We start from the raw sequence: 144,179 nt of genomic DNA, 5'->3' as shown, positions 1-144,179 counted from the left end.
GAACTCGGTGCCAGGTCCTGCGGTTCCGATGTGGGTTGTGGTCTAAGTGCCGCCTCCAGAAAGAGCTGCTTCAATCGAAAGTCCTGCTCCTTCTTGGTTCGGTGGTGAAAGCCTTTACAAATCCAGCACTTTTCCGACTGATGTGGTTCCCCCCGACACTTTAAACAAGCATCATGAGGGTCACCCTTTGGCATGGGCTTGTTGCAGGACTTGAATCCTTGGACGTAGGCATATAAGTCCCCCAAAGAGAATGCAGTCAGGGTGGAGGGTAAACCCCCAGCCCAACAGCTGACTAGAACTACAATAACTAAGAACGAAAACAACCACCAAATACAAACAGTTCGAAAGATAAGCTAGGAAAACGTGGAGAGCTTGCAAAGCAAGATGCCACCGTTCCAACGACTTCCACTGGCGGTAAGAAGGAACTGAGGAGACACTGGGTTGGCAGGGTCATATATTGAGCACCATGAAGGCGCCACTTCCAGCGGGCTCCACAGCCAACCTGGTGGGTGCTGCTAAGGGAAAAACTTTCTGATAACTGTGCACACGGCGCGCACACCTAATTGGACTTGATATGAGCAATCACTCGAAGGAGAACCTGCATTCCCCCAGCACATAACAAGATTCCCAAGTTGCTTGACAATTAGTAATATTCTACATCTACAGAACACATATATAATCAGGAAGTGTGAAGAAAGGTTTTACTGGCATGAGTTTGGGATGGCTTCACCACTGATAAACTTCATCACAATCTGTTTATATTTGAGGACATATTGTATTCAGCTCCTGGATTCCCGAGTTCCAGTATTCCTTCAAAAACTGTAAAGTTGAATGATGTCTAAAAGCCATGATTATAAAAACCTTGAAAGCATGTTTCCTGTCAAGGTGATAGGTAAATAGTTCCAAATTAGTGCTAGTGAACCTTTATGCTGTGGAGGTGTCCCACATATTTTACAGAAAATTATTTAGGAATAAGTGAGAGATTTAAAAGATTTGATTAGTACTATTTTTCACATCTATCCTTCTGTAAAGTCATGTCCCTCTGCCCCATGAGTAGGGCCCTACCAATTTCACGACGATAAAAAATGTGTAATGGACCATGAAATCTGGTCGCCCACCATGAAATCTGGTCTTTTTTGTACTTTTATTATACAGATTTCATGGAGAAGACCAGCGTTTCTCAAATAGGGAGTTGCAGGGGGGTCACAAGGTTATTTTAGGGGGCAGGGCGCAATATTGCCACCCTTTTCTCTGTACTGCCTTCAGAGCAGGGTTGCCAGAGAGTGGCGGCTGGTGGCCAGGCACCCAGCTCTGAAGGTGGTCCCTTGCCAGCAGCAGTGCAGAAGTAAGGGTGGCAGTACCATCCCATGCCATCCTTACTTCTGGACTGCTGCTGGCGGAGGCGCTGCCTTCAGAGCTGGGCTCCGGACCAGCAGCCGCCGCTCTCCAGCTGCCCAGCTTTGAAGACAGCACCACCGCCAGCAGCAGCGCAGAAGTAAGGGAGTAAGGGTAGAAGTACCGCAAACCCCCCTCCCCTCCAAAACTTCTTTTTGGGTCAGGACCCCTACAATTACAACACAGTGAAATTTCAGATTTAAATAGCTGAAATAATGAAATTTACTATTTTTAAAATCTTATGACCATGAAACTGACCAAATGGACTGTGAATTTGGTAGGGCCTTAACCATGAGCAAGTAGCCTTGGTAAGGACAGAGCAGTGTCTCAAGGGGACAAAATACTAAAGGCCATATTTTCAGCTGTGATAAATCAACATAGCTTTATTTGCTTCAGTAGTGCTATTCCAGTTTATACCAGAGAAGCTAGCTTTAAGCCTTCCTTTCTTCAATTTGAGGTCAATATAGATCGCTCAGATGCTGGGAACAATCTGTGCCACAACATGAATTAGATCCACATCCCTCTTGACTGGGGAAGACCTGTCTGGAAGCAAGAAGCCCATTGCTGTTTGTGATCTTCAAAATTTCACTTCAGGGATGTGGGACGCAGGGTACCAAAAGGACAGTATAGCAAGGCTTTAGCTCAGAGAACTCTTGACGTTGCCAAATTTGCTAACAACCTATATCCAGTCTCTGTTTTTGAACAAAATGACTAAGAATGATAGAACAACTCTGGTGGCTGCCGGTGTCCTCATATCCTCAAGCCTGTTAGTAAAGTTGCAGGATTGGGGATAGAAACAAAACAGCACCAGCGGCATTGTTAAATGAACCCCTCCTTGTGATAGATGGATGCAAAATCCCCATTCGGGTTTTTTCTTTAAAAAGCCTTTTGAATAGTGCCTACCACAGATCTCTGAAGACATATTTATGGTCCTAGCCACAAAGACAAAATTCTTCTTGTATGGCTCCATTCCCTGTGAGAAGTCCTAGAGGGTAATTTTGGACAACTGCACTCATGTCCAAAAGGCTTTCTTATGAGTGGCATCATGTGGATATGTTTTGGCAGCCCTCCTATTCAATGTTTTTATGAAATATCAAGGAAGGTCATAGTGAGGACATATGGATGGCAATTTCTTCAGGTGTACACCAAGCAACTCACTGGCTGCCTTAGTCTTCCAGAGCACAGATTTATTAACCATCTGGGCATATTCCAAAGCCCTCATTTCTTCCTGAGAATTTGATAAGGGAGTGAGTTGATTGGTGATGGTGGCTGATTGGAGATATTATATTTATTATGAGCATTTTTTAGTTTGAATGGGCCTGTGGGAAGTTAATATTTTAACCACTCGTCCAATCATAATTAGCGCTTCACTCAAAACCACAAAGTTGACACTTAAACTCCTTCAAATTTCAAGAGGAGAGGTTTTGGCTTTGAGGCTGTAGTCCTAAACCTGCCCTCCAATTTAGTGTCTGTTGGATCTAGAACTGGAAAGCAAGCCATTCTGCAGTTTAGAAACAGATGAAATTTCACATGAACGGCTGTTTTCACGAGATTTTTGACCCAAAATGAGAGAACTCTCATGAGAACCATTGCTGGTGTGAGATTTCCATTAGACAGCATGGAGGAAATCTCAAAAGATCAACTTATCTTGCAAGAACCCTGTAATCCATAACTTCTGAAATGTTAGCACCATGATATCTGAACCCAAACCTTAACCCTGATTCAGCCTCAAGCCCAAACCTGATCCTTAACCTAAACTTAATCCCAGTCCAAACACTGCCCATCCATCTCTGCTTTCTTGTCTACAGTGGGATCATCAGAAATACATGGAGCATAAATAACAGCTGACGAATGCAAACTGATGAAAAAAAGACACACTGTGTGAGATGGACTATTTTTATATAATAATTTTCATTCTCACTGAAAGATAGTCATCATTAATAGTGCTGTGACAAGTACAATCAAAGTTCTCCCCCTTACTCAGCAGGGAAGATGCACGGGGAGGAGAACGGGGATGGCTTTGCTCTGGCAAAACATATTTTTCACCTGTCAGATACAACAGACATAATTTATACATAGGCTATAATTTATAGATAGAGCGAATGAAAATTTCACTCCAAAGCGTTCAGCTTTAAAAATATATGTACATGAAAAAAGTAAACATTTTATACATTTTCCAATACCACATCCAGTTTATGCACTTACATTTTAAACATTGAAGTGAAGATTGGACCTCTTTCTACAAAATATTCTTTACTGAAGTACAAGTTACAGGCTTGATTCAGGAATTACTAGGTGAAATTCCATGGCCTGTGTTGTGCAGGAGATCAGACTAGATGCTCAGAATGGTCTCTTCTGGTCTTAACATCTATGAATATGACAAATGAAAATTAGATATAGTCGTGAGAATTCTGGTTTATATTTGAAAGGCAAGTAACACAAATATATTATGTCCAGGGGAGCTCAACTTTCAGTAAGGGTTGGGTACCTGGCTCCTTTAGGCTCTGTGGGAAAATCCCATCCTGTATTTGTTCTGGTCATTTTGAAGAGTAATTAATTTGGACTAAGTCTTGGCATTTATATTTGATCTTCAGGGAGGCCTCCTGGCCTATTTTATTTCCACAGGATAAAAGTACATCTCAATTTCTACAGTTCGGATCATTGCAAAAGGATTGTTCAGAGTTTTCATCAATTGTAAGTGGGTTTAGAATTCTAGACACAGCTAGAGATTTCGGTCAGTCACCAATGTCAACTTGTGTCAAAGGCCATCGTCCTCAAATGACATCCATGTCTGCAGAGATGCCATTGCAAGACTAACACCCATGGAATGGTTCATTTAGAAAAAAACATTGTTCTGAAGGTGTCATAAATATAAAGGGAAGGGTAAACCCCTTTGAAATCCCTCCTGGCCAGGGGAAAGCTCCTCTCACCTGTAAAGGGTTAAGAAGCTAAAGGTAACCTCGCTGGCACCTGACCAAAATGACCAATGAGGAGACAAGATACTTTCAAAAGCTGGGAGGAGGGAGAGAAACAAAGGATCTGTGTCTGTCTGTATGCTGGTTTCTGCCAGGGATAGACCAGGAATGGAGCCTTAGAACTTTTAGTAAGTAATCTAGCTAGGTATGTGTTAGATTATGATTTCTTTAAATGGCTGAGAAAAGAATTGTGCTGAATAGAATAACTATTTCTGTCTGTGTATCTTTTTTGTAACTTAAGGTTTTGCCTAGAGGGGTTCTCTATGTTTTTGAATCTAATTACCCTGTAAGATATCTACCATCCTGATTTTACAGGGGGGATTTCTTTATTTCTATTTACTTCTATTTTTTATTAAAAGTCTTCTTGTAAAAAACTGAATGCTTTTTCATTGTTCTCAGATCCAAGGGTTTGGGTCTGTGGTCACCTATGCAAATTGGTGAGGCTTTTTATCCAACATTTCCCAGGAAAGGGGGGGTGCAAGTGTTGGGAGGATTGTTCTGTAGTCACCTAGGCAAATTGGTGAGGCTTTTTACCAAACCTTGTCCAGGAAGTGGGGTGCAAGGTTTTGGGAAGTATTTTGGGGGGAAGGACGCGTCCAAACAGCTCTTCCCCAGTAACCAGTATTAGTTTGGTGGTGGTAGCGGCCAGTCCAAGGACAACGGGTGGAATATTTTGTACCTTGGGGAAGTTTTGACCTAAGCTGGTAAAGATAAGCTTAGGAGGTTTTTCATGCAGGTCCCCACATCTGTACCCTAGAGTTCAGAGTGGGGGAGGATCCTTGACAGAAGGTGTTAGAAATAATGGCATGCTTTCAGGGTACTAGCCGCAGAAAGTTTGTTTTAATTATCTTGATATTTCAATGATTGATCATCCCTTCAAATTCTGCTGGAGACTTTAGTGGGTAGATTTCTAGGGAAGTCCATAATTTTAATCTGTTAAACTCAGTAACTAATGAATCTACGTGTTTCTTGCATCTGTGTAAGTTCTGTTTATAGTATAACTAAGGTTCCCCAAATAATGTTGTTGGATGATTATTATGCCTCTCTGTTGTTTAAGTCACACTGCTTTTGACTTCATGTCTTCTGGACAATTTATACTCACTATTGTGCACACACAACTCCCACTGGCATCAGCAGAATTTGTGTGTGTGACAGGACTGCAGAATTTGACTCAAAAAATACATTGCCAGTCACACTTTATTGTTGAAATAATGAAAACCCCAGTCTATGTCATGAGAACTCAGGCTCAAAGTTTGGGGAACTTCTGAACAGTTACTGGATATATTTTGAATAAATCTGGAAGCTGTCAAGCAACAAAGACTACAGACCATCAATATAATGAACTTGTTTCTCCACCACTGTGTACCTTGCATAGTCATTTACAACTTCGCAGCATAGATGTAAAATGCCACTATTGAAGTCATCAAGTGAAGAATTCTGACCAGGTAATATTCAACCAACTCTTTGAACTGATGCAAACAGCTACACAACATATTCTGCAATGGAGAATCAGGCCTGCTATGTCAAACACTGAGGCAGAAGAGGAACCTAGCAATATCAATAAAAGGTGAGGTCCATATGTGAGTTTATTGTTTTTTTTTAATAAAGCTCATTGGGCCAGATCCTGGAATGCCTTTACCTGCAGAACTCACACTGACATAATTGTGGCACCTTAGAGACTAGCAAATTTATTTGAGCATAAGCTTTTGTGGGCAAAAACAGACTCCAACGAGAGACTGCTGAATTGGAATTAATTTGCAAACTGGACACCATTAAATTAGGCTTGAATAAAGACTGGGAGTGGATATGTCATTACACAAGGTAAAACTATTTCCCCATGTTTATTTTTCCCCCCTACTGTTCCTCACACATTCTTGTCAACTGCTGGAAATGGCCAACCTTGATTATCACTACAAAAGGTTTTTATTTCTCTCCTGCTGGTAATAGCTCACTTTAACTGATCACTCGTTATAGTGTGTATGATAACACCTATTGTTTCATGTTCTCTGTGTCTGTATATATTGTGACAAAGTTCTTCCTCTGCCTCGGTGGGTCCTGCGCTTATTGGCGGATTTGCTTACCTCAGAGATTCATGGCAGTCCTCTGTTTGGCCACTCTTGCTAGTGGCTCAAACCTGCCGTCCACTCAGCTAACCTCATCACTGGCCAACATGGGGGAAACAGAGAACAATCCCCGCAGTCTCTGTGTCCCACCTAGTGGGTTGGGGACAGGGCAGATCCCTTTCCAATTTAGGCCTTCCCTTCTGGTGTTTCTCACAGACCAGGTTCAACTCCTCCTGTGTCCGATCAGGAGTTGAGGGGAATGGGGGGGGGAGGGGAACCTGGGCCCACCCTCTGTACCGGGTTCCAGCCCAGGGTCCTGTGGATAGCAGCTGTCCACAATGTTCCCTGTATCAGCTGCTTGACAGCTACAACTCCCTGGGCTACTTCCCCATTGCCTTTCCCCAGCACCTTCTTTATCCTCACTGCAGGATCTTCCTCCTGAAGCCTGATCATGCTTGAACTCTTCACTCCTCCAGCAGCATGCCTTCTCACTTCCTGCTCCTGGCACGCCCCTCCACTACATGATGGGAGGTCCTTTTTAAACCAGATGTCCTGACTAGCCTGCCTCTCACAATTGAATCAAGAAAGTTCTTAATTGGCTCCAGGTGTCTTGACTAGCTTGCCTGTCTTAATTGGTTCTGGCAGGTTCCTGATTGCTCTAGGGCAGCCCCTGCTCTGGTCACTCAGGGAACAGAAAACTATTCATCCAGTGGCCAATATATTTGCCTTCTACCAGACTCCTGTATCCCACTGGTCTGGGTCAGTCACTATATATATCTCTTCCTTCTATATTTTCCACTACATGCATCCGATGAAGTGGGTTTTAGCCCACGAATGCTTATGGTCAAATACATTTGTTAGTCTCTAAGGTGCCACAAGTACTCCTGTTCTTTTTGCAGATACAGACAAACGTGGCTGCTACTCTGAAAACTGACATAATTGTACATCCTTGTGGCCAAGTGCCATCTCAGAGCACCCCCTTGTGGCCTGGAATGGCCCTGAAGGCACCCTGCCCTCTGCTCCCTCTAGCTTCTCTGCAATAATAGATTCCACAATACTTGGGTCTGGGAGTCAGATTTATTACCTTTTTTTGTGGTTCAGGAGTCCCACAGCCTTCCTTCCTGGGGCCTGTGCTGACTGCCGAGGTTCAAGCGAACTTATCCCCTTGGGCTCAAGAGTCCCACAGGCCTCTGTCTTGGGGGCTGTGCTGATTCAGGCCAGCTAAATCCTTAAAGCAACTTCTCCTATCTGGTCCCTCTTCACTTACCCCTTTTCCTTGCTGGGCTGGGAGAGGTCAGCAGGCCACGCTCCTTCCCCTGCTGCTGTCTCCCCTATCATGAGAGAGGAGGCAGCATATATGTTGCCCTCCTTCCCAGGGCTTCTCGTGGTTGGCTGGGAGAAAGGACAGCCTTCCCCCACCCTGTACTACAAGGCTTCAGTTCTATTCCCCCAGGGACACAGCAGCCTGGGTTTTCCCCAGATATTAACCATTCCCCAGAATCATCTTCCTTTCTCCCAACATCAGCCTTTGCCGTTCCCTCAGTCTTTGTCTGATCCAAAAGTCCCAGGGACCTTAAAAGAGACACCATAGAACAGGGAGGGGTTGACTGACCCCTCGTCCTTGCTATTCTTAAAAGGAGTCATACACTCTGTTGCAGTCCTGTAGAAGCCCTGTAGGAGCAGGCTCTTAACAGGAAGAGTAATTGAGAACAACGGCGAACAATATTCGCAGTCTGTCGGCTACTGAGGGATAAAACTGATGCGAGGAAATGAACAGAGAGATGTCTGGGAGTTACAGTGTCCATTATTTTTTTCCTATGATGCTTCACATAATTTTAGACAAATTATGTGTGTTTAATTTTAGTAAAGTTATAATTTATAACATGACAAAAGGCCACATACACATTTAAGTGTTTTTATTTTGGAAAGTTACTGAACAACACAGCCCTCTCGAGTGTCAGACACACGGACAAAACAAAATATGAGTAGCTGAATAGCCCAACGGGATTTGTTTTAAACCAAGGAAATAAAGGCTGGATATTTATCCCCTCTGAAGTACTAACGGGGCAGAAAGCTGAGGCAAGGACTAGGGGTGGAATTTTCAATAGTGCTCAGCACCCATAGCCAGAGCCAGATTGCTCAACTGAGCTTTTCTAACGCTCTGGCCATTGGTGTTGCAGTGGGAGCTGTTGGGTGTTGCCGAGTACTTTTGTAAATTCGGCCTCCATTTGGGTGCTTCAATGGGAGCTTTTGGAGAATCTGGCGAGTCTGAAATAGAGACATACCCAACTATGGATGCTGAGCCTTGAACTCTTCGGAACATTTGGACTCAGAAACATAACTGCGCACACACATGCCTCTTCAAAGATTGTCTTCAGCACCTATTTCACAACTAGCATCACCTTTGTCACTACCAAGAAAGCTTGTTGTCAATTACTGCGGAGATGGCAAGAAATAAATGGTAATAGGGATGATCTGATCCAGTGGTCCCGCCGCTCTAGTTGAAGCACACTGGTAGGATAGGTGGGGAATTATACTACTGTGCTGTGCTGGTGGACAGAGACCCTCACTCTACAGACCGTCAGTCCAATACCTTTCGGCAACAGGAATTCCCTTCATGTTTTAGAAGCGAGAACGAAGCAAGAATACAAGGTAGTCTTGGGGGACCAATGCAATTGTGCATGAATTCAACATTAGTGACTGACTTAGATGGGAACACTCTGGGTGTATTTTCATTTACTATCTTTTATTAGATGGCAGGGATTCACCCCCTAAGGTGTTGAGGACTGTCATGTGATGAATAACTTTTATCCCAGGTGATTTCAGTAGGAGCAGAGGTCATTCGGTAGCTCACAGAGAAGGCTCTAGGGAACTTCTCTTATTAATTCTCTCTCTTGCCCTCCTTTCAGCCTGTCTGTTTTACTGTTCTAGACCACTACTGTCCAGGGACTGAAGATCCTGTTCTGACAGGAATTAATATGGGTGTAATAATAATTTATTATTAAATTAACATCCTTTGGCATAGTTTACACTGCAGGAATTTTTAAATTATTCTAATGCATGTAGATCTCAGTGATATTGCCTAAAAACTGATTAAAAACAAAAATAAAACTATTTGTCCAAAGTGAAAGAAATGAATAGAGTAAACAAAACAGCAGAAACAGTGAAAAATAAAGTAGATTCCAAATATTCTTTCAGGTTTAATAACTTACAAGAAATCCAGAACATAGACAAGCACATTTGTCTCATAGAATATGTTGTTTTCAACTTCAGCATAAATATTTCTCCCCAGTTTGACGCGATTGACGAGTGTTTCCAAAAGCTCCTGCACATCATAGGATGTTGCATCCTCCTAGTTTGTGGAGGCAACTGGCCTTATCATAAAGCAGAGCATGGACACCTTGAGAAGCAACTGGCAATAAGGATGAGAAAACAGGTTAGATTCCTCCAACACTGGCAGCTGCTATATTGGAGAAGGAGGAGGAAACAGGAACCATTTTTGGGGCCAGAGCCACCAGCAGAGTCGGAGCTACCCTCAGTAAAGGAGCCAGGAATGGGGCTGCAGACGTCAGTGGGGCAATGAAATCCGGGAGCATGTGCAAGGGAGTGGCAGACCAGGGGGCAGGAAGAGGGCCAGAAAGGAACTAGACCGCAAAGTTGTAGAAGCAGGTGTGACAAGCTGAAATGAGGCAAGTGGCAAAGAAGCAAGACAGAGGGATTCTGAAGATAAATCTTGCTTGTAAAGCAAGCACTGTGGCTGCTCAGGCTTATTGCATATTCACAAGAGAGAAGGGAAGGTTGGTCTACAAGTTGATCTCTGTTTATTAAGATGTTATCCCAAACGTTTTCATAGTGGAGAACTCCTGATTAGCAGCATCCTTATGCCACTTTACCACGCCAGAATGATCGTACCAGTGGTAGTTATAGAAATCCCGCTCATAGAGACTTTCATGTGTTGTGCATGCAAGACTGTTAGGGGGCTTATCCCTTCACCCACTTACTTCCCTGGTCCTTCTCGCATGAACAGAGAGCTACAAACCCGAAGTCCAAAAGTGCAAACAATTCAATGTTTATTGGGGTGAACTTCCAGCAAGCATGATTCCAGTTTCCTTCCTTAGTGTCCCCCTTCCCAGCTCTGACACCACAGAGCCTTACACCTGTGTCCCTGTTCCCATTCCTGCCCTTAGCCAAACATGATTCCAGTTCCCCACACACACACCCACCCACTTCCTGATTGACTGCAGACTATATAGTAAAACTTGAGTTCTGCTTAGCTATACCTTAACCAATCATTTTCCTGAAATTTAACTAACCAATCCTAACATATTGTAACATGATTATGTAACCAATTATATCCCACCACCTTAATTAGTTTACACCCAGCAAAATTAATTATACAGCAGACAGGAACAATCACAGAACCAGACAGAGGTTATACAGACAAACAATAGCAAAGTGGGAACTATAATGACAAAACAATACAGAAGTGAGGATTTCACATCCCAGCTATTGGTAAGTGAGTTCTTGCCGGACAGGATGCTATCAAACTAAGTTTCCTTTTACATCTTCTAGGCACTTCCCTTTCTCTGGAGGTGATAGACATTATCAGGACAGGACTGTATTCTGAACAGCCCACTAGCACCTGATTTCAATGTGACTAGTTTGGAATGTGAGGAGGTGACCGGTCCCTTCCCAGCTTATGGCTGCCTCTGCTGCTTAGCCAAAGGCCTTAGCCTAAGAACAGGGCCTCAGACTGTCACAGTAAGAGAAGGACCTTACACTGGCAGACAGTGATTTTGATTCTCTTTTATACCTCTAGAACTAGCCAAGTGATAAGAATACACCTACATTTTTAGCGTATAGGCCTTTACAGACAGACCTGAATATCTATATCCTAACAAAGACTTATGAGGATGATGTGCAAAGATTCATCACCAAACACTGACCACTGACAGTGTTCTTCCTCCAAAACTCTCAATGTGTTTTGTGTAACAAATTTTGGAAATAATCTCCATCATTCACTAGGTGTAACATAAGCCCCTGAAAATCTGCTTAAAGAGACAGGAAGGCCACCTCTGAGTTCACCTAACTCTACTTGATTTGGCAATTAAGATTAACCTTATCCTAACATACATGAACCAGCTTGCTCATTTCTTCAGCTGCCTGTTAATTCTTCACTCCTCTGAAGCCACGGGTTTGAAATGTTGCCTATGTACCCTATGGCTGCCCACAAAACTTTCTAGCTCTTTTTCCCCCCACTGCATTCTTTGAGGATTTTTGGCCTCCTGGTCACAGGTAATACTTTTCAAGAAGATATTGGAGCTCATTTCACCCCTGCACCATGCACTTTAATGCCACATATTTGTTTTCAGAAATAGGTTGAAAACAGATGAGAGGTCTCAGCAGTTTGTGGCAGCCCACCTCGCTGTAGTACCTATCTATAATTCAACATCCTGCAAGATCAGATGATTTGTGACAAATACAAATAAATAATGCATACCATCAGGAAAAATTGCTGATGGAACCAGACATGCTGCTTTTCCAAAAGGCCATGCACTTTGGTTACCTAATGAGGCTCTGTAGATACTGCTTATATTCCAGTGCTCTAGAGACAGAGAGGACAGTTCATAGTTCCAGTAACTATGAATGCCTTTGCCAAACAGTTGCAACTTTGGGGACTGCACTGGCAGCTATAAGAAATGTTTCATTAGTGGCAAATGCAACCATTTCTTTAACCAGCCTGAAATTGCTACGGAAGAGCCAAATCAATTCGTTACTCTCTCCAGATCATAGACTCATTAATTCACGGGCTTCTTACATCCTTGCTAAAAGTTTCTGACTATTGATCAAGTGCCAGTTCAGCCATCCTCTCACCCTCAGAGACACTTACATCAGATAATGCCAGAAGCTGACAAATTCTATTGTGTCAGAAACAAAAACTTATTTTGCACTCAGGGTTTTTAATTTCTTGACAGCATCTAAGCAGTAAGGTGGACATTTTCTACATGTAGATCTTTGAGCGGTGAGTAAATAAAACAATAAAAACAGATTGTTACTTCATTGTGACATTACCCAGGGTACAATCTGCACAGATGGATAGCTGTATCCCCTCAATTCTCCAGCCTGGGGTGCTTCTTACACTGTTTCGCTATGAGAACAACCCTCCTGGTCTGCTCACACACAGCCTCCAGCATGTAAATCACGCCAAGCTATATTGTATGAGTGCTACAGCCAGCCACTCATGAATTACATTGCAGGGCAACACCAGCAAACTCCCAATCCCAGACCTTCCCCAGAAACATGCATCCTGTACTGCTCAGCACCCTACTGGACAATACAAGCGCATATAAAGTCTGCCGTTTCATTAATAGGAAAGCACAAAGAGACACAAGAAAAGTTTTTAGGGAGTGTTTTGAATTAAGTGTAGATGGATATTTGGTGGAAAAGGAGTTTATTCCAAAGACGGGGTGCCGCATGAGAGAAGGCACAATGACTAGAGTGGAAGAAATATATTTAAAAGGCTGAGTAATAAGAGAGGTTTGGTCAGAGCTAAGGAGAGAAACTAGAGAAGAGTAGAGTCAGGAGTTAAACTGTGTAGAGCCTTGAACATGTGACTGCCTAATTTAAATGTAATGTAGGAAGCAAGGGGGAAGGGATTCATTTAAACATTGGCATGGTCTGAGTAACTGGAGACGTATATGATTATATTCACAGCATTTTGGATGGATTTGAAGGGAGTGTTAATAAGTAGCCCAGCTAGACCATGATCTAAAGTCCACTTGAATCAGGCCCCTAGAGAGTTAAGAGATTTCAACAGTTGAGACAGGACAGCACCAAGTCATGGACAAAGCAAAAATGAGAGAAAGGAAAGGACAGATTTTAGGGGATATAAAGAACTGGCAAGATTTGGCAACTGCCTGGATATACAGAGAGAGTTTTTAAACACTGAGCTCAAGGAGCTTCATGTAGATGACTAGATGAGAGTTGTTTGCAAATACCACTGGTTTAAGGGGCATGCAATGGAATGGTAATATACTGATCGAAATGAATGGCAATATACTGATCGAAATGAATGTTTTGCAGTGAGGCACCAATTCCATGCTGTTTCCATGAGGTAATAAGTAGAGAACAAGGTAGCCCTTGTATTGTATCAGAACATGTGGCTCTTCCCAGGGTGATTTTGACAGACCGAAATGCAGGTGTTACTGCTTTTAGGTTCCATTTTACCCAGATTTAGACTGAATTTATGAGCCATCAAACCAAAGCAGCCAATGTCCAACTCCTTCAATCTCATGTCCAGGCTCCTGATTAGTTGTGAGATCTGTGCAACCAAGTGCAACTGGCTGTTGGTTCCCTTCTGGCCATGGTGAATTATTAATTGTTATTTATCTCTGAGTATGTAACTCCTTGGAGAGTTGCACTAGAGAAAGTGACACAATGGGGACAGACACTTGAGACATCAAGTCTCCGTTTCCAGGGCTATCAGGCACATCTGTTCACACAGTAAGGTAATTTCAGAGACAATTAAGCCCTCTATCAAGTCAGATTTACAAACATGAATCTGTATGGCAATAGCAATTCACAGATTTGATGCAAAAGCCATAAAAACAAAAGAATGCAGATCCAAGGCCAGATTTTCAAGACCCCTCAGCTCCCAGTTAGGCAACAAAGTAAATGACTAGATTTTTCAAAAGAGCTTTTTTGTACCCATTGTGCAGATGGCTTCTAAAAGTCTGTCCATAGGAGTCACAATGGAAACTGAGTATTTTTGAAAATCCTACCTTTATTTAGGTCCCTGAACAACAGGAGCTGAGCTCCTTGTAAAACCTAGCCCCACTAGCGTTCAAATTAAAAAAAAAAAAAAAGTCTGGAGTTGTACTTTATGAGGATGATTCTACTAACCACACATGGTTTACCATAGCTGAATTCACACTTGTTTGTCCCTCCATGAGATGATTAACATGATGTAATGACATGAAGTACCAAAATAACAAAATGCTATCTCCCTGCCAGACACATTACTGATAAATATATTTTTATCTGAAAAGTCAATATAAATTTAATTTGAAGGCTTTCCCAGATGAAATAGAGACATACACCAGTATAAATAGAGTTGGAAGGATTAGATTTTTAATCAATAACTGTCAGTAAATGTTGATTTCACTACACACACACACACACACACACACAAATATTTCCAGTGATAATAGAAATATACAGATAGGCAAAATAAGAAAAATGCTTCTTGAGAACTTATTAGAGTTTGATTTAAGGATATTTACTTTATATATTTTAACATGTCATGTTGACAGTTTGTGTTTTAACAGTTATAAAGTTTTAGTTTTTGAATCTCAGTGTCTACAATCATTAAATTATTGTCTGATTCCCCCCATAATTTCCCAGAACTGTAAAAATGTAAATTGATAAAATGTTTTAACACATAATTTTGTGCAACTGCGAACATTTAAATCAATAGAAATAAAAAAATGCTTTAAAACATTGATATTAGCCACTGAAATGTAAAAAACCCAAACAAACAAAAACTTTTGTCAAGCCTAAATATGGATAAAGTAGAATGGTTCCAGCTGCAGATAGTATTCTCTTATCAGACAAATGAATATTGATTTACATCAACTAATGATTACAATGAAAATACAAGACACTTCTAAATTCATTGTCACGTATATCACATAATGTATCAATTGCTAAGTTAACTTTAAAAAGCTGTCTCAGGACTTTATATCAGAAATGCAGTCAGAACAATTCTACTTCACTTCCAAATGATTTTTAAAAACAATTACCGTATTTAAGAAGACAGCAGATCCCAATTTGCTTTAGCTTCCTGGAGGAGGGGTCACCACCAAGTATCGCGTCCAGCTCTTTGTAGAACCAGCAACTTGTGGGTGCAGCACTGGAGTGGCGGTTTGCCTCCCATGCCTTGTGGTAGGTGTTCTGCAGCTACTTCACTTTGACCCTGCGATGCAGCATGTCCTGGTCATGGCCCCTTTCTGTCATGCAACATGAAATCTGTCCGTAGGTATCGTAATTGCTATGGCTCAAGCGCAGCTGGGGCTGCACAGCCTCCTCTCCCCAAATGTTGATGAGGTCCAGCAGCTCGGCATTGCTCCAAGCGGGGGATCTCCTGGTGCATGGAGTAGGCCACCTGGAAAGATGTGCTGAGACCACTGCATGCATCACCGAGCAAACAGGAAGGAGACTTTCAAATTTCCCAAGGAATGTACAGGGTGGGGATGGCGGTTGGTCACCTGAGGGCAGGGCAGTAGGGTTCAAACGGATGACCAGAGAGGTGAGAACAGGCATTGTGGGACACCTCCCGGAGGCCAGTCGCAGCACTGTAGTCTACCAGGGTGTCTACACTGGCACCATAGCACAGTAGCCCTGGCGCAGAAAGCTCTACGCCTCTCTTCGGGGTGGTTTTTTTACAGCGCTGCAACTGCGTGGTTTCTGCACAGTAAGTGGCTAGGCAGGGTGTACACCTTGGGAATTACAATGCAGAAAGCTGCTTACTGTGCAGAAACTTGCCAGTGTAGACAGGGTCTTAGTCACGTCCAGGCTGGGACTAGACCTGTGAATCAGAAGTTTGTAACTGGCTGCCTGATGCCACCCAATCCTCCTGGGCTGGATCAGGAGAGAAACTGGCCTATTATCTCCATTAACTATGAATGAAAAAGGCTGGGGTTCTTTGTTTGCTTGTTTTTAGAGAGAGAGAGAAGCTGAACTGTTCTGTAAGTAACAAATCGAGTTAATCAGTCATTGTTGGGGAAAGGGTGTAACTGTAGAAATAATGGGAAAATCTTTCATTATTAATTTGATCTCTTGAGCGGCAGTGATAGGAGAGCTCTCCTGAAGACAGGAGTAATACTTTACACTTTCCAAAAGTATGTAGCTATTACAGCCCCATTCCCACTCCCATTGCAATCGATGGGAGTTCTGTCCCTGACTTCAAAGGCAGCAAAATCCATCCCGACTGTCTTCATTTCATTGAATGGGTAAACAAGACCTAGAAATTAAGGATTTGATTCTGCAAGACATTGAAATCAGTGGGAGTGGGAGCAGGCTCAGCACCTCGGAGGAGCACTCATCACCTCAGAGGAGAGTCCAGCACCTGGCAGGATCAGGGGGTGTATGCCTGGCCTTAGAAGAAACAGCAAGCTAGTGGCAGAGCTACGAACAATATTCAGCCCCTCTAGCTTCCAGGCTCATGCTTATACAACGGCACCCAATGATGAATTTAAGATAACCTAAATATGAATTCCTTCACCTTACTGAACAGTGCCATAGTTGGCATCCCTAACATACACCTGGAGACTACATTATGTTGAAGTGTATGGTGCAGGCAGGTAACAAGGTTAGCAATAGTGCATGTCTGGAGGACGGGCACAGGTGGAATCCTAACCCTTTCTACTACTACCGCACCAGGATGCGCACCACAACCAGAAGCAGGACTGTTTGTCAGGAACCTGCCTCTGTATATACTGCAATCAACGGCAAGCTAACTGACACCATCCAGAAGCACTTTACCCCAGAAAATACTGACAGTGAACAGCACCCTCTAGCTCAGTAAGGCAGCCCCACACGTAGCAACCTCTCCTCACAGAACGAGATGTCTCTTGTGCCGGATACATCCCACCATGTATCACCTGTAACTCTCTGCACTGGCTTTGGCAGTGATGGCATGATTTGGGCCTAAACCTTTGCAGGTTTGCCCATCTCTAGTCCTTATCATTTGAACATACTGATTTTCCACCTCCACGTGGTTATTTTCAAATATTGTACTGCATGTTGGTAGCTGTAAGTAGTTTATTTCAACTATAAAGGGCTTGAATAGGGACTGGGTGTGGCTGGCTCACAACAAAAGCAATTTTCCCTCTCTTGGTATTGACACCTCCTCCTCAATTATTAGGAGTGGACCACACCCACCCTGACGGAATTGGCCTTGTCAGCCTGGTTCTCCACTTGTAAGGTAACTTCCTTCTCTTCATGCGGCAGTATATCTGTGCCTGTATCTGTAATTTTCACTCCATGCATCTGAAGAAGTGGGGTTTTTTACCCATTAAAGCTTATGCCCAAATAAATCTGTTAGTCTTTAAGGTGCCACCGGACTCCTCATTGTTTTTGTGGATACAGACTAACACAACTTCCCCTGTGATACTATAAAGGGCTTGTTTGCTGACTGACATAAATAGAATATTTTAGTAATTTTTATCTCCAATTTACTATATAAAGTTTTCCCTGAAAAATTATGGCAATTTATATGCCAAAAATGTAGAGTCCCATTTACTAAGCCTTCATTCCAGCAATTGTAGCTCAGACTCCGATACCCTTGCTCATGTTGAATAGTCACTAAGAGTCCTTTTAGAAGTCAATGGGACCACTTGTTGAGTAAGGTACTCTCCAACACTAGTGAAGGCATCAGAGCTAGACCTTAAGACTGTTAACTAGTTTAACAAAACCGGTTATAATATATCAACTTTCCAGTCGGACACCAATTACCTGTTGGTGATGCAGAGCTAAATTCTGCCCTCAAGCCCTGCTGGGAAACTAATTAGCTCATAAATAGTAGCTCTGTTTCCAGATTTTATCCAATCAAAATTTAGTTTATTGCAACTAGGAAGCTGCCTAAGTATTTGAGATTCAGTTAAGTCCTACACAGAACACAGATAGATCAATAGCTTTGCTTCCTAGTGTAGACTCTTCAGCTTCTTTGGTTTTTTTAGGGGTTTTACTTTCTAAAAAAAAAATCTATCCTGGGATAAGTTGTCATGGGATGGTCCTCTCATGGATTGGTAACCGGTTAAAAGCTAGGAATCAAAGGGTAGGAATAAACTGTCAGTTTTCAGAATGGAGAGATGTATAGTGGTGTCCCCCAGGGATCTATATTGGGACCAGTCCTATTCAACATATTCATAAATTACCTGGAAAAAGGGGTAAACAGGGAGGTGGCAAAATTTGCAGATGATACAAAACTACTCAAGATAATTAAGTCCCAAACAGACTGAAAAGAGCTACAAAAGGATCTCTCAAAACTGGGTGACTGGGCAACAAAATGGCAAATGAAATTCAATGTTGATAAATGCAAAGTAATGCACATTGGAAAACATAATCCCAACTATACATATAAAATGAGGATGTCTAAATTAGCTGTTACCACTCAAGAAAGATCTTGGAGTCATTATGGATAGTTCTCTGAAAACATCCACTCAGCGTGCAGCGGCAGTCAAAAAAGTGAACAGAATGTTGGGAATCATTAGGAAAGGGATAGATAATCAAACGGAAAATATCATATTGCCTCTATAAATCCATGGTATGTCCACATCTTGAATACTGCATGCAGATGTGGTTGCCCCATTTCAAAAAAGATATACTGGAATTGGAAAAGGTTCAGAAAAGGGCAACAAAAATGATTAGGGATATGGAACGTCTTCCATATGAGGAGAGATTAATAAGACTGGGACTTTTCAAACTGGAAAAGAGACGACTAAGGGGGGATATGATAGAGGTCTATAAAATCATGACTGGTATGAAGAAAGTCAATAGGGAAATGTTATTTTTTCCTTCTCATAACACAAGAACTAGGGGTCACCAAAATAAATTAATAGACAGCAGGTTTAAAACGAACAAAAGGAAGTATTTTTTCACACAATGCACAGTCAACCTGTGGAACTCCTTGCCAGAGGATGTTGTAAAGGTCAACACTATAACAGGGTGCAAAAAAGAACTAGATAAATTCATAGAGGATAGGTCCATCAATGGCTATTGGGCAGGGATGGTGTCCCTAGCCTCTGTTTGCCAGAAGCTGGGAATTCATGAAGGGGATGGATCACTTGATGATTACCTGCTCTGTTCATTCCCTATAGTGCACCTGGCATTGGCCACTGTCAGAAGGCAGGATACTGGGCTAGATGGACCTTTGGTCTGACCCAGTATGGCCGTTCTCATGTTCTTATCATTCCACAATTTAGCACAGATATTTTTGGACAGTTACATTAACTTTGCCCTTGGTGAATTTTCTTAAAATCCTGTTTTTACTTGCTATTGCTTCATTGCTTCTGCTGAAATTATAGATTCTTAAATGCCTAAAGACCTTTCTACATTAACTAGTTAATAGGAGGTGTCACCTTGATTAATGAACGAGAATTTTTTTAAAGCAGTACTTTAAGTTACCATTTTCATGTCAGTAGGCTGATGATACAGTATGAAAGGTTGTGTAAGAACAGGAAGCAGACATAACATTTGAAGAATAATCTTATCCAGAAAACAAGATACAAAACAAAAAACACAAAAAACAGGTATGTTATGATGTAAATAATTTCATGTTTATTGATTGTAGGAAGGAAAATGCTCAAAAGCAGATTGTATTAAACAGGATTGTTCTGTTATCTCTGTCCACACACAAACAGGAAACATACTTTCAGCCAAAGCTACTACTATTTAAAAGATGAATATAATAAGGAAACAAGAACGAAAGTCAAGTCTCCAGGAAGGATGTTATGCAGAAAGGTGTTAATAGCTTCCATCAGGGGAGTCCTATAGCTAAAGACAAGCCAAACCTCATTAAAGTCAGTGGGTGTGCCAAGCACTCTTTCAGGCTCAACAGAAGGCGTAACAAAGCCCCTTTTTGTAGTAAAAAGAGTAGCATGAAGTGGGGACAACTGTCCAAGGCATAGCAGGTCAGATCTAACTCAGGCTAAAACCCAGGTTTCCCTGACTGCAAATGCCGGGGCTAGGATATTGGTGGCAGAAAGCCAGTGAAAGGAGTTGGGAGCATGGCCCTGATGGAAAGCAAAGAAATAACTTCTTTGCACACACAGCTCGCTGGAATGGCGCACTTGGGGATTTCTGAGAAGGGAGAAACAAGAGACAGCATGCAGTTGCTTGTGTTCAAGAGAACTTTTTGTAAATGTTTTGTAAATAAGAAAGATTACACCAAGAATATACCTGATCTAGATTCCTAATTTCTCAATCCTAACAGAAGCAACCCTGCAAGGCTCTGAATTCTGGCTAATGGCTCAGGCAAAAGGGGCAACATGGAAGAACACAATATATAACCGATCACTGAAATGACCACAGAATGACTGTTTGCCTCTGAAGGCTGCAGAATCTCTGGAGATTAAGTTATGTGCACTACGCTTTCCATTTGAAAGAAGAAAGCAGCAGGATCTTGAAGACGGAGATATGGAAATGAGTCTGAAACAGAGGAACCCTGAAGGACCCTTCTGCAGACAATGATATGGATGAAATATTTAAATATTAAGTGCAATATGCAAAAAGAGGCACAATAATATATTTAAGTGTATACTGCAGTACAGTAGGCAATGGGACAGAAATCAGGGAGCTAAAATGAAAAAAAAAAGAAATACAAAGAAAGGGGATAATTATTTTAACTCCTTATAACCCTTTCAAGATTCAGGTAACAATCAAATGTCTTTTAGAGAGGTAAGGTGTGTGAAGTAATATTTTATGGACCAACGTCTGTTGGAGAGAGAGGTAAGCTTTCATGGTACACAGAGCTCTTCCTTGGGTCTGGGAAAAGTACTTACTGTCTAAAGAAAAGGAGTACTTGTGGCACCTTAGAGACTAACCAATTTATTTGAGCATGAGCTTTCGTGAGCTACAGCTCACTTCATCAGATGCATACCGTGGAAACTGCAGCAGACTTTATATACACACAGAGATCATGAAACAATACCTCCTCCCACCCCACTGTCCTGCTGGTAATAGCTTATCTATCTATCATTATTATCTTACTGTCTGTCTCCTCTGCAACTAGGCACTCACAGCTGGCCCCTGCCAGCTGACTCAAGCTCAAGGGGCTCTGGTTAAGAGGCTGTTTAATTGTAGTGTCGGCACTTGGGCTCAGGCTGCAGCCCAAACTCTGGGATCCTCCCTCTTTGCAGGGTCCTAGAGCCCAGGCTCCAGCCTGAGCCCAAACATCTACTCCACAATAACAGCTTAAAAGCCCAAACCCTGCAAGCCTGAGTCAGAAGCATGGGCCAGCCCTGGGTTTTTAATTGCAGTGTAGACATACTCTTAAAGGGTCACAGCTAAATGCAAGATCAAACAGATAGTTTAGCATAAGTAATTAGAATATGTGCAAAGGGACCATTCAAGATGAAATGGCCCATTAACACCCCGATGCTCATAGGACAAAAAAATGGGAGGTGTCAGTGGGTTACAGATTATTATAATTAGTATTAACACCATAATTTTAAGTGTCTAGAAAATTACAAATTTAAACTCCCAGGCTCGTCTTCTGAAAGCGTTTTGCAGCTTTCCTTTGAGAATGAGGACTGATAGGTCAGATATGGAGTGATCGCTTTGTGAAAAGTGCTCACCCACGGGTGATAGGGGTTTTTTGTCTTTTATCATTTTCCTGTTCATTCGAGAGCGTAGTGATTGTCTCATTTCACCCACACAGTTGTTATTGGGGTACTTAGTGCCTTGGATGAGGGATACCGCACGCAGCGATAGGCATGTGTAGGACCCATGGAACTTGAAAAGTGTGTGGTGGGGGCAGTAATGATCATTGCAGCAGTGGAGATATGTCTGTGGGTTTTGCATCTGTCGTTCTGGCAGGATCTTTGTGTTGGTGTGTCCTGGTCTGTGGGGAGCTTGCTTCTGACGATGAGCTTGGAGAGGCTGAGGTGTTTGAAGGCCAGAAAAGGAGGGTTCAGGAAAGATTTCTGCCTCTGTATGCTCAACTGTCCATTTGATCTTGTATTTAGCTGTGATGCTCCAAGTAGCTTTTCCAGACCTGAAGAAGAGCTCTGTGTAGCTTGAAAGCTTGTCTCTCTCACCCAGCAGAAGTTGGTCCAATAAAAGATATTACCTCACCCACCTTGTCTTTCTAATATCCTGGGACCGACTTGGCTACAACACCACCACACACAATCAAATGTCTTGACAAATGCAGTCTAGCTTCATTCATATCCATTCAGAATGCTGCTGCTAAATTCATTTTCATAGCCTATTGCTTTGACCATGTCACTCCTCTCTGAATCCCTCGACTAGCTCCCCCTTCTCTATGGCTTCAAACAAACTGCTCGCATTCTTTCAAGGTCCTTCACAGTCCATCCCCCCCGACCTATCATCTCTCGTTCGCTATCAAGCTGTCAATGCTCATCGATGACCAGCCCATGATACCAGCTTCCACTTCACTGCTTTGTAAATTTTCAGTCAAGCGCACACCTTCGTGCTTTCTCCCTTGCTGCCCCTCATGCTTGGGAAGCGCTTACCACAAACATCTGCAGTGCTACCTCGTTGTCCACCTTCAAATCCCTGCTTTGCTGTGCCACTTACAAAAAAGTGACCGTGGTTAAGCTGCTGATGCACAGAGACCACTGTCTATCATGCTGACCAATACTGTCTCATTGTTTCCTTGTACTCCCCCATCTGCCTACAGCCATCATTTGATTCTTATACTGAGATTGTAAGCCCCTAGGGGCACGGACCAACTTTTTGTTCTGTGTTTGCACAGCTCCTAGCACAGGGATACCCTGGTCTATGACTAGGGCTCCGAGGTACTACAGTAATAGTAATATTTGTGTACTTATGTGTAATCACTTTACAAGCACAATCACTTAGGTGCAAATCCCATTCCTTCGTCCCCAGGCACGGGTAGCCCTCTCTCAGCAGAGCTGTGGTTTGCTGCACTGAGGCAGGGGGGAAATTGTGCGAGTCAGGCTACATACAGACCCGTGCAGGAAGGTGGTGGGCTTGAGGCAGAGCCAGAGTGTCTGCCACAGTCCTTTACCCCTCCATATCCCCACAGGGCTGTAGTTTTAGAACCCAGTAGCCTGGATGGAATGGATCTGCTGCTATTCCAGGACCTGGGTCAAAGGATTTTCTACCCTCTTCCCCCTGCAAATCTTTCCTGAACCCAGCCCAATTATTCTGGCAAAGAGCCCCCTAAAAACAATTGCAGAATAATAGAGACATGGTGCCCGGGTGCCAGGATGAACACTACATTGATAGATTCCATTATACTCTCACAAAAGGATGGAGAGTAAAGCAGGAGAAGGTCCATGATCTGTTCCCTGATTCCCTGAGGTCTCTGACCCTAAGCAGGAGACGGCTGATTATTACTGCAGAAGGGAGATTCCTTCCATTCTTCCATCAAGACCAGGACCCTTCCCCACTTGCCACAGTAGTTCCTTTCTCTGTATAAAAGCTGGACATCACAGGCCAAAATCTTCCCTGGTGTAACTACAATGATTTCACTGGGATTTTACCAGGGACAATTTTGGTCCATACCTAAGAAGATCAATCAAATGCAACCAAGAAGATAGTATTAAGACTAGATCACTAACCCACACCAGCAAAGGGTATTTGTAGGTGAAAGCCAGTGGGCTAAACACCTGAGGGTCTTACACAGTTTTTACTTGGGCCTTACTCCCACTTGTAATAAATGTTGATTACAGTATATTAATCAGTTCATAGGTGTCTGTTTTTGGCTGAAATCTTTGCAAAATGTAAGGGGACTCTTGCCCCCTTACTAATATTCAGTGCGGGTGTTTTAGTTGTTAGCTCCTAGTACTAAAAAGGGGGAAGGGTCCATGGGGAATCAGGACCCCGAGACTGACAGCCCCCAGGAACAATGGGGAGAGGCCAATGCTCCAGGTCAGCCTGAATGACAGGGCGGGCAGGCTAATCAGGGGGTCAGGAGGCCAGGGAGGCCCCGTCCTCTGTGTGAGCTGGAATTGCCTGGGTGACACAGAATGGGATTCAGCTAAGGAGAAAGCAGGGGCCCAAGCTGAGCTGGGAGCAGAGCTATGCCAGATCCAGAGGGACCAGAAAAACAACCCAGAGACAGCAGACCCTGTCCTGGGAGCAGAGCTGCAGCCCCAAAGCCAGAGGCACAGCCCGGAGAGAGCAGACTTGCCCTGGGAGCAGAGCTGCAGCAACCAGAGCCAGAGGGGCCAGAAGAGCAGCCCAGGAAGCAGGTCAGTGCTGGGAGCAGAGTCACAGAAGCAGCCTGCAGAGCAGACCTGTCCTGGGAGCAGAGCTGCAGCCCCAAAGCCAAAGGCACAGCCCAGAGAGAGCAGACTTGCCCTGGGAGCAGAGCTGCAGCAACCAGAACCAGAGGGGCCAGAAGAGCAGCCCAGGAAGCAGGTCAGTGCTGGGAGCAGAGTCACAGAAGCAGCCTGCAGAGCAGACCTGTCCTGGGAGCAGAGCTGGAGCAACCAGAGGCAGAGGGGCCAAAGAAGCAGCCCAGGGAGCTGGAGGCAGAGCAGCAGCAGCAGTGCAGAGACAGAGTGGTGGAGCTGGGGCTAGAGCAGTCCAGAGCTGCGTGCGGTGAGCAGCTAGGGAGAGCGAGGGGGACCCCGGGCAGCGGGCCCAGCACAGGGAGACGCCTCAGCCAAGAGGCTCTGCAGGCCAGGCTTGGATCGTAACCCTGACAGGGCGAGGGCGACACTGGGCAGAAGGGTCCTACCACTTAGAGCCTGAGAGCGTGTGGCCACCACCAGAGCAAGCGTCCAACCCACAGCATCCCTGCAGCACAGCCAGGGCCTGAGAAGAAGGCCTGGGACTTACAAGGAACAGACTGTGAACTGCCCGGACGTTCCAGAGACACTGTTTGTGAAGTTCCTTGCCACAGAGCGGATTGATGTATTTCTTTAACCTTTCCCATTTTTCCTTATTCTTTTTAAAATTAATTGTTGATTAAATAACTTGCATTTGCTTTAAATTGTATGTAATGGTCAGTGGATCAGAGAAGTGCCCAATGCAGAGAGAGTAACCCGGAGTGGGGACACCCTAGCCCCTGTTCTAGGTGACCACAGCAGGGTTGGGGGTCAAGCCCCCCCAGGAATCCTGGGCCCAGCCTTGTTGGGGTTACGAGGACTCTGCCAGACAGGAGAGTGGAAGGGGAGTCCTCAAGGGCAGGGACGCCACTGCGTAAAGGAAGTGGGAGCGAGGACTCAGATCCTTTCGCTAGCCCACTTCACCAGGGTAGTGCAGAAGCCAGGAAAGTTCCCCACAATAGCGGGACTATTCCCCCGCTCACAAAAATAATTTTTTTTAAAGTCAGCCTGAGGCATGGAAAATTTCATGCCCAAACAATTAAAGTTTGGCAAAGTTATAAGCAATTGAATACAGGATCTTATCATGGGAAGTGTCAAGCAACCTAAATAATAGGCAGTGCTAACAGTAGAGCTGATCAGAAGTTTTCTGACAAAACATTTTTCCCCATCAGAAATCTCTGTTTCAGCAAAATCAAAATGTTCACAGAAACATGCTGGACTTCTAAAGTTTTGTTCTGAAAAATTTGGGTGTGAAAAAGCATTTCAGTAATGTTTCGATTTTCTTTTTCAAAACAATTTTTCACTCCACTTTTATTTTATTATAATTTTTTTTAAAGTCAGAAGTCAGAACAAAACAATTTCAGGTTTCTTTAGAATTTCATTTCAAGGAAAATTTTGAAAGTTTTTGGTTTTGTTCCAATTCTGACTGATTTAAAACAAAAACATTGACATTTTTCTGAAAAATAGACATTCTGAATTTTGACCATCTCTTGCTACCAGCCCTATCTGTAATAGTTAAACAGATCTAGTATCTTTTACCATTAGATACTTCAGTAGTTGTGGTCACTTCCATTGCACATTACTGGCATGTCCATGAAAAAATAAGTAATGGATTTGCCATCTTTTTGGAATCCTAAATGGAGACAAGGAAACTTAAAAGAAAAAAAAAGAAAAGATCCTGATCAATGATCAAAGAAAAGCATCCTTTTTAAATGGTGCACAGCCATACAAATCAGACAGAGCTGGGCAAGTTAAAGGAGATATCTGACTGCAGTGATTACAGAGGCTAAAGATCTAACAGACTAAGGTGTATGGATTGATACCTTTCTGCAGAAATCAGAGTAACAGCCGTGTTAGTCTGTATTCGCAAAAAGAAAAGGAGTACTTGTGGCACCTTAGAGACTAACCAATTTATTAGAGCATAAGCTTTCGTGAGCTACAGCTCACGTGAGCTGTAGCTCACGAAAGCTTATGCTCTAATAAATTGGTTAGTCTCTAAGGTGCCACAAGTACTCCTTTTCTTTCTGCAGAAAAACTCCTTAGAGATAATAAGCAATCCCTGCTCTTTTAAGACTGCTTATTTGTCTACTAGAAAAAGTATTTATAGCAAATATGTTTTTGATACACTATTTCTACACACACTGGCAAGGAACAAAGTAGGGCATGATTTTTTTATGTTTGCTTTGCCAAAATGTGACGCGCGTTGTATGCGTCAAAGGTAAGGGCCTGAAGAGGAAAAAGTAATGATTTCTATATCACATTTTGTGTACAGATTTTTATATATGTGATTCTTTCTAATCCAGCCAGCTGTGTTCTTATATCATGCTGGTCATAATGGTATCTGAATTTGAGCAATGCTCTAACTCTCAGTGTAAAGTGCTCAGAGTGCTAATCCTGCACTTAAGCAGATCACTTGGGAATATAAGAGAGTGTTGTCAGCCATGCAGAGATTCACCTCTCCATGGTAAAGCAGGACGGCTTTCTGTCAATTGCCCCAATCTTCGGACAGGTGCTGTTCGTTGTTTGCATGCTGGTGCTGGCCAGAGTGTGCTGCCAATTGCAGTATGCGTAGTGGCCAGTTTGGAACTTAGCAATGACATTTTCTCAAAGACCGCGTCCTTGTTCCCACTGGTGCACACCATATTGCAGCATCATATGCGCTTGGCCATTTTGGGGAAGGAGATACCTCCTGCCTCCTCTACACACACACACACAGATGACACACTTTTGCCTCCTCACACCTTGGCCTAAGTAGGCACAGGGTTTAGCCCACAATTGGGATTGCTTGAAACTCGGGAAAGGGGCTGGAATCATCCTTGGACTTTTTAATTCTTCAAAGACTGTCTGTATGTTACAAAGATTTTAAATGGCTCATTTCTTTCTTTGTTTTGGTGGGGAAAGAACAGCGGGAGGTGCGATTTTATTTATATATTTTGTTACCTTTGGTGAATGACCAAAGAACTCCATCAAGAAGTAAAAAGATAAGAATATCACTATGACAGAGAACCAGGGGTGCAGTTATCACAAGAGTCAATTAGAGCCAAAACAACGAGGAGTCCGGTGGCACCTTAAAGACTAACAGATTTATTTAGGCATAAGCTTCAAATGCATCTGAAGAAGTGGAGTTCTTTTTACTGACGAAAGCTTATGCCCAAATAAATCTGTTAGTCTTTAAGGTGCCACCGGACTCCTCATTGTTTTTGTGGATACAGACTAACACAGCTACCCCTCTAACTACAGCCAAGTAACCTAGTAATTTAGGAACAGATTTTCTTCTCCGTAACAATGGTGTGATTCTGGAGTGGCACACGGAAGTCACATGTCATTACTCAGCATTTCCACCAATGTAAATGAGATCAGACTCTACCCCTTAAGCGTTTTCAGTAGCACCACAAGAAAAGGATCTATAAATGTGTGTATTTATTTAGTCTCCCTATGCTTTAACTAAGTGGACAGGCATGCTTAAGTTCTGACTGTGGTGGAGTAGCAATCATATCACCCATTATGCAGTGTCTGGGGTCAACAAGTCATAATGCCCAGATATGGCCCAGGGACTTACAAGAAAAAGAGGTACATAGGACTAAAACATAAGTCACTGATGCAGCCAACCTCATATGGGACAAAACAGTGCCAGCAGGTGAAATAACTGCTCATTTTCACCTTCCTTTATCTCCACTGGTGATTATACTTTTTGTGCCTGTTCTAGTTGTTCTTTCACTGATACAGAACTGCATATCAATGTGTTCGGAGTCCTGCCTTGGGCTTGTTCTCATGTATACTTGGGTATAAAATTATCTCCTATGGAGGTGGCCTGGGGCATTGGATATGGTGGAGATTTGTTTGTTTGTTTTTTCATGTGCTGATATTTTTATAAACTGAGAATAAGAAATAGGTTCAACCCTATAAGCAACTAAAGCAGCTCATGTTGCTCACTCACAAGTCCTCTAATACACTTCCACTTTCAGGCACTGTTTTTTTTTTCCCCTCCCACCCCATGTGATTATGCCCAGGGTGTAAAATGATGTTCGATTGCCTAGTGCTTGTCACTTTAATTTGCTCTAGCCCAGATGAAAAATAGCTAGTCAATTCCCTCTTCCTTCCTTAATACAAACGTGCAGCAATAACCAAAAATGACAACCCAATGTACATCAAATCATTTTTAGCAGTAAGCTTTCCACACTACAAATACATTCAACTCACTGAGATTTTACCCTGAAGTAGAAAGCTATCCAGGCCAATTCAGTAGTTTAAGAGTCTTCATTTATATTTGCCTCTCTGAGGAAATCATAAAACTATAGGGCTGGGAGGGACCTCAAGAGGTATCTACTCCAGCCTCCTGCACTGAAGGAGGACCGGATAAACCTAGACCATTTCTGAGGTGTTTGTCCAACCTGTTCTTAAAAACCTCCAGTGATGGGGATTCCACAACCTACCTTGGAAACCTATTCTAGAGCTTAACTACCCTTCTAGTTGGAAAGCTTTTCCGAATATCTAACGTAAACTTCCCTTGCTGAAGTTAAGCCCATTACTTCTTGTCCTACCTCTGCTAGACATGGAGAAAAACTGATCACCACTCTCTTTATAACAGCCCTTCATGCATTTGAAGACAGTTATCAGGTCCATCCCTGACTCTCTTCTCAAGACTAAACATGCCCAGTTCTTTTAAACTTTTCCTTATGGGTCAGGTTTGCTAAACCTTTTTTTTTTTTTTGCTCTGTCCTCTGGACTCTCCCCAATGTGTCCACATCCTTCTAAAAGGGTGGTGTCCAGAACTGGACACAATATACCAGCTCAGACCTAACCAGGGCCAAGCAGAGCGGGACACTTCTCCCATGTTTTACATATGACATTACTGTTAATACACTTCAGAATTATATGAGCCTTTTTCACAACTGCATCATACCACTGACTCATATTCAATTTGTGAACTATAAGCCCCAGATCCTTTTCAACTGTATTACTGCCTATTCTCTTATCCCCCATTTTGTAGTTGTGCATTTGATTTTCCTTCTGTAGTCTAGTGTTTTGCATCTGTCTTTATTGAATTTAACTTTGTTGATTTCAGACCAGTTCTCCAATATGGAAAGGTTTTGAATTATTTTATCCTGTCCTCCAACATGCTTGCAACCCATCCTAGCTTGGTGCCATCAGCAAATTTTATAAGCACACTCTGTGCGTCATTATCCAACTAATTAATCTGAATATTAAATACTACCCAGGACAGACCCCTCTGGGACCTCTTGAGATATCTCCCCGCAGTTTGTACTCAAAGAGTAGTTATCAATGGTTCACTGTGCATCCTCCCCATAGTAATTTCATCTAGGCCACATTTCCCTAGTTTGCTTATGAGAATGTCGTGTGGGACGGTGTCAAAAGCCTTAATAAACATCAAGATATATCACAACTCCAGCTTCTGCCCAGCAACTGGGCCAGTAACCCTGTCAAAGAAGGAAGTTAGGTTTGTTTGGCATGATTTGTCCTTGACAAATCCATACTGGCTATTCCTTATACCCCTATTATCCTCTAGGTACTTAGAAATGTTTTCATAATTTTCCAGTATCTTTAGTTATCAAAGTTAGGCCAATTGATCTATAATTCCCTGGATCCTTTGTTCCCCTTTTTAAAGATAGGTACTTCGTTTGCCCTTCTTTGGTTATCTGGGACCTTGCCCATCTTCCATGAGTTCTCAAAGATAATTATTAACAGTTCTGAGATTGCTTCAGCTAGTTCCTTAAGTACTCCAGGATGAATTTCAAGTAATCATAGTCAAATGATTACATGTAGTATTCAACATAAGTGGTACTAGACATGATATTTTATTCATTCATGTCTGCAAGAATCTTTTAATGTACAGTAATGAGTCTGACTTGGATAGGTTTCAGAGTAGCAGCCGTGTTAGTCTGTATTCGCAAAAAGAAAAGGCTACAGCTCACGAAAGCTTTTGTTCAAATAAATTGGTTAGTCTCTAAGGTGCCACTAGTACTCCTTTTCTTTTTGACTTGGATAGCATTTTAAGATGAATTCAACTTTATTTCCTAGTGATTTTGTGTAGCAAGAGTGAGAGAGAGCCGAAATGCATCAACCCATAGGTCTAGCTAAAAACTTGCTGACACAACTTTAGGAGCACACTATTGACTGAAACTGAATTTAACACATGGAGCAAATTCATAAAAACAGGTATCTTCTCTATGTTGCACATGTTAATGGCTTGAACGCTGGTATAAATCAGGAGGAAGTGCACTCAAGTAATAGTGTTACATATGTACAGGAGCAAAATTAGGCTTAAAACAGGTACAGAATCAGGCCCGTCATATGGCCATAAACAGGTACTACTTTATGAAACAGATGCAGCAGTACATGCGTAATGGTTTGAGCCCTAATTCGGCAAAGCACGTAAGCAGATTCTTAAGTTTTATTGAAGTGCATAGGACTTAGCATATGCTTAAAGTTTAAGCACCCCGCCCCCTTCTACTGTGTTGTGACACTATCATTACATTACATATGCCATGAGTTTGTAAGCTACATGGGGCCAGGGATTGTATCAGCCTCATTAAGTTGAACTTGTTTAACTGAGATCAGGATGTGCCCCTTGGTCTATCGTTTATGATTACATGAAGACCATGCTAATGCTGGAAACAAGAGAAGCTATGGATATAGAAACCTCTTATTAAATTTCAATTCTGGTATGAAAATAAGTTATATGACTCCTGAGTTTAATAATTTGCTGGCTGTATATCTCCCAGTTCAAAGCATTAGCACATAGGTCAACAGTAATAAGTTACCTTTATAACTACAGGCAACTCTATTGAATTTATATATTATTCCGTTAAAAAAGCGCCATTAAGGGAGCATGAAAGCTGAACAGTTATCACTCAAAAAGTCAGGGAATGGCATTGAGATGGTCCCCACAACCTTAACTCTGCCCACTTTTGAATGGCCATTATGACTCAGTCTTTAGTTGCATGATCATACTATTCTCAATACTGTAAAATTTTCTCTATAACCTTAACATCTTGTAACTAATTTTCACTCTTGCATGCAACATCATTCTCTTTACTGCAATCATCAGACATATCTTCATTGTGTTTGACTTTATATGACAAATTCTTCTCTCTCGAGGTATGTATTTTAATAAACGTATTTAGCAGCCAAGGGATAGTGGACTAGATAGAGAAATGATCTGCTCTAGTAGGTCAACTTCTAGATTCCTATATTTGCTTTTTCTTCCTAAAAGCTGATTTCCACTCATTTTACACACACACACACACACACACACACACACCCCTCACTTATTGTCAGTGGAGATGTAGGATTGTCTATCTAAAGAAATACCTCACTTTTGATGTGTGCAACAGTGGAGAAACAGATTCTTATTAGGGACTGATTCGGCAAACCCTTACTCTTAAGTGTAGTCCTAACTGTAGTGGGACTAATCACATGAGCAAGAACCATTTACATGACTAAGGGTTTGTAGTTTTGGACCCCAAATTGACATTTTTTCCAAGTCAGCAGAAGCCAAGCTAACAACACAATCCCCCTTACTCACACATTCAGATTCAAAATACTGTGAGCTTAAAGCTCACATTTGCACTCAGATGATCCTGAGGCAGTTCTCAGCAGAGCCAGTCCCACTGTGGCAGAGTCAATTTACACCAAGCCACAAACATCCATAACAAGCCACAAATGCAGCCAAGCATTAGCATGGATCGGGGTAGTCCAGCCACACTGCTTGTCCTCCAAGCTTTTACCAGCTTTTCCTGCATCATAGGAGCATGGGTAGGAGTAGTGTCATAAGCCCCCCCCACACACACACACACTGTGTCAGGAACACTGGAAAATCATTGTTAACCCATAAAGGTTCAACCCAGGGTAAGTAAAAAAATGTTAAGGTCAGATTATACAGGTAGTGTGGCAAAAAGCAGCTACACTCATGCCAGAATGTCTGTCCTCTCTTGGCATGACAATTATTATTCATTTGTATTGGGTTAGAACCTAATGACTCCAATTGAAGATCAGGTCGCCATTGTGATAGGCACTGTACAAACATATAAGATGGTCCGGTCCCAAAGATCTAAGCATAAGATGAAAGACAACATGTGACCAGCTAATCAGGTGTGACATGTAAGTTAAAATATTACTTGAATCATACATTGGTGCTTTGAAAATTTAAGTAAGTCTATTTTTCCCCAAAACAGATAAGTACAACAGCACTAAAATACCAAAACTAGGCTGAGTTGTCCCTCTGTTGATATGTCTAAGAAAAAAGGTAAAATACATATTTTGTAGTGAACATTTCTTGGATGGAAAAAAGGAGCCAGCAGCAGAACTGCAGGAGAAAGGTATCTTTTGGCTCCACCTCTTCATTCATCCTCTGCTGAGAAGATGAAAGAAGGCGATAAAGCAGCTCAGAGAGATCAAAGCCCTGTGGCTGAAGTACCTTGTGTATCATTTTGTTTCCTTTTCTCTAGGACACCATCACAGTAGTGCCAAAGCCCCTCACAATGAACATCAAGAAATTTATCCTCATGAGTGGGAAATATTGTTATTTGAAGGGAGTTCAGAGAAGAACATAAAAAGTGATTAAGAGGTTGGAAATGTTGATGAGAAATATTAAGAGTTAATTGTGCAAACCAGAAGGATGCTAGATAGCAGTTGTCAAGGTTCCTTCCTCACTCTGAACTCTAGGGTACAGATGTGGGGACCTGCATGAAAGACCCCCTAAGCTTATTCTTACCAGCTTAGGTTAAAAACTTCCCCAAGGTACAAACTTTGCCTTGTCCTTGAGCAGTATGCTGCCATCACCAAGCAATTTAAACAAAGAACAGAGAAAGAGACCACTTTCCCCGCAAGCCCTACACCCGCTTTCCTGGGGAAGGCTTGATAATAATGGCCTCACCAATTGGTACAGGTGAACACAGACCCAAACCCTTGGATCTTAAGAACAATGAAAAATCAACCAGATTCTTAAAAGAAGAATTTTATTTAAAGAAAAGGTAAAAGAATCACCTCTGTAAAATTAGGATGGTAAATACTTTACAGGGTAATCAGATTCAAAACCTAGAGAATCCCTCTAGGCAAAAACCTAAGTTACAAAAAGACACAAAAACAGGAATACACATTCCCTCCAGCACAGTGAATTTTACAAGCCATTAAACAAAAGAAAATCTAATGCATTTTCTAGCTAGATTACTTACTAACTTTACAGGAGTTGGAAGGCTTGCAGCCTTGATCTGTTCCAGGCAAAGGTCTCACACAGACAGACAAAACCCTTTGTCCCCCTCTCCAGATTTGAAAGAATCTTGTCCCTTCATTGGCCATTTTGGGTCAGGTGCCAGCAGGGTTAACTTAGCTTCTTAACCCTTTACAGGTGAAAGGATTTGACTCTGGTCAGGAGCGATTTTATAGCACTGCATACAGAGAGGTGGTTACCCTTCCCTTTATATTTATGACAGCAGTGTACATGTATTTTAAGGGGTTAGACAATAAGGATGGAGAGGAATTTAAGGTAGTAGAAAGAATTGTAAGCAAGAGAAATGAGATGAAAAATAAAACAGGAAGATTCTTCTTGTTTCTTACATCTGAACCATGTGCTTGATGCTTTAAAATCATATGACTGCCCCTAGGAACTCACTATTTAGTTCAGATACAGGCAAGCCAGCTCAGCGATGAGAAATGCACAGGTATGCTGGGATTAGGAGGTAATGTAAGAGTCTAAAGAAATGGTTATTTTAGAAATCCATCATAGAGATGGGTTTTTAGAAGGAATTTGCAGGAGAGGGAGGTTGTCTGGTAAATAGGAAGAGGCAGGCTGTTCTAAGCATAAAGGGTGACATGAAAGACAGCAGAATTTTGAGTGGGAGAATTCTACGAAGGAAGCAGATAGGAGGGAGGGTTGTGCCAATCAAAAGGGAATGAGCGTAGGAGTACAAGGAAGGAAATGAGTGCAGATATGTAGGTGTACTAGAGTGTGTAGGGCACTGGAAATGAGGAGAAGTAGCTTTAGGTAGAATATCTGGAAGACTTCCAGCAAATGCTTTTAGCTTGTGAGTAGTCAGTCTAGAAAGTGGTAGGAGTCACACAGTTGGAGGCATTTAAAACAGGAGAAACCACTACCCGTTTTATTTAAAGGAGCAGGGGGAGCCATTTAAGTGGTCTTTCCCTATTCTAATTTCTGTGACTCTGTGCAGATGGGGAGGTGGCCAACCCATTGCTCTCTGAAGGAACTGTGAAGTGAGGGGCTGTAAATCTACCACATATATCAGGCTACAGTGTCTCATGTTGGGCACCCAGAAACGAGGCATCCAAAATCAGTTAGCATAGAGGAGAGGCAACCTGGAGAACAGGATTCAGTGTCCCAGGGGAAAGCAGGTCAGTCAGCTTTTCAGATTTCATGATATCCATATATGCAGTACAGTAGTATCTAGAGGCTCCAATCAAGGATTATGGCCCCAGGTGCTAGGACCTGCTGTAGCCAGCTTTGCAAGATGTTTATGTGCCCGTGTGCTAAATGTTCATATGTCCCCTCATGCTTCAGTCACCATTCCAGAGGACATGCGTCCATGCTGATGATGGATTCTGCTCAATAACGATCCAAGCAGTGCGGACCGATGCATGTTCATTTTCATCATCTGAGTCAGATGCCACCAGCAGAAGGTTGATTTTCTTTTTTGGTGGTTCGGGTTCTGTAGTTTCCACATCAGAGTCTTTGCTCTTTTAAAACTGATGAAAACATGCTCCACACCTTGTCCCTCTCAGATTTTGGAAGGCACTTCAGATTCTTAAACCTTGGGTCAAGTGCTGTAGCTATCTTTAAAAATTGGATATTGGAACCTTCTTTGTGTTTTGTCAAATCTGCAGTAAAAGTGTTCTTAAATCAAACAACATATGCTGTGTCATTATCCGAGACTCCCATAACACAAAATATATGGCAGAATACGTGTAAAACCATGGAGCAGGAGACATACAATTCTCCTCCAAGGAGTTCAGTCACAAATTGAAGTAATGCTTTTTTTTTGCCTTTTTTTTTTAAACAAGCATCATCAGCATGGAAGCATGTCTTCTGGAATGGTGGCCAAAGCATGAAGGGGCATATGAATGTTTAGCATATCTGGGAAGTAAATACCTTGCAATGCCGGCTACAAAAGTGCCATGCAAACGCCTTTTCTCACTTTCAGGTGACATTGTAAATAAGAAGTGGGTGGCATTATCTCCTGCAAATGTAAACAAACTTGTTTGTCTGAGCGATTGGCTGAACAAGAAGTAGGACTGAGTGGACTTGTAGGCGCTAAAGTTTTACATTATTTTGTTATTGAGTGCAGTTACGTAACCCCAAAAAACCTACATTCATAAGATGCACTTGCACAATAAAGAGGCTGCACTACAGTACTTGTATGAGGTGAATTGAAAAATACTATTTCTTTTGTTTGTCATTTTTACAGTGCAAATATTTGTAATCGAGGCAATATAAAGTGAGCATTGTACACTTTGTGTTCTGTGTTGTAATTGAAGTCAATATATTTGAAAATGTAAAAAACATCCAAAAATATTTAATAAATTTTAGTTGGTATTCTATTGTTTAACAGCACAATTAAAACTGTGATTAATCACAATTAATTTTTTGAGTAATCGCATGAGTTAACTATGATTAATCGATAGCCCTAATCCAAAACCATAATATGTTTCAGTAATACCAGAGCAGTAGATAAGATCTGAAATATAGATTTTTGGGGCAGGACAATGGCTCTGATGCTTAGGTAATGAGACAAAGAACTCTTTTATAACAATCACCACTAGAGTCAGCAGATACTGAACATTCTACCATGTAACATGCTTGTAACAATTTGAAACCCTGACCCATGACTTGTGCCCAATCCAGGAAACAAAGAGCAATCTCCTTCAAGCACACCTGAATGTCACACCTTGATTACACCTTTCACTTGTAGGACTTAGGTCAAATCTCGCCCATCTATCTGTAGCCAAAAGTAGTTACCATCTAATAATTGTTTGGTGCTCTGTGTAAAATTAGTTTAGTGATGCTAGAAACCAGTCTACTGAAGAGCATCCATACAAAAGGATCATAACTATCACAACCCCCCACCACAAGTGGCAACCTTTTTGGCAGCTTCAGCAGAGAGGAATTGACATGGCTGGGGTCACAGTTACAGACTAGCTGCATTTCTGTCCCCTTTCTACTGAGTCCACCCCTCTCCTGGGGTGGAATTCTCCAATTCTCCCACCTTTAGACTAGGTCTTGAGTAGGGTTGCCAACTTTGGTTGGACGTATTCCTGGAGGTTTCATCACATGACATAATATTTAATTAAAGATTTATCTTTAATTCCTGGAGACTCAAGGACAATCCTGAAGGACTGGCAACGCTAGTCTTGGGCTACAGTACCCTGTGCATCAACTGTGCTTATCCAGCAGCTACAACTGAGCTCTGGCACCTGTGGTTCTTCCCTTCAGGAGTCTGACCAGTTGTCTGCAGTGACAAGACAACCTTCTTAAAAAAAACATTCTTTTGAATTAGGAGCAAAGCATTAAAGAACATGAGGATTTCTAAATGGTCTAAATCAGTGATACTCAGACCTCGGTGGTTCAGGAGACAAATTAGCAATCAACATTACTCAAAAGAGCCACAGTAGTGTGAATTCATTGTTTCATTTACTATTTTTTATATTTTATTCTCACAACACAATGACTGACCAAGTGTTCTACAATTGATGAATAACATCATAAAAGCATCCTGAGGGTTTGTTAATTAAATCACACAGTGTCTTAATATCATGTGCTGCAAAGAGTTGCAGGAGACACATTAAACAGCCTCTTGCAGCTCCAAGCATCAGTCTGAGTATCACTGGTCTACATGTACCAGGAGGATGGGGATGTTTAGACAATATTTTGTATAACTGTACACTCCCCTTCTTCCTTCACCTTAGCTTAATCTTGGCTAATGCACAGGCCAGAATTCGGTCTTTTCGGACAGCATTATACAGAATTAAACTTCTGGGCTATTGTATGTAAAACTGATGAATGCAAGGTGGGAGTCCCCAGTCAGAATCAAAGAAAGAACATCCTACACCTCTCAGTAAAACAAAAATTCAGTGCACACAACACACATTGTAAATAGCATAGGATACTTTAAGTAGTGTTTCAAATACTGTGAATAACTTTTAAACAAAGTTTAGAGCATAAATATACTGATGTTCCTTATCTAGACTTCCCCCTTTTGATTGTTGCAAACATTCACATATGGTTTCAATACAACATTTTCTATATTTAAGCAAACATATCAGAACACATTCCTCTCTGATCTTCTCTCCAGGATGATTTTTTAGTATTTATGGCCTGACCATAGGATGTAATGTCACCTGGACTCTTCAGAGCTTGAGAAATGGCAGGTCAAATACTGCAGAACACTGCCAGCAAACTAACAATCTGGTGATCTCCACAACTTAGCAGTGTTCCAACCCCCAGGTTAACAGCCGACTAATTCTTAGTTGCTGGTGAAAAAAGTCTGTAGCCTGATTCCAAAGTAGTACAACAGGGATCAGGATCAGCATATAAAATATCCATCGCCCGGATCTCTCTAAGGCCCTCACTCTGCAGGGCACCATCTCCGCCCAATAAACCCAAGTAAGTCAGACAAGAATTTGCAAGCCGTCACCTCCCTGAGTGCTGCCCATTCTCTGAGGCAGAATCCCAGTCCAGAGCAGTTTGCTGATAACTAAACATAATTGCCAAAGGCTCTGTAGTCTCCAGAGGTGACAAATGCTCCCCCCAGCTTTCCCTCTAGCTCCATAAAATATTTCATGGTAGACCAGACATGATCCTAATGGAGAGCTTCCCTAGTAAATAAAGCTAGAATAGCACTTACCTGTGTCCAAAGGGGACCAGAAATTGGGACCCAGCCCTCACAACAGACTTCTCTTGGTCCTGAATCTGCCAGTCACTGAGTCCAGGGGGCTGTCTGTGACTAACTATTGTATTTATAACCTTTCTCCCCTTGCTCTCTGATTGGTTCAGCTTGCAGAGATGGCCAGGTGTGACCTGCCAACAATGAAAATTTTCTACCCAGCCTCAAAAACTTCTAGTTACTGAGCATGTCAGGTGACTGCCACACCCTGGTGCTGCAAGTTTCTGGATTCTTCTAGCTGAGTTGCCCTGCCCTGCCCTCTGCACCTCTGCAAAGACAAAGAATATCCAAGACTCCTCTCCACTTCTTCTCTTTCCTCCCCCAGGAGAAACAAGGTCAAATGCATAAAGCATTTGGGTGGAAAACACACACACAGTCTTACCTAAGCTTACCTCCCCTGATGGTAAGCTAGCCAGACCTATCTTCTTCAGACACGCCCACAGGTGCCCCCCCGCTCCCTTGAGAAAGATTCTTCTCTCTTCTGGTTCCCAGGCCTTTTCCTGTCCTTAACTCTCTTAATCTCTTAACTCTCCATTGTTTGACTCAAAATAAGTCACTTTTTGGCAGTCTTCTTCCCTTCCCACTTGTTTTTCCTTACAGCTCCTTATTAAAGTAAACCAATATATTCATATAGTAAACATTCCAATAAGCAGGGCAACATAGTATTCATAAGCTACAGGGCAGCTCCAATTCCACCGCAGTTGGAACTAGCCTTTCAGCCCCAGAAGGGAACTCTCCAGGTTAGAATGGAGGTACACTGGGAAGGCATATACTCTCTGTACCTGCTGTGTGGCTGAACAGAGAACTTCCATCACTAGGGCAGTGAATCTGGCACCTTTCACAAGAATTAACTAAATTCATCTTGTGGAGTAATCACCTGTTCCCACCTCCCCTGTGAAGGACAGGTAGAATTCCTGTGACCCGTTAATGTTTCCTTGCCCTCTGCCACCAATGGAGATTTTCTTAGGTCTCCCAAAAGAGTTTCCTCAAAGCCACTGCTTTTGTAGGTGGAAAATTCATACCTAATTTAAAATAATTAACCATTCCCAGGAACCACTGAACGTCTTTCTTTGACTGGGGACATGCCATCATTTCAATTGCTCAGATCTTCCTCTTTCTACATTTTACACCTTATTTCCAACAAAAGTCACTTCTGTAACACCTACAACTCATTTCTTCATCGGATGCATTCAGTGGAAAATACAGTGGGGAGATTTATATACACAGAGAACATGAAACAATGGATGTTACCATACACACTGTAACGAGAGTGATCACTTAAGGTGAGCTATTACCAGCAGGAGAGCGGGGTGGGGGGGGGGCCTTTTGTAGTGATAATCAAGGTGGGCCATTTCCAGCAGTTGACAAGAACATCTGAGGAACAGTGAAGAGGTGGAGGGGGGGAATAAACATGGGGAAATAGTTTTACTTTAGTAGATAGGAATAGGAATAGTAAAACTATTTCCCCATGTTTATTCCCACACCCCTTCACTGTTCCTCAGATGTTCTTGTCAACTGCTGGAAATGGCCCACCTTGATTATCACTACAAAAGGTCCCCACCCCCACCCCGCTCTCCTGCTGGTAATAGCTCACCTTAAGTGATCACTCTCCTTACAGTGTGTATGGTAACATCCATTGTTTCATGTTCTCTGTGTATATAAATCTCCCCACTGTATTTTCCACTGAATGCATCCGATGAAGTGAGCTGTAGCTCACGAAAGCTTATGCTCAAATAAATTTGTAAGTCTCTAAGGTGCCACAAGTACTCCTTTTCTTTTTGCGAATACAGACTAACACGTCTGCTACTCTGAAACCTATCATATAGAGATAGGAAGACTAATGAAGAAGTCAAAAAAATTACTGTATAAGATGCCCTCTCACAAATAATCTACAAAAGAAGACACCAGTGGCTGGGACACATGCTAAGAATGGAAAAAGAATGCTTACCAAATACTGCCCTTGAATGGAAGCCAGAAAACGCAAGAAGGAAGAGAGGAAGACCACAAATCACATGAAAACGAACAATTCTGAATGACATCAAGCACCTCAACATGAAATGGGAAGATTTGGAGAGAAAGGCAGTTGACAGGCAAGGATGGCTAATATGGATAGCCCAATGTGCAGCAAAGCATGGGATGGACTAAGGTCGTTAAACAAACCACTGAATGAGAAAACAATAAAAAGCATTTAAAAACACCTAGAAAGCATCAGTGGTGAACTGCTGTACATAGCCACACTGTGTTCTCAACCTTGGCTTCCAAGGCACCTCTCAAAATTCCTATATTCATAATACTGTTCCTTATGGGGGAGCCACTCTCAATTGTAATCTTGCACAAATCTCTCGACAGCACTCATAAGCTTTAAATTCCCTGTTGCTGCGAGGGGATTGAGTGCACCTCTGTCTCCTTTCTGCTCTTGAGTGCACCCCCCTCAGGGATTAGACCTGAAGCCCTTACCTATGTTGGTGCTATTCTCCCACTCTTAGTGCAGGATCTGGGTACAATGCCCCATCTGTGCCAGCTGCTTATTAGAGCTAGTCTACACTAGAAGTGCTACATCAGACGCCCTCTGCCGATGGGAAAGAGCTCTCCCACTGGCATAATAAATCCATCTCTGTGAGAGGTGGTAGCTATGTTGTTGGGAGAAGCTCTCCTGCTGACATAGCGCTGTGCACACCCACACATAGGTCAGTGTCATTTGCGTCACTCAGGGAGGCAGCTTATGCACACCCCCGGGCAACATAAGTTATTATGACCAGCGAGTGTGACTAAGAGCGTTATTAAAACAAAGTAGTTTTATCAGCAAGTGAAACAAGGCATTAAAAAAGTTTTCAAGACAAAGCCTACGTGCATAGTTAGTCTCATCTAATCTTATGCTTCACTATAAGCTAAAGTTAGATGGCGTTCCCTCTTGAGTTACAGGAAGGGAACCATTTTCCACACTTTTAGGAGTCAAGGAGGCCTTGTCACCTAGCCTGGTGTCAGTTTGTCTTCACAGCTTGTCTCAGATGGTCCTGTGCATGCCTGAGCCTAATTACCAGAACCTTTAGCTAGATCAGACCTGGAAGTCAGCTATAACATTTCTCAATGGCCTTGTTATATAGAGTCTTGGTGTGAAGTCATCCTTTTGCCTGACTATTTTTCCCACCCCAGCCAGCCAGCTCGACCATCTAGGAGAATGCTCTTCAATGAAGGTTGCTCCATTGTTTGTCAGATAGACCCAGTCAGCATTCATGTTTGCCATCACAGTCTTGTGACTGGTTTCAGAGTAACAGCCGTGTTAGTCTGTATTCGCAAAAAGAAAAGGAGGACTTGTGGCATCTTAGAGACTAACCAATTTATTTGAGCATAAGCTTTCGTGATCTACAGCTCACAAGACTGTAGGGGAATGTGCTGAAACTGTCTACTCCCCCTGCCATTCCAACATGCCACCTCTGAAATTCAATACATAATATTTGCGGGGGAGGAGGGGTTAACAGATCAATATAGATGACCCTGCACTCCACATCTGTTGCACTCCCATGAATTTCAGTTAGAGCCTTGTTTGAGTAATGATGGAATAAAAAGTGAGCGAGGATTTTAGGACTTGGATCAATTACTCTAAGAGCCTACATCCTGCTTTAATACAGTGTCTCAGATTAAATCAGTTTTCTCAAGATTGCCACCACAGTGTCAGAAGTGACTAACCAGATTACTTTCCTCTTCACTGGTTCTAGACCAGTATAAATCCATTGATTTCAGTAGAATTACTCCCATTTACATCAATGCAAGAGAGAAGAGAATCAGGCCCATCGGCTGCAATTAAAAATCTTATTAAAATCAGTTAACATTGTCTTTATGCTGGTAAATGTCTTTTACTGAAGAATATTCAGATTGGCAGTCTCAGTAAAATAGGGGAAGTGTATTAAGCCTCCTTTTATTGTCATAGATTGCACAATAGTAGAAGTAATAATAATAAATTGCCACAATAAGTAGCAATTACCAAAAACCCACCAAACAGAAAATTGTTTTAATGTTAATGAAAAAAATCAGACAATTTGGAGTCAACAGCTGCCTTCCAAATAAGGCCTGCAAAACAATTTAATACAATGTTAGATAATCAGCACATTTCTGAAGCACTGAATGAGAAAGTTAATATCCGCTCAGTTATTAAACTGACAGACAGAAACAGCAACATGCTACTGCAAAAGGCCCTGACCAATATGAAAAGAACTGTAATATCCATATCTGGTGAGGTGCAAGGTTGTTTCAGTAAGAAAGAAATCCAACATGTACTGGGCTTTCAGTGTTTCTCTCAAGAGTTCTAGCAATGTGCCTCTTCTTGAGACGTGATGGTAGTTTCAGAGAGAAAACAACCAGTGAAGCATATTGCAGTCCCTCTCTGAGACCAGGCCAGTTTTTAGGTGCCTAGAAAAATCACAGGAACAGCTTTGTGGTCCACAAAGCCGAAGACAGGCACCTAGGCTCCTTATACAATGAATGGGGAAAGGGGCGCCTTAGAATGCCATCCACAAAACCAGCACACTAGGCAGGGAGCCGCCTAAGCTAGCCAGGAGTATATAGTACAAGTCATGGACAGGTCACAGGCTGTGAATTTTTGTTTACTGCCTGTGACTTGTCCATGACTTATTAAAAATACCCATGACTAAAACGTAGCCTTAATGATAAGTAAATGCTACGACTTTTGTAAGAACTGCTACATTGTGTCTGTGCTGCAAGCTTAGCAAATATTTTTGGCTGATTTCTGAACTATTATGCCTGGAATGTTTAGAAGAATGTGCAATCTGTATAACTGCTATAATGTAAAATATCTGCCATGTTGAAACTTACAACCTATATCCCACACACCCAGTGTAGTAATTATTGATGCCTTCCTGTCTGGAAGAAACGTGTCAAAGAATATAGATAAGAAAAATGCATTAGGTAAGTTAATATAGGGGAAATTGTGAAAATCCTCCCAGTTAGGTGTAAATACAGAAGGGGTAAGCACAAAATTTTGAGACAGTTTGACTGCTGCAACTGCTGTCTTCCAGAGGGATTGGTAACATTAATACAGAAAGGAAAAGTACTTATCGTTGACTAATAATCTTTGATTAAGTGTAGTTATTGGACAGCTCATTATTAATTTACATTTCACTTGCAACAAAAAGTCAATGCTATTCTTTGATGCTATTAAGGTTCTTACACAGCAGTCATAACTGAATATCCGATAGATCACTGAGCAACCTGATATCTATCACATTTGTTCTTATTCTCTCCCCAAGAGGACAAGTGTGTGCAGTGGAGTGTCTTGCTTTGGAAGGTTTTTTAAATACACACGTTTCTGCGTTTATGTTAGAGAAGCTGTCACCATGCCTCAGTGGGTCACAGCTGCGAATATCAGATTCAAAACAAACTGCTTTGAAATAAGGCCAACTCACCCCAAACTGGTGGTTATTCTCATTAGATATACCAAGTCAGTAACAAAAGTAAATGTCTGTCTCACTGCTGGTTAACAAGCAGTAAAAAATGCAATCTCCTTAGGCATTACAGCTCTTATTTCACCACCCAGATGCTAGACTTTATGATGAGTGGTTATTGAAAACCAATTTCATCAAACAAAGGGTTCTTCTGATCTCAAGAGATCAGCCACTAATGGTATGTCTATACTACCTGCCAGGTCGGCAGGCAGCGATCAATCCAGCAGGGGTCGATTTATCACATCTAGTCTAGTCTAGTCTAGTCTAGATGTGATAAATCAAGTGCCGAGCACTCTCCCGTCAACTCCTGTACTCCACCGGCATGAGAGGCACAGGCGGAGTCGATGGGGAAGTGGCAGCAGCCGACTCACCGCAGTGAAAACATCACAGTGAGTAGATCTAAGTACATCAACTTCAGCTATGTTATTCACGTAGCTGAAGTTGCGTAACTTAGATCGATCCCCCCCCCCCCCCCCCGTGTACACCAGGCCTATAGTCAGTCTTACCCAATAATCATGCTGTTGCCAATACTTTAGTAACTAAAATCTAAAGTTCTATTTATAAGAGAAAAGAAGAAGAGACTTAAAACGGTTAATGGATTAAATACCTACAATCATTGCAAAGTTCTTATATCAGGTTTGTAGCAATGATGGAATAAATTGCTGGCTTGTAAAGTCTATGGTAATATCCAAAAGATTGGAAGTCCATTGTCTGGAATGCTCCTTTTAGTTGTAAGTCCATGGTCCAAAGAATCAGAGCAGGAAAGAGGCAACATGGCGATGATTCAAGGGTCTTTTATACCCTCTACCATGTGCTTGGAATTTTACTGTCCCAGAACAGAGTTTGTGGAAAATTACTGGCACAAGATGGAGCCCAGGGTTACATCTCCTTACATGGCTTGCTGACTCCCAGGGGCAGCATTACCCATATTTGGGCTGGGTCACCCACAGGAAGGCTCACTGAGTGGGATGAGCTTATTCTATGGCCCATTGTTACTGTGAAGTGTTATTTTATGGGCCATCAATTTGACCAATCCATTCACAATGTTCTGGCCAGACTGGATGTAAATTACCTTGTGGGTGTTACCCCAAGAACAACATATTTAAGATATAGATACAGAGACAATATTCATAACTTCAAATACAGGGATGATTCATGGATTTAAACAGGATCATCATCTTTAGGAAATCATAACTTTTCCATTGATGCCTAACATGATGTACTTTGTACAAGTTTTGTTGAAATTGTCTAATAGTGGCAATATTAATTATACAAATGGTCATATTTCAATCATACAACATCACAGTAGCCAACATCAAAGAAATGCACCTTGTACTTGGAGTAGAGTGTGGTTAGGTTTGTGATGGTCTTTAGTTCCGGAGGGAATTCATTCTACTGTTTGGAACCAGCCCACTAAGAGCTCGGTTTGCTGCACAGGTGATCATTAACCTAATTGTGGAGAGTTCCATTGTGCCAGAGGAGCCAAGTTGTCAGCTGCCGTCTTCATGCCAGAGCTTTAGGTATTATTTTAGGGCATGTCAACACTAGACACTTAAGTTGATCTATGTTAAGTCAACTTACAACCACCGCAGTGGTTCATATTCACACTACCCTCCTTTTGTCGGTGGTGCGTGTCCTCACCAGGAGTGCTTCCACTGACTTAAGAGGGGTAGTACGGGGGGGCTGAGCCTCAGCTCCACATGCAGCTCCCCACTGGGAGCCTGGCTGTCTCTGGGGCTCTCAGCTCCCTGCTCCCTAGCTGTGCCCACCGGGCTCACTGCTCACAGCTCTGAGCATGAAGCCATGAAATTGACAAGAATAACAGCCAATGTAAATAACACAGTGTCTACATGGACACTGAAATAAGCCCTACGCCTCTCATGGAGGTGGAGTTATTATGACTTTGTCTACACTGACAAATGAAAGACAAAACTTTTGTCATTCAGAGGTGTTAAAAACAAAAGTTTTGTCTTTCACTTGCCAGTGTAGACAAAGTCATAATAACTCCACCTCCATGAGAGGCGTAGGGCTTATTTCAGTGTCCATGTCGAGAGACAAAAGTTTTGTCAAGGACGAGCTGGTGTGAACAGTGCTTTGTCAGCAGGTGCACTTGCCTGCCGACAATGCTAACCCCACTCGTTGGGGGAGGATGTTTTTTGTCAGCAGTCTCCTGCCGACAGACAGCAGCTACACTGTGTACCTTTTAGCAGCACGGCTATAGCAGCCCAGCCGTGTTGCTAAAAGCTGTGTAGTGTAGACATAGCCTTAGTCTGTGTAGTAGGGCGCTTACATTGGTGGGAGCAAGGCTGTAGAGTTCCCTCATGCTTCCATGCAGCACAATGGGTGCAGCTGGAGCAAGGGTCATCCATTTTCTTAACAGCTAAACTGTCTGGGTAAAGAGCAATGACATGATGGGATATAGCCTTATGCCAAGCGCTTTCCTAGCCCTTCTAAAATTGTTGGCTCTAAGAATAGGCTCAATGATAGCAATTAGGGATGATTGCAGATGGGACATCCAAAAGAAAAATTTCATTAAAAACCACTGCAACAAAATACAGCCCGATAGATCTGAAATCAATGAGAGTTTGGCTGAGCAAGGACTGGCCTAAAGAGCTGCAATATTTTAACGAAGAGGCCGATGCTTAAATCCATCCATCTTCAGGACCTTTAAGCACATGCTTAAGTGTTTTCCTGAAGATGAATGTTTTCCTGAGTTGGGGCCATGCAGCATAACAGGTGTCACAAGTAGACATATGCATAAAATTCCCATTTCCCTGCCGTTTTCCATATAGAGAAAACAGAATGTGCTATGCCAAAAAGATGCCACTTCAACCATAAAAAACCGAAGGGTTGTTTCCTAGGAAAAGAAGGGGTGGGGGGACTCAGTTCAAATATGGTACATTTTACATTTGTTGCAAGGTGAAATTTAAATATTTTTGCAGCAAAAGAATCATGTCATTGGCTAAAATGCTGAAAATAAGCCCTAGATCAAATATTCAAATAACTAGAAAACAATGCAGTTGTGTACAGCTGTACTCACAAAGTTATATGCACTTTTGAGCAAATTTTCACTACATGTTGAATGAATCATGAGACATCACCTCACAGGACATGGTGGCTTGTAGTTCCAAGGAACTTCCATTTAAATGTATTGATTCTACCTTCTACCAACCTTTCCATTTTAATGTTTGCACCATTGTACCTCCCACCTATAATGTGCTGATTTAGCCTCCATGGCACTATTTACCAAAATAAGTTTTATTCTAGATATCTTGTTCAAATTCTGGCTCCCGCAGGACATGGGTTTCCCACATGCCATCAAAGTCAATGGGAGTTCGTTATATCTTACAGTGGAAGAACTGGGCTTCTGAATTTAAAAAAGTCTCATGTAGCTAGTACAATTGGTCCACCACAGGGCCTGCGGGTAGTCCAGAACAATAGGGCCAAGTCATCCTTGGTAAAAGAAGGTGCAAAGTCACTGCAATCAGTGGTATAATCGGGTTGCACGCATAGCTATGGGTTGTGTTTGCAAGGCCTTGGACAAACCAAGAAACACATTTGCATATATATTGACTGCGCATGCACATTGGACCATAGCATATGCATTTGTCTAATTTGCTCATGCAGATTGGGCCATAGAATTTGAGGGGTAAGCAGGCCTCTCCACATTTTGAAAGGTTGTCCCTTTTTGCATCAGTAAATACCTGTCTCCTTTGCTATGCAGCTTTTTATCTGCAGCTTGTAACAACATTCAAAGTTCAAGTACTTGACATCTTGTAGCTCACAAAATTGATACTCTTAACCTATTAAAGAAGTTTCCTCTGAAGTAGTGAGTGATGATAGAAAAATAAAAGTATTCACTGTAGAACAAATACTTGAACTTCTATAGCAGATTCACTGAAAGCCAAGTAGTGGTTCGCACATGTATTTAGCAGGTAACGTGTCTTCATTGGACCTCCAGGGTGCTTTTGAACAGCCCACCCCACTCACTTCTCTTCCTCTGAGCCATATTTCTGCATTATAAGCTTTCCTTACTGGTCTGACATACGTGAGGCATTTGAAATGGACATTGTTTTTTGTTTTTGTTGGTTTTTGTGTTTGTTTTTTTAAACTTTTTATTCCATGCCCTACTGGCAGTCCACAGGCAGTCCCATAACTTTGTTTTGCTTCAACCAAACAGCTTTATGAATAGTTTAATATCTGACTATGTCTGCATTTCTCTCTGTTTATTACATAAAGAGCATTGTCTTCACAACTAGTTAGCAATTCAAGGCTCTGAGATGGATACTGATGTCTCAATATTTCCCCTTTGAAAACTGAAGTGAACAAGTTCAACAGAATGATATAATATCCCAACATCTATTTTAAATCTTTCATATTTCACTTAGGTGAAAAGGGGAGAATGATTCTGCAGAACTGAAGCCAAATAGAAGGGGAATAGATTTATTGTATCAATTTTATAGAGGTACAGGTAGGTTATTCCCTGGGATTTGACAGTAAATGGAGTATCATTTGTATGTTAATCAGATCAGTTTTTAAAGTTGATAGACAATGACCAATGCATCCCTGTGCACACGCTTACAAACTAAATGAAAGGCTCTAGTGTAACCTGATCTAGCTTAATTTGCTATATTCCTCCTTTTAAAACTGTAAAAGACATTTTATGTACACATTATACATATACTTTTAAACTTTCTGAGGTTCTTTCAGTTCAGGTCCCTGATGAATAGTTTCTCTCAGTAACCTAGATATTTTCATAAGAAAACTCTAGCTCACAAAAGAAACCTTAATCTGCAACAATAAAAAAGCTACCATACGTGCACATTGAAACTTCAAGGGCCAAATCCCGACAGCCCAGATTTTTTAAAGGTTTAGGCTAAGTGTTGCAAAGCCTAAGTCTCATTTTCAAAAGTGCCTTTTGCTCTGCAAAGTAGAGCAATGCCTAAATACCTTTAAAAATCTAAGCTGAAATCCTGCAAAGTCTTAAGTACGTATCATTGCTCAAGGACTACATAGGTGAATATAGTAACTTACATACTTAAAAAGAAAAGGAGTACTTGTGGCACCTTAGAGACTAACCAATTTATTTGAGCATGAGCTTTCGTGAGCTACAGCTCACTTCATCGGATGCATACCGTGGAAACTGCAGCAGACTTTATATACACACAGAGAATATGAAACAATACCTCCTCCCACCCCACTGTCCTGCTGGTAATAGCTTATCTAAAGTGATCATGAGGTTGGGCCATTTCCAGCACAAATCCAGGTTTTCTCACCCTCCACCCCCCCACACAAATTCACTCTCCTGCTGGTGATAGCCCATCCAAAGTGACAACTCTTTACACAATGTGCATGATAATCAAGTTGGGCCATTTCCTGCACAAATCCAGGTTCTCTCACCCCCTCACCCCCCTCCCAAAAACCACACACACAAACTCACTATCCTGCTGGTAATAGCTCATCCAAAGTGACCATTCTCCCTACAATGTGCATGATAATCAAGGTGGGCCATTTCCAGCACAAATCCAGGTTTTCTCACACACCCCCCACCCCCATACACACACAAACTCACTCTCCTGCTGGTAATAGCTCATCCAAACTGACCACTCTCCAAGTTTAAATCCAAGTTAAACCTGAACATCTGGGGCGGGGGGGTAGGAAAAAACAAGAGGAAATAGGCTACCTTGCATAATGACTTAGCCACTCCCAGTCTCTATTTAAGCCTAAATTAATAGTATCCAATTTGCAAATGAATTCCAATTCAGCAGTTTCTCGCTGGAGTCTGGATTTGAAGTTTTTTTGTTTTAAGGTCAGTTTGGATGAGCTATTACCAGCAGGAGAGTGAGTTTGTGTGTGTATGGGGGTGGGGTGTGTGTGAGAAAACCTGGATTTGTGCTGGAAATGGCCCACCTTGATTATCATGCACATTGTAGGGAGAATGGTCACTTTGGATGAGCTATTACCAGCAGGACAGTGAGTTTGTGTGTGTGGTTTTTGGGAGGGGGGTGAGGGGGTGAGAGAACCTGGATTTGTGCAGGAAATGGCCCAACTTGATTATCATGCACATTGTGTAAAGAGTTGTCACTTTGGATGGGCTATCACCAGCAGGAGAGTGAATTTGTGTGGGGGGGTGGAGGGTGAGAAAACCTGGATTTGTGCTGGAAATGGCCCAACCTCATGATCACTTTAGATAAGCTATTACCAGCAGGACAGTGGGGTGGGAGGAGGTATCGTTTCATATTCTCTGTGTGTATATAAAGTCTGCTACAGTTTCCATGGTATGCATCCGATGAAGTGAGCTGTAGCTCACGAAAGCTCATGCTCAAATAAATTGGTTAGTCTCTAAGGTGCCACAAGTACTCCTTTTCTTTTTGCGAATACAGACTAACACGGCTGTTACTCTGAAACCTTACATACTTAAGTCTTGGCAGGAGTGAGCCTCTGGCTCATGGCTGATTAAAAACTGGATTATGAACTGGGTAATGATCCCTTAAGGATTTGTATTTCCTCTTCCCGCTCTCTTTCAGTGAGAAAGGTATGGTGATAACTGGGCCTACAAATTTACCCTAATTGTGAGCTCAACTGTGGAAAGCAGTGACAGATCATAAAATGTCACAATCTATAAGAAATGTTGATGGGAAAAGGTGCAAACGGGAGATAAAAAGACTGAATTAGCACAAACAAAAAGGCCTACTGGTATAACTCATGGGCAGTGTTAAGATTGTGCCTGATAAAAAAGAAGAGTGTGGGACCAGAAATCAACTGGTTTATCAGGTACTGGTTTATCAAAAATTTAGCCTCATTGATGGACAAATGAGTGGGGTGGGCTATTCCACCCATCACTCCTTTTTGGTGTCCTTAAAAAGAGAAAAGATTTTGTGTGGGGAATTAGCCAAGACACTGTCTGCCAACCACCACTGCAGCAAGCTTTACCACCATGACTGCCATCCCCACGGTCTCCTTGGACCCCAGGATCAACTGTAATAACATTGGATTGTCACCTTTGTTATTTGAATCCCAAGAAGTGTCCAGACCAGACGAGGCCAGAGAGAGAGACCCAGATTACGTTGCAACCTCCACTGGCTCTCACTAAATCCCAAATATGTGAGACTTTCCCCCTCACACGCACTTATGCATCCTTTTTCTTCCTCACCTTATTTCTTCTTTTTCCTATTCTTCCTCCTTCTCTTATTCCTGTGCCTTCTGTTAATACAAACCTGACTTAGTTGGCCATGACTTCATATTTTTTGCACTACTGCTATAAGTCTGTGATCAAAAGGAGGCAGCTAAAAGCAATGATTGAAATAGCTGAATGCTGGTACAAGTTGCCAGGTCATAGAGTGGCTAATAAGACAGTGTGTATCCCTGTGCTTCTCCAGCAGTGAGACTGCAGGTGAAAGTCAACACCAGAGACAGAAGCTGCATTTTCTGTCTATCCTGTTCTTTTCTGTCTCCTGGTATTTGTTAGTCGTGGAGGAAATGTAATCATACTTTGACAACAACTCCAGCCTCTGTCTCAAAAAAAGGACAGTTATTACCATCTTTAATACCGTCTAATAGATGGTCAAACCAAGGGTGTTTACCTTCTAAAAATTCTCTCAAGCTAGCAAAGGAAACAAGGGACATTAACATGAGAGGCGTACTCATTATTGCACATTTCAAATGCTTTAACTGTTTTTCCTTCTCTCTGTAACTGCATTAAAATATATATTTAACCTTTTTTTTTAAAGGAATGTTTGCCATAGTGCTAAGTAGGCTGAAATCTCTGCCTGCCAAATCCCAAACCTTGTATAATACTGGACAGTTTCAGAGTCATGTTAACACCTTTGACTCTGAGCCCATCAAAATTAACACAAACTCTTAAGGGTTAAAGGCAAGATTTTGGGGGTCTTTAGGTATCTACAGAGATTTTCAAAAGTGCATAGACACCTCTGAGTCTTTAGGCACCTAAATACCTTTAAAATATGGTCCTAGGTCACTTTTGAAAACATTACCCATCATACTTCTCTTTAGCTTCAATGCACAGCAGGAGTTAACGAGTGTGACGGGTTAGGTCACAGAGACCCCCTTGAGGCTGTCACCTGATGTGCTGGAATTACCTCTGAGCCCATTTTTCCTGCCAGCTTGGGACTCCAGAATCCTGCCTTGTTGAGCCAGACATACTACTCCACTGCAACACAGACCCAGGTCTGGTCCACGCCTCCAAAGCTGCAGACTTAAACCAAAAACTGCTCAGCAAGTCACCTTTCTCCAGCACCCAGACACACAGCTCCCAATAGGATTCAAACCCCAAATAAATCTGTTTTACTCTGTATAAAGCTTATACAGGGTAAACTCATAAATTGTCTGCCCTCTATAACACTCAGAGAGATATGCACAGCTGTTTGCTCCCCCAGGTATTAATCACTTACTCAGGGTTAATTAATAAACAAAAGTGATTTTATTAAGTATAAAAATAGGATTTAAGTGGTTTCAAGTAATAACAGACAGAACAAAGTAGGTTACTGTCATAAATATAAAGGGAAGGGTAAACCCCTTTGAAATCCCTCCTGGCCAGGGGAAAGCTCCTCTCACCTGTAAAGGGTTAAGAAGCTAAAGGTAACCTCGCTGGCACCTGACCAAAATGACCAATGAGGAGACAAGATACTTTCAAAAGCTGGGAGGAGGGAGAGAAACAAAGGGTCTGTGTGTCTGTCTATATGCTGGTTTCTGCCGGGGATAGACCAGGAATGGAGTCTTAGAACTTTTAGTAAGTAATCTAGCTAGGTATGTGTTAGATTATGATTTCTTTAAATGGCTGAGAAAAGAATTGTGCTGAATAGAATAACTATTTCTGTCTGTGTATCTTTTTTGTAACTTAAGGTTTTGCCTAGAGGGGTTCTCTATGTTTTGAATCTAATTACCCTGTAAGGTATCTACCATCCTGATTTTACAGGGGGGATTTCTTTATTTCTATTTACTTCTATTTTTATTAAAAGTCTTCTTGTAAAAAAACTGAATGCTTTTTCATTGTTCTCAGATCCAAGGGTTTGGGTCTGTGGTCACCTATGCAAATTGGTGAGGCTTTTTATCCAACATTTCCCAGGAAAGGGGGTGTGCAAGTGTTGGGAGGATTGTTCATTGTTCTTAAGATCCAAGGGTCTGGGTCTGTAGTCACCTAGGCAAATTGGTGAGGCTTTTTACCAAACCTTGTCCAGGAAGTGAGGTGCAAGGTTTTGGGAAGTATTTTGGGGGGAAAGACGCATCGAAACAGCTCTTCCCCAGTAACCAGTATTAGTTTGGTGGTGGTAGCGGCCAGTCCAAGGACAAAGGGTGGAATATTTTGTACCTTGGGGAAGTTTTGACCTAAGCTGGTAAAGATAAGCTTAGGAAGTTTTTCATGCAGGTCCCCACATCTGTACCCTAGAGTTCAGAGTGGAGGAGGAACCTTGACAGTTACCAAGCAAAATAAAACAAAACAAAACATGCAAGTCTAAGCCTAATACATTTAAGAAACTGAATACAAGTAAATCTCACCCTCAGAGATGTTCCAATAAACTTCTTTCACAGACTAGACTCCTTCCTAGTCTGGACCCAATCCTTTCCCCGGTATAGTTCTTGTTAGTTCCAGCTCAGGTGGTAACTACAGGATTTCTCATGACTGGCAGCCCCCCCTTGTTCTGCTCCACTCCCTTTTATAGCTTTGGCCCAAGGCAGGAATCCTTTGTCTCTTTGGGTTCCCACCCCCCATAGAATCATAGAATTATAGAAATCAGGGTTGGAAGGGGCCTCAGGAGGTCCTCTAGTCCAACCCCCTGCTCAAAGCAGGACCAATCCTCAACTAAATCATCCCAGCCAGGGCTTTGTCAAACCTGGCCTTAAAAATATCTAAGGAAGGAGATTCCACCACCTCCCTAGGTAACGCATTCCAGTGTTTCACCACCCTCCTAGTGAAAAAGTTTTTCCTAATATCCAACCTAAACCTCCCCCACTGCAACTTGAGACCATTACTCCTTGTTCTGTCATCAGCTACCACTGAGAACAGTCTAGATCCATCCTCTTTGGAACCCCCTTTCAGCTAGTTGAAAGCAACTATCAAATCCACCCTCATTCTTCTCTTCCGCAGACTAAACAATCCCAGTTCCCTCAGCCTCTCCTCATAAGTCATGTGTTCCAGTCCCCAAATCATTTTTGTTGTCCTCCGCTGGACTCTTTCCAATTTCTCCACATCCTTCTTGTAGTGTGGGGCCCAAAACTGGACACAGTACTCCAGATGAGGCCTCACCAATGTCGAATAGAGGGGGACGATCACATCCCTCGATTTGCTGGCAATGCCCCTACTTATACAGCCCAAAATCCCATTGGCCTTCTTGGCAACAAGGGCACACTGTTGACCCATATCCAGCTTCTCGTCCACTGTAACCCCTATGATTCTATGATCAGTTTCCTTCTGAAATATATCAGGAAAGATAGATTCCTAACAGAGTAATAGATTCTACAGCTTCCTAACATTCATTGTAGTATCATGATTTTGTATTACATGATTTGTTGTGATGTTGTGCATGTACAGAGGTGACAGGCACAAATATAACTTGTTCACTGAGGCACATTATTATTATTATTAGGTTCTGAGTAATGCTGGGAAAATCCTCACCACAGAAACTGTAGCTTTTGGCAGGGCAAGATCCAGTGGTGCAATGAAAACAATTTAGATTCATATTGGAATCTATTTCTGGTTTTAAAACTTCCCTAATATGAGAGGACTTGAATTTACTGTTGAAACCACATCTGGGATGGATATTCTTTGCTTGGTTTCAAGGATTCCACAATATGGATGCATACCAGTAAATTCTGTAGTAATTTACTTATGTGTACAATGGGACTGTGATTGAAGTATGTATGGACACGGCCTTGTGATTAATTGGAGTCAAACCTTCTGTCCATCATGAGCAAATATTACTCCTGGGGGAATTCTGCACAGTGCGCAATGCAGAATTTGCACAGAATTAATGTTCTGGACAGAAATTCATTTTTTCCTGCAGAATTGGTGCTGCAGAGCTGCTGGCTGTCATGAGGGGCTGATGGACCCTGAAGAGCTTGGCTCCTCAACTTGCAAATAGAGGACACTGCCAGGGAGAGGAGGAGCTGGACGGTTTCCAGCAGCTGCAGTTACCAGCATGCCCTGAAGGAAAGAGGCAGCGTGCAGAAAACTCCATACAAGCCCCGGACCCAGCATCAGGCTGTTTCTCCTTCTGGATCCCTGGGCTCTAGGGGGAGGGATTATGGGTGTCTGGGCCAGGGGAGGGCACATGCAACCCCCTCCAGCACCTCCCAAATACCCCACCACCACTCCCCAACTGTAACCCCTCTAGCTCCCTCTCCCTTTCCCCAGCAGTGTCCTCTATTTGGGAACCGACTAAAAGACCAGAGGGGCAGAGTTTTTCCTCAAGATATGCCAAGCTGGCACATGTGACATACCCAGACTGAGGTGTCCAACAAAAGCATAACAGAAACAGGAACTGGGTTGTTGTAGGGGTTTCATTCACTCTCTACTCCTGGGAAAATCTTCTTTGTTGTCTGTATTGCTACAGACATACTTGCTGACAGGTATTTTGAAAGAAATTACCAAAATAACTGAAACTGGTGTGATTATATTGTGACAAATAAAATATGCAGAATTTTAAAATATTGTGCACAGAATTTTTAAATTTTTTGTCACAAAATTTCCCAGGAGTAGAATATGGAATGAAGTAGTCATCGGGGTAGAGCTGCAAACTAGATACTTAGACAGAATGCTTGGATATAGGTGCAACCACAGTTTAAAAAAAAAAATTACTATAGCATGGAATATGTTGGTTCCATGACACTATTCCACTGGCAAGCAAAGTTTTGGAGTTGAAAGGGTATTTTAAAAAAAATTCTAGAAGTTCTGGACTTTTGAAAAGTCACCTTGGATTTCCAGAAGACAAATTTCTGCCACAATTAGTGAAGGAAAAAGTCTGCCTGAAGGGTCAATTAACCATCTGTGAACTGAACACAAGTCATGGGATAAGAAATAGGTGTCTTCAATTCTTTCACTCTCCGAATATCATTATAGATCTGTGTTCCCTCTGACTCTCAAAGATCTCTGCTTCTTAATGGAGGATGTCCAGTGGGGATTAAGTTCCATATCCTTCCCCATGACCTTCCACTAAACTTCTGATTCTCTGTCTTGTAATTTCAGGCCTGTAATAAACTCCAGAGCTCCTTACTTCAGATTTTTTGGAACATAACACATATTACATATTTACAGAAAGCATGGATCAGGAAATTGCATTTGATACAAGAAACTACAATAGGAGAAAAATCTGTATATGGAAGGACTTGAAAATTTATTGTGACCCAAAGTGTTTATAATTATTGAGGGAAATAATGATAACAGAGAAAAAAGTGTGATCATCATATTAAAGTGTAGCTTAAAGATATTCAGTTAAAACCATAATTAAACTGTATCAAATGAAAAGTGAGAGATGTATAAGATGACACTAAACAGAAAGGAGAACAAGGCAGAGTGAGAGGATACAGAGTCAGGACTCACTAACCTGTGAAATAGGAGCCTACAATAAGATGGGATCTTAAGAAGGGTTTGACATACCAATGGGAATAAAATTGTTGAGGTAGTTTAGTGGAACCTGGGAGGTGAGCTGCTGGAGGGAACGAGGCAACTCTGGAAGCAGCACTGCCAAGGGGTTGCTGCTCTTTTAAGAGAGAAGGAAGAAGCAGGAACAGAGAACCACAGATACCCAGCTTGAGAACTGAGGGATCTCCACGACAGCAAGAGGGCAGAGTGAATTTCCTGCAGAACATAGCACAGTAGTTCTGTTTCAGAGCTGGAGAAGCTTCCTATATCAGCCTGCCAAGGCCCAAACATGGAGCACGATGTTTGACGGAGACCCAACGTGAAGGACAAAGTAATTCTTGTAGGACACTTAAAATGCTGCAGGATTCATTCCACTAGTGCAAACAACTCTTTCTGTAAGCCTCAGCATCATGAGTCTCTCCTATGTAAATCATTTCTAACTCTAAGTGAGAAGACAAATAGGAATGGAACAAAGGTAACTTTAGGACTAAATTAAAGTATGTCCCTGATATCAAGGGGCATATAAGATGTATAGTGGAGAGTAGATTCATAGAATAATAGTTCCACTAGCATGCCTCTCCCCCCACCGCCCCACCCTCAAAACCACCTCTGCAGTAGCACACAGAACTGGATTCCCACATACATGGAGTACAGACATCTTTTGCAGGCTCCCAGAATCCTCCATCTCCAGCCTAACTGTATTCTGTCTCATCAATACTTTGTGTTCCCCCCATCTCTCTCCAACTGTTGTCTCTTGTCTTATACTTAGATTGTAAATTTTGGGAGACAGCGACTGTCTGTGTTAACACTATGCAGTCTTGGTCTGGGACTGGGATTCCTAGATGCTACCACAATACAGTTAATAACATAGTTCCACTGTGTCTTTCCTTATCTACAAATGAATATACTTTTCTAAAGTGAAAAGTAGTGATCAAGTTCCCTTTGTCACTGGGGATGGAGATTATAATGAAGGAGATTGTGCCTGACAACCATTCTGTGGCCCCTCCATGTCTATGACAAGAAGCAAGACAGCCAGTTTCAATTCTGAGTTCATTGCGTTCTGCTATGTTGTGTCACACCTTAACTTTCAGTTAAGCGCATTGTTGTATAAGTGAGCATGGTTCAGTTGTACTTCCACTTACTCAAGTAAGTGAGGTAACATCTTGATTCTTCAACCTCCTATGAAGAAATCATGTGACAAATTTTCAGAGGCAGGGGATAATATTCTCTGGCAAAACACAGAAGAATCTTACCATTGATTATGTTAGAGTTAGGTTAGATGTTGTTTATGCCAGCATGAAAGAACAGTAAGTGTGTGCCAAAAAAAAAAAGGTACTTGTCATTATGTGTGCATTTTTCTGCAAACACCCCCACATAACTCTGAGCTAGGGCATGGCGTTTAATTCCCACTGCAGTCTTTATTGACATAGCTTGGATATTTTGCTACCTCTGATGTTTTTTAAACTTAGCAAAAGGTTATCAGCCACTAAGACATTTTTTCTTAACAAAAAGATCAAACTGTTAGTTAGCCTCGTCTTACATCTTAGTATTGCTGTTGCAAGAATTCATGCTAATAAAGCCAGATCGCTACAAAGTTTGTACAAAATGAACAAATTAAATGAAAAGGTTACAAATATGGTCAGAATATTTTCAAATTCAGACAACTTCTTGCTATTTGTTCAGAATCAGTTATGATGAAGGCTGATAATATTGCATGTGATATACAAATCTACCTACCCATGGAAAGATATGGACTACAGATCATTTCTTCTCATTTGTTATTATTTTATGAGGATGCCTCCTGCAAGTTGCAAATCTGAGAGGCAGCCAGTAGGGAACATCTGAAGAGCAAGAGGGAGTCTGTCTGCCAGTGTTGTGACCTAGTATAGGGCAGGGCCTAAAATGCAAGGGTGAGATGATGCAAGTCTTGCTGAATGATCAAAAGGATACAACTTTAAGAATCTCTCATACTCACAGCATTTCTCAATAAGGCCCAGAGGGAAACTTGGTAAATCCCTTTTCTTCACATATTTGGAAGCCACTGACTATTTCTTAGAGCTGGTTGGAAGTTTTCCAGCAGAACATTCCCATCAGAAGATGCCAATTTCTCGAAATGAAAATATTCCATGGGACTGTATTGATTTCAACATAAGCCTGCCTGATGTCATGCCAGCTCACCCACCTCTTTTTGTTTCTGAAACCCCACAGTGTTCCTGCCACAGGATTGCTTAGGTGTTTTCACCAAAACATTATGGAATTTCACTTCTTAAAAAAAAAAAAAAAAAATCAAGGTTTTGACTTTTCATCCCAATTGGGATAAAAAAAATTTTCTCCAAAACCTCCAGAGTTTTTGTGGAAGTGAAATTCAGTTTCCCACTCAATTGTTTCTCTAGATTTGTAGAAATTTTACTTCTTAATGGTACTACAAATCAACAGTTCATAGAAAGAGGCCCTCTCTTCTGTCACTTCAGAATTTTGGCCACAATTCGCAGGCTCTGAATCTTAAACTTTTGTAATCCAGTAAGAATTTAAGCACATTATTTCCAGCCCAAACAGTCAGCTGAATGAATAATACAGGTTGCCAGCTGGCTTTTCCTTCCTGAAACAGGAGAAAGCTAAACAGTAAATCAGAGAGAAAAATCACAAAGCTTTAGGGATTATATTGGTTTCCCTATTAGAAAAAAGTTCCTTGGTCAGTGTTAGAGAAAAGTAACTCTTTGATTCTTTAGAATTGTCACATGGGAACCCCATTCCTCCTCCCTCTCCATCCAGTTTCTGCTCTCATGCTACTTTACTGATTTGCTATATATTAGGTAAATCTACACTGCATTCAAAGAATTGTGGCATTTCTGCAGGTGGCCCAGATCAGCTGACTTGGGGTTGCGGGGTTTGGGCTGCAGGGCTATAGCACTGCAGTGTAGACAATTGGGCTGGAGCCTGGGGTCTGAGACACCAAGTCAGGGAGGTCTCAGAGCCTGGGCTCCTGTTCAAGCCCAAATATTTACACCATAATTTTATAGCCCCCCCAGCCTGAGCCCTGCAACCCCAAGTCAGCCAACCCAGCCTCTGATACTCGATGTCATGGGGTTTTTTTATTACAGCGTAGACATACACACTACTGTGAAAACAATGTGTAACTGCATTGACTAACAGAATTACCCTTGATTCAGAGTGGTATGAGATGAAAGTCAGGTCCTTAAAGTAGGATTTATATTTGACATGGGTATTTCATGCTTTTGTGATCTGAGAATTACTGCAAAGTGCTTTCTAGTGGGCTGACAAAAGGCTAATCCATTCCCTGAAGCTAATACACAATGCAGGAACTTGATTGTTTTCAGAGGTGGGCAGAGGGGAATCTACCTACTCACTGCTTGTCTGTCATCATTGGCCGCATCATGGAGAGTGGATTAAGTCTAAAATGTTGCTTTTAAAAGCTATTAGGCTGAAAATTAATGTTACCAGAGGTATTTCTAAGTGTTCCTTAGGGAACTATAACTGCTTTCTAACACTGAAGTATTGCAGCATTTGCTAGCCATAGGAAATCCTGTCCGACCTGGAGGCTGGTAGGGAGATTTGGTGGTGTTCACTGGAAGGTGAATGCAAAATAATTATGGCCCCTGTTATGCTTGTTCTAGAAGAGCCATGTTCTCAGTGGTGTGCTATAAATGGCAACATTAAGCTGTGCAACTAGAAGAACATGTAGAGAAAGTACCACATTTGCACTCCATGTGGAGAGTAAAGTTAATCTTTATTTGGATCCTTAGATTTGGATTTCATGACTGATTCTAGTTATGTAATATTAAGGCTGAAAAAGTGTAGCTTTGAAAATTCCTCTTATCAGGAAAACATAGAAACAGCCTAGCTTACCGTTACATTTATATGTTCCAATTAGCCTTTGAAATTCTGAGATAAATGAATGTGGTGAAGAGGTGAATTCCTACCGTTACTGCTTCCATTTTTGTGGCTGGCAATATTTTTCTGCAAGGCTGGGTGACCAGGTCAAAAGTACCTTCACCTGACCCCACTGTACTCCACAAACTTTACCTAGGTCTGGTAAAAAATAAAAATAAAAAACCCCAGAAATTGAAAGTTGTTTGTGTTTCAGTTTTTGAAAACCTGAACACATTTAGTTTTTTCACACTAATCCTCAAGATAGTCAATGAAAAAATTCAATGTAAATGAAAAGTGTTTTTCTATGGGAAATTAAATATGTTTTCTACTTAGCCCTCATTGTGATTGCAATATCACCATTCCAGAAAAAGACACATTTTAAAATGACGGCATAGAATTCTCATACGGTTATGTAACGGAGCATACATTTCAGTAAGTCCCTAAAGTCAAAGTATCAACTTACGATACTTTTCTGTTTGTGACTTTTCCTTCCATAATGTTGGAGACTTTTTCTGGGTGAATTGAAGCAAGATAGGACAATTCATGTAAAGATTGTACCTAGTTGCAGAGTGAGCCCTGGAGAAGGCTGAAGTTACTTACTTGTCAGGTTTCCAGGTACTTATTGAAAGGCTGAAGTTTTAAAAAATATAATGAATCAAATGATACTGTCATCTCATTTGTACACACTGCATACATGCTTATAAAGTTCAATCTAGTTTTATGGATGTTACCAGTTCTAATGACAGGTTTCAGAGTAGCAGCCATGTTAGTCTGTATCCGTAAAAAGAAAAGAAGTACCTGTGGCACCTTGGAGACTAACCAATTTATTAGAGCATAAGCTTTCCTGAGCTACAGCTCACTTCATCGGTATGCATCCAATTGGTTAGTCTCTAAGGTGCCACAAGTCCTCCTTTTCTTTTTACCAGTTCTAATGATATTCTCTGTACTTATAACTCCTAGAACCAGTAACAAGTAGCACTGCAGTAAACTTTTTAAAATACACACTTGCAACGTTTGGTTTTCTTTATGTATTCATAGGCACAATACGGCCAAACTATGACTTGTGAGATCCAGAGCTTTCAGTTTTCTGACTTCTGCATATTTAAGATATCAAATTTGATGTTGCATTATTGGTGTAGTTCTTGTTTCATCTTCTGTTAAAAGTCAACAATCAGTAAGCCATCAAGATGTTTGATTTTATTAATATTGATGGTGTGCTTATCTCAGAACAGGACATAGACAGTTCCTTCTCAGGGAACTTAAATGCCCCAATGGTCCAATGCTATCATTGGCCACAGCTATGCCAATTTACACCAGCTGAGGATCTGGCCCCACAACTTTGGGAAAAGCTGAATGGTGACATATTTCACGGAGACATTCAGTAATATTGTTGCATATTTTCATTGTGGCTATCCAGTATCTGAGATGGGATTCAGTTCTCGTGATTTTAGTTGAACTGATGCATCTACGAACTCTAGTTATTTCCAGTTTACCGGGTCTTTATAGACAGGTGTCAGTTTCAGCTTTGAAATAATTTCTCTCATTTTGATTACAGCTTGTGGGGTTCATATAGCATTAGAGAGTTTGTTGCACTTGCTCCCACCCAAAGTTCTTCAGCAACATACTGTAGTTACAACAGCTAGGACATCATAACACAGAATGACAGAATTACTTCTTTGATTTACCTAGCATGTCTGTGTAAGAAGTAGGAAAAAGATTATATAGGTAAGTTTGCTACAGCGCAGAATGTTCACACAAGGCTCTAGGTACATACCACCTATTTAAGTCATGTAGACATTGTGGGGGGGCCTTTTGCACTGTGGTAAATTTCACTTATGGCGCACAGGATAGTTTGCTATCATACGAACACTTCATTGTGTGCTATTACTCATGTACTTTCAACATGGGCAAGTTAATAAATCATAAATAAGACAAGCCTATTAGCCAATATTTTCAAGTTTATGTAATGACACTTCGGCATCTGAATAACCTACTGGTTTCCATAGGAGCTGGAGATGCTCATGCCGCTAAATTCAGGCTGCTAACTTAGGTGCCTAATTGCGGATTTACATGCCTGACTTCAGGCACCCAAGTTTGAAACGCCTGGCTATTACTTGCAGGATAGGTGACATTTGGTAACCACCACCGAGAAATCTAGAATAAACCTCAAATGCCATAGAAACTCAGATATATCTTCAGTTGGTGTAAGCTGATGTAGCCCCACTTAAATCAAATGAACTATACTCTGACAACAGCTATGCAGATAATTTTGTGTTTGCAATGCTGTGACATTCCCTGGGGTACAATCTGGACTGTGGAACTACTGTGCCCCTGTCAAGGTTCCTCCCCAACTCTGAACTCTAGGGTACAGATGTGGGGACCTGCATGAAAAACCTCCTAAGCTTATCTTTACCAGCTTAGGTCAAAACTTCCCCAGGGTACAAAATATTCCACCCGTCGTCCTTGGATTGGCCGCTACCACCACCAAACTAATACTGGTTACTGGGGAAGAGCTGTTTGGAAACGTCTTTCCCTCCAAAATACTTCCCAAAACTTTGCACCCCACTTCCTGGACAAGGTTTGGTAAAAAGCCTCACCAATTTGCCTAGGTGACTACAGACCCAGACCCTTGGATCTTAAGAACAATGAACAATCCTCCCAACACTTGCACACCCCCTTTCCTGGGAAATGTTGGATAAAAAGCCTCACCAATTTGCATAGGTGACCACAGACCCAAACCCTTGGATCTGAAAATAATGAAAAAGCATTCAGTTTTCTTACAAGAAGACTTTTAATAAAAATAGAAGTAAATAGAAATAAAGAAATCCCCCCTGTAAAATCAGGATGGTAGATACCTTACAGGGTAATTAGATTCAAAACATAGAGAACCCCTCTAGGCAAAACCTTAAGTTACAAAAAAGATACACAGACAGAAATAGTTATTCTATTCAGCACAGTTCTTTTCTCAGCCATTTAAAGAAATCATAATCTAACACGTACCTAGCTAGATTACTTACTAAAAGTTCTAAGACTCCATTCCTGGTCTATCCCCGGCCAAGACAGAATATAGACAGACACACAGACCCTTTGTTTCTCTCCCTCCTCCCAGCTTTTGAAAGTATCTTGTCTCCTCATTGGTCATTTTGGTCAGGTGCCAGCGAGGTTACCTTTAGCTTCTTAACCCTTTACAGGTGAGAGGAGCTTTCCCCTGGCCAGGAGGGATTTCAAAGGGGTTTACCTTTCCCTTTATATTTATGACAGGTGTAAGCTGATGTAGCCCCACTTAAATCAAATGAACTATACTCTGACAACAGCTATGGAGATAATTTTGTGTTTGCAATGCTGTGACATTCCCTGGGGTACAATCTGGACTGTGGAACTACTGTGCCCCCTTTAATCCTGCAGTCAAAGCTATTTCATACACTGCTATGCTAATGACAAACAGCCCCTCCAGGCTTTGCTCTCAGTCAGCCATCAGCATGCAGAGGAACACTCAACAAAGTTACATGAAGGCTCTCACAGCCCCTCATGAACTGTATAAAGGGAGACACCTGCAAAGTCCCCAAGCCCCGCCTTGAACCCCCAAAATACACAGTATTGAACTGTTAAGATACTCACTGAACCATACAAGCTCATTAACTAATTTGCCATTCCATCAAAGGGAAATGGATATGCACCAGCCTTTGTAAACTGAGCCGATTCCCCAAACGCTCTAGCCAAAAAAATGCACTGGTTTAGGTTAAATATAAAAACAGATTTATTAACTACAGAAAGATCCATTTTAAGAGATTAAGTGGTTTTGGCATAGAAGATTAGAAATGGTTACAAAAGGAAATAAAATAGCAAAACTGCACTCTAAATCCTAAACTTTACCAAGCTAATAATTCTACAGGCAAGAGGATTTCTCTCACCCATAACTTCATAGCAGTTCATGCTAACTGGAACACCTTCCAGTTGGTCCAGCCGCTCCCAAAGGTTCAATGGAGATCCCTTTGTTTTCCAGACAATCTTGCTTCCGTGTGTAGAGATGGGGGGAAAGAGGCAGGCAAGGTGATGATGTCACTGTCCCTCACTTATACTCTTCTCCGGGTGCTGGAAAAGTCCATGCTGTGTCACGGGGTTAGGCAGTCCCCAGAGTGTAAATGAGCCGCTGACCATCCTTCATTATGAATTATAAATTTCCTGTTTACAGCTGCCCTGCTGGTGAATGATCGGTGATGATCGCTTGACACCTGGCTCAGTATTGGTCACCCCTATGTTGCCACTGAAGAGCTAGTCCAAGTGTTTCCCAGACTCAAAACATGTTCCAGTAACAAACATAGAAAAGTCTCATAACTTCATTTACAATAATACATACATTGCAACAGGCTAATCAGTTTCAGCAAATCAAGCCTTTTCAAATGATACCTCACAAGGCATACTTTGTACAAAACAAATCATAATCACATAACTATGGTGACAGGGGGTAACATGGGTTACAGTAGATCACAAATGCATACACACCTTTTAGTAACTATATTTTAGCCCAAGGAAAAAAGGGCCAGGAGTGAACATGTTAAGCATAAATACAAATATGACCCTGATTCACCAAAACCAATGTTGAAACATCAGTGACAAACAAATAACCCTCTCAGTCCACCATTGTTTTTCACTGAAAAAAATTCAGTTTAAGCCTCTCTTTCAAAATAATACAATCCTAAATTACTTTGATTGTAATCTGAAGTATTTGCTTATCTTTAGTCATGGATTACATTGTTTCCATTGTAAAAATAAGGCGAGCAGTGCAGCGGGAAAGCCATGTTGTTTATTTTCTTAAGTGTTTTCAAAATTAATGCTTGAGTACCTTTGCTTCAAATATCAGTTGAGAACTGCTGTGATTTTCCTGGAATCAGTTTTCGGACCAAACTGCACCCTCAAGACTATTTCACCAAGAATTTGACCCTTATTTTGTAAGATGTTCTGTGAGATCAGTGACTTTTTTTGGCTAAAACAGGAGTCAAGTAGAATTGTAAGTTTTTTCATTCTTGAATGTACGTACCCGGAACATTGTCTATAAATTCAGATCACACACACCATCCATAGTGCATGGAGTGAGTACACACAAATCAGGAGGAAAACATAAGGAAATATCTCAGGATCTCAAATCGGATCTTTTGTCCTAAATTTTAAGCCACATGACAGAATTTGGCAATAGCTATTCTAGGTCATACTCCCTCAAACACTGCAGGACATGGAACACCAAGCACTCCTAAATCTGTGCTTCCCCCTCCCAAGAACCACCTACCAATCACCATGGTCATTATATTCCAGAGCTGGAAGGGAGGGAAAGTATTTAAGGAGCATGATGGATTAAAATTTTAGTGATTTGGAAATATGGAATCACTTGTAAAATACGTTAAATGAAGTTGACCGGTCAAGGAACAGAATAGTACACTACCTAAATCGCAATATTACAACAAAAAAACTTCAAAACCAATGAGACACTGCCGAATTGGAATTTGCAAACTGGACACCATTAAATTAGGCTTGAATAAAGACTGAGTTGATGTGTCATTACGCAAAGTAAAACTGTTTCCCCATGTTTATTTTTTCCCCCTACTGTTCCTCACACATTCTTGTCAACTGCTGGAAATGGCCCATCTTGATTATTACTACAAAAGTTTTTTTTTTCTCTCCTGCTGGTAACAGCTCAAGTTAACTGATCACTCTCGTTATAGTGTGCATGGTAACACCCACTGTTACATGTTCTCTGTGTATATAAAATCTCCCCACTGTATTTTCCACTGCATGCATCCGATGAAGTGGGCTGTAGCACACGAAAGCTTATGCTCAAATAAATTTGTTAGTCTCTAAAGTGCCACAAGTCCTCCCGTTCTTTTTACCATGTTAATTTCACCCTTCCTTCATTCCTCACATTGTTAATTACATTTGGTTGTTGAGTCTTGTCTTTAGAAGTCCTTCAGGGCTGTAACTATGTCTGTCTGTGTTTCTAAAGCAACGTAACTGTCTGTATTTATAATAAAAGCCAGAATCCCCAAAGAGTAAACTAACTTATGATGGTGCTTTGGTGCAGCTGAAATAACACCACTGCTGATTCATCTGTATTTATTATTATGGCAGTAGCACCTTGAAGCCCCTGTCATGGATCAGGACCCCCATTGTGCTAGGCACCATAAAAACAGAAGAGATTGTTTGTAGACTACACTAGCAGCATTTTCTTAACTTAGAGGAGTCACTGTGACTCCTTGCCCATTTTCTCTAAGATCTGAATGAACACCCTCCCCTCCCCAACCCAGAACCTTGCTCTAGGCTTCTCCCCAGGTGACACTGTGCTTATAGGCTTCTGTTCGAATTTCTTCAGTGTCTCTCTGGTTCCATGTTCTGCCCGCCCCCCACCCACACACACATATTCCCACTTTCCCAAAACCAGTACCTCAGCAAAAATCCTTCACCCATACAGTCCAAAACTCCTGGACAGGTTCACAATTTTTGTCTTAGTTGGGGGCTTGACTTATCCTTACAGTTATGTTAATTGAAGGGTACATTCACACCCATCAACTCAATGAGGTTTAACTCAGTCCATAATGAGGTTTCATGCAGCTCATAACTGGTAAGTTGTCATATCTAGCTAAAGGCAAGCTTCCTTTCCTGGTAATTTTTCAGTTTTCCCTCATTGTGTTTGTCACGTATTCCTATAAGATATATCACAAAGTACTGGACCATATTGTGCCCTTAGAAGAATATGCACAAGTCATAAGCTCTTTAGATGGAGAAGCACGTGTACAAAGAAAATGAGTGTTGCTCTAATTTGCTATACATGTGAAAAAATTAGTTATAAGATAGTGTGAGGCTGTAGTGGAAGCTTTTGAGTGGTTCTGTAGCCCAGGGGAGAAGAATTCCTTTTCCTCTATACCTCACCCCTGTAAAGATTTCCCCAAAACAGTAAGACTACTCAGGTTGGGTGAGATTCATCCCTGTGCAGTGAGCCAGCTCAGATTTATTTGTGACTTCATCCTATATTGAGGTCCCCAGTGCGATTTCAGTGTTGTACAGGTTCTCTTCAGAGTTCAAGCATAACAAGCCAAATGAGCATAACCTTCCGACTTTTATTCCATTATATATATATATATATATATATATATATATATATATATATATATAAACCGATACCTCTGGAAGAAATCAGTTGCATCAGTCAAATTGTCTCAACAATTCTGTGCCTACTTTTTGTATTAATGCCTAACTCGGAGGAGTTTTACAATTTTACCTAATACATCTTCCTTATCTGTCTTTTGACATATTTTTCCACAGACAACAAGGCACCAATAACCACCTTCACTGGGTATGTAGAGCATATGTCGTAAGTTTCAGCATAGCATATATTTTTACATTTTGACAGCTATACAGACCCTACACATTACAGTAAAACAGATGCATATACCCAAGACAAGAGTGGGGTTTTTTGAACATTCCAGACATAGTATTTCAGAAATTAGTAAAATGTAAAAGCATCTGTTTTCCTGGTATGTTTGTGCCTAGTCCTGGAATTTTAACATTTCACCTCTCCCTTTGATTAATATAAGTAAAAGCACTTGGGGAAGTTTTTAAAATATTTCTTAAATTGTTCTCATCTGAGGTATTATATATTATGTTAATCTTGTTGATACTATTACTATTGTCTAACACTATAAATGTTGTATGCTTTCACCTAGCTCCATGTTTATTGTATTCAGATACAGCACATCACCTAGAGCAAGGGTTCCCAAACTAGAGTTCGTGAACCCTTGGGGGGTTGCAAAAATGTATCAGGGGGTTCTCAGAAAAAATTCTGTGATGGTAGACACAGACATCCCTAGGGACCCCAGGCGCGGGGCGGACAGCCGGAGCCATGCGGGGCGGGCAGCTAGGACCTTGTCACTGGCAGACAGGGGAAATTGGGCAGCATGAGAGGCAGAGTGGGAGCGGGGGCCGCGCTGTACATGGGAGGCCATCCAAGCTAATTTGTCCCTGGCCCTGCACCCCCCTGATGGTGGAAGAAAAAGTGTTTGCTCACCAAATCAGCCAGAACCAAGGTCATTGTAGCCAATGTGGCAGTAACGACCCTCAGTTAGTCCATACTCAGTCATTCCCTACAGCATGCCGTTTTGCTCCAATGAGACATGAGTGAATCTTCTCATTTACTAGTTTGTTCATTTGTTAGCATTCTCAGTGTGTTATTTTTATTTCAGCTGTTGTAAACCCAATATGGACAAGTGGCCAAAAACGGAAAATGTAAAGACACAAGAAAACCAACATTCAACATCAGCTAGTGTTGTCGCAAAGAATTAATGGGATGTCAAGTAATGTAGAGACCACAATTGTACATAGAGTGCAAAATAGTCCATATTATGCTATACAGTTGGATGAATCAACTGATGTTGCTAATCTATCTATTTTGCTAGTGTTTGTACGTTACATATTTGAAGAAGACTTCTTGTTTTGCCAACCATGGAAAAAACGTACAACTGGAAAAGACATCTTCAATCTGACTCATGCATATTTTCAAGAAAAGGAAATTGATTGGTCTCATTGCCTAGGAATTTGTACTGATGGGGCCACATCAATGATGGGGAAGTATACCAGATTTGTAGCTCGAAGAAAAAAGGTTGCATCAAACACCTCTTGGACTCATTGCAGCATCCATAGACAAGCCCATGCAGCAAAATGCATGCCTGAGGGACTGAAGGAAGTGCTGGACAATGCAGTGAAAATGGTGAATTTCATAAAATCCAAGAAATTCCAGAATATTTCACGTACTTTGTGAAGAAATGGGTAGTATACACAATTGTCTGTTGTCCCATACCAAAGTTAGATGGCTCTCACAGGGCAAAATCTTTATGCGCTTGTTTGAGCTTAGAACGGAAATCCTTGTTTTTTTCAACAGCCTCCCTTTCCATCTCACCAGCTGTATGGAAAGTCATGTCTGGCTCCAGAGCCGAGCTTATTTAGTAGACATTTTCTCGAGGATTAATGACCTAAATTTAGCTCTTTAAGGCCTCAATATAAGTTTTCAATGTGCAAGACTGAGTTGAATCCATGATAAAGAAGTTGCAATTCTGGGCAAGGTGTTTGGAAAACTATCAAACTGAGTATTTCAGTACTCTTCATACTTCCTGGCAGGACATAAACTTTGGTTGGATCAGTGCACTAAAGCCAATATAACTGCACACGTAAAAGGACTTTGCACAATGTTCAGGCAATACTTTCCAGCTATGTCAGGCGATAATGACTGGATTCGCAACCCCTTTGATGATACCACTTTCTCAATGTAGATATTGAGCTCTGAGGAAAAAGAGAAATTGATTGAGATCTCCTGTGATTACGAACTGAAAAGGAGTTTCAGAAGTCTGTCACTGATCAACTTTTGGCTAAGTTTAAGAAACTAATACCCCCTGCTGGCAGAAAAAGCTCCTATAGTTTTGTTACTGTTTTCAACAACATACTTATGCGAGAAAGCATTTTCCTCGTTTGCACATCTAAAACCAAATACAAAAGCAGACTCGATGCCGAACCAGACCTGAGACTTTATCTTTCTCTCATGGTTCTGGACTTCCAAGAGCTATGCAGATCAAAGCAAGCACATCCATCACACTGAGGAGATTTAAACTTCAAGACTCCTTATGAGAAATGGAAAGGGAGGTGGATATTTTTTGCTGTTTCTAAACTTAAATAGGCTGCTAGTGTCGTTTTTTAAATTATTATGAAGAACAAGTTTAAGCTTTGTTATAGTCGTGCATTATTTTCCTGAACTGCTCAAGATCCGAATGCTTGTGGGAGGAACTCTTTATTTAAGTTGGCTTCTTAAATACCTTCATGCTGTTTCACATCTGGTACTCCATGATGAAATATTTAGGAGCCTTGTCCCATAACAGGCTTACTCAAAGTGATATGAGCTACAAAAGTGAAATCTTTGAAGAGTGTTGCCGTTTTCATAATGGAATAAAATTAATATATGTAATAAAAGGGGGAGGGAGAGCTCAGTGGCTTGAGCACTGGCCTGCTAAACCCAAGGTTGTGAGTTCAATCCTTGAGGGGGCCATTTAGGGATCTGGGGCAAAAATTGGGGATTGGTCCTACTTTGAGCAGGGGGTTGGAGAAGATACCCCCTGAGGTCCCTTCCAACTCTGATATTCTGTGATTCTAAGGCTCCACAGGAACAATTTGGAGCATGAAGTGAAAGTAGGACTATTTTTGGCCTTCCTTCTTTTATTCTTCAATACAGTAATAAAATGAACTATAAGCTTTATGAAAGGGGCAATACAAGGCCCACGTGCAATTAAATCCTAATTAAACCCTCAAAATCGGGATTAAGTGGGACTCCAGTGGCACGTTGTGCTTGGGCCTTGTGCTGGTTCTCTGCACTGGGTTAATTTTACAATTATTAGTTTCCAGATGACTATTCACTCCTACTCTATTTGTAGAACTCTGGGGATTCAGGAACATTTACCTTGGGTGATTTACATAAACAAATACTCAGTAACTCTCCAAATACTTGCAAATACTAAAGTGACTCAAAGAATGCAAAGCTGACTGTTTGCCTTCTGATCATACATTCAAGAAGCATATCGTTGATCTAGCATTTTACCTTCTCAAAGCACTTTATGAACATAAGTGATCAATCCTGACGACACTCCTTTGACTTGCATAAGAAAATTAAGTACTATTCCTGATTTTGCCAAGTGCAGGGAAAAATTATATCCTTGGGAAAGGTAAATTGCAGTGCTGCAGCCTCTGCTTGTTTAGTTTGAAATTCAGCAAGCTGGCATAAGATAGCTTTGCAACATTTTTGTGAGTTCAAGAGGCAGTGATTCTCTACTGTACGATTGAAAAGAGTGTGAAATACCACTGCATGGAGACAATACAGGAGATAATAGAAAATTGAATTGTGATAGTTAAATTATACAAGTTCTACATTTTAAGCCCAGTTCTCTACTCCCGTACAATTTGTACAGTTCCTTACATTTGAACTTGCATGCAAAATGCTACCATTTTGATGGGTGTTTTACATACATTTTGAAACTGGCACAGGTATGACTCCACAAGGTGGAAGGTAATGGAGAATCAAACCCATTGTATTATATGACCAAATAAACGTGATGAAACCCTGTTCCCATAGAATGGTTGAATACTCAGTGGAAAGGGATGCCTCCTACACACAAGGCCCACAGTCCACGAACAGTATCATTATCTGGTTTTAACAGAACTGCTGACACAAAGCAGGAATGGGCTAGAGGGGTGAAGGTCCAACTGCAGTTGATAGTCAGCTAGGGAAGAAAATGTAAAGAAGCCATTTGTACCAGTGTCGTGTACCTGACCAACAGCTCCAAAATTAAATTCATTCAGCGAGAAGAGGATCCAGCGGGGGGGAAGATTTTCCCTACAATAATAATTGGAGGAGTGAGCAAGGAGACATTAACAGAAGCAGTGATAAAGTGGGAGTACACCACCAGTAAGATATAGGAGCGCTCTCCCTCAACCACACCTCACCAGCAATCAGGGTGGAAGATTAGCCCACGTTCAATGGCTGGGTTTGGTTTTGTGAACTGCAAACAAAATATTCTGGGTTTCTCCCCATTCTAGACCCAATAACAGATTACATCTGCAACCCCCACGGGTGGGGATGGTGATGGAATAGAAGGAAAATAGGAAGTAGCACCATTTAGAGGGCGAGGGAGAACGAATTTACCCAAGAGCCTCATCCACCTCTGTGCATCTCCACCACCTCCAGATGCAGTATGAATGTTGTTTTTTCCTTGTTTCTTGAACATTTTCCACCCACGTACAGGTGGGTTCTTCACCCTCTTAGGACTGCACACACTGGAAGACCACACATATCAGGGCTGATCCTGAACCACTGATCTCAGTGAAAGTTTTACCATTTACAGTGAGAGCAGGATTCAGGGTCAGGCCTCAGCTCAACAAAGCATCCACTTAGCTTTAAGTACAAGAATAGTCCCATGCCTTGCTGAACCAGGGCATAATTCTTTAAAGTCCAAATTATAGCCCCAAGGTAAGATTCCTATTGATGTCTGCCATATCTATCAGACTGGGTATGTGGCCCTTCGAGAAAGTTGCACAGGCCCCAAGAGAATAAAACTCAAATAGACGCTGCCATCTGCCTATCACTTTCATTGATGCTAATGAAGTCAGCTCATTCATTTTTCTTTTTTAGATAAGGGTTTGTAAATTACTTTAAATATGACAGACCATTAGCAATATATTGTTAGGCATGTTTATCTTATGGCCTTATTCAAAAAGGTAAAACATGTAAAATTATTATTCTTTAAATTATTTAAATTAACTTTTTTGTAATAGGTTTTCACAAGAATATATGCAAATAGAGGAAGCTGAAAGGGCTAACAGCATATTATGCTAATTCAGATGCATGACCTTTTGCAAAGTTAAAAAAAAAAGATTCACATTTCTTTTCAATATTTTCTACCCTTCTGAGACATGCACTTGCATGCATAAAAGACTATTTTTTAAGCTTCTGTTTTAAACCAGAAAACACTTTTAGCCCTGGCAATATAATGAAAACTGGCTTTTAGAACTTGGGTTGGGCCCCAAGAGACAGTTCCTCAATCCACTCCCTCTGCAGAACAGAGGCACTGATCCAGCTGTCATCAGGTTCTTCCCTGGTGGGCCAGGATGCCTTGACCAAAACAGAAATACAAATAAGGGGGGGGGGGGCAGGGTGTCAGACAGGAACCAGAGAATGTAGCTCTTAAAACAAAGTTGTGTTGGGTTTATTTTACACCCAAATCCTATAACTCCATGCACCTTGTTCCTCACATGATATTAAGATCTCTTTTACTTTGATGAACCCTAAGTTCAAGTCTTTAAACAGAGACAGACCCCATCCTCTCCCTGATTCAGTACCTTTCTTTCTAAGGTCCATCCTGTTCCGCAGTATTCTGTACCTTCCTGTTCATGGGCTCCATTCTAGCCTTCCTGGGCTCTTGTCAGGTTCTATGCACCCAGATTTTGCCAGGCCCTTCTTCATCAACACTTTTCCTGAAGTTGACTCACCCCAAGGAATGAGTTGGCCCTGATTTTATAGGCTTCCACTCCCAGCAGCCTCTGCTAGGACTAGGGATTAATTAAAGACAGCTGGACCACACCCTTTTTCTAATTTCTTGGGGTAGTCCACTACCTGCTTCTCAGGGGACTTGCGGGGCGGGGAGGAGTTGTTTTCTTCCCACGCAGTGACAGTTCACTCTGTCAGACCTGCAAACACTATTAATGTTGTGCACATAAGAAGTCCTATTGTGGAGCATAGTTGACACATGCAGCTACAGCTCACTCTGTGTCACAGAGCAGGATAGGGCTCTGTGTCAACCGTCAAATCTCCTACAGTCTGCTCTAGTTGCCATTAAAGCCAATGGAAAGATTCCCACTGATTTTAGCAATAAGAGTGTTTACATATAACAGGATCTTTATTTTTCAAGGGCTTTGTGGACATTTCTGATTTTCTATATGAAATCATATCCTTCTGTTTGTGACACTGCAATAATTCTCTCTGCTGCCCATTGGGAATGTCACAAACAGAAACAAGACTATTATTCCAAATTAAGAACAAGCTGTCAATGGAGTTGAACTCTTAAAAAATCCAAAGATCCTGTTTATTTCAATTGTCCCAGATAAGAAAAATGGAACAATAGCACAATTTCAACACTACTGAAACAAAACATTTCAGTGTTCCTGAATCAAAACTTTTCATTTCACTGGAAGTTTCAAAATGTTAGTTTCTTATTCTGATTCAGGACCAAAAAAATCAAATGCTGGAATTTCCCATGGAATGGAAATTCCAGTTCCCAACAAGCTTTATTGGCTAATTTTAAAATTACATGAATCAAACTAAAAAGTTACTACAAAGGTGACCATGGGGGTCTTATAGAGGAGACTATTTTTCAGAAAAGCCTTAATTACTGAGTGGACGAACTTTTTTATGCTAGTACCAGAAGTCTACTTGTATATTCCCTTCCTTCTGCACTTCACTTCAATGGGAACTGCATCGGGCCACAAGAAAAAAAATATTAATATGTGAAGGGAGAAAAAAATGGCAAGCCAGATCCATAGCTATTGCAAAGTGAAGTGAATGGAACTATGAGTTTCCAGAGTGCAGCTTTGGTCCAATGTTTACAAACATACTTAGCAGCCAAAGAGTGCTTTTCAGCTATTTCCCCGCCCCAGAACTTGCAGCGTTCTTTTATTTTTCCCCAGTGATTTTGCTAACAAGCATATTTGGGATTTTCTTCTCTAATTCACAGTAAAAAGCAAGTGGTGGCCTTTAACTGAAACGGGGCCATTCACTTCAGGGTAATGGTCCCAGGTGGGGCTGAACTCTAGGATCCCCTGCAGGGTCAAATATAATGCTGCAGGCACTGCCTGCTGTAGTCAACAAGTTGTGGTCACTTGTTCAGAACAGGGCAGTCCCTAGGGAGGCCACTCGTCCAGTTTCATACCAGACAGTCCTCTTTTTGGTTGGTTTGTCCCCTGTCTAGTGCCAGGACGAAAACAGATGTGGTTTTGCCCGATATCAGACAGAGTGTGCTGCTCAGCCCCCACCACTGTGAACTCATGCATAGCGTGCGTGCGACGTCAGACCAGCAGTGGCAGGGAGGTGCACTCTTCAAAATGACATCCCCTGTGTGGAATGACCATGCACACACTGTGCGTGCAAGGTCACACTGGCAGGGGCAAACCCACATCGATCCTGGAAATGCCAGAACATCTGGTATTCTGGGCACATGGGAATGACCACCTTAGCGGCCCAGGCTGTAAGCTCAGTGGCAGTCTCTAGACCAGTGGTTCTCACCTGGCCATCATCCGTTAACCTCAATGAAATTATTATTTATTGATGTACACCCTGCTTTTGACCAGCTTCAAGGCACTTTAAAGAATTATAGACTATATACACACAGGTGTCATTTCAGCTCATCCATGCCACCACCTTGTAGCCTAATTCATTACTGCAATTATAAAATTATTCATTGGGGTGCAACATACACTTGTCACAAATAACAGGTTCTTTATTCAGGCAGCTACTGTTTTTTGTTTTAATAATTAAATTAGGTGCTCCCTTGATAACAGCCGTTCCAAAATGGCATGTCGATCCTTGCTCTGACGAGGACTGCGGTGAATATGAAAGATGCGGGACAGATAATATAGCATTTGTGTAAAAGAAGTGGGATTAATGTCACTGAAAACATATGCTGGAAAACCAGCCTGAATTTTATTTTTATACTGTTTTGTGTGACAAACATACCTAAAGCACCGATTTAGTGCTCTTCTATTTTTCCACACAGTCAAAACACTCTACTGAAGAAGAGCCTCCCCTTATCAGATCTTCCCTTTACTACAGCAGCTACCCTAGGGTCCTATCCTACTCCGCTTTAAGTCTTTGGGAGTTTTGCCATTAACATTAGTAAGAGCAGGCTCAGCTATCAGAACTGATTGTTGATATTTCTAGATCATCCCTGCGGTGTGGGGGCCAGCATGTGGTTTATAACTGCCATTTCTACTGCAAGGCATATTCAGATTATTTGTTATAACAATCAGCGCTAAGATGTAATGACAACCCACAGTGATACAGTCAAATTGTTCTACAATTTGGCCAATTTATAGCGTGGTCCAGCGGGTAATTATGCTGGCACATGTCAAACTGCTACTCTGTCACAGGGAGCATAGGGAGTTTATATTATACATTTATACCTATTGATATTTATAGAGACACATTAAAATCAAGTATATGGTGAAGGTACCAACAACTATCCATTGTTACTCAATATTTTCCCCAAATAAAAGGGAAAATAGTGTATAGCTAAATACATAATAAGCACTACACCCCATTAGCTAGTGTGTGAATTTAGTATCTTAACTTTAACCATCCCTTTTTGAACATCTTGGCCACTCCCCCAACCCAGCATCTCTTGATCAGAGAAGTCAACCTATTTTCCCACACCCCAATATTCATCACTGATATCATGAGACCGCAGTTGCTTACATTTAAGTTATGATTAGCGCACTTGATGTATCTATAGAGATATTCTTGAATGATTTCTTCTCCTATGATTAGCAGTGAAATACTTCACCGTGTTAAAATTCACATTGCCTTCATTCGGCTTCAGTGTCGATACCCAAGTAAGTTGAATGGGGCAGTTCTCCACTGTCAGAATGATTGCTTTAGTTTTTCCGCACACTTCAGTCAGATCTGTATGGGCCCGTACAGAGGCCCTTGACATCAGTGGGCCTCTGTCTGGGTACACCCGCATAGAGCCGATGGCAGACGGTGAGCTTTTCATGAGCGGTTTCTGTAGCAATTTTTTCCCAGATGTTTTACTTCGGCGTGGCAGTAGCACCCACCACGGCAATGTTTCAGCTAAATTCTGCAGAAATTGCAGAAAATACAAATACAGGACCCTCCCATTTGTGACTGGTTTTGTTTTTCGTTTTGGAAATCACTAAGCTTTTCACCATCTTGCCTACCCACGCTTGATTACCAACGGATGATTTAAAAATGCATAAATAACCCTCAACAACGACAAAAAAGGTAAACCCTCAACAACGACAAAAAAGGTATCCCCTGTTAAAATGTACAGTTCCTCTTCTCTGAGTTCAACAATCATAATTTCTTAAGCTGACTATTGTCTTTTCTCCTTGTTATAATTTAAATGTTCTATTTATGTTATAAGAAATAATTTCCAGTTGCCTTTTGAGGTGTGCATTTAACCTACTGTATATTTTATATTTATTGAAATTTGAAGCTTTTCTCCAATGTCTTATCCTACAGAGACCTGTTCTAGCAGGGTAATTGCTTTTTCATTAAAAACCTCACTTGGTTATTTAGGCCACCTGAAGTTCTTATTCTTCTTTTATGTACACTAAAAATGTATATTACTTACAGTTATATACTTGCACTTACTTACTCACGGGGGAAGCATAATTCACTTACATATTTTTGGCATGTATCCAGTATAAAAATGTTTGTATAGACACCATTTTCTCGAAGTACTTTGTTTCATATGTTGTATTAGAGCCCATGAAAGCACATTTTGCACACTGCTGTGGATATCAACCCACTATGTCAGAACTAGGAATGGCAAAACCAGTTTGGAAAAAGGAGATCCCTTCACAGCCACTGCCCACCTCGAGAGTTAAATTTGAACCAAACAATTTTAAAGATTCTATCATTTCAGATACAAGATGTGAAAAAAAAATACACGTCCCCAGGAATAGAACCAGACGGGCCAAAATGTAGTATAGGAAAAGGGTTGAAAGATCAATGTCTGATATTCTGATGAAAGGCAGACATGGTAGTGTTACTCCTAGTCACAGATTAGGGGCACTGTTGGGTCCCCAGCTGCTGTTAGACTACAATGCAATCATAGCATCCAGGAATGTTTGTTAATCATCTTCACCTTGCTAGAAGATTGCAACTATTTCTCTCAGATGTGGATGTTGCTAGCATGATCCATGCCTTTGCCACTTTCAGTTTAGATAGCTGTGGTGTGTTGTACCTTCCATCAATCCAGAAACATCCACTGGTGCCTATGCAGCAGCCCCACTGATAAGCAGCACTTCCGGGTGGAAGCATGTGACAGGAGTGCTCCATGACCTGTACTCAGGGCCGTCCTTAGGATTTAGGGGGCCCTATGGAGTATTATTAACTGGTGCCCCTATGCCCGATGGCAGCCCAGGCTCCCCACTGTCTCCCTCCTCCCTTCCCTCCCCCTCCCTGATCACCCCCTTTCAGCCAAATCCCTGAACCCAAATGAAGCAAATGACGTTAGAAAAAACCACTCTTCTGTAATTTCTTTTTAAAGAAAATGGAGCATGTTTTCCACTGCATGCCAGAAGGTGAAGACTGGACATGCAGAAGGTACCTAATTAAAAGCACTAAACTTGGGAATAAAAAATATCAGTCACAGGTTTTTTTATATACCCTGAAGTTTGTCAGAGATATATTTGCAAAAACTTTGTAGTAAGGCCAAGTCAGTTGTCCTGCTGAATACAATATTGAATATTATGGAATACATGATGCACTTCTTCTCTGTTTTACATTTTCTTAATCAGTATTTCTAAGTTGATTTTATATTTTAAATGTACTCTTAAGCCTTCATAAAGTAATCATTCCAGATTACTACATATTTAACTCACTGAAACAAAGACATCATTTTAAACTAATCAGTCACAGAGGTTTAGTGTGTTCATAACAATGTTTATTGCTTTGAGAAAAAGGGAACACTAATTTACTTTTTGTGATCTCCATAACCATAGACATGTTTATGAAATTTTACGAACTTTAAAAAATATGTTTCCAAAGAGTTTAGGCATAACAAAGGATTTTATACCTTACTAAGGTACTGATTTTGCTAGAGGGTTCTCTTAAAACTAGTTCGTCAAATAGTCAGAAGTAAAGAAAGGGAAACTCATTTGTCCAGCAATCTGGCAGGAAAGGGGTGTTGTCCCTTAAAGGCTCTATTCAAGGATTTTTTAGAGATGTGATTTTATCATCTTCAGCAACACACTAATGAAATACTTTTAAAGCAAAGTTTAAACTAGGTCCTGTAGACTAACATGTTCTGAGTAAATATTACAATAATGCACAACTGTTTTTGTCAATAAATTCAGAAACTGACAGTATATACCTGGGGGGTGGCAAATGTCTGTTAAATGGCTTCATTACCACTTGAATGGCTCTTTAACAGTTTCAGTGTTCGCAAAAAGAAAAGGAGTACTTGTGGCACCTTAGAGACTAACCAATTTATTTGAGCATAAGCTTTCGTGAGCTACAGTATGCATCCGATGAAGTGAGCTGTAGCTCACGAAAGCTCATGCTCAAATAAATTGGTTAGTCTCTAAGGTGCCACAAGTACTCCTTTTCTTTTTGCGAATACAGACTAACACGGCTGTTACTCTGAAAAAAGTTTCAGTGTTGTGCTCATAGGTCTGGCAGGCTGGAAGGCTTTTTCTTTTTAAGTTACTAGATCCCCTCCAGGGTAAGAGTCACCAGGCTGCAGCCGCTAGCTGGGGAGCCTGCAGGAAGGGATAGGAAGAGGCGGAAGGGTGGACCCGGGGTTCCCCAAATTTTTTGGTGCCCTACGCAGCCGCACATGCTGCATATGCCTAAGTGCGGCCCTGCCTATACTGTCTATACTATACTATATATATATACTGTCTATACTATACCCCCCCGCCCCACCCCGCTCTTCTGCGGGTAATAGCTCATCTTAAGTGATCACTCTGGTTACAGTGTGTATGATAACACCCATTGTTTCATGTTCTGTGTGTATATAAATCTTCTCACTGTATTTTCCACTGAATGCATCCGATGAAGTGAGCTGTAGCTCACGAAAGCTTATGCTCAAATAAATGGGTTAGTCTCTAAGGTGCCAGAAGTACTCCTTTTCTTTTCACTCCCTGAGGGATTACTACCAGTGAATGCCCTTCAGAAGATGTAGGGGCATTTATAAAGGGACAATTCCTGCGTATTGACCTTCTAAAATAAATATTGCTAGGTTCTTCCCCCATTCCCCCCCACACACACAGACACACACAAAAAATACCCAGAGAGAGAGAGAGAGAGAGATTTGGTTTGCGTTTACTTTCCCCCTCTTTTGTACCTAAAAGGATCACCACTGATTTGTGAGAAGGACTTTGTAACTAACCACAGGGCCTCTGGGATGTACTGCAATATAAATAATGGCAACACTGAAGTGACTGCTGCCATCAGACTGGTGCACCTCTGCTCATCTGGAACTGCAAGAGGCAAAGGCAGTTAACTATTACTGGCATGATAATAACTATACTATTGTATACCAGAAGCATCCATCCAACAGGTCATGGAACCAGCAGAATGGGAGTAGTCTTAACTGGTCCTGTTAATTTAAATTCCATGCTTCCTATTCCAGGTTCCACAGAAACTTTGGGCTTGACATCAGGCAAGAAACTGAATCTGCAGTGGAAAAATTATTAAGATTGTTTACTTTACTCTTTCTTAAGTGATTTTTAAAAGCAGTTGCAAGTATGTCTTAAGAAATTGGCCTCTTTGTTGCTGAAGCTTACATATGGAATACATTGGTTTCATATTTGAAAGTCCCTATATTATTTCTCTTACCTTGTCAATCACAAGATCAGGAAGTCAAGCCTCATAAATCATAGCATTCCTGGAAATGACTTTCAACCTTGTGAATTCTAATTCACTGGCAGCTAAGTACATTTCCAGTAGTACCAATGTATTTTCCAGAGCCAGGATTTCCAGGAATGACATTTAGTACTGTGTACTGTTGACAAGTAAAACTGTGCCAGCTCAGCTGAAGCAGAAGGTATTTCTTTTCCTACCTAAACTGCATTTATCATACCAAAGAATTCGGGGGTTGGAAACATGCACGGTGCATATCCTAGTCCTAAGGAGATAGCTATACTTCTGAAGAGGCGTACTTTGTCTTCACATCAGACCACTAAAGATATTAACACGTTCACTTGTGTTGCATCTCAAGGGTACAAATTACACCTCCCTGTACCAGGCTTCACCACTATGTCCAGGAAGAAGTCACCCCAAGTGAGGGCAGGAAACCTCATATGCCACGTGCCTTTCTCAGGGTTCCCATGACAGCAGGGAAGCTTGCAGTTAGAGTCAAGATTCACAGTAGGGGCCCTGCTGGCAAAGGGTGGCATAGGTACGCACTGGATCAGTATATTACCATGCTAGTGTCACCCAGTTTTTTACCTTTGCTAGTCTTCCACCAGACCCATAACAGAGAAAAGATTGTATCTTCTCTACAGTGGTTTTCTGCTACTGGGAGCTATTGCCATAGGTTATACTGCTAGAAGCTGGATTGGCTCCTGGGCTAGATTTAGCCCATACTTTGCATTTCACACAAGAGACTGTGGTTTTTCCCTCTGATTGTGCCATTGATTTATTGCTGCATTTTTAAACTGCTTTGAAAGGGGGTTTGGGAGGGATGAATGAAATCTCAGCTTTCAGCTACAATAAACCAGTAAATTCATAGAATAATGAAGTGCAAATAATAAGCTTCCCTACTCGAATGCTACCTCTAATTGTAAGCATCATGGCAGTGACACACAGTGAAAGCAAGGAAGCTGAGCTATGCACAGTGAGGTATGCTTTAAGATCCAATTGTATTTGCAGCAAAGTACATATAGTTGGCTTATGTGGTTAAAGGCTACATAACCACGCCTTCCTTCCAAAATTGTTTTAATGCTCTAACTCGAGACACTTGTATTGTCAGTGTATGATTCATGATTCCTTCACTTGAGTAATAGGTTTGATTCCAAGTGATTATTCACTTCAGCAGTTTAATTTATTGAGTTTGCATAAAAATTACTGAGGTAGGGCCAGATTCTGAATAGTCTTTGTGGGGCCAGGCAAGGGGAAATATAAGTAGTCTCCGCCCCAACCATGGAAAAGTTAGACAATTCCAGTCCCGATGCTCAGTAGAATACAAATACTGCACTCTCCTGACTCCCTATCGGACACATGGTGCCAAAAAGGAGTGAGGAGAGGTGGGACTGTGCCCATGCTCCAGGGAGCTGGAAGAGAATCCTCTCCTCAGTCTGCAATCCATGGTGGCAAGAGGCCCCCATGATGGCAGTAGTCATATGGCAGGCTGGCCTGGTGGATCCATGAAGTGATGTATCTTCCAGCCCTGCTCCCAAATGACCCCTCTATGAGACTGCGCAGAGAAGACCTGCCGAGCTGTACTACACTGTGTCCTTGAGATGCAGCCCCCTGCATAAGCCTCCCACAGTCTGCTCCCCTATGTGGATCACTTCAACTGAATCCAGGTTTCATCTATGTGGCTAAAGGGCACAATTTGCCCCTTACTGCAGACTTCAAGTGTCATTCATGGACTAAAACACAGAACCACAGAAGCATAAAACTAATTTAGACTCTGCGCTAAGCACAGAATCTTGCGTTAAGTGTATTGGAATGGTTACAGTAATACGGCTACTCTAAAGCCTCAAGAGAAATACACTGGAACAGGACATGCTTGGTTGATTTCTATTTTAATTACTTAAAAACACAGGATAATGTTAATGTCAGCATTTGTCTGAGTTTCTTGATACATTTTTTTCTTACAAAGACTGCCTTCGCTAAATGGCATTTAATTAAAATGATATCACTGCTTGCCAGGCTCTTAATTGCCAAATGTGTGGATTACATCTGGGTGAACTGAGCAGAAAAGTACATGTGAATAAATCAGCCCATGGACTCAATTTGATGGTATTTGCAACCAGTTTTTACTATCTATCTGTAAACATGCTGGCAAGCAAAATGTTACGTACAAGAGTATTCCTGCAAATACCGATAATCTTGTGAACGCATATTGGTGCTAGTAATCACACAACCGTTTAAATGATTACTTATGGGTTGGGAAGGGAACCATTTTTTAAAAAAAGTCTCTGTCTCTGGTGTTTATATATCCCAACCACTGTAATATCTGAGCACCTCAGTCGTCAATGCATTAATCTTCACAACACCCCATGAGAGGTAGGAAGTACGGTTATCCCTATTTACAGATGGAGTACCAAGGCATGTAGACGCTAAAGCCTTGTCTATACTAGGAAGGTTTCCCCAGTATAGTTTATCGGTGTAGATAACTGGTATGACCCTCTAGCGTGGATGCACTTATCTTGGTGTAAAAGTGCTTATACCACTATAGCTTACGCTGCTGCCCCCAGTGGGCATAAGCACAGTTCTAATGGTATAACTGCATCTACAGTAGGACTTTTACCAACATAACTAAGGAAGCTTGTTGTGGAGTGGGGAATTGAACCTAAGCCTCTTGAGTCCACCCACTAGGACCATCCTTCCTCGCGTAATGAGCAAGCGAACAAAAATGCCCAAACAAAATAAAATAAAACAACAGTGCCAGTGAGGCGGTGCGTGATGTGGAACCACCATCCACCACCAAAGCTCCAGGATCAGCAGATTCTGCAGCAACCTGGCAGCACTGCAGTGCCAGACATGCAACTGGTGATCCAGGCTTGTGCCTGGACTGCTTCTAGTCAGGGAGAAGGAATAACAATTGCCCCCATACAGACAGATGCTGTAAGTGCCACTTAAAAAGTTGGCATCACGGGTGTATATATAACCATGTTACATCCTGATGAGCCACAGGAGCTGAATTCTGCCGTTGATGCCAACATCTCCTGAGTGACAGCACTCACCCACTTGTTGGCTTCTCTAACTGCAAGACATCAGGGCCTTAAACTTACAGAGGGATGCTGGAGGAGGGCTTATGGCTGCCACTGGGGAAAGACCGTCAGCTATCAAAGCAGCAAGATGCCAAATGCAAGGACAGAGGTGACTTGGTTGAGAGTATGTTCAACCTGTGAACTCATCGTGTACTTACTGATGTACTAGATCCCATTGCAGTGCTAGGTCCTGCTATGTCATCATTGGTGTTGTGCAATGTGAACCATATAGACACTTGGGATATATCAGGTCTCCACTGAACTGAGAGGATGTTACACTTATCCCAGTTTGGTTTTGATTTCTGTTCAGTTAAAATGTAGGGGGTTTTCAAAAGTGCACAGCACTGTCCTTCACTCTGCTCCCATTGACATTAGGGGGAGTTTTGGCACTGACTTCCGTGGGAGCAGTCAGACCAGAGCTGAAGGTTTTTTCAAATCCCACCCTATGTGCACCAGAGCAGGGTGCTCCCTTGTCTGTCTCCCCTACATTCTGGATGCCTTTAACTGCATTTTAAGAACCCTGAGATGAATTCTGTTTTGTTTTTTCAAATATATCAAACAGTAAACAAACAAACAAAAATCCACCAACCGATCTGGGGACAGATTTCCAAAGGTACAAAGGGGAATTAAGTTCCCAACTACTATTGACTTTCAGTGGGAGCTGCATGCTCACCTGCCCCTTGGGCCTGTGCAAATCTCTTCCTGAAATAATACACCTCACATATATATAAATCATATATGTAAAACCTGTCTTTAAAATAGTGTTATTTAAGTAGTTGTTCTTCTATTTTAACATCTGTAACTGTAGTTGAGTGGTTGATAATATCATTCCCAATCATTTGAAATCCAACAAACATTCTTTCACAAGGTAAAGGAATCTTTTTTAATGTGGTTAACAGCTACCTAAATGTATGGCTGACAGATGGGGTGTGAGCTTTGCTTGTAGTTATATTTAATTGTCAGCTGCATTACATCTTAAAATACTTTTCAGAGTCCACCTTTACAGGGAATGGTTTTATATAAGCATTAAAGAACTCAGGTTGCAGGAGCCTTTTTTTCTTACTACGTTTATCTATTCATCGAGCTGAGGGATTCTGTATTCATCTCCTCTCAGTCCTTTAAAGTAGAACTGCCAAAGAGACAGGAGATAGAAAGTAGTACTACCCAAAAAGTCTTCATTTTCTACCCGTTAGACGGGTGAGGTCTGGTTTCTTCCATTAGAATCCCTGCCCAATATGTGTGTGTGCGCATGTGTACTAGTGAGCAAAAGTAATGCATGGCAACAGTTGTGCTGTGCACACAATGACAGGAAAGGATTAGATTACATACTGTCTAATGGTCAACTCTTAATACAACCAACCAGACTAAACGTAACTCTCAAATGGATCCTTAGATCTTTCAACAGCCTCCCCTCCCCTTTGCAAAGACCTTCCTCATAATCCTATACAGGTGGCAGTAGGAGGAAAAGCACTGATTGCCACGCCTCAATAGATTTTGCAAGATGACCACCCATCAGGGAGTTTGTGGAGAACTTACTCCACATGATGGATAGGATGCTCATGCACAGAGTGTGAGGTAAGGCTCAGAATAGGGAGAGGGGAAGGCCCAACGAAGGACCTGACAGGAAAAAAGAAAAAAAAAAGATCTTTTTCTAAAGGATCCCCTGTTAATCTGTGAAGGGCAAATAGGAATACTTTCACCTGTGTGAACTGGATGAAGTAAAGAGATTACATCTTTCTAGCATTTCAGCCTTTTGAACCCTCCATGATGCCATGTTACTCATTCATTATCACTAAGCCCTCAGGGGCACATAAGCTTCTTAAGATATTTGGCAATTAAAAATCAGCAAAGATTTTGCCTACGATGTGCCAGTTGATTTAATCTGAAATCAAAAGTTTGTGACTATGCATTTTTCTCTGAAGATGTCACCTAGAAAATTAGTTTCTTGACAATCAGCTACTTTCAGCCACAGAACTGCCTCAATTTGTTCATTGGGATAAAGCAGTACCCCCTAGTGACATTTTAAGAGTGAATCCCAGCAAATTGCAAATTAGAATAAGCACAGCAGGAGCTAAGCTTCTAAAAGCTACTTCAATTTTCAACATTGATTTCAAACCCAAAAACATTCTCCTAATGGTCATTTATTTTAATCTCACATTCAAAGACGTAAACACACTGCATATGAAATCAGTCATAGTTCCCTACTTTAAATATATAAACTACAGTAGAAGTAAAAATAAAATTATTTGTGAAACTGTATTTTTATTATTTATTATTATTATTATACTTGGTCAGCTTTGTGAAGTAAGAGTCTCTGAATGGAGTCTGCTTCCCTTAAAACAATAAATATACAATTTAAAAAACTACTAAAAAAATCAAACTCTAGGAAATTAAATAAAAAATCTTAACTGATGAATCATTCTGACAGAGAATTCCAAACAGACCAAGAAATTCAAAGTCAGGGTTCCTAAAGCTATTGTAACTCAATACCTTTGCACATAGATAGTAGTTAATTGTATTCAGATCTAGTGGATGAGATTTCAGAAAGGCTGAGTATTGCCTACTGGTGACGTCAATGAGAGCAGAGTTAAACCAATGCTGTACACATCTGAAAATTCCATCCATTATGTCTATCACAAGGTCCATGGGAGGGAGAGAGGGAGGAGAATGTTTAAAAAACTACTAACATGGAAAAAAGAAATGTAAAATGCTCCCCCACCAATGGCCTCTTGATCCCTAAAACAAAACAGCTACCCTGCTACCTCCTCTAGCCCTTCACAGAATATAAATACATCTACAACATTCCATCCTCCAAATAGCCTCCTCAAACGCCTTCCCCAAGAAAAGCCAGAGGAAGTTGCTTTTTGTTGCTTATTTTGTTGCTTGATGTATGCATCAAATGGCGGTGTTATGGGCACAGCAGGCCTGCTTCTGCTTTCATTTAGACCGGGAGCATCTCCACTGAAGTCAGTGGAATTACACGAGTGTAACATTGGTGTGATGTCATAATTACGCCTCTTACGTTTGAATTGCATGGTATTTTCATATTTTCTTTCAAAACCATATGTTTAAAATTTTGGGGGGCGGTTTGTTGTTTGTTTTTTTTTGCATTTAACAGTAATTTATTTGGGAATTATATCATGTAAGAAAAAAGTAAAATAAGTAAGTTCCAGGGTTGCACCATTAGAGGGATTCATTAAGTGCAACTAAAACTGGCTAGTGGACTAATTCCACCAACCAGAGTTGAATTATGCTGGCTGGGAGCCTCAGCAATACAACCTTAACTATGTGTTTTTCTTTCAGTTTTTCAGTTATCAGCCTGTTACAAAAACACTCACACCTGGGCCCCATAACATATCAAGGAGAATAAATGGATTCAATGATGAGTGATGACAACATCAAAGAGGTAATGTCATTGAGCAATGCTAAGGGAATTAATAACTCCCCTGTGGGTTTCTTCAGAAACTTTCAAAGCACCTTCTGTCGGCTCCTGGAAAGAGTCTGTACATCAATGCTGGAAACATAGGAGATAAAAGACAATGGCCATGGTATAGCAACCTAGGTTGTTTTAATTATAGAAAACATTCCCCAGTTCAGCAAATGTTGTAGCGTCATATGGAAAGGTTCTTACTATTAGACAATTTCCCCACCTTTACTCTGCCTACTCACCACATCACTTTCTAGGAAGGTCCACAGAGCCTGCTCCCCCAATGCATTGCATTGCAGTGGCCCAGGCAGGGAAATGAGGGGGCAAGTTACTCTCCATTACTGCACTGCACGGGCACATATCATGGGTCAGTTATTCCCAAAAAAATAGCAAGGAAGAAATACCACTTACAAAGTCACTAAGGAACTGCTCGAGTTGCAAAACTTACTGTAGCAAATAACTAATTTATAAAACCTGAAAACTACTTTTGAGCAGTGATGTGCTTCTCTTTTACCTAGTGTATGAATATTATTAAATTATCATATACCGCTTCTTTACAAGTAGGCTAGATTAATCACTGGTAGAGAATGTGCTGTAGGGAACAATGCTAAATGGACAGTATCATGAATCAACTGCCTTAAGATTTTTTTTCCATCTGTAACTTATCTAATTGTAACTCCATCTTTCCAATACATAAGCTTACAGAAATGCACAATAATTGAGGTGAAAAAAACACAGATAGGACCTGGATAATTCTGTATAATGTGCTTATTTAAAAACAGTGAGAACATAAGGTCCTCTGAAATGCTGATGGAAGGCTTTGTGAATCCAATAACATACACATTTTAATTCAGCCCTATTACTTAGCATTTGTTTTGTGTATTATATGGAGTCTATTGTACAATATTAGCTATATTGTAGCTAGAGCTTGCCAGAAAATAGCAACAAAAACAAAACGTCAACAAAAAAATGGAAAGCAAATTGTTCCGAATTTTTTTGCAGATTTGTTTCCCCTTTCCCAACCAGTTTTCTAATCACAGAATGCACATAATTTTGTTGCATAACAGTTAATCAACCTAGATTCAGTGGAAATGGGACCTGGCTTGTATAAAAAATAAAAAGTTTAATGGACCATAGTGGACATTTCACCAAACCTTGTGGTAGTATTTGAGTTTGTAACAAAATTAGAAATTTTCTTTTGACTAGGTGGCTGCAAACATTTTTACTAGCTCTAGTGTTTAGTGTACTAATACAGTAGGAAAGAATTGACAAATTAACCTTCATGAAGCATTCAAAAGTTTCCCTAATGCCAAGTTACTTGAATGAAAACAATTGAGCCAGTGACTGCTCCAATCATCTATAGAGCTTAGTCCTTATCCTTTGCTCCTCCTGAAAGAGATTGGAATTCAAGCAGGTTCCATACACTTTCATTGTCCAGAACTGTTCTTAGCATGCACACATCAGCTAATTCATTGCCTTTAGGACCTGATCCAAAAATCTATTGTAGTAAGTAGGAGTCTTTGTTTTGAATTTAGTGGGCTTTGGATCAGATCCTTAGATGGTAAGGTTCCTGTAGGCTCTGATCTGCAAACACTTGCACACACGCTTAACTTTATGTATGTGAGTGTCCCAATGAGAGACTATGCATGTGTGTAAAGTTAAGCACATGCTTTAGTGTTTGAGGCCTTAGATTGTAAGCACTTTGGGGCAGGGACTGTCTTTATTTTTTGATATTGTATAGCACAAAGCACGGAGTTGATACTAAACAAATAGTAACAGTCTAATCAAAGGTCAGTAACTCCCAGTTTGCCTGTAGGGCATTTTCTTAAAGCCCAGAAGAATTATTTGCATGAAAATGTATGTACCTTTTACACTTGGAAACATAGGAAGAGTTAGAAGAAAAATCCTTTGATAGCCTTGCTAGTGCTGCTGAAATAAAGCCCATCCTCTTGGAATGTTACAATATTGTTCAAACAAACAGTATTGCTGAGTGAAAATCGGAATTTCCATCCCACTGGAAATTCCAATATTTCAATATTTGTTTTCATCTCTAATCAGGATGAAACATTGAGATATTGGAATTTTTTGAGGAATAAAAAATTCCAAAAAACAAAAAGAAAATAATTTGGAAACTGAAAAATTTTGTTTCACTTTGTTGAAGTGATTAAAAACATTCAATTTCAAGTCAGTTCAACATTCAACTGCATCTGCCCCTGCTTCTACAGTGCCATGTAGAAGCTGTAGTTTGGGTGTCTTTTTCCCAATTCTCCATCTCTCATGATGACCCTGCAGTCATGTGACTTCCGTGATGTGCCATGTGGCTCAGTCAGAGGGGAGAGTGTGGTGCATTCTGGGAAACATACTCCCGTGAAGGAAACTGGCCTCTACGAGAGAATGGAGGAATGAAATAGCTGAACTACAGCTCCCATGAGGCACTGTGGCACGACAAGCGGATGTAGTTTAATGTTGAACTGACCTGAAATTAAATGTTTCAGTTCAGTTTAGCAAACTTGATGGGAAAAATAGAAAATAAAAATCAGCAAAATCAAAATGTTCCTGAAGAACATTTCAATTTTGCAGAAATTGCATTTTCTGTAGAAGAAAAAATTTGAAGGAAATTTCTAGACTAGCTTTACTAGACAGTAACCCAAATCTGTTAAACAGTTGGTTTTAGGAATGTGTGACTCATAAGGTCATATATTGTGCTCACTTGACCACAATGCTCTCTTATCCGAAGTACACAGACTGCGAACATCGTCAATACAGTAAATTCTCCTTTTTAAATAGAAAGAAGATGACCATGTGAAAAAGCCCTTAGTATCCTGGGAGGGGAATGAGCAGAAGCCTCTCAGTTAGAGGAGTACTACTGAAAAAAATGATTAATTATCCAATCAGTTCTTACACTCCCATTAAGTATAAGTAAGATCATCTCTGCTGTTACCTAGCAGAGTCCTGCGTAGAGAGAATTTGTTCAGTGTAATGAAGTACTCACAAGAGAAGAATCTGAAATATCTAGTTATTAATACATTTTATTTTAGAGAATTGTTTATTTAGAGGTCTCATATAAGTTGAGTCATGATTCCAGTCCTAGGTGCATCTTTTGAGCATTGTCCTGTATCTGAGTGTATCCCTGCAGGTGACAGGCATTGTACCTTTACCTCTCTCAGGGCAGAATCCTCTGATTCTCCCACTCTTAGAGTGGCCCAACGCTACAGCATCCTGTGTACCAACTGGGAGTGCTCAGCAGGTCCTTTTGGGTTCAGCAAGTCTTCCCTTTGGGAGCTATGACCAGTAATGACCCAAAACAGCCATTTCAAAACAAAGTACTTTTTAGTCACACTAGTAGGAGTGAAACATAACATGAAAAAAGGGTTCTTAATACAGTAAAAGGTCTACCTGCATGTATGTATCCCAGACACCCCAACCTCGGGGACTGTTTCAGACTGTTCAGTCAGTTTCCCAGCAGTTTCTGCCTCCCTCTCTTTCTCTCTCCATTAGGTAGTGTGCCCCTTTATAAAACCCACCCAGTCTTTTGTCTTCACCAGTGCCCCTTGAACCTAATCTACTTGGTTTGGTAGGCTCTTCAGGAGTTCTGAAACAGACTTCAAAGCCATTGGTTTTCTACACTGTCCTTTAAGTATTAAGGTAATTGAGCTACCTGAAGATATGGTCCCCTTTCCTGCATACTAACCCATGCTTGAAATAATCTTTTGCAATCATATAGCAAACACTACCATGACAATCAAACACACACATTGTCAAGGTTCCTCCCCCACTCTGAACTCTAGGGTACAGATGTGGGGACCTGCATGAAAAAACCTCCTAAGCTTATCTTTACCAGCTTAGGTCAAAACTTCCCCAAGGTACAAAATATTACACCCGTTGTCCTTGGACTGGCCGCTACCACCACCAAACTAATACTGGTTACTGGGGAAGAGCTGTTTGGACGCGTCCTTCCCCCCAAAATACTTCCCAAAACCTTGCACCCCACTTCCTGGACAAGGTTTGGTAAAAAGCCTCACCAATTTGCCTAGGTGACTACAGACCCAGACCCTTGGATCTTAAGAACAATGAACAATCCTCCCAACACTTGCACCCCCCCTTTCCTGGGAAATGTTGGATAAAAAGCCTCACCAATTTGGCATAGGCGACCACAGACCCAAACCCTTGGATCTGAGAACAATGAAAAAGCATTCAGTTTTTTACAAGAAGACTTTTAATAAAAAATAGAAGTAAATAGAAATAAAGAAATCCCCCCTGTAAAATCAGGATGGTAGATATCTTACAGGGTAATTAGATTCAAAAACATAGAGAACCCCTCTAGGCAAAACCTTAAGTTACAAAAAAGATACACAGACAGAAATAGTTATTCTATTCAGCACAATTCTTCTCAGCCATTTAAAGAAATCATAATCTAACACATACCTAGCTAGATTACTTACTAAAAGTTCTAAGACTCCATTCCTGGTCTATCCCTGGCAGAAACCAGCATACAGACAGACACAGACCCTTTGTTTCTCTCCCTCCTCCCAGCTTTTGAAAGTATCTTGTCTCCTCATTGGTCATTTTGGTCAGGTGCCAGCGAGGTTACCTTTAGCTTCTTAACCCTTTACAGGTGAGAGGAGCTTTCCCCTGGCCAGGAGGGATTTCAAAGGGGTTTACCCTTCCCTTTATATTTATGACACACATGGATATATAACATTAATAAAATATTACAGGCATCTCCCACATCCTTCAGGAGTTGCGCAATGAAGATTTTAATTATTCTATTGCACAGAAGACTGGTGCCTTCTTTTTCTATTACATTACAATCAAAAATCTCTTTACAGTGCCCAGCAAGTGTTTAAAGATAGACCAAGGCAAATTAATCTCTGGTTCAACTGCTGCAATGTAAGTGGAGTTACACCAGGAATGAATTTGGCCTGATACAACTCTACTTACTTGGCTGGAATTGCACCAAGATAAATTTTACCCATTGAGACAGTTTTAATCCAAATGCTTCACAGCTATTCCCAGCTGGAAGAAAGAAATAATGCTGTCATCTTTCAAAAGCTGCCATCTTTTGCTACCAAACTAGCTTGACTTTTCTGCAGGAAAGTCAGAATTTGCCAGTTTCTAATTGAATATGAAAAGTCACACACATACAGCTCTACTGCTGATCCCTGCAAAATTTCCCTCCCTCCATCCTGAGCCATAACCTTAACAACAACAATTTGTCCTTTGTCCTTATTTGTACCACCCAGTGATATCATGGGAGTGTGTACAGACTGAGGAAACTATACGGCCCTATGCAACTAATGTCCACTGTTTCACCTGGCTGCACTTTGGATCCCACTATGCCATCCTTCTTCTACCTCACTTTATAAAAAGGGGGAAGAAATTGGGAAGAATAGGGTCAGAAATGGTCATTAACCACAAGTGTAGAAGAAAAACTAAGAAAACAATAACATATTTGTGGGGGCTAATTTTTATTGAGCACCTGCAATTTCTCCTCTGTATGGTCGCATGTTGTGGTAAGAGGTATTGACCATCACATAGATAGCATTGAGACACAGGACACAGTGTAATAAGGCAAAGCTCATTCCCTATGACACTCTGCCAGAAACTGCCCCAAAATATAATACATTGTATTATAGCAGAATTCCTATTTTATTAACTAATCAGGGATTGAGGAAGTCATAAAATCAAAAAGTTCATAAAATTGACATCTCAACATTACAGTAGGTATAGGGCATATACTGGCATAGTAATCGTTCAGTGACAGTGTACATAATCAGTGGTAACAAATGTAAACAGTGTGCCTGATTGTTCTTAGTCTGAAAGAACTTCATCTCTTCTTTGCCACCAAATCTCTCTCTTGTCAAACCTTTCCAGCCACTTGAAGGTTGGCTGAGGGATTGGAGTCGCATTTGGTAGCAGACAGATGACTTTGGTGGCAGAGAAATGGGCCAGATAAGCAGTCGTTTTATAAGATTGATGTTCAGAAAATTGGGTTTTGACTGAACTCTTCATTTCGGGCCCTTCAGCTGCTCTTTTGGTAGTGACTCCTACAGCTGCAGAGGGCTATATGCTTCCAGAAGCGCTACATTACACATGGCCAAGTCACAGCACCATCCCCAATTCCATCGACTGTCCTGTCAAACTCCTCTAGAGACGTGTTTATGAAAGATTGTGATTGGGCGATGCGCCCTCATAAGGGATAGTGTTGTGTGTGTTGGAATTTGGAGATATGCCCTGGAGGTGGGGGTTAGGAACACCACATGGCTGTGTGAAGCAGCTCACTATAGAAGCTCTCCAGTTTGTTTTATTAAAGTTTTATTCCTTTCTCATTCACTGGCTTGTTATTTAATGAACCCCAGGATTGTTACAACTCCAGTGCAAGCATGACAGCTGCCATCTTGGCCAACATGCCAGCTATTGAGGCAAGGGTGGAGTGACCTACAGAACTAAAAGCATGAGATTCTATAGTTTGAGCTAATCAGCCATGCTCTGAAGTTGAGCCTGGAACAGACTCACATTCTCTGTGGATTGGGCACAGAGTGGGATGTATATGTGATTGGGGGGAGGGTTCAAATTAATTTCCCTAAGCCCCAGTTCAGGGGAGAATCCTTACTCAGGAGGGGTTCTTAGGCATGCTTAAGTGGCTTTCTGAATTGGGGTCTAACTACCCTCCTCATCCCCCTACTTGGAAAATTGCACTTCAGCCCCATGCCCTGGTAATACAGTAAATACAGGTCAACATCATATAAATGGGATGTGAACATTGTGCGCAATCTGGATCTCTAAGTAAAACAAAGAGGCAAATTCCACACTAACTTCCACTGCCACTGCCCAGGGCATACATCAGCACAGAATTCGGCTTATGATCTCTACCAGTAAGACTAGGTCTTCCTTGGAAACTAAATTTAATCCTGAGAAAGAAAAACACCTGCCACAATCTTAATGAAATAGAACAGAGCCCTCAGCAAAATGAAAAACAAGCAATCAAAGAACCTTTACTAAAATGTCAAATACTACCTACCTCAGAGTCTAAGAGAATCTTTTGCAAATTAAATTTTTGGTCCTATAATTAGAGAAATATGTACCTTATTAAGTATGCCATGAGCCCTGCTTGTTTCTATCTCTTGATTCAGAGGTCAACTAGAATAGTGCACAGAAGATTTAAAACTGGAATCTTGAAAACCACTTCCAACTCGACCATTGAAGTATGATTGCACTGAGAAATACTAGTCAGGTAGATCACACAATATAACTGGGTCTGGTTCTCCACTGCTTTGCACTTTGTGCAGTCATTAACGTCTGTTCAACGCTGGTATGCAATGCTATCATTTGGATTCAGCCGTGGTTTGTATTCACTCTGTGCAGATGTGAATGACCCAGAAGCTACAATGGAATGGGAAAATCAGACTCACCTACACAGCTGGTTGAAACATTTTTGGCAAAACCTTTCTCCGTGGAGAGCGGCTTTATGGCAAAATGAATTTTTTTGTGAAAACAAATTTCTTTTCCTCTTTTCGGAAAGCCCATTTTAAAGAAGAATTTCCATTTGCATTTAGGGTAGACCTCAACCAGGTACAGCAAAGTGGATGGACTCTGTGCTAGGAAAATGGTCAAGGTGTACAATGAGGTAGTTAGCCTTGATTTATTTTTCCTAATGTAGAGAAAGAAAGAGGCAGACGTGTCTGTGCCCATCAATTTTGGCCCCTATAGATATTTTGGAGATCCTGCCAGCATTGAAAGCTGCATTGCACAGGCACAAGGAGGTTTGAATAAGTAAAGCCTCTTGATCAGGTTTAAGGATAGCATTCACTAAGAAGGAAACTGTCTTTATGCCGACTTGTAGGTCTCTTTGTATAAACAGAAATATAAATTAGGGCCAATATCAGGGCTGGTTGAACATTTTCCATTGACATTTTTCATGAAACGTGTCTGCTTTCTGCAGAAAGCTTTGAAATTTTGTTGTTCGGGTTTTGTGTGTGTTTTTTTTAAACTCCCTAAATCCAAAATATTTTGCCCCAAAGTCGAAGTATTTGGAATTGCACATGCCGCTGCGCTGCTTCATAGATGTTGCTGTTCAGTTGTCTCATGTCCCTATTCTCCGATGTGGGTTGACCTCCCCGGCAGGCTACTTCTACCATGAAGCACCATAACTGGGGATGGTGCATCTTCTTCCCTTCCCCATAATCTACTTGGTGTTGAGCTAAAATATTTTGGGATTCAAAGTTTTGCCAAAAACCCTTGACATTTTCCACAGTGGGGCAAGAAACCTTTCATGACAACTCTCGCTAATAGGCAGTGTCATGCCTTAGCAGGCTAGTCATTGAACAGAAAGTGTTGGTTATCTACAGAGCCTAACCTTGAACTTTGCTGAACTTAGATGCAAACTACAAAACAATGATCAAATGGCCACATGTGTGCCTGTAACACACATGCACACTGTAGCTATAGTTGCAGTAATAGAAGGAATGCAGGTTAACTCCCCTCACAAAAATATTTCTCTCGTAATAATGAACGGAGTGGAAACAAATCAATAAAATAATTAGAGTCCTAGCTTGACGCAAATAAGCACTTTAACTTCCGGGCTGCCAGATATTTAACTGTGTGGTTTTGTTGATTGTGTGATTTGGGCAGAAGTGTAGATTTAATTATGGCACCTCCCTTTGTTCTGTTCTGTGTGATAAAGTTCAGCTGGATGTATAATTTAACTAATGTTGTACATATATAGGTAACATGACATAATCCTGGCAAGATAGAATAGATGAACATGTACTACCTGACTTAAATGTATTAAATGGAGTCCAAAGGCAACTTCACAATTTGTGAGTCTGATGCATGTAGACGTGAACAAAACACTGCAGATTGCTGAGACTAGAGCAGCATGAAATCCACTCTTTTCCTTACCAGGGACTGAGATATTCATCCTCAAGACAGTTGGGTTCTCTTCACAGTCTTCAAGTTTTCTTTGGAGTTTGGGTTCAAGCCCTAAAATTCAGTCCAACCCGGATATCACACTTTAACAAAGCAAAACACTCACATCTTCATGAGAACAGTTTTTGTGATGTGTGTTGCCTTCTGCAGTTCACAACAATGATACAGTAGTCTCCAGTTCCATGTACAGCTCTCTCTCCTCTTGCCTTTGTGCTCCTCTCTGGAGAGCACAGACAGAGCTAGCCCACATTCCCCTCCAAACACAGAGATTGATTTTCCTCAGCCCTTGAATAGGGCACACAAAGGGAAGTATCGGTATATTCACTAATCCTCTGCAATCATGCAAAAGCCAGAAACAATCTAGTGTTATGAGTCAGATGCAGTGTGGTCTATTGGGTAGGTTGCTGGACTGGGAGCACGGCCAATGATCTACTGTGTGACCATGACTAAATAATTTACTTTCTCTCCGTGCTTCTCTTTTTCTCCTCCTACCCTTTGTCTTGTCTATTTCAACGGTAAGCTCTTTGGGGGCAGGAGCTGTGTCTTTCTATGTCCATGCAGAGCACCTAGCACAGCAGGGCTCAGATCTCCACTGGGACCTCTAGGCGCCGCTGTATTACCAATCACTAGTTATGTAATTACAGATTAATTTGCAGATTGCAGTGCTTTAATACGAAAATCAGTGGAAACCAAAGTCCAAACAGTTATGTATCAATCAAATTGAAAATCAATCTAAACAGACAAACAATGAGAGAAAGGAAGTATTATCCTCATTTTACAGAGGGGTGACTGAGGCAGAGAAATGTTAAATAATTTGGCCAGGGTTACTCAGGGAGTCTGTGGCACAGCAGTGACTCAAATCCAGTCTCCAGAATGTCAATCCAGTGCCTTAACCACAAAACCATTTTTCCTCTCTTCTAGTGCATCACCTCTCCATCTGGCCTGGGCTACACCCAGGTTTTGTAGTAGTATCACTGTTTCTGTGTACATATATTGTGCACATTTCTGCTGATTTTCATTTGCCTGCACTGGGGTGGTTGTACTGCTTTAACTATACCATTACCGTTCAAATGGTATAACTTTGTGTGTAGGCAAGCCCTTTAGATGACCCGGAGTATAGAGTACATGGTGTTATTTCATTCTATCATTATGCAGTGCAGGGCACAGACTAATCCAACAGCAGCTTCAAGAGGCACTAAGACTAAGTATTCATTATCCATGTGACCTCTTCAGCAATTGAATATAAAAAGGTGTCTATCGTTCATACCCTGCAGTCCTACGTTCTAGCTGATTGGGGGTAACTGCAAATAATGTAGTGTTCATAAATACCTGCAATCAGCTGCTGCTGATCCTGAATGTAAATATGATAGTTTGCCCAGGCAGGGAGTCAACCATCAGGATACTGTACTTCACTCATCTAGAAGGGTTTTATTCCACCCCCTGCAATCTACAATCATACTTTTTAAACTAGGGAAAACATCATCCAGGAGAACTGCCTTAAAAGAGGAAATTCAGTTACTGCAGTGGCTCTCAAACTTTTGTACCGTGACCCCTTTCACATAGCAAGTCTCTTGAGTATGACCCCCCCTTATAAATTAAAACCACTTTTTTAATATTTAACACTATTATAAATGCTGGAGGTGAAGCGGGGTTTGGGGTGGAGGGTGACAGCTCGTGACACCCTGCGGGGTCCCGACCCCCAGTTTGAGAACCCCTGAGTTACTGAAAGGTCTGGTTGTAAAGCAATGGCTGGAATGGATCAGACTTTCATAAAAGATCATTTCTATGCACCTCAAATGTCTAGGAAGCCTGACTTTTTTAAAGTATACATATTTTCTTTCAGTGAACCAAAGAGCCATTCTTCCCATCACTCGAAAGATCTAAATTCCTGAAAACTGGCACCGATTTAAAGCAGAAGCTTGTATATATCGACACACAATGACAGTGGAGCTTTTACCCACATTTAAGAAGGTATCCAGTCCCTCCACACCCCTCACCCCCACCGGCACATCAGCAACGCCTGACTCTCAACAATATGCCAGATGGCAGAGGTTATTCTCCACCTTTTTTCTATGACAGTTTCAGACATAGCTGAGCAGTAAATGAAAAAGGGTGTTGGGGGGCTGGGGGAAGTATAAAGAGGCTTGAACAAAGAAAGAGCCAAAAGTGCCATTTCCAGCAGCAGGTTAGTAGGCTGGGTAAAAATGCAGAAGCAGCCAGAAGTAGAGGAGTGAGGAGTCAAAGAGAAAAGCTGGGGAAGGCAGAGGCACATCCTGTCCTGGACTTGTATACAGATAACAAGGATATCCAGCGTTATCCTGAATCCATTATAACAAAATGTTTGCAAGGATATTAAACTTCATGCTTCGGAGATTAAGGACAAACTCTAATTCTCACAGATTAGGAACAGACCTAACGTGGGGGATGTATTATCCCACCTCTGTCTAGGGCAGATTTTTTACACATCCCTCAGAGGCATCTTGCACTGGCCACTGTCTGAGGCAAGACAATGGACCAGATGGACCTGGGGTCTGATCCAGCCTGGCAGAGTTGGGAAAGAGCAGAAAAGACAAGAGGAAAGAAGAAGAAAATGACGGAGTTATTGCTGATTTATACTGGTGCATGTTGGAGGACAATGAGGTCCCTTGGCTTGAATGGATCTGCAGCCCAATATCCTGAGTCATTTCTGTACCAAAAGATCTTTAATTTCTATGTGGGCACCCGATAGTGGTGCAGTAGAAGAAGAAGAAGAAGAAGAAACAGTAGAAGGGACCCCCACCTAAAGTCTAAGACATAAAATAGCTCTTTTAGTGATAAAGTACCCCCTTGCGTAACTCTGTCGTGCTATTATTGGATATGGGCTTATTATTGGATATGACAGCAAGGGACTGGGATGAAAGTGACGTTGCACTCAAAACTAGAGGCCCCTCGATTCTCCCCTGCTGGTGTCTCGTGCAATCATTTGTATTTATGCAAAACAGTGCAGAGTGGGTATAAATCCCAACCATTCTGTTGTGGTAGTGTTGTACACCCACTCTGCACAGGCACAAGTAACTGCACAAGGTGCAAAGCCATTGTGAATCAAGTCCAGAGTCTCTAGGACATCATGGTGCTCCATAAAAGGAAGTCATGTGAGTTATTCTGGACTGGACCTCCAGCAGGTAGGGACAACCAGGTGGATTAAATGAGACTTCATTGAGCTTTGAGCTATTACAGTAATAATATCTAGCTCTTATATCACCCGTGTCATCAGTAGATTTCAAGAAACTGTACAAAGATGGTCACTATCATTGTCCCCATTTTAATGGCAGGGAAACTGAGGCACAGAGAGGCGATGTGACTTCCCCATATTAATTGTTATCCCAACTGGTGAAAAGTGGTAAAGGTTTATGGATTGTTACAATGATCTGTTATATAAAACTGCTTGAGAAAAAATGTAAGAAGAGACAGAAAGACTGAATAAATTTAAACAGAAAGGTTCTACGGTTGCCAGTCAAGAACTATATTAAGATTATGACTGGTAAACAAGAGGAGCAGAGGATTGGAAATCAATTAATCAAAACTGGTGAGCTGGAAATTAGGTCTAATTGGTGGCTTTGGGGGCCCTTAACAAAAAGAGACTTTTGGGGGAAGAAAAGAACTTTTATCATCACCACAGCTGCCGTGGAAGGATTAGTGCTATGACACCAGACCATGACACTCCAGTGGGGCTGCTTGACTATCATTACTGTATCAGCGATGGACCCCAGTCTGTGCATTGAAGCGGCACAAGTGAGATCTTGCTCTGTCTTCCCCTCCCTCGTGTGCTCCTTTCTGTGTCCCTATCTACCTCCTGTCCTTTCTCTCTCTCTCAGCTGACCACCTGATCCTGAAATCAGCTACACTGCAGGGCATCAGCACAGTGAGAGGAGACATCCCATCCAGCTCTGCCTGGCCTGAGAAGAACCAGTGAAGAAAGGGACCTGACCAGGCCAACCAGAGGATGTCCCTGACCAAGAAGATTAACCATGGTCCAGAGCAACAGGTGTGTGGCAGACCTGCCAGCCCAAAGCAAACAGATTCAAAAGCTACTGTAAGTGCTATATTGTAGATTTGGGCACTAGAAGAAACAGGACACATAGACAGAGTTTCTGATCAAGTCACTGTACAAAGATCTGCTAATGCTATTAAATCCCCTGACTTTATTCTTCTACGGCCGTATTTTTTTTCTAAATTTTGGTTTAAAATTTTTGGTGTTGCAGAGTGCTATATAAAATATGTATGGAATGTCGGACCATTGCTTAGATTTGAAAAGCATACTCTGAGCAAACAATATTTATAAAAGTTAATAAAGGTAACAATCTACAGAGAGAATGAACTAATATATATTTGGAGTGGGGGGGGAGAAGACAAGTAGCTTATCAGAAAAGTAATAAAACCCAAAAATAAGGACAAAATTAAACCTCCAGCCCCAACTTTAATTCCAAACTCTCCTCTACTTTTCCAGTAGAAAAAAAAATCTACCAAGGCTGGAAATAAATCTACAGTAAACATCACTCATGGAAAGTGAAAAACACTTGGCTGTATTCAAGAGAGTTCTTTCACAGCTGGTGTATAGAACTACCTCTTGTTCAGTCAAAATAATGATGCTGAAAGTCTTTATCATAGAATCATAGGACTAGAGGGACCTCAAGAGGTCATCTAGTCCAGTCCCTAGCATTCATGGCAGGACTAAGTATTATCTAGACCATCCCTGACAGAGGTTTGTCTAACCTGCTCTTAAAAATCTCCAATTATGGAGATTCCACAACCTCCCTAGGCAATTTATTCCAGTGCTTAACCACCCTGAAAATTAGGAAGTTTTTCCTAATCTCCAACCTAAACCCCCCTTTCTGCAATTTAAGCCCATTGTTTCTTGTCCTATCCTTAGAGATTAACAAGAACAATTTTTCTCCCTCCTCCTTGAAAACACTTTTCAAAAGGTTGTTACATGTCCCCTCTCAGTCTTCTCTTTTCCAGATTAAACAAGCCCAAGTTTTTCAATCTTCCCTCATAGGTCATGTTTTCTAGACCTTTAATCATTTTTGTTGCTCTTCTCTGGACTTTCTCCAGTTTGTCCACATCTTTCCTGAAATGTGGGGCCCAGAATTGGACACAATACTCCAGTTGAGGCCTAATCAGCGCGGAGTAGAGCGGAAGAATTACTTCTCGTGTCTTGTTTATAACACTCCTGCTAATACATCCCAGAATGATGTTTGCTTTTTTTGCAACAGTGTGACACTGTTGACTCATTCTTTAGCTTGTGGTTCACTATGACTTCGCAGGTCCCTTTCCACAGTACTCCCAGTAGGCAGTCGTTTCCCATTTTATAGATGCACAACTGATTGTTCCTTCCTAAATGGAGTGCTTTGCATTATATTTTGGTTGAAGTGTTTGTCCCCATTTGAATACAGTGTACATATAGAGATTCATGCTGACCTGGAAGGAAAACTTAAGATGTAACCTGGGGCAAATCTTTCACTCACCCTGGTGCTCCTGATGGGCACTATAAGGAATTCATGCATCTGTGCCTTGGAAAAGGGTGGGGCAGGATCTGGAAGCTCATAGAGGAGTCTATATCACCTGAGAGCTACGTAGCCATGCTCTGCAGAACCATCATTCATACTGCCCCAAGTTGGGAGTTTGGAGGGGAAATGGGAGAAGGCCGGGTCAGTGAATCTGCGACCACACATATTTATAGGCCAAACAACCCTTCCATTCAACTTCATCACCCCCACCAATAGAATGAAGTGCAATAACCACAAAAACGGCTGTACCCTTAAGGTTCTGGCAGCAGCAGCCCAGCAGTTCCTCTACTACCCACTTTCCTATATTAGAGATTCCATCCCTTCAGCTGTCTAGGAACTCTCCTGCACCAAGCCTGTTGACTTGCAGATGGAGGGATCAAGTCACATTGGTCTGCTGAGTGGCAATGAAACAAGCCTTGGTAGGCTAGGGCGGAGGGAAGATGTAGTGGTGCTGCTTTGGATGGTTTAAGATACAACCCCTCCACGTTTCTAAAACTATGTCAAAGGCCCACAGAGATTTGAACGGACCTCCTTTAGTTGGAGTTGCTTTGTTTTTTAAAGATCAAAATCTAAATAAATTCAGGATCCTGCCTTCTTTGTTACTGGGCGCTTCAAAATAATGCTTGCTTGGGGTTTGTTTTGTTTTTGTTTTTTAAACAACCATGGCAGCTAAGAGAGAAAAGAGAAGTGGAAATTATTCTTTTATATAGTCCAATAAAATATATCCAAGCACTGGCAGGTTCTTAAGAGTTAAACACGCTTTAGAAAGCTAGGCTCCCTCACTTGATATTAATTGAAAACTCCTCAACATTTCCCTGTATTAGTTAATTATATACCTTTAAATGATCTAAAACTAGATTTTAAATTAATGAGCACAAATGATTTTACAAAGCAATATACTTCATTAAAATGTATTAGATATAACTCATCTCCAGACTGCAAAGATATTAAGCTTCCTTTTGTGAATATTATTGAAAAATGTATATGAATTCTCATTTGCTGCTTGGTTCTGGACAGAAGGATTTGAGCATTCAAATTAGATAGATCTCATGTGGTTTCTTGTATGAAAAAAGATGAGATTCTCATAAAACATTTCCAGATGAGGGAAACCGATAAGTTATTTTAATATGCAAATATAACTGGTTTCATTTAATTGTTCGTAAGGGAGACAGAAAATTTGTATGCGAACCTTTTGCCAAATGGTATTAGCTGCAGACTCCTCATTTTCTCTTCTCTGAAAGTATTGGCTTATTTCTGCACCTTGTAATGCAGGATAGCTCAGTCCTGCGAGATCCATGCCATGAATGGCCTCAATTGCCTGTGAAATCAGCAGGAGTTAAGGGTGATCAGAGTTTGGTTACTGATTCATTGGAAGGAGTAATGCTCAAAGTATCAGAATTCCAAGTACCACAAAAGCAAATTTCTCATGAAGAGTTTAGGCTGCGTTACTTAACCTATTATTAGGGGAGCTCTTTTAAACTGACATGAAGTAACTGGAATGACCACTTTTTATAGAACATCCTCAGCGCAACCCACAATGCTCAATTCTGAGACAAGTATGCCATCCCAGGCATAATAGAGTTGAGGATGGAACAAGTGATCTATCATAAGGCAGGTCAAGTTCCATCTCCACTTCTGACCCTGTGGTAAAGTTTGAGTGGTGTCTTCCATGGGAATACACAAGAGTCATATTACTGATGTGCAAATAGTCTTTTCATGAATTGACACTGCTGCCCTGTTAGCTTCCTCACAGAGCTCCCAACAAAGGCTCCCATTTATCATGTTAGAAGCTAAAAGAAAAACTCTTTCCCAAAATACAAATATCCTTTCCATATTTGATTGTTGTGCTTTTTCTGCCTGTCAGTACCTTAAGCAGCCCTTGCTGTTGTACAGCTGAAAGTCATAATTCTCTTTTTCTAATGATAGAGGATGCTGGTACTACCTGATGCCAAATTCCTTGAGCACACAACAGTTTCATTGGCTACAGTGGGAGTTTTGTGATTGCATGACCAGAACTGTACTTCCTTGTGCACCAGCTCAAAAATAAACATGTTCCCACATGAAATGTTTTGGCAATGCAATGTTTTGAAAAATCTATGACGTCAGTAGAATTTTTAGTAAGCAGGAGTCAGACTTGAACAAATGCACAAGCATTCAGCTCAGTCCAATTCTTACTAGGTTTCTGGAAACAAAAAGTTCATAGGCATTAACTTAGTCTCTGTCACGCTAGCATACATCATCTTATTTGCATAGTCACTCCAATATTAGTAACTTGATATTTATCCAGATGGTAGGTTTACACATCACCATATTTATCTATTACTTTTCTTGGTGGCATGAGACAGCAGTTCCTGTAACTTTGCTGTCATTCCTAGACAGTGTAAAGATCTAAAGGTGCAAGTCTAACACCCAGGGTTATGGGGACCCTGGATCTCTGGCACTTCCTCATTGCCAGCAAGAGAGATGAGCAGAGCACCATCTTGCTAAACCTGGAAGGTCAGGCTCCACAGGAAGTTCTAGCAGAGCACCCAAGGCCTGTGGCTGCTGCCTGATCAGCTCACACCTGCTACTTAAGCCAGGAAGTAAGCTAGGTGAGCTCTCTGAGCAACTGTGCACACTTCCTGCTGCTGTGCTATTGGCCCCTGCTCTTGCCTCCTGCAATCCTGATCCAACCTTCTTCCTGATTCCTGCTCCACTCCTGACCTGCTCCTCACTCTTAGCTCCTGCCTTGCGCCTGATCCTTCTCTCTCTCTGGCTCCTGCCCTTTCACCCTGCTCCTATCAGCTGCCAATCCCGGCTCTGACCCCCAGCTCTGACCTCTGGCTCAACCTTTGGCTCTGGAATTTGGTATCTGACCCCGGCTCTGTTCCTCAGCTTTAATTCCTGGTCCTGTCTCTGGCTCAGTCCCCTGGTTTAGGTACTTGACAGTGGACTCCAGCCCTGACCCGCACTTCTATTCCCCAACCTGGATGCCTGCTCTGCCCACACAGGCAGACCGCCTATGCCCCAGTTCCTAGCAGCAAGAGCAAAAGTAGAGTTAGTTTCCACTGTGCTGTGATTCTAACACCTATCACAAGCACTGGAAATTAGTAATTTCCATCGACTGGTTCATATTTTCTAGTCTGCTTCATACTGCTCTCATAGGTCATCTCTATGTTAGGCACAAGGCTGAGCACAGCGTCAGTCCTGAGCAAATAATGAGCATTAATAATAATGGTCGGAAGAGCAACTGAACGGAGTCAAACAGCACAAAAGCATTGTTGTAGTGGATGCAGCTATGAAACCAGAAGGCTTTCGTTTGCTGCCTAGTTCACCTTCAGGTTTCTTAACATTTACCTGTGTGGATAGATAGCAACCATTTTTTTAGATTTGCTGCGTGCTTTATAGAACTGAATACAGGGAATGAGAGGGTCTTGTGCCACCGGATCCTGAAGTTGTAGGAGACCGGTTCTTCCCCTGGCACAGATGATGATATCCGAGGGCTATTTTGACTTGCTTTCAGCAACCCAAGAGTCCTAGAAGCACAGAACCTAGCAGGGCACAGGATCATCCCAGCCATATCCTCACTGAATTCTGGACTGCTCCTGCTTGCCTTCCAGCATACCCTGCAACACCTCCCACCTTGTGGTTTCTTGAAGAGGGGACGGGTACAGATGTGTCTCTAAGCCTGGTGGAGTTTTTCCAGCATTGAGATAACTCCTGGGGGAGGGGGCATGCAATGGCTTTGTGGCTCCTGTACACCAGCTAAATGGGGCCACAGGGTAACTGTGAATCAGACCCAGAGAATGATCTCTCGGGGAAATATTCCAATTCTTTTCTCTTGTTTTCCATATTCTAAAGCAGTGGCTTTCAGCCTTTTTTCATTTGCACACACCTACAAAATTTCAAATGGAGGTACAGACCCCTTTGGAAATCTTAGACAGAATCTGTGGACCTCTAGGGATCTGTGGGCCACAGATTGAAAACCACTTTTCTATGGTAGCAACAACCCTTTACAGAACCCTTAGACATAGTTGAAATTGCTCTAAGTAACAGTTGCTCAGACTGAAGGAATAGGGTTGCTTCCTGTGTATGCAATAATAGTACAAAAGTTATGCTCTGATTCAATCTTTTTCCAACAGGCACTGAGAATAAGTGCCCCATTTAATTAAGATTTATCCATAAAAAATGATAGGTGAAGAAACCTCATAGCTGGTCTTAAAGCTCTGAACCCAGGTATTAAGTGTGTTTAATTTACTGAGAAAAAGTGGTGATGCGAAGGGTGGGGGGGATATTTTCTGGCTGGAAATGATTTAATATTTAGGATCAGAAAACAGATGGCTTAGAAAGGGAATTTCCTTGGCTTCTCTGACTGCCCACAAATATATCACTGCCATGAAAACTATTCAATTCCTATTAAATCAGCATCAAGTTCATGTTCGGAGCCCTTCCTTCATCTGTGCCTGATTTGTCATGGTTTTGGTAGTGGCTTGGTCTATGTTCCAGACACAGAGCAGAGAATTTAATTTATTCTAGTATTGCTCTTCAAAAGAAGCCATGGCCAAGAACAGCAACAATGTTAGCAACAACAACATTAGCCTAAGCTAGGTCCAGCAATCTCTGCCCATCCTGGGTGGAAGAATTCCTGCAGGAGTCAGACAGGAACTCCGATTGCCCCAGTACTTCTTCTAAAGAACAGGAGGACTTGTGGCACCTTAGAGACTAACCAATTTATTTGAGCATAAGCTTTCATGAGCTACAGCTCACTTCATCGGATACATACTGTGGAAAGTGTAGGAGATCTTTTTATATACACACAAAGCATGAAAAAATACCTCCTCCCACCCCACTCTCCTGCGGGTAATAGCTTATCTAAAGTGATCACTCTCCTTACAATGTGTATGATAATCAAGTTGGGCCATTTCCAGCACAAATCCAGGTTCTCTCTCCCCCCTTGATTCCTTACAATGTGTATGATAATCAAGGGGGGAGAGAAAACCTGGATTTGTGCTGGAAATGGCCCAACTTGATTATCATACACATTGTAAGGAGAGTGATCACTTTAGATAAGCTATTACCCGCAGGAGAGTGGGGTGGGAGGAGGTATTTTTTCATGCTTTGTGTGTATATAAAAAGATCTCCTACACTTTCCACAGTATGTATCCGATGAAGTGAGCTGTAGCTCACGAAAGCTTATGCTCAAATAAATTGGTTAGTCTCTAAGGTGCCACAAGTACTCCTTTTCTTTTTGCGAATACAGACTAACATGGCTGTTACTCTGAAACCTTCTTCTAAAGAGTGTCTCAATGCTATGGAGGGAAAAGCAGCACAAGTTAGTACTAAGCTTCAGACTGAATTAACTTGGACAGCTTATGGGCTGAGATAGAGAATCAAAGAAGCCCAAGCTACCTTCTTGCACAGAACCTTTTGGATCCCCCAGACAGGACCTTCTGGAGCTAGGACTGTAGGACTGGGGGAAACACTGCAGCGGCACAGCAGAACTCCCCCTACCCCCTGGGCCTGTTGCGTTGGTTCCCCTCCACCTGCAGAGATGGAGGATGCATGAGACCCTGGATACTGAGGACAATCATATGAAAACCTATTTGCATCTTTCAAGAGCAACCCAAAAAGTTAGTTCAAGCACTGTTGGTGATAGGGATGAGGAAAAGTTAAACAAGTCTCTCCCCCCACACACTTCCATCCGTGCCCCCAAGATGATTTATATTCCCCTCCCCCATGATGAGAGTCCTCCCCTACAGAGACAGAACTGACAGTTTTGTAAATTATTTAGCAGCGGTCTATACAGTGGTAAATGTGGCAAAACTACAGTACACTTTATGGATTCTGCCCAGGGTAATGCACCATTTATCTTACTTTATTATTGTAGGTAATAATTGCAGTAGTAATGCAAGTACTTTAGAATAGGAGCCCTGTTGCGTTACAGGTTATTCAAACACAGACATTAACCCTGCCCCAAAGAATCTCTAACCATTGCACATCAGTGCTGCTTCCTATCCATGTATTAAAAGTTGTTTAAAGCTCTTCCTTTGCAATTTGAACAGCATTCTACCGCTGCTTTCAACTGCAGCCACTGTGTGGCAGCAATCCATACTAGGGTCTGGCGATTAAGGCCCTGACTCAGCAAAGCACTTAAGCCCGTACATAAGTGCTGTGATGGATCAGTGCTAGAGCAGTCGAAATGGAACCAAGTGGAACCTGGGGTTCTGTTTCAGAATCGACCATTCACTTGGGAAGTGAGGAAGCGACCTTGGGTAAGTCACAACATCACTGGTTCTCAGTTTACTCATTTATAAGCCGGCTATAATAATACTTACCTGAGGTCACAGAGCCTTGACTAAAGTTTGTAGGCACCCCCGTTCCCCCCAAGAGAAAGGTGCAGTAGAAGTGAGAAGTATGACAGTATTTTAAGGGCTGGTGACTATTTTAAGTTATCCTTCAGCAGGCACATCAGTAGCTGTGGGGGAGTGATTTTGTCCTCGGTAAGTAGCTCATTAGGCACGAATGGAGTGATTAAAACTTAGAAAAGAAAAGAGTTGAATCTTGATGGAAGAGAATACTTGTCTGTAACATCAGCCTTCTCTTTGAAATCTCCCTCAAGAGTCCCTGGCTTTCTTCCAAAGTCACCGTTGTCAAGATGTCATGGACTGAAGAAAGTACTTACTAATCAGGGAGGGTAATTATAACTCACTTATGCCAGGGAGCTGTCCAGTTTAAGGTTCCAGGTCAACTTTCATTCTAATTCCCATTTACTGGCTCATAATAAGAATCTTATCAAAATGACATTTATTATTTGTTTGTACTTAATGCTTCCAGGTATTAGTTGTGCTTAGCAGACACAGCAATGAAAAAGTTCCATGACACCCAACTGCTGAACCAAGACTGGATTCTTGGGAGTTCACAGTCAGCCACAGCCGAAAACTGCTAATTATAAAAACCGAGACATGTAGTTTTGTGGTGAGAGATTGCAGGAATAAATTATCAGAAGGGTTAAACCGTGAATGCTGTGAAGAGCTTTAAAAGCCAATAAAATATTTATCCACTCAATAGATATAGATTTTTCCCAAGTGTTCTTTTCAAGGTACCAAGTAATGTTACAAGTCATGCACCATTCAATCTTTATTTGGTATTGCTAGATCAATATCAAAATGAAGTGTGCAGTCTTATTGAGGTATGTATGTATTGATTACTGATTAATCTCTTAGATGGCATTGATTAAAGATTTGGTCTCCTGTAGCCCTCAGGAGACTGAATCTTTACCCAATGCAGTCTGACAGATTAATCAATAATCAATATACCCATCCATCCATAAGGTTAAAATTGTTTATTGGTAGAGCTATGAAAATAATGGATTTTTCTTTTTGCTAGCAGGTCCAAGAAATAAAAACAGGAAAATCAGTTTCAGGTCAAACTGAAAATGAGTTTTTTCAAATTTTTCAGCAAATCAAAAAGGAAAAAAAAAATCATTTGGGGTCAAATTAAATATTTTGTTCAATCCCAAACTAAATGTTTTGTTTCAATTTTGAGCATTTAATATTTTTTTGAAATTTAATAAAATTGAAAGAAATTTCTAAACAAAATGTCATTTCAAATCAAAATTCTAACTGTTTCATTAGAAAATGTCTTGTTTGTTTGGATTTCAGGTTTGACTTGTTTTGGGGTTTTTTTGTTTGTTTTTACACACAAAAATCAGCAAAATAGACCACAGATTTACAAAATGTTTCAGGGTCTGCATTTTTGGTGAAAAAGGGTTAGCTGAAAATTTTCGCCTACCACTAGTTTATTGGCCTGATCCTCCTACAGTCAAAAGACAGTCAATAGTTGTTTTGTCATTAACTTCAGTGGGAGCAGATCTGGGTCTTACTGAAGTATGTAGCTATGTTCTGCTAATGTTTGATATCTCCAAGGTGTTTCTTTTAGGGCAGTGGTTCCCAAACTTGTTCCGCCGCTTGTGCAGGGAAAGCCCCTGGCGGGCTGGGCCAGTTTGTTTACCTGCCGTGTCCACAGGTTCGGCTGATTGTGGCTCCCAGTGGCTGCAGTTCGCTGCTTCAGGCCAATGGGAGCTGCTGGAAGTGGCGGCCAGTATGTCCCTCGGCCCACGCCGCTTCCAGCAGCTCCCATTGGTCTGGAGCAGCGAACCGCGGCCACTGGGAGCCGCGATCGGCCAAACCTGCAGACACGGCAGGTAAACGAACCGGCCCAGCCCGCCAGGGGCTTTCCCTGCACAAGCGGCGGAACAAGTTTGGGAACCACTGTTCTAGGGAATTGGGAAAGTGGGCACAGTCTCCTTGCAACTCTTCTTATTGCTTGAATATGAAGGCCATGACTCCATCTTTGGACATGCATGCAGCTCCCTTTGGGTTTGTCTTTGCTATAGAGTTGTATCATTTTAATTCTACTGGGATAGTTAAAGACATACATTCCCCCAACATCCCCCCCACTCCTGCTGCTGCAGCCAATTGATGCAGTTATATGGGTACAAAGGACAAGAGGCTTTATACTGACATAGATATGTCCTCTTTATACTTTGTGATGGGATAGACAAATGCGACTGGAGAAAAAGGGATTAAGGAGTTGCTCGGGGCCGATGCAGCCCTGCACCTGCACAGCCTGCACAAGCTGGAAGAGGAGTTTAAAAAGGGGAAGTGGAGTAGCTCAGTGGCAGGCAGGCAGTGGAGGTGAGCTGACCTGCACTCTGAGCTCCTGAGAAGGAGCACCATTGGAGATCTTGCTGCCTGAGGCCTGGTGATAGTGACCTGACCCAGCCTGCAAAGAAGGGACTGGTGGCTTTTGAAGGTCAGAAACTTTATGTTCAGTTCTTTAATTTTCCCTGGGAGAAGAGGCTGGTAGTGGTAGGAAGAGATCCAGGGAGGCAGCCACATAGCTCCCCAAGGTGCAGGACTTAGCTGGACTATTGGACCCTGGATTGGAGTCTGGTGGAGAGGATGGGCCAAGGCTCCCCTCCCAACCCCTAAAGAAGGGGCAATGACAGAAGTCTACCTTGGCCAGAAACTGGAGCATTCCACGTTAATGATTTGCTCTTTGTTCCCCAAAGGGTGCAGCATGTTAGCTGTCAGATACTTCCCAGAGCTGTGAAAGGGGAGGGGTGCATGCCTGCAGGGCAGCAGAGATCAAAATACTGAGCAGAGAGGGGTCACAGCAGGCGTTGTGGGATACTGGTGGAAGCCAGTTATGTCGACAAAATAAACAGCCATGTCCACACTGATGCTTTGTCGCTTTAATTTTGCCACAAAAAGCTTTATGCCTCTCGTGGAGGTGGTTTTGTTTTGTCGGCAAAACGGCAGTTTTGCCACCAGAAGTAGCTTTGCAATGTGTACACCTCCCCTGTTTCGTTGGCAAAAGACAGCTTTTGCTGACAAAACTTTGTAGTGTAGAAAAGGCCTGAGAAAGAGGCTAGGGAAAAACACATTGTTTTGGTCCTGTTCAAAAGTTCTGGTGGCCTTTTCTTTAAGAACCTCTAGTACCCCAATCCTTTGGAGCAGGGACTTGGCTTTTAAAAGGGGTGGCCCCTGTGTCAGGGATGTGCCTGTTGCCATCTGTGAAAATCCACCCAAATTTGTCCATGTTATAAGCCTTTGAAAAAATTCAGTTCACACATGTTCAGTAGAGACTTGCTAGAGCTTCACAGCTTAATTTCCCAACGAGTATGCCCATACTGAGTATTCTCCAGCCTCACATGGCTGGGGACTGAGCAGGACTTTCCCTGCAATTTACAGTTCCCAGCTGGATGTGCAGTGCCAGATCCAGGCCTCAGAACTGAGAGCAGGGAGCCTGTCTTTCCTGTGCTCCCAGTGACTCCACTGCTAAGCCCAGTCAGCATGGAGGAGGAGGAGGATGTCTGAATTGACTGCAGAAGGGACAAGAGCAAGACCTGGGGAAGGTGGGAGAATAGATTGGGACCTGGAGCTTGGTGGTGGGAAGACTGGGACTGAATGCTGGTGAGGGACAGCCTGGAAAGAAGAGGGAAACAGGGACAGAGTTGTGGGGGGAGACTGGGATTGGCTGGTCCAGGAGCTAGGACAGGGGGAGGCAGAGGAGATTGGGACTGGGTGCAGAAGAAAGCTGAGACTGGGAAGCCAGACAAGGCAACAGAGATGAGGGGATTGGAACCCAGTGGGTGTGGAAACTGAGACTGATGGGAATCTAGGAAAGGAGAGACTGAAACTGGGCAGGCAAAGAGACTGGGACAGGGAACCAGTGAGGTATGGGGGAAGGAATGGGGAGGGCTGGGGAGGAGAGACAGATCTAATGAGGAGCCAAGGGGTGGGGTGGGGTGGGCAGGGAGGATTAACTGGAACTAGTTGGGCAAAGAGATTTGAACAAAGATGTTGGGGTTGGTCCTGCTTTGAGCAGGGATTGGACTAGATGACCTCCTGAGGTCTCTTCCAACCCTAATATTCTATGATTCTAAGGATCTGGCATGTAGGGAGCTAATACTCAATGAGGAGCCTGGGGGTTACTCTGAGACTGGAAGCCAGTGGGGATAAAAAACATGGATGTGGAGGTGACTTGAGGTCATGCAAGAGGGAAAAGAGACAGATCAGAGAAGGACTGCCTAGGCAAGCTGACAGGAACTAGGAATGATGGAGAAAGATTTGGACAGGGAGCCTAAAGGAGGAGACTAGGACTGGCTAGACATGGGGACTAGGACTGGGAGGAGAAGCCTGAGGAGCAGAAACCGGGACTGGGTAGATGAGGAGACTGTAACAGGGATGAGGACCAGTGCACTGAGTGAAGCCAAGGTCCTGTTGGAAAAGTAGTGCATGATCATGTAATTAAAGAATGAATCCTAATGCATACACACAAGGGCGGGGGCCAATTAAAGTTTCACCAGCAAACTTAATTCTGGTATTTCCTAACTTTTCAGGGCTTGATTTTGCAATCTTAATAATCTTCTTTTAACATAGTTTTGTGGCTGTGTTCAACCCTTGCTCACATTGGTAAGCATCTACGTGAACAGTTCTGTTGAAGTCAAGAGGCATACTCCTGTGAGTAAATATTTTCTATTACCTATAGTTATTTTCATCTTCAAAATACTTTAAAGAATACAATCTGATTAGGTAAATTGCAAAGATTCGCCTCTTTTACACAGCAATTATAAGAACCTTAAAAGAGCCTATAAAAGGAGTGGTATCATTTGTTCAGTTAAAAGTTCTAATGATAAATATCTTAACTAATTAGTTAACAGGTCTATAGACTCAAAAACCAGATTTTCCTTCCAGTTACTTCTAGTCAACCCCACTGATCTCCATCCATGTCTATGTAGTTCTTTCACAGTTAATACACACGCTCAATTTACCTTCTGTTACAATCCTACTCATATACAGCATAGGTCATCTGTAGATCTTAACACACTTTACAAAGGAATGTAAGTATCATTATACCTATTTCACATCCAAACTCAGGCACAGAGGGAAAATGTCTTGCCTCAGCCCAAGGGCATACAGCAGCTCAGTGACAATAAGGGACAATAAGGGAATGGAATAGACCGGTTTCTTTATATAAGGTGATAACCAAGGGCAAACTGTGATTTCTGTCTTAATCCTATCTGTCCTGCAGATATTTTTGAACAATGATGCTCTTTTACAGAGAGATGCTAGTTGCTTTCATTTTATTTTCTCCCTTCGTCTATTTTCCTTTGCCTTCTTCAGCAGCTGTCACTTCTGCTAGGAAGTTCATTTCTGCTGATGATTCAGCTTCTATCACTCGCTTAAAAAAAATACTAGCACTTTTCAGATTTTACATTTTGTGCCTTCTTGGTGGTTCAGATTTTTGCTCTTTTTTGGCTCCCCCCGCCCATCCCATATAGCGATTCTTAAACGTAATCCCCATCCAAACATCCACTTTCCCTTCAAACTACCAACACTGGGTTCTCTTTTTCCTTTTCAATACAAGTTTGATTTACTGGTCCCAGGTCCTTAACTGGGGTAAATCAGCACCGCCGCATTAACTGCAGTGAGCTACTCTAATCATGTTAGCTGAGGAGGTGGCCCAGACACATGAAACCAAACCAGTGTAGATGTTTAACATCTGTGGGCATATACTAGCTGTAGTTACTAGGGGGAAGCAGGGTTCTTGTTATGGCTCTCTGTGGTCTGTATCTCCCCATGTTCTATGTAATGTGACTAGGAGTCTAATAAACTAGTAAACCAGATAAAGTAACAACTGTCTTCTTTATACCAGAATCCAGGTTACCATGTGGAAACTGCAGCCGCAGTTCACAATGAAACACATTTTTCTATCTGTCCACAGTGACTTTTAAATGTGTTTGGCAATGAAAATCAAGTGGCAGCAGCATCATACACATCTGTCAACATCTGCCTGCAAAAATCCTCCTTATTCAGTCCAACTTCTGTATGCAAAAGGGAGGAATATGATAGGGGAAGAGAAATAGCAGGTCTACATTTTGGGCTTCTCCTGAATAACTGGACTCAGCTTTCTAAAATGGCAAGACCAGTCCTGCTGTGTTCCAAGTAGGCACCAAAGCCAGCTGCCACGTGGGGGTGGGCAGTGAGGGAGAGAATTATTGGTCACTTGGGGAAAAGAACATACTTGAGCTTTTCTACAAAGTGGAAAGCAAGTTCTTGAGGACCGAGGGCAACTAATCTTTAATTCTCTTTTTTCTAAGTCTGTCCTTTTTGCTTTTAAATATCATAGCAAGCGTAGAAGTAGCTCACATAGCAAGCCTAGCAGTAGCTATCCAACATTTAATAAATGAAACAAACAAGCATGTTTTTTGTAGTGTCTCCTATTTTTGTTCTTGAGGCAGAAAGGAGAATTGATTGTCTGATTTTCAATGTATTTGATGTAGCCCTTCCACAGGAAGACTTTCCTGCAAAATTCTATTCCAAAATAGCACCAAACATGCTCACACTGCACCAAGCCAACTACATGGCTATTTTGTGTTTGCTTAGACAGTGTGTTTTACTGGAAGACACTTTACAGCATGCAATCACACACCCAGGTGTAGAGCAGGGGGTTGGACTAGATGACCTCCTGAGGTCCCTTCCAACCCTGATATTCTATGATTCTCTGAAAATACTTCCACAGCGATACATCATCATTTCAATGAAATTTGTAAATTTTCTTCAGTTGGTGTCACAAAAAGTCAGATAGTAAAGTTCTATTTTTACAGATGCTGTTGCAGGAAATTTAAGTGAAATCTTTTTCCTGTCATAAGACATTTATTTTCTGTGCAAACCAAACTTTACTGACATTCTAACAAATTTATTTGAGCATAAGCTTTCGTGAGCTACAGCTCACTTCATCGGATGCATTGTTTAGACGTTCTTGTCAACTGCTGGAAATGGCCCACCTTGATTATCACTACAAAAGGTCCCTCCCTCCGCGCCCCCCCCCCCCCCCCCCCCCGCTCTCCTGCTGGTAATATTTTACCTTAAGTGATCACTCTCGTTACAGTGTGTATGGTAACACCCATTGTTTCATATTCTCTATGTATATAAATCTCCCCACTGTATTTTCCACTGAATGCATCAGATGAAGTGAGCTGTAGCTCACGAAAGCTTATGCCCAAATAAATTTGTTAGTCTCTAAGGTGCCACAAGTCCTCCTTTTCTTTTTACTGACATTACTGATATAGAAACAGCACTGCTCACAGTCTGCAGATGTTTGAGAGCAGAAGCAAAAAGGATTTAAAATTTTTTTTGCAAGAGACAAATACATTTTTAAAGTACTTTAGCGACCAGCTTTCACCACCAAAGCCCTAATTAGGGATACTTTTTGGATTCAGCACTAAAAAGTCCAAGGCTATCCTCATGAGCTTTCTACCATGTTTTGGGTTGAAACCTTGGGTTAGATTTCAACAGTATCAGAACCTGAAAATAGGCACTTCTAGTCTGGATCTAAGGCTTGGAACATGCAGACACACACTCACACACATACACACACACACTCTTAAGATTCTTCTTTTGGCCCAGCTCAAGTAAAAAAACTATAACAATAATGATATAACAGCTAGACACTGGAACTCATTGCAACAAGATAATTGAGACCAAGAGTTTTGCAGGATTTTTTAAAACAGATTAAATATTTATATGAAAACAATACTACCTAGAGTTATAATAGTAAATTAAAAAACACACAAAAGCTTCAAGGCACAAGCCAACTTCTATCAGAGTTGGGAGGAAACTTTCTCTGGAGGCAGGTAATCCCAATAACTGCCTACTACATAACTGTATTCTCTGAAACAGCTATGTACTGGATATTGTCAAAGAGACCGGACTAGGTGTACCACTGGTCTGACCTAGTATAGCAATTCCTGTGTTCCTATTCACATTTTCTTGTAAACAGGCCTTTGGAGCGAACTACATGACTCAGATTTCCCCCTCCCCCCCCATAATTTTAAGGCCAAAACGGACCATTATGATCAGTTTGTCTGACCTCCTGGATAATATAGGCCATAAAATTTCACAAAGTGATTCCTGCATCAAGTCCATAACTTCTGGGTGAACCCGAGCATATCTTTTAAAAAGTCATACAATCTTGATTTAAAGACAACAAGTGATAGGGAAGTGGCAGATTCTCCATCTAATTTGTTTTACTTTAGTCTGAATTTGTCTAGCTTCAGTTTCCAGCTGTTAGATCTTGTTATGCCTTTGTCTGCTAGATTCAAGGGTCCTCTACTGGCATAAATCTTCTCCCCATGTAGGCACTTACAGACTGTGATCAAGTCTGCTCTTAACCTTCTCATCGTTAAGCTATATTGAGTGAGCTGCTTTAGTCTCTCACTGTAAGACAAGTCAGACTTGCCTCTTTCGCGCTGTTTGCAGCGCTCTGTTGGAATCCTTAGTAAACTAGTTTAAAATTTCCTAAGTATTGAAAAATGATGCTCTGTTTTTGTTTTTTTTCTTGTTTCCTGTCTCTGCACACAAGTTCATTTCTGGGGCTGCATATTGGTTACCTAGGCAACTGCTGCAGAAAGGAATTTGATCCCCTGTGCTGTCAGAGAGATTGGCTGAGTTGCGGGCACAGTGGCGAGTGGCAGGTGTGTGCATCTTAGTAAATTCCCCACAACTGAAGGGGTTTATTTGAAAGGTGAAGGAAACAATGAGCCCAGGCAGGCTCAAGTCTGGGAAAGCCTGATTAAGTGAAGTAGGAAACAGCATTTGACTGCTGTAAGAATGTTTTATTTAAAAGAGTGGAAGAAAATGTTTTATGCGTACAGTGTCAAAAATAAATACACCTATGCAGATGATAGAAAAAAAGAGACCATAACTAGAGGGAAACATTTTACACAGGTGCATTTCTAATTGGGAGGTTCTAACTGGCCCAAGTGCAAGGTCACACACAGTACAAGGATCATGCAGGAAACAGGATTTTCAGTTACTAAGCTTGTTGCATGCACTAAATCTGAAATAACTTGTTCTTGCATTTTTGAGAATGAACAGAAAAACTGGTTCACACAAAATAAGAGCCCTTCCTTACTGAGGCTTGAAATTCTCCAATAAACTTTTTTTCTCTTCTGTTTCTGGCTTAGGACCGGGAGACAAAGTGTTATTGGAGTGCCAGTCACCTTGGTGTCTGAGTGCTTTAAGTGAGGAAATGTCACAAGAAAGCCTGTTCACCTTAGATTTCAAGTACAATTTTGAAGTCTGGAAAGGGACTTGTTTATCTGGGTCTGAATCCAAAACTAAGTCAGAGCTTTGGATTCACCATAAAATATACTGCAGCAACTAATATAACCAGTTCTGTCACCTCCAGAATGTCTAGAAAAAATTTAAAACATATTTCAAATAAGTTAAGCTGCAACCATTTTAAAAATAATTTTAATATATTGATGTAACAGAAGAGAAACGTTCTTGAAGGAAAGGGTATGCTACACAAAACATCACTTAATGGTATTTTAAAACAGAGTGCATCACTCAAAGCAAAGGAAAAAGAAAATCCAATTATCTGTGTACTGCACACTGGACCTTACTGCCATTTGAATCAACTCACATTTTCCCTCACATGGTTATTTTCACATGGCTTTTTCTCCCCCTTTCTCTGTACAATGTAATCATAGCTACATACAGTAGCTCTGAAAACCTTCAGAAATTATTGATGGTATCTGAGCTCACAGATTCATGCAATTTATAGAGAGAAAATATTAGGGAGATTCCAGCAAGAGGCTTCTAAAGACAGGATAATCGTTAAATCGCTGCTGTCTTTTAGAGCTCTACATAATATTCTGTTGGGAAAAATACATATGCTTTACAAATTTTCTCCTTTGCAGAATCAGATGATAAAAGTTTGTGTTGTTGTAAATCCCATCTCCTGTGTACAGAGTAGCCATTAGGGAACTATCAGAGCAAAGGGTTCTCACAGAAGCTCAAGGAGCAAGGAAAGGGATGAGACTGACACAGGGGGCAAGTGGAAGAGGGGAGAGTTATTAAGATGAACAAAGGAAGAGGGATACAGACATCTTTATATCACTGTCAACCTGAAAGGTTTGTGAGCAGAGAGACTAAGGTCAAAAATAAAAATAGCTGCCTTATAAGTAGGGTCCTACCAAGAAAATAAAGAGCAAATGCCAGGGGAAAAAAAAGGCAAAATGCAGCAATTTGGGAGATGTAGCAGAAGGGACCTTTCAACTAACCCTCTTATTCCAACCAGCCCAGCCTCAGTGAATAGACAGTTCCTGCTTCAGGGGCTTCCTTCAAGGAAAGAGAAAGGAGTGTGTGTACTGCAGGTCCCTGGGCTCACTCAGTCTGATCCTGTGAGATGCTCTCTGAACCCTTTAAACTCCCATTGAGGTAAGCAGGAGTTGTGCACTCTCTACACTTCACATGTTCATAGTATAGAACAGGGGTTCTCAGACATTTTCATTGTGTGGACCACCTGCTCCTCCCATGATCATTCAGAGCACCCTTCCTTGCATTCACAATTGTCTGGACCACCCCCACTTCCATTCCTAACTGCATAAGACTCCTGCGGCAACTATAGCAATTAGCTGTTTTTTACTGCGATTTAGTGACTTGAAACAAGGAGAGCCAGAATTATCTGATTGGATCATAGTCTAGGAGCCACTGGTGGGATAACCTCTGACGAGAGGACAAGAAGCAATGGGCTTAAATTGCAGCAAGGGTGGTTTAGGTTGGAGATTAGGAAAAAATTCCTGTCGGGATGGTTAAATACTGGAATAAATTGCCTAGGGAGGTTGTGCAATCTCCTTCATTGGAGATTCTTAAGAGCAGGTTAGAGAGAAACCTGTCAGGAATGGTCTAGATAATATTTAGTCCTGCCACGAGTGCAGGGGACTGGACTAGATGACCTCTCGAGGTCCCTTCTAGTCCTACAATTCTATAATGCAAGCTATTTATTAAATGTATTTTTGTAGTTCATCATAAACTTATTTCTACACAATTTCTGTCAGAAAATCCCTCTAGTAAAGAGAAAGAATGTTTTATCCATTGCACCCAAGTGGAACATTCAATCAGAGAAATATCAGAAGTGTTCCAAAAGATTCAAATAAAAGGATTTTTGGAGAGGGAAAGGGGTATAAATGGTTGAACAGGGGGTTGATTCAATAGCCAAATGGATGCTAGCAGCTGAGAAGGGGTTGATTTACAACTAACAAAATTTTACAGGTGAACTGAGTGTGCACCCTTTTTAAAGTATCATGTAATGGAGAGAGAAGAACCTCCCACAGAGATATTGATAGGAGAAAGAAGATTTATTGCAGGATCAACTTTCATCATCATTGTAATAATGAAATCAATTTTCAGACTCTGAAAACACTACTGAAAAGATCCCAAAACTAATCCTGAACTTCCACTCCACATATATTTAGTTAAAACACATAATAAACTAGCAGTGAACAAATTGACACCTGCTGCTTCAGCTGTTGTTCCAGAACAAACCCAGGAGCCTCTTCATCACAAAACAAATAATCTTGCTTTTCATTACTGACAATTGATAAACTAAAGTAACTCTGCAACTTCTGATCTTGGATCTCTGAGTTCTGTTTCTCTGTTGATTCCATGGCTGCAATGAATTAACAAGGAATTTGCACACACAAATCACTGAAATTTTAGTCCAAAGGATAACTTGTTCTGTAAACTAATAAGCATTGGGAGGGGGGAGAAAAAATAGTCTACACTGAATGTTCTGTATCTGTAATAACCATAGTATTTCTTGTTGTTATGATATGATAATGATGAAATATCAACCTTTAGAGCTGTTTGAAACTTTTTCAAAGTCAATATATTAAAAAAACAGACAATTTCAATGAAATTTTCATGAAAAACTCCTCATTTTTCAAGTAACTTTTCAAATTTTGAAATATCCATTATTTGAAATTTCAATGTCATTAGAATTTCAAAATTTTGTATTTTTAAAGACAGAAAAAGCTTCCACAATATTTTTCATCATATTACAATTGTGTTTTTATCCATTAACTACAAAACCAAGAAGTGATTGTTTCTTGTTAGCAATGTAACAATAATATTGCAAACACAATGCATTAACATATATGTGTTCCAAATGACGTGTTCTTTTGGCAGCTGAAACCTGTAGTGTTTAGGACATACTAGTACTACAAATCCAGAGCCATATATGTATATGCAGTGGGGAGTGAACCCCAGAAATTCGGCTCCAAAAGGTCCAACCCTCAAGTTTAGAGCTAAAGGAGATCATTTCTAGCTATCAGTGAGTAGAAAGTTGTTATGAGCTGGGTGAAACCTTGTTACGGGTTTCAGAGTAACAGCCGTGTTAGTCTGTATTCGCAAAAAGAAAAGGAGTACTTGTGGCACCTTAGAGACTAACCAATTTATTTGAGCATAAGCTTTCGTGAGCTACAGCTCACTTCATCAGATGCATACTGTCGAAAGTATAGAAGATCTTTTTATACACACAAAGCATGAAAAAATGGGTGTTTACCACTACAAAAGGTTTTCTCTCCCCACACCCCACTCTTCTGCTGGTAATAGCTTATCTAAAGTGATCACTCTCCTTACAATGTGTATGATAATCAAGGTGGGCCATTTCCAGCACAAATCCAGGTTTAACAAGAACGTCGGGGTGGGGGGGGCAGCGCTGTTCTAAGTCAGCCATAAAAATGTTGGCATACTGTGGGGCCATGCGGGTACTCATAGCAGTGCCGCTGATTTGAAGGTATACATTGTCCCCAAATGTAAAATAGTTATGGGTTAGGACAAAGTCACAACGGGTTGAATTAAAGCCCCCATTGAAATTGATAGGTGTGGACTCACCCTTCAATTAGCAAAATGCTAAGCATAAGCCCTCACCTAAAACAAAAGGTGTGTGTGAACACACTCAGGAGCTTTTGGGTGAGTATTGTTTTGCATGGGAAAGGGAGGGAGAAAGAACACACACCACACACAAACTGAGAAAAAAGAAGAACAAAGAAAGAGGCAGAGGCAACAAGCAAGAAAGTCAAGCAGGAGCCTGTTAGTCCAGTGTGATTCTAGCTAGAGAGTATTTTTGGGGTCTGGTATTGGCTAAAAATGCTTGGAGTAAGATAACAAACTGATCCTTTTGTTTTTGGTTCCTCCTACATTCAGAGGAGCAGGACTTTGTACAATTCCTTATAAATAAACAAGATAGCAACAAAGACAATCCATCAATTTCTACTTCCAGCTTGAACATCCCCCAGGCCCTGAAATTTGACTAGCTGCTCAAGTTGTAAAGAGACCTCAGGAGGTCATCTAGTCCAATCCCCTGTTCAAAACAGGACCAACACCAACTAAATCATCCTAGCCATGGCTTTGTCAAGCCGGGCACTAAAAACCTCTAAGGATGAAGATTCCATCACCTCTCTAGGTAACCCATTCCAGTGCTTCACCACCCTCCTAGTGAAATAGTTTTTCCTAATATCCAACCTAGACCTCTCCCACTGCAACTTGAGACCATTGCTTCTTGTTCTGTCATCTGCCACCACTGAGAACAGCCTAGCTCCATCCTCTTTGGAACCCCCCTTCAGGTAACTGAACGTTGCTATCAAATCCCACCTCACTCTTCTCTTCTGCAGACTAATAACCCCCGTTCCCTCAGCCTCTCCTCGTAAGTCATGTGCCCCAGCCCTCTAATCATTTTCTTTGCCCTCCGCTGGACTCTCTCCAATTTGTCCACATCCCTTCTGTAGTGGTGGGACCAAAACTGGATGCAATACTCCAGGTGTGGCCTCACCAGTGCCGAATAGAGGGGAATAATCACTTCCCTCGATCTGCTGGCAATGCTCCTACTAATACAACCCAATATGCCATTGGCCTTCTTGGCAACAAGGGCACACTGCTGACTCATATCCAGCTTCTCGTCCACTGTAATCCCCAGTTCCTTTTCCGCAGAACTGCTGCTTAGCCGGTTGGTCCTCAGCCTGTAGTGGTGCCTGGGATTCTTCCTTCCTAAGTGCAGAACTCTGCACTTGTCCTTGTTGAACATTATATTCACTGAGACAACTGCTAGTAGAAGACATCACCACAAGTATTAAATCAATGTATTACAGTAATATAATACAAAAGAAATCAAGAATTGGTCTTTAGTGATTATCATGTGGAATGATCATTCAACAATATGGATCAGAAGCCATATCCTATTTTCCCTTAGCTTCTACTTCTTTGTAATAGACCCTTTTGAAATACTTTCTCTGGCATTTTCAGACGTAGAAAAATGTTCACACCTTTTAGAGTGCCCTGGTAAGAATGGTAAAGCTTTTCAAAGTTCCATTTAAACCATAAAACCTGACTGATCTGCCTTGGCATTAAAATGCTTACTAGAATTTAATCTATCCTTGCAAGATAGAGTTTTAAGTTTTTTCTGTATATCTCTGATTTATGAAATGTATCTATTTTATAGATATCAGTGTACTGAACACATATATATTGATCAAAATGAACACTGAGCAAATCCATTCATTCTTGTTTAATATTTTTGACCATTAATAGGGCTTCTGAAAAAAAGAGTTTACAATTTTTCATGAAAAAATGGAATTTTCAATTTTTTGACAAAAAGTACCAAAACTTATAACTTTTTGTGTTGGTTTTTTTAACTTTTTTTTCTTTTGTTTTTCCTTCTTTCCCTCCCTACGCCTCCATTTTAAGTGGCAACCAGTACAAGGTAATTAAGGGGAAAGGAAGTGAAAGAGAGAAGAAAAAAAAGAAATCTGAGAACTGGAAACCCAATATTTCAAGTTTTGGTATAAAAATATTTAATATTTTAGTTTTCATTGAAAAAGATCAGATTGTTTAATATATTTTGAATTAATTAAATTTTAACCACCTCTACTTTGTATTGAGATGCTGACTACAACTCAATATTTCATGCTGAAATAAGTTTTGCACTTAATGAAGGAATTCATCCTTTCTTTCATATGAACAATCCAATATGTTCTTTCCAAATTTACAATATTTACTCCATGAGCAGAGATTTTTCTGAGAATTTACAATTAGTCTGTTGGTTAGTTTATTAAAGTTAAATTTAAAATATTCCCTTTAAGAACTACCGCAATTGTCTGAAGTTAATCAAGTCATAAGGAAAGAATAGAGTGCTGAGTATCTAATCCCTGTACAGTGTAATTGTAATGAGAAAGAGAGAAAATATACATGATGGGATGGATGGATTGGGCAAAACTTTTCAAACTCTTTTTGATGGAAAAATCTTTGAGGAGAAGAAAAGTGATTTTGTGTGTGTGCGCATGTATGGTTTTCTATTTTTTAAAAATTGTGTTTCTTCCCGATTTTGAGTTTTGCCAGGGGGAAGACAGTAACAAAGTGTTTTAAAGTGTTACTTTCAGATAGAAAGAAATACTTGTGCTTTTAAGAGTACCACTTAAAGTGACATATTAAAAGTAGAAGTGTTACTTTTTCTTTGACATGTTAAGTAGGGTTTCCCATTTTAGGGAATAAAGACTGATTAAAAGCCCCCAATACAGAAAAACCCACAGATGCTTATGCAATAAACCCTAGAAAAACACTGGAAATGATTACTTGTATCTAAGGGGTGGTCAATATGGTGCCACAATGCAGCCTAGGAGAGCAAGGGGGCAGGATAGCTCAGTGGTTTGAGCATTGGCTTGCTAAACCCAGGGCTGTGAGCTCAATCCTTGAGGGGGCCATTTAGGAATCTGGGGCAAAAATTGGGGATTGGTCCTGCTTTGAGCAGGGAATTAGACTAGATGACCTCCTGAGGTCCCTGCCAACCCTGAGATTCTATGAGTGTGATTTCTAAAGCACTCTAATGTGTTGCACATTAATTGGTCTCTATAGGCCCTGCTGGAGCACCCTAAAGGGCATATTTCTCAGAAACCATTTGTAATGTTTTATACAATTTTAAATACATTTATTGGTACTATTATTTGTATATTCCTGGCTCTCAAAAAAGGTTGTCTTAGTCCCATATGTCCAACTGTACAACCTTTGGCCAGAGAGGGAAATCATCATAATATAGGTAGTACTTTTTTAATGGCATTAAAAAGATCTTCAGAAGCTTTCCTAAAAACCACAATGTTGCTAGGCTAACGTCTTTGATTCTTATCATTTTCCAGGGCTAGAAAAAGTTCTGTATCCTATCAGGATGAGAGAATTCCCAGCTCCTTTCTTAAAAGGAAAAACAGATGCTTCTATTTCTCATAGTTCACAGTATATTACACCTGAAACTTGGCACAAGTCCGGAACTGAAAATTCTCTATGCAATCTCTCAGACCAGGGTCACTCTGGGAAAAAGAAATAAAGACTTTGTTGAAGGATTTTTTTTAAAATGCAGGCTGCATGAAAGTTGCTCAAAGATTTTGGAATGCTACAAGTAGTCCTAGCTAGATTAGTTAGTAGGCAGAATGTAGGTGACACAGGCAAAGATGTAAGATAAAAACTATTTATCACTGTCACAGGGTAGGTATACTCTGTCCTCGGTACCGGGTCACTTATGGTGAGGAAGAAGGGGAAAAACCTGTACAGGAGCCAGTTAGGTCCTGTGTTTGTGCGCCTGACTATAAAACATGGTAGTATGGCCTAGTGGCTGGAGATAATAAGGGTGGCCCTTCTGCTCAAGGCAGCGTGGCCAATTGGGGAAGTGGGGTGCCACTTAGGGTCATGTGGCAGCCAGGGTAGGGGGACTCAGGCCCCCCCTGTTCCTCCAAGTCCCAGCTCAGGATCCTGAGGGTGGGGTGCGGAGAGGTCCACCGCCAAGTCAGCAGGGATCCTCCCAAAATACGCTGATGGTTCTCTGGTTCCTACCCTTTCTCCCTCTGTGGTGCACCATGGTTCACTCAGGTCTCTGGGTCTCACCCACGTCTCTGGGGTCCCCAGATGGTGCAGCTCCTGCTGGCGTGGTCCCTTCTCCGGGCTCATCAGGCAGCCTGCAGTCATCTGGAGCTCTGTGTGCCATGGCTATAGGTGGGGCCTGTAGCAACTTCCTGGAGAGAGCCTGATGTCTGCATCCTCCCACTTCAGCACCCTGCCCAGACTGAATTGGGCTGCTTCCTTTTATACTCTGCCTCCAGGCTGAGCATGCCCAGCAGAGTCAGAGGGTGGGGCTTTCTCAGCCTGCAAAGCACAGTTAACCCTTTTGGGGCTGGTACGGGGTAGGTACATCCTATCACATAGACATCACAAGCATATTGATATATATATTTACACATCTGGCAGTAAAGCTGGGCAAAAACTGATTTTTCAGTTTGCTGGCGGTTCCAATAAATAAATCAGCAAATCAAAACCAATAAAAATAGAGTGAAACATTATTTGAGCTGAAATGAGACATTTAATTTGGATCTTTTTAAACAGCTTTTTTTAAATTTAACACCGAAGGACATTTCAAAATGAAAAGTTATTTCTCATAGAAAAACTGAAGCATTTCATTTTCAAATGTCATTTCACCTGTTTTTGGTTTTCAAGGGGCTTTCCCCCCCAAAAATGAAGAATGTGGCAAAAACAACATGAAATCATTAAATATTTTGGTGTCACCAAATCTGCATTTTCACAAAAAAAAAAGATTTCAGACAAAAAATGTTACCCAGCTCTATTTGGCTGTCTGGAAAATATTGGTGCCTGAAGTGCTAACTTAAAAAAATAATGAAATGGTTCTTATCAAACAGTGCTCAGTGATAACCTTTCCTAGCTAGCATTGTATTTGTGATCATACTTTTTCTCTTTCATGAATTTTTATAAGAATTTCAATACATTTTTATCTCCATTTGTTAATGAAAAACTGAAAAATACATGCTTAAAATTCTGTAGAAAGCAGTTCTGAATTTTCATCTTTTTTCTTAAAAAAATAAATAAGGAGAATGACAGCAGGATATGATAGGACTTCAGCCAAAAAAACAATACCCGCCATCCCCAAATACTATTCCTATAAGGATTTTCTTTAATAATACAAATGACTTCTTCCCTAATTCTATCCTGTCTACATAAAACAGCATCTCTCATATTGAGTTCAAAAGATCAGCTACTTGCATCGTAGTTTTTTGTGGGACTTAACAAAAATAAGAAAAATACAATGTTAACCTAAAGTCTCTCTTCCCCCTTTTAACAATATATTGTGTCTTTTACGTTCATAATATAGCCCCCCCCCCACCTCCCCCAAATTCCACCCCGGCAGACAAACAGTGAAACACTTCACAGACAAAACACGTGGGTGTGTTGCCAAGGACAACGGTTTCAGACATAAATTACTTTTGAACTGCAAACCCTTTTATTGCTCTTTATTGAAGGCCATCTGTATGTTGTGATGTTAATTTAAGGCTTTCAGCAAACTCTCTTCACGTAGTAATTTAGTGTGTTCACAAACATCTATATTATGACTGTTTCTCACAGAACAGTGACAATAACTTACAGACTGAAAACAGGTATGTGTCAGTGTAGCAGCACAAGTTAAAGTTGGACATAGGTTTATCAAGTGCAAGGAGCAATTTCTAAAATGTAACAATGAGAATAGAAGCAACTTGAAATAAAATGAAATAATAATTACATCAGATTACTGGAAAAAGACAAAGAATAAAAGGAGGCATGCTCATATAACTAGGGTGACCAGATAGCAACTGTGAAAAAACAGGACGGGGGGTGGGGGGGGGGGGTAATAGAAAAAGTCTCAAAAAACGGGACTGTCCCTTTAAAAACGGGACATTTGTCACCCCACACTTAACCAACATTGTGGGATTTTACAGTAGCCATGATTAAGTAATTATATTCTTCTAAGAGTCAAAGTTTTAGAGTTCAAGGCTAGAAGGGACCACCAGATCATCTAGTCTGAGCTCCTGTATGTATCAAGCCACCCAGCAACCTCCACACCAAACCTGACAATCAGAATTAGAGCAAAGTATTAAAGGCCTCAGGAGACTACAACATTCTGTGCCACAGGCAGCGAACAGGAGGGACTGAGGTACACCAGTGTCCAATGCTCCTGCAATGGTAGGGAATTGATTCAGTACATTATACCCAGATGATCCTAACAAGTGACTTGCTGCAAAGGAAGGCAAAAAAGTCCCAACATCTCTGCCAATTTGACCTGAGGCCATTTCCTTCCTAACCCCACATAAGGCATTCAGTTAGACCCTGAGCATGGGAGCAAGACCCAGCAGCCAAGCATATGAGAGAGAATTCTCAGCACTACCTCAAAGGCTGGCCTACCCTGCTCAGGGTCCCATCTTCCACTGTGCCCATTTCTGAAGCTTCAGGGGAAGGAAACAAAACAAAATCTCATAATATATTAGGGGGAGGGGAAGAATCTCTACCTGACCCCTACAGGTGAATGATTGAAACTTTGAAGCATGAGATTTTAGAAACATAAGACATGAGCTTGAAAGGCCCCCCAGGACTGCTGAGCCAAGCTCCCCACCATGATAGGCAACCATGAAGTGAACTCCCACTCAAATTTCTCAAGCTCTATGTTAAAGCGAATTACGTTGTTTGCCCCCCCTCTCCCCATATTGGTAGACTGCTCCAGACTCATAGAATCATAGGACTAGAAGAGACCTCAAGAAGTTTTCTAGTCCAGCCCCTGCACTCATGGCAGGACTAAGTATTATCTAGACCATCCCTGACAGGTGTTTGTCTAATCTGCTCTTAAAAATCTCCAATGATGGAGATTCCACAATTTATTCCAATGCTTAACTACCCTGAGGGTTAAGAAGCTTTTCCTAATCTCCAACCTAAATCGCACTTGCTGCAATTTAAGCCCATTGCTTCTTGTACTTTCCTCAGAGGTTAAGGAGAACAATTTTTCTCCCTCCTCTTTGTAACAACCTTTTATGTACTTGAAAACTGTTATCATGTCCCCACTCAGTCTTCTCTTCTCCAGACTAAACAAATCCAATTTTTTCAATCTTACCTCATTGGTCATGTTTTCTAGACCTTTAATCATTTTTGTTGCTCTTCTCTGGACTTTCTCCAATTTGTTCACATCTTTCCTGAAATATCTTTCCAGAACTGGACAGAATACTCTAGTTGAGGTCTAATCAGTGCAGATTAAGTGGAAGAATTCCTTCTAGTGACTTGTTTACAACACTCCTACTAATACATTCCAGAATGATGTTTCCTTTTTTTTGCAACAGTGTTACACTATTGACTCATATTTACCTTGTGATCTATTATGACCCCCAGATCCCTTTCTGCAGTACTTCTTCCTAGGCAGTCATTTTGTATATGTGCAACTGATTGTTCCTTCCTAAGTGGAGTACTTTGTATTTGTTGTTATTGAATTTCATCCTGTTTACTTCAGACCATTTCTCCAGATCAATTTGAATCTTAATCCTATCCTCCAAAGAATTTGCAATCCCTCCCACCTCTCATACACAAATTTTATAAGTGTACTCTCAATGCCATCATCTAAATCACTGATGGAGATATTCAATAGAACTGGACCCAGAACTGATCTCTGTGGGATCCCACTTGGTATGTACTTCCAGCTTGAGTACTCTCTGGAAACAGTTTTCCAACCAGTTATGCACCCAATTTATAGTAGCTCCATCTAGGGTTTTTTTCGTAGTTTTTTAATGAGAAGGTAATTTGAGACTGTATCAATAGGCTTACTAAAGTCAAGATATATCACATCTACCGCTTCCCCCCATCCAAAAGGCTTGTTATCCTGTCAAAGAAAGCTATTAGGTTGCTTTGCCATGATTTGTTCTTGACAAATCCATGCTGACTGTTACTTATCACCTTATTATCGTCTAGGTGTCTGCAAATTGATTGTTTAATTATTTGCTACATTATGTTTCTGGGTTCTGAAGTTAAGATGACTGGTCTGTAATTCCTTGGGTTGGCCTTATTCCCCTTTTTATAGATTGGCACTATATTTGCCCTTTTCTAGTCCTCCGGAAACTCATGACTTTTCAAAGATAATGGCTAATGGCTCAGTTATCTCCTCAGTCAGCTCCTTGAGTATTCTAGGATGTATTTCATCAGGCACTGGTGACTTGAAGACCTCTAACTTGTCTGAGGCCTTGTCTACACTACATAGATTTGTTGACAAAAGTCTCTCCGTTGTTTGTGCCACCTGCTTCTAGGGATTTCAGAGGTCCAGCCACAGCAACTCCATGGGGCACAGTTTTGAACCCACTATCTATGGCATGCTCCCCCATCTATTTGTATGTCTCCAGAATGAAAAGCCATTTGAGAGTTGCTACCATTGGATGGGCCATACCAACAGTAACTTACCCTCCATGCTTTTTCTATCCTGTGTAGAGGACAAAACAGTGCACAAGTCCAAGGATATTGGCCAATGGCAGCACATCTCCTGTCCTAAATAAACCATGTTACCAGGACATCGGGGTGCAAGAAAGCAGCACAAAGGCCCAGGTCCTCCATGATGATGGCCTAGGATCTGTGTATTTGTCCTCTGCATCCCCCATAATCTTTGGAATCCATTGGGATTGTTGGCCTCATCTTCATTTGAGTCCATGACACCCCCAGGTCTCTCCCTCTGAGGTAAGACTTGAGCAGAAACTCCAAATTAAAACAGGTTTCTGCTATGTTTGAAGGAGTCCTGTGAAGAGAATGTGGCACTCAATGACAGGCCACCCTCAGAACTGGGACACATTTCTATTCATTTTTCAAAAGAGCTATATCACCATATACAATCAAAACTGAACACTGAAGGCTACTAAAATATGTTAGAAATGTATCAAGTATTGCTAAAGGAAATACTTCAACTGTAAAACCTTATCTCAACAGTGGTAAAGAACAAAACAGTCTTCAGGCAGGACTTTTCCACATAAGAGACTGGAGACTGCGTGTTTGCACACATTGACTTGTTTCCTCCTCTGCAGGAGGACCAGAGTTTTCCGCTCACAGAACTTGCAGGCCCCCAAAGGGCCACCGGAGACAAGCACCACTTCCTGAGAGTCCGTGTTCTTCTATCTAGATACCTTAGGTACTCATATGGACACCATTATTGTAGTGTCTAAGCACCTCCATGCCTTCTAGTCTGATCACAACCATGCTGTGAGGTAGACAGGTGCTGTTATCCTCATTTCATTGACAGGGAACTGAGGCACAGAGAAGTTGGTTACTTGCCCAAAGTCACCTAGTCTCTGATGGAGCAGGGACGTGGGTCTCCCAAGTCCTATATTTGTGCCCTAACCACTAACTTCTGCACTCGGTCCTATCTCCTGCTCCTTTGCAGCACAACTCAGAGTCATGTTGCCATGTGCTCCACTATCTACTCCCCTATTAGGATACAGTACATAATGAATATAGGAAAGATAAGATAAAGAAAATAAATTTAAGAAGTGTCAGGCATAATATATCACTACAAATATATATGAGATAAAGAATGAGTGAGAGAGAAGAATAGAACAAAATAAAGGAGAGAGAAAAATGACAGATGAATGTTAAGACTTCTAGACATTTTAGTTTAAAAAATAACAAATGGCAACGGAATGACTGATGGACGGCTAGTGTGAAAATTCTGTTGACGTTAGCTTTACAGAGAGAAGGTGGTTAAGAATGTTATAGAAGAGAAAGGCATGGTAGTATCTGAAGAGGATGGGTCAGAATGTTAAAATAAAGGTAGTACAGTATAATAGAAAGAATGAGAGAACATGGAGAAGGTGACTGTTGGCATCATGGTTAGTGGAGAAGATCTTCTAGTAATAGCATTTGGAATGGTGCTCAGAAAGAAAACTTTAAGATAGACGAGCATAGTTGCTTTGAGCTCCTGGAGAAAATTAGTCTACATTCTATATTTTAAAACTATGGAGGAAGCAGCTTATATTTTTCCACTTAAGCAGTGTCTATTAACTCATTGTTTGAATACTTCATAATGTTCATGCACACAGACAACAATCCTATGTATCAAATTATTTTAAATAAGCTTTGCTAAAAGGAAATCTAAAGCAATAAAGCCTGTGACAAAGAACAAAAACAATAGGAATCTTTTTATTAAATGTGCTCTGCCTTCATCATTGATATGCACTCTGAGGTCTCCTTAAAGTTTAGAAACTCAGGTAGAAAATAACAAAATGAGATTCATCTTGGTAGAGATTAAAACTAATAAATGTGGGGGGGGAAATAACTCAAAACAGATATTCAAATGAGAGACAGCACCTGTGGGTCACATTTAGTCATATTTTTAAAAGTAGAACTCCTCGCTTGTGATGCAAGGATCTCTTGATGCCACCCAAGTATACAGAGGACATGAGGGCATATAGGTTACAGGGATCACTAGAGTCTGGTATTTACATTCTGGCTCAAACAGTATCATGTAAAGTTTCTACTGAAAGCCTGTGGTCACACTGGTCATCATCATTTTTGCAGAATGTATGTGTGGATAATATAAAAGGAAATATGTATATATATTAGAAATTATGTTCCTAAGACCTTATAGTTAAAGGTAGATCACTGAGCGGTAGTGTGCCTTCAGACAGGAGGTGGGAGACATTTATCTCTCTACCTGACTATTGTGCATTGTGTGTCTTACAATAGAAGTCTATTAGCATACTGAGTCAAATGCTAATGAAGAGCTTGCTAGGGACTTCAGAAGGAAAATGAACAGGGAGAGGTATACAGCTGTGGGGGAAGCCCTGTTTTCCATGAAGAAGGAGGATGCCTGGAGGACTCAGGGGTTGGAGTGAATCTATCACCAGTCTGCAGGAGGGACAGTGGAGCCCATATGGGCTGAGAGGGCAGTGTCTGCATAGCCTGTGGAATTAGGGAGCTGACCCATGTTAGGCACAGACAAGGCTTCCTCATGCTAAGGGCAGGTGGTAGTGAGGTGCCTCTCAATCCTGGGTACCCCCGGGAACCATAACACCACTCACTGTGTGAGTATAGCTAGGCAAAAAAAAAATTTAAAATACAATTTTTGTCAAAAAAAAGTCACTTTTGGTGTCCCAAAATCTACTTGTCGAATGTGGGTCAAATTCAGTGAAAGTTTTTGGTTGAAAAAAATAATTTTTAAAAAAAAAAAGTTGAAATGTGTTGATTCAAGTTTTCAGTTCAAAATAGTCAGTTAAAAAAATCTACCAAAAAAGGAGAGGGAATGGAAAAACACCAGATATGGCCAATTTGAAACAAAAATCAAAACAAAACAAAACAAAAACACCCTCAAGTTTCAAGCCAACACAAAAGAATCAAAAACCTGAACATTTTATGTTTCAACTCAAAATGAAATTTTTGAATTTTTGTTTCACTGAAAACTTCAAAGCTTTAAAAAAAAAGCTTTCAGGCCCCCAAAGCAGAAAAACCATTATTCACTCCTTAAGTAAGTTGAGTAGAGTTTGGTCCCAACAAAGAAGAGCAATTATTTATGGTACTGCAAGATGATATAAATAGGATTAAAGGAAAAAGGAATACTTAGGCTGAATATCATGAAAAATATCTTGACACTGAGATTTATTAGACTGTCAAACTGTCTCCCAAAGGAAGCTGTAAAAAATCCATTACCTGGTAACTTACAGGGGGTAGGGGGAGAAAGAGAAGCGGGGGAGGGGGGAAAGAATAGATTACATAATGCACCAATCTGAACACTAAGGAGAACAATTCTGTATTGGCAAGGGATGGACTAGAGGACCAATGTTTTTTCAACTCTAACCCTTGATTCTATGATTCACTTGATAGTTATTTTTAGTAAACCATTCACTTTTTACAACTAAAACATAGCTTGGATATCGATTTGTGCGGGAATGATGAATCTAGGGAAACTTGTATTATCTTTCTGTCTATCTCAGGTTTTTCTACAGTGCCAATCAGAGTAGCACTTAAGCACTTCTCAGGTAAATTAGATTTATATTGCAAGGACATTTTGACAGAAAAAAGACAAATAAGTTTTTGTGAAAATTTTCATTAAAATGCCATCCCATCCTTTGACCAGCTCTAATAATCAGTTATTTGAATACAAGGATCAAGGCCTGCAACTAGGAATGGAACCAGGAAGGGAACCCTACAGAGATCAGAGTAAAGGGATGATGTACTCATATTAGTCTGCAGCTTTCTGACAAACTGGAGCCATCTTAGTGCTGCAATACCTTTTCAAGCTGTGTCATGTAAGCAGGAAAGCAGCAATTTGTGATCATCTTTAGTATCACTAAGGCTGCCTCTGTGGTGCCCCAGTCTGAAGATTTGTTTCAAAATCTCCAGGCTGCTGGTAAGTTGTGTAATACCCAAAGACGCACATAAATTGTTTAAGGCCTATTATGTTGCTTAATAGATTCTTAATATCACAAAGCCTTTTTTGTTGCTTAATAGAATCTTAATATCACAAGTTTAGATGACGGATTATCAAGTGCTGCTAAAAACGAATGTGTCATTAGCGAGAGTCACCAAGTTTTAGAAATATTTTTAGAGCAGAAAAAGGAGAAGTGCACAAAGTGAATATTCATTCTTCCTACCAATCGCGTAACACAAAAAATGGGAGACTGGAGCACCCCTGACATTGGTAGTAAAGAAATTATTCTGGTTTTGGCAGCATATCCAATCCCAGCTAATTACTGCTAATAGTCTACAAGATTTTTCTTTCCTTTTTTTTCCAAAAAGGACTCTGACGTTTACCTGCCCTTCTTTCTCTATGCATTTAAATAATTCCTTAAGACTCACTTCTTCTGCAACGCCCACAAGAAATCAACACCAAACAACAACAAAAGAGTTCTATAACTCAAAATTAGTCCTTCCCTTAGTCTTCCCCATACCATCTTGTAGGCTCTGATCCCACAAAGACTTGTGTGCACAATAACCTGTATTCACTGAAGTTAATTCTTAGGTCTTTGCAGGATTAGTGCCTTAGACTGTAAGGTCTTCAGCACAGTGATTGTCTTCATTTTAAGCCTTATACGGACCCAAGCTCATTGTTGCCACTTCACAAATAATTAATTAAAAATAACCATGTAGGCAGAGGGGACTGGATTTAGATATCTAACCTTGGAGATATCTAACCATGTAGTAGGTTGCAGGGGTCTGGACTAGAAGACCTCTGAAAGTCCCTTCCAGTCCTATGATTCTATGTTAAAAAAAACAACACTCCTTTGGTGTGAATCACAATGCAGTCCATAATTACAGGTTTACATGAAATTTCTCCAAAACTCCTGCTTCATTCAATGTTTAGTTTGGAGGGTACATAAAGAATGAATATCTTTTTATCCTCACTTTGCAAAGAGGGGACCCTTCTTGCATTCACTGCATGTCATCCAACCTGGACATTAAATAAGACAGGGATCTTCCAGCCCTTTACCTCATTTATTGCACATAACTGCCTCATGCATTATACACTGTCCATCCGTACATTGATGGTTCATCTCAGCTCTTAGTCAAGCCGATGTGAATTTGACGTAAGCCTGTTTGCTTTGTTTGACTGATCCCAGACTTATAGTGTGGTAGTTACAAACAGAATTTGACCCAAAAAGAAGCAGAGTTCCACAGGACCCCTGTCTCATGTATAACATACCCGATGCTTTTGTCACTTTGTACTATCAAGCCTCACTGAATGAGGCAGGGGTTTTACAGAAATTGAATTGCATGGGAATTGCCTGAATGAGGGCTGATTAAAAACAATGTAGACACTAAGTAAGGATCTCAGCAGCTGGTCTAATGATAGTAGGGTCAGAAAAGTCCACTAGGGCAGGGGTTCTTAACCTTTTTCTTTTCGACACCCCCCAACATGCTATAAAAACTCCACGGCCTACCTCTGCCACAACTACTGGTTTTCTGCATATAAAAGCCAGAGTCGGCATTAGCAGGTAGCAACGAGGGCAATTGCCTGGGGGCCCATGCCACAGGGGCCCCCACAAAGCTAAGTTCAGCTTCAGCCTCGGATGCAGCAGGGCTCAAGGCCCCGGACTTCCGCCCCATGTGGTGTGGCTTTGACTTTCTGCCCTGGTCCCGCAAGAGTCAAACACTGGCCCTGCTTGGTGGATCCCCTGAAATCTGCTTGCGGCCCCGCAGAGGGCCCGGACCCTTGGTTGAGAACCACTGCACTAGGGTTCTTCTTGCTTTTTGCAGAGATATTCAGGACATGAATCCCAAGGCTTGGTATAGTTCATTAAAACCCTTCGGTAGAGTTATATCTAAAGCTTAAGATGGCACAAAGCTTGTACATTTAAAGGTAAGCAGCCAGACCCTTTGTTCCTTATCACATTTTCATTTCCCAAGCTCAGCTAAAATTCTTACCCTGCCACTCCAATCAGATGGCTGAGCCAAGTACAGACTGAACCACCAAAGTGGAGCTATACAGTCCTTTGTACTTGTAGTTAAAGGGGGAAGTCTCATCAGAGCCATGGAAATTCTCCTAACTTGCCTGTTCCATTGTAATGCAGGTAGTAAGGCACCACCAGACATGATCCAGAGTATCTAGATACTCTAGGCATGAAAGAGGTTAGACATATGGACAGATCAAAAGATCATAGCTTTACAGATGGACTTCTTGAAAGAAGTATCACTAGTCTCACAGCCACACTATAAATATCAGAGTGTGAATTGAAAAACCAAAACACACACCTGCCAGTCAGGTCAGGAACCAGCAGAAGGGAAGTGGGTTGTTTCGGAGTGACCGCGCAGAGAAGTAGAAAGAAACAGCAGAGGCAGGGTAGATGACACTCAGTTGATAGGAGTGTACAGAGAGCACAGCGATAGAGACAGCCCTATTCAGGAGTTGTGGTTGGGCCATTTTGTTAGCAGGTACCAGGATTTTTGGTGGGGATGGAGATAGAGAGGGCTTAGCAGCTGTGAGATGCCTGGCGATCTTTGTGGGTGAGTGGTCAGAGATCTGAGAATACTTATAATCAATTCAAAGCAAGTGACTGTGATATTAGGAAACCTGCCTTTGTCCAGGTTTGAATAATCCTTCTGAAACATTTGGTAACAACTGAACAAAGGGAAAAACCCTGCTGTTTCCCTTGATGCCTTCCACCTTTGGCAGGAGATTTCTGTTGATGAAGAGTGAGAAAAAAGGGCCAAGGCATGTTTTTAAAGTTACTGTGCCAATTTCTCTCCAATATCTTCATCATGTTGTAATACACTTTCATTGTACTTTTGGGACCAGATCCTCAGCTGGTGTAAATCAGCATAGCTCTGTTGCAGTTAACAGAGCTATGCTGATTTGCATCAGTTGAAGATCTGGCACTTTATGTTTAGTTGCATGTACAGGATTAGATGTGAGATTTGTTTCATAGAATCATAGAATATCAGGGTTGGAAGAGACCTCGGGATGTCATCTAGTCCAACCCCCTGCTCAAAGCAGGACCAACACCAACTAAATCAGGACCAACACCAACTAAATCATTTTGAATGGCAACTATCTGGGGAGTAATTTTCACCCAGTTTTGTTCAGCCCTCCCACCCGACTCTGTCTGTGTTTTCGATTGCTGTGTTACCCATTTTGCTTTTATAAACCTTTGTAAACATTTTACAGTTTTTGTAAAATGATTCGACATGGCTTTACCCCTCACTGATCATTTGGAATTTGTACTTACAGGCTTTCGGGTTTTCTTCTTCTTTTCTGTTTTGCTTTATATATTCTGTTGCTGTTCACTTCATAAGGCCATATCATGCCGTTGCTTACTGAACAAAACTCCCCTTCCAAACCAATCAGAAGTTCTAATTAAAAACTGATGACATGATTTGCCCTTTTGGGTTAGTTCATTGTATTTTTGTAAAATCCTTTCCACATTATTATATATTTAAAGTTATTTTTTCCAGTGTTCTCTTTTATAATCAAAGGTCCAGATTTATTATTTATATTACAGAGCACCTTATTACTTGGTGGGATAACTCATATGACTGGAGTACTGTCATGGATGGTTATAAACTGTTCAGGAAGGACAGGCAGGGCAGAAAAGGTGGGGGAGTAGCACTGTATGTAAGGGAGCAGTATGACTGCTCAGAGCTCCGGTACGAAACTGCAGAAAAACCTGAGTGTCTCTGGATTAAGTTTAGAAGTGTGTGCAACAAGAGTGATGTAGTGGTGGGAGTCTGCTATAGACCACCGGACCAGGGGGATGAGGTGGATGAGGCTTTCTTCCGGCAGCTCACAGAAGCTACTAGATCACATGCCCTGATTCTCATGGGTGACTTTAATTTTCCTGATATCTGCTGGGAGAGCAATACAGCGGTGCATAGACAATCCAGGAAGTTTTTGGAAAGCGTAGGGGACAATTTCCTGGCGCAAGTGCTAGAGGAGCCAACTAGGGGGGGTGCTTTTCTTGACCTGCTGCTCACAAACCGGGTAGAATTAGTGGGGGAAGCAAAAGTGGATGGGAATCTGGGAGGCAGTGACCATGAGTTGGTTGAGTTCAGGATCCTGACGCAGGGAAGAAAGGTAAGCAGCAGGATACGGACCCTGGACTTCAGGAAAGCAGACTTCGACTCCCTCAGGGAACGGATGGCCAGGATCCCCTGGGGGACTAACTTGAAGGGGAAAGGAGTCCAGGAGAGCTGGCTGTATTTCAAGGAATCCCTGTTGAGGTTACAGGGACAAACCATCCCGATGAGTCGAAAGAATAGTAAATATGGCAGGCGACCAGCTTGGCTTAATGGTGAAATCCTAGCGGATCTTAAACATAAAAAAGAAGCTTACAAGAAGTGGAAGGTTGGACATATGACCAGGGAAGAGTATAAAAATATTGCTCGGGCATGTAGGAATGTTATCAGGAGGGCCAAATCGCACCTGGAGCTGCAGCTAGCCAGAGATGTCAAGAGTAACAAGAAGGGTTTCTTCAGGTATGTTGGCAACAAGAAGAAAGCCAAGGAATGTGTGGGCCCCTTACTGAATGAGGGAGGCAACCTAGTGACAGAGGATGTGGAAAAAGCTAATGTACTCAATGCTTTTTTTGCCTCTGTTTTCACTAACAAGGTCAGCTCCCAGACTGCTGCGCTGGGCATCACAAAATGCGGAAGAGATGGCCAGCCCTCTGTGGAGATAGAGGCGGTTAGGGACTATTTAGAAAAGCTGGACGTGCACAAGTCCATGGGGCCGGACGAGTTGCATCCGAGAGTGCTGAAGGAATTGGCGGCTGTGATTGCAGAGCCACTGGCCATTATCTTTGAAAACTCGTGGCGAACCGGGGAAGTCCCGGATGACTGGAAAAAGGCTAATGTAGTGCCAATCTTTAAAAAAGGGAAGAAGGAAGATCCTGGGAACTACAGGCCAGTCAGCCTCACCTCAGTCCCTGGAAAAATCATGGAGCAGGTCCTCAAAGAATCAATCCTGAAGCACTTGCATGAGAGGAAAGTGATCAGGAACAGCCAGCATGGATTCACCAAGGGAAGGTCATGCCTGACTAATCTAATCGCCTTTTATGATGAGATTACTGGTTCTGTGGATGAAGGGAAAGCAGTGGATGTATTGTTTCTTGACTTTAGCAAAGCTTTTGACACGGTCTCCCACAGTATTCTTGTCAGCAAGTTAAGGAAGTATGGGCTGGATGAATGCACTATAAGGTGGGTAGAAAGCTGGCTAAATTGTCGGGCTCAACGGGTAGTGATCAATGGCTCCATGTCTAGTTGGCAGCCGGTATCAAGTGGAGTGCCCCAAGGGTCGGTCCTGGGGCCGGTTTTATTCAATATCTTCATAAATGATCTGGAGGATGGTGTGGATTGCACTCTCAGCAAATTTGCGGATGATACTAAACTGGGAGGAGTGGTAGATACGCTGGAGGGGAGGGATAGGATACAGAAGGACCTAGACCAATTGGAAGATTGGGCCAAAAGGAATCTGATGAGGTTCAATAAGGATAAGTGCAGGGTCCTGCACTTAGGACGGAAGAACCCAATGCACAGCTACAGACTAGGGACCGAATGGCTAGGCAGCAGTTCTGCAGAAAAGGACCTAGGGGTGACAAGAAGGTGGATATGAGACGTGGACGAGAAGCTGGATATAAGTCAGCAGTGTGCCCTTGTTGCCAAGAAGGCCAATGGCATTTTGGGATGTATAAGTAGGGGCATAGCGAGCAGATCGAGGGACGTGATCGTCCCCCTCTATTCGACATTGGTGAGGCCTCATCTGGAGTACTGTGTCCAGTTTTGGGCCCCACACTTCAAGAAGGATGTGGATAAATTGGAGAGAGTCCAGCGAAGGGCAACAAAAATGATTAGGGGACTGGAATACATGAGTTATGAGGAGAGGCTGAGGGAGCTGGGATTGTTTAGCCTGCAGAAGAGAAGAATGAGGGGGGATTTGATAGCTGCTTTCAACTACCTGAAAGGGGGTTCCAAAGAGGATGGCTCTAGACTGTTCTCAATGGTAGCAGATGACAGAACGAGGAGTAATGGTCTCAAGTTGCAGTGGGGGAGGTTTAGATTGGATATTAGGAAAAACTTTTTCACTAAGAGGGTGGTGAAACACTGGAATGCGTTACCTAGGGAGGTAGTAGAATCTCCTTCCTTAGAGGTTTTTAAGGTCAGGCTTGACAAAGCCCTGGCTGGGATGATTTAACTGGGAATTGGTCCTGCTTTGAGCAGGGGGTTGGACTAGATGACCTTCTGGGGTCCCTTCCAACCCTGATATTCTATGATTCTATGATTCTATGATTCTACTGTAACTGAGATCAGTGCTCCTTGTGCTAGGCACTGTATGGACACATAATGAGAGACAGTCCCTACTCTGAAGCACATCAAATCCAAATACACAAGAGAGATGAAGGCCAGGGGTGAGGGGGAAAGGGAATGAGAGGTGAAATGTTAATAGTAGTACTGGGGATATTACAGATCATGTATTCCTTACGCCAGCTGATCCTAAACCAAACTTCGCAGCCCTTGATAATCTGTACATTATTCCCTGATAACCAGAAACTTCTATGCTTAAACTCTGTACCGTTTTCTTTTTATTTTAACATCATCTTAATAAATTTTTTATCTCTGTTCTTATCAGTACTAACAATAGAAAGGAAGGCAGGTTCAGTGATCAGTAGTCTAGGTCTTAGCAAGCCAGCATTCAAATGTTCGGTCTACCACTGTCATCCTGGGCAAGCCTCTCAGTGCTGCATTTCTTTAAAATGGGGATAATAGTTGCTTTACAGGAGTGTTGTAAGGATAAAGTGAGTGAGACCCTCAGATACTGTGGTAAATGACCATCTCAGTAAACATTTACATTCTGGTAGTGCACAAAGACCCAGTCAGGCCCCATTATGCTGGAAAAAACAGAAGAGTCCCTACCATGACGGTCTTGCCCAAGGTCACACAGTGGCTCAGTGGCAGAGTTGAACCAAAAGCAAGGTCTCCTCATTCCTACTCCAGCGCCCTATTCACTGGACTGCCCCAAGATTAATATTTCTTCATTTTCTGTTGAAGAGTTTGCTACCCAACTTAAAATGTATATTTTGATTTTCAACAGTAGGTGTCTAACTACTAACATGTTTTCTACTGTTTGAGTTGCTTGTATTTTTTTTTATTTGCATACTTCTGTGTAATTGTTTATTCTATGCTTTGGGGGGTTATACACACAATAGTTTTGCATGTATATGGGGGGGAAACATTTGCTGTAGCCTGAAGAGGAAGACAATGACTTTGGCTATTGCTAAAAAGCTGTTCACAATTGTTTTTATCTTAGGACCACAAATTTGGTTTATTGTAACCCCTGTGCAAGTGGAAAGTTTCCAATATATGTGTTTATTACTGCTTCAGATAGAATGCTGTCATCCTCTCGAAATTCTCTGCTCATGCATGAATTCTTCAGTGGTTATTATAGCCCCTATATCCACTCCACTCCTCCTCTCAAAAGGGAGCAAATGAGAGTCAGGGAAAGAAATCACCTAAAAACAGTGAGGGAGAGAGAAGTGAGAGCGTCTCTTTGGACACAGGGTATTACGGTCATGGTAGTCTCCTTTGAAGTTAAAAAAACAAAAGCAGCAGGTTAAAACAAATGCTCAGAAATTACAGAAAAACATCTCATCCCTATTGTTCTAGCGAAACAAGGCACACTTGCAGGATGAGCAGCTACTAGTGCGTTCAGCTTCACTGAGGATGAAAGTCCATGTGACAGTTAGCTTTGGCAGCCAATTTATACATTTGCTGTCCTTCTGAACTTATGTATTTTCTGTATAAGTGCCTTATGGTACCTGTGTTCCTGAATGAACAGTTCGTCAATGGCAGCAGTGGTGAGCTGGAGCCAGTTCGCGCAAACCGGTTGTTAAATTTTGAAGCCGGTTTAGAACCGGTTGTTAAAGGGGTGGGCAAACTGTGGCCCGCGGGACCGTCCTTTCCGTCCCATCTGAGCTCTCGGCTGGGGAAGCTCCCTGAGAATTTTTACTCTCCCAGCGGCACTCTGGGCCTTCGGCAGCACTTTGGCAGCAGGCCCTTCAGTGTCGCTGAAGACCCGGAGTGACTGAAGGACGTGCCGCCGAAGTGCCACCGAAGACCCGGAGCGACTGAAGGAACCAGTTCTTCAGCTTCTGGCAGCTCATCACTGAATGGCAGCCTGGAAAACTTGTCCAAACCCCATCTACTATGGATGCAGTATAAGCCCCTAAGGGGAAGATAGGCCAGAAACATGTAACAAATGCCCCATTTCAAAAAAGTGGTGTCCTAGAGAGATATTTGTGAAGGTATGCTCTTTGCAGTATATTGTTTGGTCACTAAATGGCTCTGTGGACTCTATAACATCCCAGGTAGGATGGGGGGGTGGTCCCTGGTCAATGTAGGAGACGAAGCTGGGACTAAGCCTGTGTCATAAATATAAAGGGAAGGGTAAACACCTTTAAAATCCCTCCTGGCCAGAGGAAAAATCCTTTCACCTGTAAAGGGTTAAGAAGCTAGGGTAACCTCGCTGGCACCTGACCAAAATGACCAATCAGGAGACAAGATACTTTCAAAAGCTGAGGGGAGGGAGAAACAAAGCCTCTCTCTCTCTCTGTCTGTGTGATGCTTTCACTGGGGATAGAACAGGAATGGAGTCTTAGAACTTAGTAAGTAATCTAGCTAGATGTGCGTTAGATTCTGATTTCTTTAAATGGCTGAGAAAATAAGCTGTGCTGAATGGAATGGATATTCCTGTTTTTGTAACTTAAGGTTTTGCCTAGAGGGATTCTCTATGTTTTGAATCTAATTACCCTATAAGGTATTTACCATCCTGATTTTACAGAGGTGATTCTTTTTACTTTTTCTTCTATTAAAATTCTTCTTTTAAGAAACTGAATGCTTTTTCATTGTTCTTAAGATCTAAGGGTTTGGGTCTGTGTTCACCTATGCAAATTGGTGAGGATTTTTATCAAACCTTCCCCAGGAAAGGGGGTGTAACGTTTGGGAGGATTTGGGGGGGAAAGACATTTCCAAACGGACCCTTTCCAAATTATATCCCTGTTAGAAGTTTGGTGGTGGCAGCGATAAAGTCCAAGGGCAAAAGGTAAAATAGTTTGTACCTTGGGAAGTTTTAACCTAAGCTGGTAAAAGTAAGCTTAGGAGGTTTTCATGCAGGTCTCCACATCTGTACCCTAGAGTTCAGAGTGGGGAAGGAACCTTGACAGCCTGTTTATTCCTGTGGGTACAGTTGTTTTCTTTAATAAAATAGCTCCTGTTTAAGAAACACTATGGTCCATATATCATGACAATAATATCCTCAAAGCCAGTGAGACAGGAAACAAAAGGACCCTTTTGTGAGCGATGGGGAATATGGACGTTTTGGTGGGGGCCACCCACAGAGAGGTGGCTCACAAAAGGAAAGAGAGTAGCTAGCCCATTTCAGATTGCGCAGCTCTGAAGGTGGATCCAGGTCGAGTGTAGTGGATCTGGACATCTGAGTTCAAGAACATTATGTTCAGTAGTTCTTGTTTGGGCCCAGTGTGCAGAGTTCATTAAAAGGGGCAGGAGGAAATAATCAAGGACACTTTAATTTCAAAAACTTTAGAGAACCCAAACATTTCTGGGTTATATATATTTGCAAATGCAGAATTTAAGATTCAGGATTCCTCAGTCTCTGTCTGTCCCACATTACCCAGTAGAGTAGTAGTATCCCGTAAATTACCCATTATCTAATATTGCTAGTATCGCATAAATCAGCAGGCCTTAAACTGTGGGCTGGAGAGCACTTACTGGAAGTTTGCAGAGAGCTGGCTTGTCACAGGCTGCTGACTGTCCTTGTTTCCAACTGCTAAAATGCATTAAAAGACATTAAATTGAAATCCAATAAAAAAATAAGAAACAAAACACAAAGCCCAGCCCATGTTAAAAGAAAGTTATTAAGGTTACAAAGTCAAGCAACAACAACAAATTAGGAAATGCCAGAATGCTGGTTGCCCATGCAAATCATTAATGGAATAATAATCAGTAATGACTGTGAACTCTCAGCTGTTGGCACTAGACCAAGAACAGCTTTTCTGTAGCTTTTCTACATTGTATGTCCTAATTTTTGTCACAGAGATTCAAAATGTCTGTTAATGGAATGGACCTATAAAAAAAACCTGATATTATAATGGAAAAAGGTTAGTGCTTAGTGGATTGCTTCTATGGCTGCCTAGGTAGACAGTGTGCCTAGTGGATAGAGCACTGGACTGGGGCAAGTAACATCGCCTCTCTTACCTCAGTTTCCCCAACTGAAAAATAGGAATATTTATATTGACTTTCTTTGCAAACACTTTGAGATTAATGATTAAATATACTATATAAGATCTAGGTGGTTATTCTACACCGCATAGGTATAGAATTTCTTCCTTGAGTTATACGTGTGTGGTGTGGCTCCCACTAAAGTCTATGGGAGCAGTTCATGGACAACCGAGGACAGAATTTGCCTCTACTACAATATAGATTATTTGTTCCCTGCCATTCTTTTGAAGAAATACTTTACCTGGTACCATTTTAAGTACAGTGAACAAAGACTAAACACAAATTTCTATAAGAGTGTTGATATGTCATATCACAATTTATAAGCAATTAACATGACTGAATTATTTATGTTCCCAAATATTTACATGCACTATTTCAACTGGGCACTATTAATCAAACAAACAAAGGCAATTGCTGTGAAACAAAAACAGCTCTTTGATTGTGAAGAATGATCCAAATATAAACATTAATCTTCTATGAAATAAAAAAAACCTGTCTCTTTTCCTAAACCAGGAGCAGCCACATGATTCTGAGCCACACTGCACCTTATAAATACTCTTTAGAAAATGGGTTCCTCTGAAAAATCCTGATCATGTTATTCAGTGATTATGCATATAATTCACACTGTACAGGATCAGTATAAACTGCAAACAAGAATTGTCTGTACTATAGGAAATATGGAATCCAAAATGCCGGGGTATTTTTTTCTGTAGATAATGCTGTTATTTCAACCAATATTGCCACTGGT

The sequence above is a fragment of the Lepidochelys kempii genome, chromosome 4 (genome assembly GCF_965140265.1).
Source record: "Lepidochelys kempii isolate rLepKem1 chromosome 4, rLepKem1.hap2, whole genome shotgun sequence".
In the NCBI taxonomy this organism is placed as follows: domain Eukaryota; kingdom Metazoa; phylum Chordata; order Testudines; family Cheloniidae; genus Lepidochelys; species Lepidochelys kempii.
Note: the sequence above shows the minus strand (reverse complement) of the source record.